Raw genomic sequence first — 144179 nt, forward strand, 5'->3', positions numbered from 1 at the left:
TCTACCCTTGCCCTTGTATTAGCTGAAGTCAATAGTCCGATTCAATAGTTCGAACAGTGGAATAGGCTCTAAGCAGAACCGAGTTGAGAGGTCCAGTGGAAGTCTTTGTACTTTTTCTCCATCTTTGGGCTTTGCTGCCATCTGTATCATTTCAGCCTCAGACGGGTTTTCTCCGTGTAGCCCCTGGATGGCCACTGCAGCCTTGATCATAATTCCATAAACACAAAGAGACGCTTTCTGATTGGCTAGGCCTGAGTCAAAACCTACCATCTTAATGTTCTAGGTGCCTACTCAAGTGAAATGGATTCAGCAGGGTTTTGGGGGAGGGGGCAGAGGGGGAAAATGGTGAGTTGGGAGGTTGGGAAAAAAGAATGGTTTCCCAATGGATTAGACAAACTATACGTGCCCATTGTGCCTCTCAACACACATACTTTTTATCCATTATAATTAAATATCAACGTGACAAACCTTCAGTATTTGAGAATCAAAAAAGGACTCATACGAATGCAAAATATTAAACACAAATGTCCCTGATTCAGTGAACAGAAGCTGCAAAAATTTCCCCCAAGTAGGAACCTCAACAAAAGGACTGACTACAACTTTGATTCTGAATTTGATTATGTTCTTTTCTAATTACAATGTATGTAAATTTTTAGGGTCATGGTCCTATAATTTCCCACAGCTTTTGCAATAACATGCCCAGATTTCTTCAGGCATTTATGGTTGTAAATACTCTAGGCTAGGACCACTTGTAAGTTCACACAGCATAACATGCGAACTAGCCGGGATTCAGAAAGTGAGAGACTGAGAGACTTCCTTCACTGGTTATCACTTAGCTCACTCAAACCCTTACGGGCTCCAGGAACCCCAGAAACACCAGCCTCTCCCCTACACTGGAGTCAGAGAGCAGGGTGGGTGCTGAGACTGTCTGCTATGCAAATCATGGGGGAGGGGTGGATCTCCCATAGATAAACAGTCAGATCAAACGTTGTTCAACTGAGAAGTAACCGTGGAGGATGAACGATCATTTGTAAAGAGAAAAGTGTTGACCGACTTTTTTGCCTGGCAAACATAAATACCCGGAAGAATAGAAAACTGGGTGGATGAAGGGCTTGCTTAATGCCAGGCGTTTGTAGGTGATGTGAAACTCTGATGTGCTGTAAAATTTATATCGCTCCCCAAAATGATCTACTGGTGTAACATATAAATTTTGCAGAAACTGTTAAAGCTGTCATAAAAGCTCATTGCTATAGATACAGTAGGTGTTTCAGAAATACACACCAAAACAGAGATTTGTAATCATTTCAGTGTGGTTCATAAAAAGAAGCACATTGTGTTTCAACTTTCGAGAAATGACAAAGGTTCCCTTCTTCCAAAGGCCTGTTTTAGCTTCTTTTGCATGCTAGAGAAGGGACAAGCAGAGACAAATAAACAGTCTAAATATTTACACACAAGCATCTCCTTACATGCCCAGGTTGTTAGAACGGTGGGAGCAAGTGATTATTTCTTCACCAAGTTCACATAGAGTTGTTGGCTCTGTTTAATAATAGTTGATCCTGTTCAGGCTGAACAAACTGGTCCCTGTGGGGGGAAAGGCAGCAATAAATCAATACCCCAGATGTAATCTTGGTGTCTAGAATGCAGAGAGAGATTTTGGTGCATAATGGTGCTGGTTTGTCTATTGTCATTCAGACATGGGCTGCATCAGAAAAGGGCTTGTGGGAACCTGATAAGAGGTGATCAAAAGTGGGCCATAAATCACAGAGAGGCAGTATTCTGCTGATTTCATACACAAGCACTTTCTGGGGTAGAAAAAAAAGTGATAGATCTGCAATTTACTGCTTATCACCTCTGTTAGAAGTTTCCTAATACAAAAGCCTGACCTTCGGTGCATAAACACCCTGGCTGACTACCTGCTCCTGTGGAGGAAACACAGTGCCCCAGCCGCCTAGAGTTGGGCAGTCCTCTGATGACCCATTTAACAAGCCCTCTTTTATTGTGAGCCAGGCAGTGGCGAATTTTACTCATGAGCATCTCCTCAAACAAGGAGTAGATGGTACTTGTTGAAAGACACTGGATATTTAACTCTAGGGGAACTAATGATCTGAAGGGATCATGTGGATACCACACTTGCTCAGTGCTTGTTAACTTTCTGCAGATCACTGGACCGCAGCATCTTCTCAAATAATAAGGAAAGGGGGAGGCAGAGGGAAGGGGAATTATAGGGGTAGGGATGAAGGAGGCTGCTGCAGCCGGGGAAGGAAGCACAACCTCCCAGGCAAGGACAGAACCACCTGGGGAAGAAGAACAGAAAATTAGTGCAAACTTTCCCTCCGCCACACTTTAACCTAAGAGTTGGAATATTTCTGTCCATGTTTCTTCCGTGCAAAAGTTTGAAAATACTGACCTTTTTTAAGCACTTGCAAATTAATTTATATTCAATCTTAGTTTCAATAGAGGATGCTTATTTTGCAGTTCAAAGTGCATAAGAAAATAATGCGTTTATATCATTTAAGATCTGTAAAGTGAATCAGTACTCCAAAAGTCCCCAAATTCTCCTTTTGCTCCCTGATTGAGTGAATGTACGTTTTCCTTAATGTGCTCCCCCCCTGAGTTAAATATGTTTTGAGTGGATCCAAGTTTTTTAAAAATGCACATGTGTCCAAATATTGTTTATTAGCTAAAAAAAGACACCAGAGAATATGCTTTTTCAAGCATGAATTTGTAATTTCAAACTGAGTTTGTAAAACTGTCTCAATTGTTTATGCTTATACAAATAAAAAATTCATCACCCATTCTTTTAATAGTTATTGATTACTTAGCTATTATGTATCAGATGCTCTTCTAGATGCTGGCAATCAGCAGTGCACTAGGAAACAGAGTAATCCCTGACCTGTGGAGCCAACAATTTAGTGGGGTGGGTACAGGCAATAATAGCAAAATAAGAATATGCATGTTCACGACGGTATATGCCACAAAGAAATAAGCGGGGAAGGGGTCTGGAGTGTGCTGGCATGATTGTGGGATGGGAGGGGGGTATATATTCTCTAAATTTTAAATACTTTATAGGAGCCAATAGTTTTACATTTTTCCCTCATAACACCTTTGAGCCATAATAATAACTAGGAGTGGAAATGATCCATTTGAATCTCATTCCTTGCTGTGCCCTTTTCATCCTGCACATGGACAGAGCTGTGGAATGGCTGACAGACCAGGAGAACCAAGACTGTGCCATTGAATGATCAGCTCAGCCTTTTTCAAAACCCATCACGGCACCTCTGAAAGATAAAATAAATAACTGGGCATAGATGAAAATATTACTACTATCATGTATATATCAGTTACTAAGCTCTCAAATAATACAGGATACTCCTATTCTCTATTTTGTACAATAGTTTCACTTGTTTTTTCCTAACTTCTTGGCAAAAGTAGCAAGATTTAGGTTCTAGTCTTTTTTTAAAATTCTCACCCAAGGATATACATGTGTCTCAACTGTGCACACAAACTTTCAGTGTACAAGACAACACTCCAACCAACTGAGCCACTCAGCCAGGGCTCAATTCTAGTCTTAATTCAGTCATTCTGGGCTTTGCTACTGTCTTCTATCCAGGGAAGCATTGGATAGTGCCTCCTGGTGAAGAATATTTTGAAAGATTAGGAGTGACTACTTAGCAGGTTTTTCATAACCATATATATTTTTTTATTCAACTCTCTGGAAAAAATTTTAACAGGTGGTAGCAAGTGTGATGCTTTGGATGAAGTAATAAAAAACAGCTCCCAATGCCTGAATAGTGAAGACTCTGAAAGACTCAGACTCCAAAACAGAGTCGAGGATCAGGTGACATGCCTACCGTCATCTCTGTCATTCTCTCAGCTCTACCTTGCAGCCTGTGCTGCTGGTTTTGGCTTGAGGTCTCAGGATGACAGTGGGCATCCAGAGGTAAGAAGGAGAGAAAGACAGACAGACAAACAGACAGAGAAAATGAGAGGGAGGGTCGAAGACGGGGAGGAAGTGAGAGAGAAAGGTTTGGATTTCTTTTCAGAACTCAAACTTTTCTCCCTCCAAAGCGTAGGGAAGACTGATTAATTGGTCTTCTTGGCCAATATTGCCTCATTTAGCCAATCTCTCCCAACTGCAAGCAAAAATCTTAGATAATTGGCATAGTCCCAACAGAGCCCATCTCTTGATGTCCGGGACTTGTCTTAATCATCTTTTGTAGGTGCCTCAGGCTCAAACGCTATGATTTCCTCATGTGAATATCAATTATTTATTTGATTAATTTACTTATGATGTATAACAAATGCGTATACATTTCTAGTTCTCAGCACTAAAGATTTATCAGTGAAAAAACTGTCAGTGGAAAAACAATATACTTCTATTCTCACAGAGTTTACATCCCAGAGGGGGAGATGATATACAATAAACAAATAAGGAAATCAAGTGCTAATAAGTGTTTTGTCAAATCTAGTGATTTGAGAATTGTAACTCAATTCGCAAGAACTAGCTGTCAGTGGCAGGTCATGGAGCTTCCTCCTAAACCAGAGGTGAGCAGAACACCTACCTCTCTGGTCCTAAGGCCACAGCTGATTTATAAGACACAGACATGATAGACACAGAATGAACTACAGGATCACATTCAAATCGCCACACTTCTGATTTCTTAATCCCACTCACTTAAATCTGGATGGCCCTCCACTACACTTGCAGGTGTGGAGTTTTTATCTGTTTCCTCTTAGGATTCTTCTTTGATAATATGCTGCTCTTTAAACCTTGCTTTGTCTGTGAGGATCCCTCACTCACTGCTGGCTCTACTGGCTGATAATTATGAGCCACTTTCTTATTTTCCCGATGGTGTTAAGATCATGTGAGGTGCTCGAATCCTTCATCTGACATACAGTGTTGGGAGGTGGGCAGCACCTTAATTGTTTTGCAGATGGGTCAACTGAGCTCCCAGAGCTAAGTGATTACACAGCCAGAAAGTGCCAGGGACGTGATTCAAATTCACGCAAACCTTGAGCAAATCTAGTGCGTAGTCCTGCCCCCATAAATATTTCTTATTGTGTTAATATGTCTCTCCTGAAACTGTGAAAATCATGTCACATATCTCTTCTCTGTTCTTCACATTTCCCGCAACTAACATTGTCTTGAGAGTGACGTAAAATCTGTTAATTGATGAAAAAGTATTTTAATAGACAAATGATTGACAGCAGAAGGCCTCTTCCTCCTGTGCAAACAATGCAATGGCAAGTTGGAATAATACTTTTCAAAAACAAAAGTTAACAGTTTTAAGTAGCTGACAGCAAAAATATTCAAGTAATAAATGAATTTACTCTGATGGTTATGCAGATAGATATTAACACGGCCTCAAAGCATTTCCATCAGTTATGTCGGCAGGCGTTGGCTCTAACTGTGACACTGTAAAAGCATCAAGGCCTTTAAAAATAGTGATTAGGAAATAACATGGATCATCATTTTAAAATGACTCTTCTTCATGGCTTAAAGTACAACTGTTACCAACAATCATAACAACTCAAGTTTATGGTCGTAGAGTGAGTACACTGAGCAGTTGCTGGACTGCCTGACACTCACGTGGGATACAGACACCATCAATCTGCCTCTGCCATTCGAATAACACACGCCCACTGCAAATGCCTCTCAGAATTTATACCAGCCACGAACAGTCATTAATTTGGATGACCAGCACCCTGCTCAACTAAAATTAAAAAACAAAATATTTAATATATTTCTGTATGATTTAGTACACATAAATATGATGACCATAAATCAAGAGAATTTTGCCAACAGGAAAGGCATAAATTCTCCAGATCCATTTTAGAAATCTAAACAATTTATGCTTTGGCCCCAAACTGTCATGGGATTATGGAATTGTGGTGTTAGGGGAAATGTCTGTGCACCAGTTCCTCTCTTTTGCAAGGCTTCCTCTCAATAAGTCCAGACCCAGGAAATAAAAGTTAGAGACCTGCGGAAAAGGGGCTTTTAACCGTCTGTCTGTTTGATTTTCTAATTATAAAATGCAATTGCATATTACACATGTATAGTCGTCCATGAGATTGTCTTTAGTGACTAGTAGGGAAATAGCTGCTAAAACAAACAGAACCTGAAATGTAGAATAACTAAAAGGCACTAGAAGATTCTTTCACGCTCACATAATAGGTAAGGCAGGTGTTCTTTGTTCATGGTGTGAATTTCCTCCATCTGAGGAACTAGGTGGTGGTTCCATGACCCAAGCTGACCAAATCATTGTCATTTCTTTTAAATATTTTATTTACTTATCTTTAGAGGGGAAGGGAAGGAGAGAGGGAGAGAAATATCAATGTATGGTTGCCTTTCATGTGTCTCCTGCTGGGAACTGGCCTGCAACCCAGGCGTGTGCCCTGACTGGGAATGGAACCGAGGTTGTTTGGTTCACAGGCCCGCGCTCAATCCACTGAGCTACACCAGCCAGGGCCCATTGTCATTTTTAAGACAAGTTCTCCAAACTCATCCAGAAGAGCTTGGAAAAGCATGTGTGGAGATTTTCACAGCATGCCTGAAAGCAACTTCTTTCCCTCCCACTCACATGGCATTGCCTCACATTCTTTCCATGGGGAATTTAGCAGCAAGGGAGGCTGGTGCACAGGCTGTGGCTGTGTGTTCAGAAACAAGAATGTGCATTTTGGTGAAGAGTGGCCATCCCAGTATTAGCGATACATGTCCTTTGCTTTAAAGAAAATTTTCCTGTGGTTATCACATACCTTGCTTCCCTGCGCCTTCCAGTTCTCTCCTAATACTTACCTGTGTATTAGTTTGGGGCACAAAGTTAAGATTCAGTTGAGGACAAGAGAGAGCCAGGGAGGAACAGACTAATACACTTTTCTCTCCACTGATGCCTAGTACTGTGCTTCAGTCTTTATTGACCCTTAAAACAGGTGACTACATTAATCGAATTGAAACAGAGAAGCAACCTCTTCCTGATGTTTGTCCATCATTTCCAAAATATTATTAAATTGGCCTGTGGTCCTCTCGTATCCTCACTGCACATCCGGGCCCTTCTCTAATAAGCCTCATCATGTCAACTCAACACGTCTCCACCCTTAGCCTAAGACAAAATTCACTCTCCTTCAGCCAAAAATTGCCATCATAATAAAGACATATGCACAATATTTTGAAAATCTACACATAGCTTGCTAAAATTGTACTAAGTGTGCTTATAAACGTTCTCACATATTTTCTCTTTGCTCACTCTGCCTTTTTTCAGTATGGCAAAGGCAAAATTAGGTTTCATGACTGAGAATAGGGAGAAGGTGTGATAGATTGTTAAATAAAGCACTTTATCTGGGCCCCTCCTTCATTTATTCTATAGAGACCACAGACCCAGCCGGAAACTGAGGTGCTCTCCAATGGAACCCCCTGAGGTTCAGCCAGTTTTCCAGGCTAACAGAGTTGATGTCAGGGCACCACAAAATTATTGATTCCAATGATTCCTGAGTTTATCTTGAGTACAGCACATTTGACTCACTGGTGACCATCAGATTTTAAATAATTTTGTGCCTGTGCTCCTCATGTTAGGGAAGAAACCTTCTTCATCTCAGACTTTAAAATTCATTAAAGAAATATGACATAGTACTCCAGATGTTTTGAGGACTTCATGTCATGTCACTATTTCAGAGCACGATAGAAAACATTTTCTATAAGTTTTCCTCCCCTATTTCTCACTGATAACCCTTCCCTTCCCTTTCTTTCTGCATGCTGAATGTTTGCTTCCTGACACGTGTAATGTATGGAGGCTGGAATTGGTACAGAGTGAGAGAAAGGAGAAGGAGAAACCCTGAAGTGTTTCAGTCCCACCTGGAGATGAAGTTTTCCTTTCTTCTCCAGAGGGAAGTGACCTGATGGATCCCACAGGGCAGATTTCATCCCATAATACTAACGTCGGCAAGATTTCCAACTATCAGTGAATATGGCACCAAAGGGTTGCTTGTAGTTTCTGGACACTTATTTTAAGTAGCATAGGTATTCCTCTCCATTACAGAACATTGCCTCTCAGGCTTCTCCCCTTAAGGAATTCATGAATTAACACAGATACTCATGCTGAGAACAGCATGTCCGAAGGTTATAAACTTTATGAATACCTTTCATCATGATAATTTGATTGCCTTGTTCTTAAACAGCTAAACATTCTAAAATAGCACAGTGTAATAGTGAAAGTGAGAAGGTTTGGGCACCAGAGGACCCCAAGTTCAACTCTGTACTCCGTCAATTCATGCTAGTATAACCTTGGTCCAATGACATACTCCCTGTGAACCTCAGTTTATACATTTCTAAGGTGGGGAAATAATTCCTATATTTTAAGAAGTCCTATATTTTGTGGTGACTACATAATTGATTGTGCATACTGTGCTAAATATTTTAGAGACACAATTTTTCCTGGCACTACAGGTATGTTTAGGGCAGTTACCTTGTATCTGATCTCTGTACTAATGAGCAAATGAATAAATGAATGAGTGAATGAATAAATTCATCTAGTTAGTGTTCACAGTTTTTCTAAACTGAAAAGACACCAGTGGATGTGTTAACAGCCCCAAATGAAAAAAAAACCACTATTAGTTAAATGAAGCAAATTTTGATTTAACACCAGAACAAAATGTACAAACAACCATTGCCCTATAAAAACTACGAAGTCATTTTCTGAATAACACCCAAGCAGAACTCCCCAGTGAAATGGTAAAAGCACACTTTTGGTATCGCATTGTCACTGTCCCCTTTGTTCCCCTAACATAAGGATACAGATCAAGGTATCTGGAGAGATTCACATAAAACTCTAAGAAAAAAGTGAGGCCCACATTGTCCTCCTATATCATCCACCCCCATCAAATTACCTAGAATATAAGTTAGAAACTTTAAAGTAATTGAAACTGACTAAAACAGAGAACAGACTGACAGCTACCAGAGACGAAGGGTTGAGGGACTGGATAAAAAAGGTGAGGGATTAAACAAAGAAAAAAAAACTCATAGACATCAACAACCGTGTGGTGAGTACCAGAGGGGAACCGGGAAGCAGAGGTTGAAGAGGATCTAGGGAGATAAACGCTGATGGAAGGAGACTTGACTTGGGGCGGTGAACACGTAATACAACATACACAGGATGTGTTATAGAATCGTACACCTGAAACTTATATAGCCTTATTAATTAATGTCACCCCAATAGATTCAATAAAATTTTTAACAGGTACCCTTAGCCAAATGTTCTAATCAATAGGAATTACTTTCTTAATATTAATTCGTTAAAATGTGTAAACCGGGTAGAAACAGATGAGAATGCTGCCAGAATTTCCTATCCTCATATTTTTATTCCTTATGTTATTAACGTGAGTGCAGAATGATTTTACTGGTATCCTTAAAGATAATATTTTCCCAACAGGTATAACTTCTTTCTTTAAATACGTGTTTTGAGGGCATTTCCCACATTCTGACCTGAGATTTCATTCTATTCAGGACCAGCTGGTTTTCCTGGGGACTGAATCTCTGACATTTATAATGGAATTGAATGGTGTAATAGGATTCGCTTAACAAAAATGTTTCTGTGACAGGAACTTTATGGGACCTCCATTGAACAAGGAAGTCCATTTTAACATGGTCTCGATTCTATTTCATAACAGAAATGGAAGCCACAGAAACACAATAGCTGGGTCTCAGGATAAATGAAGCCGCACCATTTTTCTACAGAAGATACACAGTCAGAAAATGAAGGCAGAATTAAAACATTTCACCTTTTACTCTTTGGTAAAATTCTCCCCATGATCGTGGAACAGAGCAGTTTCATACTCTGCCAAACGTGGAAGCGGTTCAGCTGCATCCTTGTTAAATCCTCTCGAAGTCTCTCGGTGTTCTGGAAGTCTCTGGGGCTGTGCTACTGCTTCCAAGTAGCTAATGTACTGTGATTTTACAACACTCTGCCAGACTTGCTTTCCCTCAAATAAGAATCGTACTAGCTTTACCATTTGGCAGCCAGTAGCATTTTATGAAAAAAAAAAAGAAAGAAAGAAAAAAAATGCATAAACCAGATGGCGGAAATACAGAGTAATGTGTTTGGGAAACCCAGGTTATAAATATGTGCATGTTGGAAAAAGGGCAAAAAGTTGAGGTAAAGCAGCTGAGGCAGCTTTCAGACGGACTGGGCTCCAATCCTGACTGTTTTTAGACGGGCACATGGTGTGATGTCTGTGAGTTTATCGTCTACTGTATTTCCCTCCCATGCTCAAGAAGAACCCATAGGGTTCACTCGTTTTCCCACACTAGAAGTCAAATTCATTCTTGACCTGGAAGGCTTAGTCAAGGCTTTCTGTGCCTGAAAGTATATCATTCCACTGGGGTGGAGAAGGCGAGAGTGCAGTGTTAGGACAGCGGCACATGACCTTGTGACCCAGGCTCCTCCTTCACTGACCAGTCTCCAATATGTGTAAGAGCTTCTCCTTACCCTAGCATAAACTTCCAGGTGCACTAAGGTCAGAGTAAAACTCAAAGTGAACTTTGGAACACAGAAGACGATTCTCAACCACAGCTTGTGTGTATGTTTGGCAGGAATGAGTGGGTAGGTGGGAAAAGCAGTTATAGGAGGAAGAACCAACCCTTGTGTGAATGTAGAAGTGACTTGTATTAGACAAAAACCATTGCATTCACACACACACACACACACACACACACACACACACACACACACCTTTCTGTGCTTCAACTGTTGAATCATAGCTTTCTCTCTTTTCCCTGTCTTCAAGAGTCACACCCTAACCACCACTGATCAGCTCAGACCATCAAATGGTCATCTTCACGAACCTTTCTGCTGTGTCTAGGTGGTGTACTTAGTAGGCCTGTGGACGCATAGCTAAACCGATGTAGCCTGCCTCATGGAGGCTTTTGCACCAGGGCTAGCACCAACATGTAGTCAGATACACAAAGGCCCACAAGCAGCTATGTACCTCAGATCCCTGCTCTCACCCCCCTATGGATGAAGATTGAAAACTATGTGCCATATTAGCAGTCGTCGTGGGCATATAGTTCACTGGGTAAACAGAGAGGACCTCAGCTATGTGAGTTCTTCTCTTTGGCTCCAAGGGTTCCTGAGATCTCTCCTGAGTGTTCCAGAGAACCCCTTGGACATGCCTTAGCTGCAGCCCCTCATTCCTCCATGCCTTTGTCACTGCCTGACCCTGGTGGCTGGGGGTACTTTCTTGTTTTTTTCTCATGGCTTTAGCAACACTGGAGTAATCCCATTGCTCCTGTTCTTACATCATCAGCCCCTTCCAGTATTTCTGGAGGCAAGCGACTTGCATCTTTGCCATCTCTCAGCTTTTTGGGTCCTTCCCCTTCTTTGTGGGATGAATCACAATGTCAAAGGGTAGGATAGAAACAAAATTCAAGGGACAAGGTGATGACTGTGGCCATGGCCAGTATCACTGTCCCATTAAACCTCCCACCACCGTCCATGGCCTCCCCTTTCCCGACAGTGGGGTGTCCAGGGAGTTGTTAGCTTTCCAGGATCCTGTCTGGGGATGAGCAATAAGCTCCAAGAGCCTGCCCAGGTAATCCTCCACATTCTGACATGTCCAATTCTCAAGTGATTTTATAGCTGCCTCTTGCATACTTTCCACCGAGATATAAATTACAACATTCCGTGTTATTATTTAGAGTTCACCATCATTAAGAGATGTTCAGCCCTACATAATTTATAGCACAAATTAATCATTTATATTGGTATATAATAAGTGTTTATTCACATTCACATGAAAAATAATGAGGTATTGTAATTTTAAAGTAGTTATGAAGGCTGGTTCTCCTAAAAACGCACAAAGACAAACAAACAAACCCTCACCCAGCAATCTGCAGTCCTCATGAGAGTTTCTGGAATCCTTTTAACAGCTCGGACAGGTAGGTACTCAAGACCTAGAGCCACTGACTCGAGTCTCCTCTCCCTCTAGAATTATTTTAGCAAGATAAGCTGAGTTACAGATTGAATTGTGCCCCTCATCCTGACTTCAGTTTGGAGCCCTAACCTCCAAATTGATTGTATTTGGAGGGGGTACCTTTAACAGGTAATTAGGCTAAAAGAGGTCATAAAGGTAGGGCCCTTATGTGATAGGGTTGGAGTCATTATAAGAAGAGATACCAGAGAGCCCATTATTTCTCTCCCCCTCCCTCCCGCCTTCCCCTTCCTTCTCTCTCCCTGTGCCACAGAGAAAAAATCGTCACGTGAGGACACAAGTGGAGGGCAGCTGTCTGCAAGCCAGGAAGAGAGCTCTCACCAGAAACCAACTCTGCTGGACCTTGATCATGGACCTTAAGCCTCCATAAGTGTGAGAAATAAATTTCTGATGTTTAGGCCACCCCATCCATGGCTTTTCATTATGGCAGCCCAAGCAAAAAGATAATAGGCCCCAACAAAAATGGATCCAGTTCTACCAGACTTGATTCCTTCATTAGAGGAGCAAACCCAGAAAATCACGTTCCAATCTGTTGTTATGAAGAGTACAGAAGGTACAACCTAGGGGCTTGAGAAAGAGAGAGGTGGCATAGGTGAGATGATGTATAAAAACATTTAGTGTAATAGTCTAGTCAGAGGCAATAGAAAAGCAGAGAAAACCAGATATCCTGGAGTAGGAAAAAAAAGGATGAGGAAAAGAATGTGATTTATCCAATTCTATGAAATTTAAGTTTAGAGCCAAATACAAGGGTTTTTGTTTGTTATTGTTTGGTTGTTTTCTGAGCACTGTTTCTTGTTTAGAAAATGCAAGTCTGATCCTGTCTTAAAGTTCATTTATAGCTATGGATTTAGGATCTGCAGGACTATCAAGCCAAAGTTTTTCCACTTTCCTTGCAAATAGCTCCATCGTGGTCTGAAAGAAAACAGAAGCGTTTTAAGCATTTATCTCTGTAAGAACAGATGGAAGCCAGGGGATAAGTGGCCTGGCCTCCCATCCAATTCTGGAAGGCTCTAGAGTCATCCTTCAATTTTCTCAGAGGTCCAGGGCCCAATCACGTGTCTACAGCCCACAGCTGTGGCACTGATAAGGCAACATTCCCCTCTCATGTTCCTCACCCCCAAATACCAAGTCCTTGTCTCCCACTCGGCTTTTGGAGGAACACAGAATAAAGACAGTTGGCTCAGAAGGAGTGGTGTTGGGTTTCCAGGACTCAGTGTGCAGACAGAATCAAGGACCCCACTGCTAGTCGTAAGCTCCTGGGGGCCCACATCACAGCCCTGAGAGCTCCCATAGTCGAGGCTCAGGATGTAACAGGGATAGAGGAAGTATTGGACCAGGCAGGGCTTCTAGCACTTGGACACCATGGAAACATTGGTAATTATAAGAATTGTGGTCGAAAGTAGGTTTTTTGAACTTTTTTGGAAGTCTTGAAGCAAAAGGATGGCAGGAACATGGCTGGGTAAAAGATAGTAAGCTCACTGCATGGAATATTATGTATCTTTTAAAATAATTTTGCTAATTTTAAAAAGCAATATCAACAAAGGCTTTTGATATACTATTAAATCTTCAAAAATTAGAATAAAAACATACATCTTCGCTAGAAGTAAAACTGGGGGAAAGTGTCTGCGCTTGAGGAAACAGAGCGAAGGGAAAACACCCACATGCTGGCTGTGGCCATCTCAGGGCAGGAGAATCAAGAATGGCATGGTTTTTCCTTATCTATTTTAAAAAATATTCTTTGATTGTAGCTATGTTGCTATGCAGATAGATCTTAAAAAACAATTATTTAAATTTAAAATACCTCTTAAAAAGTCAGATTTTTAAAACTGGTCTTTGATATATAAGTAACATTTCTGGAATTTTTCTCCCTTTAGATAAAAATGATAGTTTTTGTTAGTGCCTTGCAAACATTACCATTTCTGTCTCCAGATCTGCCAGTGGACAAAGCTGTTGCAGAGTTCCCTGGCCCGTGAGTGAGCAGGTGGTCACTGCACGGATGGCCCTTTTCATGTGAGATAAACGAGGTCAGAAATTTGCCGAGCTGCCTGGACATGTGCGAACTTTACAAAAACTATGTCTCATTTCATAACTGGTTTAGGATTTATTACACAAGCATGTGACGTTCATTGCTAACAAAATTAGAAAATTAAAATAAGAAAAAGGACAATATCTTTAAACTCACCTTTAAGCTCACCATTATGTCTCAAAAGTTTTTCTTAATTACAAAGTTGTAAAATGAACCATGCATGCATAGGAGCTGGTGCAGGGTGAAATGCGCCTGCCGAGCTTTGTGGAGTTTGGCCTGGGTTTGCAGAGCCCCGGCTGCGTCTTCCTGGCCACACCAAGCTTCCTACCCCCAGGAAATAGGCTGCTGAATTTTGTGTTCACCATTCATTAACGTTTCTTTTTATTTTATCATCTCTGCCCGTGTCCCTAAGCAACACATCGTTAACTTTTGCCTGCTGTCTTAACTTTCTTTAGATGTAGATGTTCTATGTAATCTTTTTTCACTTACTTTTTCCTGCTCGAGACCGACACTCCCAGAACCCCCACGTTGTATCGTGTGGCCACATGTCTCTCACTCTGACCGCTGCGTAGTGTTTCTTCTTTTCATGTGAGCACAACCGCATTCGGTGACTTCACTGCAGTTGGACAGTGAGTCATTTTTCCTTTGTGTTATTAGGAACGATGATACCACACCTATTATTTTACATGTCTGTTGATACACACGTGCAATAATTTATCAGGAGTAAAAGTGGAGGTGCTTAGACCAACACGTTTCAGAGTTCCTACTCTGAATTTCACATTTTCACCAACACTTAGTACTATCATACATTTCCATATTTGCTAACCTAAATGAGTTTGAAATGTTATCCTTTTATCTGAACTTTATTTTCCCTGATTAATAAGGCAAACTTTTATTTATTCTTTCATTAATGGGTGTTCTTTACTTGTTGGTTTTATTTTGTGTGTGTGCGAAATGCCTGCTCATGACTTCTGACCTTTCAGCTATTTTCTACTCTTTCTTTCCTTCACCTCTTCCTCCTCCCTCCCCTCCTCTTCTCCTCCTTTCTCTTACCTCTTCTCCTCCCTTCCCGCCTTTCTTTCCCTTCCACACTCCCTCTCCTTCTCCTCCTCATCCTCAAGCTCCTGTGTATCTTAGACAAACAGCCTCCGACAAATGTCCACATGTGTAGTAAATATTCTCCTCCAGTTAGTGTTAGTCTTTTACTCCTTTCATAGTTCTCTCTTTAATGGGCAAAAGTCTTTCTTCCAACACAGTTGGTTTTTTTTATTTTGCTGTTTTCCTTTTTTGTTGTTTTTTTTTATCTTGTTGAAAAAACCCTTCCTCACTATAAGATCTTAAGAATATTCTCCTATACATTTCTTCTAACAGTTTAACTTGTATCTTTTACGTTTATGTCTTTAATCCATGTGAATTGTTTCTATATATTGTGTGAATTATTGACCAGTTCTTGCATTCTCCACTCTTCCCCAGTCTCAGCTCGGCATCAAGTTGCCTACCCAAGGGAAACTGTTTCTTGCCGCTACATATTTTTAAATGTCTTGACATTTGGTAAGTGAAGTTCTCTTCTCCCTGACTCCACGGCTTGTTTCACTTTATTTAGTAGTTTCTAAACTTTTATTCTTTATACTGGCTTTGGAATTATCTTGTCAAATGACACACACATACAACATATAAGTATTTAAATTTTGGTAAAAATTATATCAAATCTTTACATGAATTTGCAGAGAGTTGATATCTTCACAATATTGAATATTTCTATCCACAAATATGATATTTTTACATCAATTTACCTATAGCATCTTTAAATAAATATTTATAAATTTTATTCACAAAGATCTTGCACATCTTTTTAAAAAATTATTTCTAGGTTCTTCATTATTTGCAATTACATATGGTATACAATCTTTGAATTAATTTTTTGAAAGTGTATGGTTAGTATATTGAAATACAATTGAACTATGCATTTTGACTTTAAACTTGGCAACCTTAATATAATCAGTTGTTAATTCTAATAGTTTTTCTACAGATTGTTTGGGATTTCAAATGACAAGATTATTGCCTGTAAATGATTATTGTTTTCTTTCTTTGCAATCATAATTTTCTCTTTTTCTTGTCTGACTGTGCTGGCTAAGATTATAACTATACTGGTGAATAGAAGTGGTAAGAATAGGCATTTTCATCATGTTTCTGATTTTAAAAATAATGTTTTTCATTTCTCACCATGAAAATGATACTTGCTCTGGGATTTCTTGTATAACTACACTTTATGGGGATGGTATAATTCTCAGCTATTCCTAGTTTATCAAAAGTTATTTTCTTTTTTTTAATCAAAAATCAATGTTGAATTTTATCAATGACTGTTACTGCCTCATATAGAGTTGATTTTATGATGTTGCTTCTTTAATTTGTTAATATAATAAATGACACTTGGTATTTTTACTTTAAACTCACATTGCTTAACTGGGTCACACTAACTTATTTTTACACATTCCTAGATAGTGTTTGCTAATATGTTTATTTAGAATCATATTATTAAAATATAATGTTATATTAGGATTTTCACAAATATGCTCATGAGTGAAATAGAACTATAATTTTATAATTTTTGTCTTGTTACAATAGCCTCATAAAAATAGCTGGGAAACGTTTTCTCATTTTCTATTTTCTGAAAGAATTTATGCAACACTCACAATTATCTATTTCTAAAAATCAAATCTAAACCCACCCTTTTCATCACAGAATGGTTTTTAGCTAATGAAACAGTCCCTTTAAAGATTAAAAGTTCATTTAGGTTAATTTTTCCCTGTTGAAATACTTTTAATATTGATTTTTTCCAAATTTGTTAATTTTGACTAAATTTTAAAATTTACTGGCATAAAGCTATTCTTAATATTTCTTTACTATCTTTTGTTGTCTGTTACATATTTTTTCCAATCATTCCTTCCTAAAATTGGTTAAGTTTATTATATTTTTAAAACGTAATTTTTTTTAACATTTGCTATCTTTGTTTTCTAGTGTATCCACTTCTGCCTACATTTTTGTCACTTTCACATTTCCTTTGAGTACATTCTCTTCGAATTCTAACTGTAAAGTTGGATGCTTAGCCCCTATGTTTCCAGCCTTTCTTCTTTTCTACTGCATGCATTTAAGGTTACACATTTCCCTCTAAATATTGTTTTAGCTGCATCCTATTGGTTTCCATAGTAGTATTTTCTTCCTATTCAGTTATAAGTGCTTTTGACTGCCATTGTAATGTTTTACTCATAAATTATGTAAGAATATTTTTCTTAGTTTACAAGTATTAGATAGTCTAATGTGATATACTTGTTGATACATAACTAAATTACATTGTCTGCAGGGAATGTGTTATCTGTGATAACTGGCTCTTTAAAAGCTATTTAGACTTGCTTTAAAGCCAGTAAAGGGATTGATTTTCATAAATGCCACAGTGCACTCAGGATTTTTCTACTTCTCTGGTCAGAGGCAGTTGGGGGAGGGGTTCAATTTACATCTAGTAGAGTAAGCTTGTTATTTATATTCTGAAAAATTCTGTGTACTTAATTTTTTGTCTCTTTTAGTATCAATCACCAAAATTCATCTCTTATAAACCTTTCACCAGGTTTTGAAGTTTTGTTCTTAAGTACATCACGTTAAGAATCATTTCAGCTTCCCGGTGACTCGGACGTGAGGTAGAAGTAGTGACGGTCTTTGTTGTTGGGTTTGTTTTACTCTCTAGTGATGCTTTTCTTTAAAGATTAATTTGCCTGATGTTAATACAACTATATATATAATTTATTTGGGTTAGTAGGTCTCTGCCATCACTGTTTCGTTTTACTTTCATTCCATGTCCTGATATATTCGATATCAGTCTTGTGTGTGTGTGTGTATTCACACATATGTTTAAACAAATTAGTAGCATGCTTTACATGTGTTTGCCTGTCTTTTACTTCAAAAATGTTGTGAATATTTTATTATAGAACTGCCTTTCCAGAATTATCATTAAGAGCTACATAGTATTCCATACATATAAGCATCTTGCTTTGAGAATATTTTGTTTTCAGCTTCTTACTACTATTAAAAATAACCTTGTGATGATCTTCTTTATACTACATCTTTGTAAATTTCTTTGATTGTTTCCTTGTATAATTCCTAGAAGAGAAATTTCTGGTTCAAAAGATGTATTTTGCAGCTCTCCCCACCCCAGTAGAACCTTGAGATGACCATGGCCACAGTGAGGGAGGCCACAGCCACAGTCAGCAGCCAGGCTGCACCCTCACGAGGGGGCCTGAACCAGCACCACCCAGCTAAACTGCTCCCATTCCTGACCCACAGACACTGGGAGATAGATAATACATGTTTTAAGATGCTACATTTGGGTTAATTTGTCACACAGCAATAGAAAAATAATACAAGATTCTTTGTCACTCAAGTGACCAAAGATCTCAACTAGGTGGTGATCAGAATAATGGATAGACAGTTGGAGTAAGCCTAGGAATACTAGTTTGGGTGATGTTAAAAGAGCCAGGAGCTACCCAAGAATGGATCTGGGAGAGTGGGGAGAGGGAAGCTGAGCTGGCATGATGGGTAAAATAGGTAAAGAGGAATTAAGCATGTTTAGCTGTGTGTCATGACATATAATGTTCCCCTTGCACAATTCTGTGAAACTACAGGAAGGATTTTAATTGTTTTGCAGTGTTTTTGAATACCACCCCTGTGTTCTGCTCCAGGTGGCACTGCAGAAACCTGCCTTGTGGCAATTGAGCTGTATTTACATATCAATGATACCAATAGTAGCCGGTTGGAAATGTAACGGAACCATGAGGAAGGGGTGAATAGTCCATTTATAATACTAACCACAAATTACAAAATGTCTAGGAATACAGCAAATATGCAGGATTTATATGATGTGAGAGATAATTTGTTACTATGGGACAATCAAACAGATCTGAATAAAGTCATTTATTCACTTATTCCATCAAGAAACCCTTGGTTGAAAATATCAAAGTCCTACAGAAAATAAGGGGAAAGTGATTTAAAGGGTATATATGGTTTAAGCATGAATATATATTTTAAAATACAATGACCAAAAATTAGAGAAGATATCACCTTCCAGAAAAATATTTTGAAATACACAGTGATTTGAGAATATTCTCTCAAGAAAATATTGAGCTGACCCTTTCATGAAGTTGAGGAGGATGGCTTCTCCTATACCCTCAACAGCATTAGGGGTTAAGTTATTTTATCCTTGCTATTGTGACAAGAAAAAAGAGACAAAAATGAAAGTATCTTATTATTTGATATCTCATATTTTCTGTCTTATCTAATCATATCCTTTACTCATTTTCAAAAAATGGTTCTTTCAATATATAAGTATCTGTGCAATAAAAATTTTAACTCTACACACATATAATATTTTTTCTAATTTATCGTTCATCTTTTTGTTAATAGTGTTTTTATAAACAAATGTCCATTTTTATACTTCTCAGTAACAAAACATAACAAGCTTTTTATTTGTAGGTTTTCTCTGTGCTGTGCTTAGAATAATCTCCCCTTCTCCAAAATTATGTAAATGTTCAGTTAAGTTTTTTCTAGCTCCTTTATAAATGTTTATACATCTTTTAGCTCTCCCTTATGCTATTTAAGTCATCACTGTCTCTGTTATTCCAGTTGGTAAATCCCTTGAATACAATTTATTTTTCAAATAAGTAAGTATTGTTCAAACTTTTGGAGAAATTATATATTCTTTTCTCACTAGTTTGTAGTTCTGCTTTTATTGTATATTGACTATATAGATATTCCTCGCTTGTTTCTGGGCTGTTTCACCCAGTTCTTTATAGACTATTTCATTGACTGCCTGTTTATTCATGGTTGGTGTCACACTGTTTAAAATATCATTACTCTATAATTTGCCTTATTATCTCACAGATCAAGCACATATCATTTTTATTTTACAATATGTATTAGATATTTTTGACCTCTTATGTATTCAGATAAACTTTACAATATTTTAATGATGAATTTCCCCCCAAATATCCTTGTGGGAACTTGATTAGATTTATGGCAATTTTATCAGTTCAATGGGGTATTAAATCTCTCAAATATAACATGACTTTAATTCTTAGTTCATGAAAAAGTATACACGGACTCTAGCTGATGCTGAAGGTACCGGGTGTAGGTGAACAGCATGAATGTTTTTGTAAGTCATACTTTCCTTGTTTCTGTCCTGAACCTAAGGAAAGAAAACATTAACAGGGTGGAGAGGAGGGCTCTTTCCGTGCCTTCCCTGCCTTTTCCTCATGTGAAATATTTCACAGCTTGTCTCATTACAGCATTTGTAAAAACACAGTCTGAAAGCAGTGGTGCATAAATGAATTATTTAAGTTTGCGGCAAATCGTCCTGATCTTGCTTGCTGCTTCTTAATGCACTTTAAGTGAGTCCAGGGAGGCGAATCACAGAAGGCACAGGGTGGAATGTAAACCAAGTTTTATTAGCCACAAAAAGCCACACTATAACATTTATTAAGTATCAGAGACAGTGTGTTTAAATAAGTTTGATTCGCTGAATAATCACCAGCGTTGTAGCCATCTTCTCCGGATAGGAGCACTCCCTTGTCAAAAACATTTATTTTCTTGTCACTTCTGTTAATGTAATGGGCTCTTGGGGTTTTGTGAGAGTTTCTTAGCAAATCGTGATTTTCAACAAATTACTATGTGTCTCCCACTGACTACAGCTTTAATAGCTGGGGGGAGGAGAGGAAAATCACACACATCATTGACTGAAAGTATATCATCTTATTATCAGTGCCACATTAGGGGCTTCAGATGCCCTAGGAAAATGAGGAAGCAGACATTCTCTCAGGTCCTTCCTCCATGAGCAGTGTCGGTAAACTTGATGTTCCCATAGTCCAACTGGCCTGAGGCTAAGTCCTCTTCTTTTAGGGGTGAACCAGCCCTAAAGACCAAATAATTCCTATCACAGTTAACCACCTCTCCCCATCCTACCTTTTCTTTTCCTTGATGTAAAATAAAAGAGATAGATCTTGAGAATGCTCCTAAGTTTAGGGACACCTTTCTACTCTTACATCAATAGGGTGAGGTGAGGATAGGTACTTCCAGGATGCTGTGCTGTCTACACCTGCCTTATAAATGCTTTGTATCTTTGGGTAAGGCCACCATTTCAATTTCAGGCAAAAATAAGGCTAAAAATTAAGTATACCTAAGTACTCCACAAACAGACATTGGGTAAAAATCTCTCAGTCAACACACTGTCCTCTGAGTAAGTGAAGATTTAATGCAAGCGGAATTTAATTATCTGAATTCACCTCGGAGACTGGTGAAACGCCTCCCGTGTGCCTGTCCATCCCTCTGTGAACACAGGCTGCGAACGGCAGTTTGTGAGTGTGTGTATGTGCTTCCACTCTAATTCCATGAAGAAAGGAAGGAAAGACAGAAGGAAGTATGAAAGGGCAGGAGAAAGGGAAGAAGGAAAGAAGTGAGGGAGAGAAGGAAGGAAAAAAGGAGGAAGGTGAGCAGGGAGATAGGGAGGGAGGAAAGGGCCAAATGCTCATTCATCCTTTCCCTTCCTTGTAGGAAATAGTCCTTCTGACAGTTATTTTCCTCAATAAGGTGACTATCAAGATTGTGGTTGTCAGTGGAAAAGGAGATTGTTATTCCTCTAATTTTCCAACTTCCTGTGGCATTCAGATCCTTTGGTTGGGACATGAGCCTGTTTGGGGACACTGATTTCAACTTGAGGGTATGGGGCACTGAGATTTATTCATCCCCTCACTCAATTAATCATTCAACAAACATCAACAAATACTTCTGGAGTGCCTACTTTATGCTAAGAATCCTGTTGGGTTTGTGGTTACTGTCTATTTTCAGGTTGTTCATTATTTATTGAGTGATTCATGGTAAGGAAGAGGAAATTTGTAATTCAAGTAATACTTTATATGACATAGGTAAACATAGGGGATTACAGTGGCATATAGGTGATACATTGACCCACTGACCTAGTGTTGACAGAGGTGCGGGGTTGCGGAGGGTCTGGAAAAGCTTTGGGAAGATATGAAACCCAAGCACAGACCTGAATGCTGAATAATAGTTAAATAGATGTAGCTGCATATGCAAAGATTTAGAGGTAGGAGAGAGTATTTGGAGCATTAAAAGGCTTGAAGTAGCTCAATGTGGCTGTACCTCAGAGACACAAAAGATGAAGCTGGACAGCAAAGCAGGAGCTGTTCATGGACAACCTTGGGGGTCCCAGAATTTCACTTACTCATAGGACAGTGTGTTGACTGAGAGATTTTAAGTAGGGGGGTTACATGATCCGATTTGAAACATAGAAAACTTCCCAATTTACTTATTTATTTTACTTATTATAGGTTTGTATTCAGAAAGAAATATGACTATAGTATTCTCTATACTGCAAGTAGGACATGATTGAAATTAGAGAGAGAAATTAAATGATTAATTAAAATGGAAGCTAATGATCTGACTATGAATACTGTATCTCATTAGAAAGATACAGAGTGGGGGGGTGTGTATTCATATGTTTGTTGTACAATTTTTCTAATAACACTAATGATTTACTAGATTTATCAAAAAAGAGAAGAGAAAAGGGACTCATGGACATTGACAACAGGGTGGTGATTTGGGGAAGGGGGTTAATAAGAGGAGTAAATGGTAACGGAAAAAACACCATTAAAAAGCAATGATTAAAAATTAAGAAAAGAAAGACAGGAAAGAGTAAAACATTAGATCAGAATTTCTGGCCTGAGGTATAAGATGGATGCCAGCCCTGAGTGGCATATGAGAGAAGAAGGTGTTGGTTTCTGAGGAGGACCTGTGGGGTCACAACCCCAGGGGCCAACCAGGTGCATAGGGCTTGCAGACGGCGGCCACGCAGGTCCGGAGATCAGGAGAGCGATTCTAACCCTTCCTCTCGCTGACTTAACTGCTGCCTAGTAAAAATGACCAATAATTTCATTTGTCTACCTTCAAGAGACCATTTGAAACATCTGGATTTTAAAAATGGGGTCAAATGGAACAAAAAGTGTCAGATGATTGTTTCTATGTTTTTTTATATCCTATCAAATGTTGAGATATTAGGAAATCCCTGGGCTTAGTAGTGTTTTTAGAAAGTTTTTCCTCCAGTGTGTGGCAAATAGGAAATAAATGCTCCTTCATTTACAATAACGTGAGACACTCCTGCATTAAGTTATTTACTTAAATAGGGTTTTTTAGCCTTGGACACTAGAGTACCATTAAAAAGGAAGTCATCTTTATAAGGGGATGTGAGGCCTTTGGGGTCAACGGGAACAGAAACAACCTTGTTGTAAACCCTGGGCTTTTTTGATGTCATAAAACAGTAAAACTTGATGCAGAAATTCAGAAAGTGATTGGATAAAGGAAAGCTGATTTAAGCTCATGTCTTTTTCCTGGACAATTCCTTTTTAAAAAAAAGGATTTTATTTGTTTATTTTTAGAAAAAGGGGAAGGGAGGGAGAAAGAAAGGGAGAAAAATATCAATGTGTGGTTGCCCCTCTTGTGCCCCCTACTGGGGACCTGGCTCACAACCCAGGCATGTGCCCTGACTGGGAATCAAACTAGCAAAACTGTGGTTCACAGACTATGCTCAATCCACTGATCTGCACCAGTTCCCTGGGTGATTCTGTTAGGAAGTGAGAATGGGTTTAAGGACTTCTGGAAAAATTAAAACAGAAGATAATATCCAATAGTAGATTATTTTTGGTGGTGAATAATTATCATCTAAGGAGACATGATTGAGAGGAAGTTCCTGTCTGTGTGTTCTTGTGTGTGTATTTCATAATTTTTTTTCTCTCCATATTTGTTTTTGTTCCTTGTTGGCCCTGTCTAGGTGTGTGTAACACAATAACTGATGCCTTTTCATTTTATTCATAGGATTGATCAATGTACTCTGTCTGGTTGTCTGAAGACTTGAGTTAATAAAACATTTTGAAGCCTATTCTCTCCCTCCAAAGTGGTCTGAGCCAGAGGATGTTGTGAGTCAAGGATCTGATAAGAAACTGCAAGGAGCCCTGGCTGCTGTGGTTCAGACTGAGTGCTGGCCTGAGAATCAAAGGGTCACTGGTTCAATTCCCAGTCAGGACACATGCCTGGGTTTTGGGCCAGGTCCCCAGTTGGGGATGCATGAGAGGCAACCACACATTGATGTTCCTCTCCCTCTCTTTCTCCCTCCCTTCCCCTCTCTCTAAAATAAATAAATAAATAAAATCTTTTTTTTTTTAAAGAAAGACAATGCAGAAAGAAGGAGGAGTTATACAATGATTGGGAAAGTGCAGAAGACCAATGTCTGCTAAAGAGATAATTTTTAGAGACAATTTTTTCTCCCAAAGGTACAGGAGATCAGAGAGTATGCAAGAATATAGTAATCTGTATCCAGCTGGCCAAATAAGCTCACAAAACTTGAGCTTTCTCCACAATAGCAAGTATTTGCCAAAGAATTACAAACTAATTTTTCAGGAGCGTGATTTTAATTGGTGTCTAAGCCTTGTTCATAATCTCTAACATCTCTTTTGATCACTGGTGTCTGTAGGCACACAGGTAACAACCCGCTCCTCAGACCTCACTCGGAGAGTTTTGAATGTTTGAGCACCTTTCGGGTGGTGGTCAGTGCATAAATGGTTGTCCTTCATGAACTCTACCAGTCGTGCTAAACTCTCTACCTTGGAAACTCTTAGTTTTATGTCAATAGATTTGGCAATTTCTACTGATGGTAATTGTCTTAATTGGCATATGCCTATTTTTGTTTTGTTGATATAACCACATTTCCTTTCAGTATTGGATTATAGTGTAATATTTCTTAATATACTTAAAGCAATAGTTAAATGTTCCCAATACAAAATACCTCAACTGAGGCAACAGTGGTATGAACAGATTACTTCTATGACAGCCACAACAGACTGACTCCCTGTTTTGCCTCGAGACTAGCAAACGGTTTTAAAATTATATTTATTTTAGGTTAGGTAAAGTAAGACATGTAAATGTTTTCAAATAGTGAAAAGTAAATTTCCCGGTTTCCTTTCCTAGTGGCAACCACTCTTACCAACTTCTTATGTATCTTTCATATATATTCTGTCAACATACACACATGTACACTTTTATATAACATTATGTATTAGTTACACAAATGCTAAATGTGTTCAATTTTTGTAGCTTGTTTTTATCACTTAATACCATATCTAAAAAGTCCTTCCATTTCAGTACATATAGTTGACTCATTCCTTTTCATACTTGGATAGTTTTATATCATTTGAATTTGCCATAAGTTATTTAATATATAATTTTCTACTAATGGAGATTTTGGTTTTTTCTTTTTGGTTTTTGTATTTTTGTTAATAACAATGTAGAATCAATCCTTCTTATAGATACATCATTACTCATTTTATGAGTGTGTATCTGCAGCATAAATTCTTAGAAACCAAATTACAAAGTGGAAGTAAGCATTTTACATTTTGGTAGATATTGCCAGATTGTCTTCGTTCAAAGGTGTTATGATGTGTACTTTCACCAGCATTGAGTGAGAATGCCCCTTGTACCAAGCCAACGTAGTGCATAATGATTGTTGTCAAACTTGCCGATGAAAAAAATGGCATCCTATGGTTTCAATGTTACGTTTCTGTTACTATGAGTGAAGTTAACTTCACATATTTCAAAAGACATTTGTTTCTTCTTTGTTCAGAACTATCAGTTTATGCGCCTTGCCCAGTTTTCTATTGGCTTGTTTTTTTTCCTATTAAATCATGGGAGCTCTTTAGATTAATAAGAATTTATCATATTGCCTTTGATACATATTTAGATACTCTTGCTGTATTTTTCAATCTTCCATGTTTTGTTTTTATTGCCTTTCTCTTCATTTTTGTGATAAAATATTTAATCCACTTGTCATTTATTTTGGACTATGGTACAACTTAGAATCCAACGTCTTCAAGTGGTTCAAATGTCCACAGTAGCAAGTATTTTCCAAAGAATTATAAACTAATGAAGACACTGGATTCTTCAAATGGTTTTCAATAGCCTTGACATAAATTATTAAATGAATCCATCTTTTACAATGATTAAAGAATTCCTTTTGCTTGTCAGTGTAATCAGTGTAATCTTCTAGATTACAAGATTATAGATTCTATTTATTTTGCTTTTTTCCTCTTGTATCTTGTATTGTTACTACTTTGCTATTGTAATTGCAATCTTTTCTTCCTTAATATCTTGTAATTTGTTGCTGTTTCTATATGGGAAGGTCCTAGATTTAGGGTATTTTCTACTCATTCACATTTCTGTATTATCTTTCATTTGGAATCTATCATTCAGTTCAGTCATAACTTCAAAAATGATAATTTTACCTTTTATTTACCAATTTAAATAATTGTTCCTCCTCATTACAGTGGCTATTACTACCAGAACAATGGTAAATAATAGTGGTGATATTTGACATCTTGGTGTTGTTCTAGATTTCACTGGTAATGAATGCATCAAGTACGTTTTCCATGAGGCATGACATTGACCTTAGACTTGAAATACATATGCGTCAACTTTGTTTGAAAGCATTAATCTTTCTTATTTTATTTAAATTACTGCGTATCTCTTTTATCCTAGGTTCATTTCTTAATCAAGAGAATTGATTCCGTCAAGCTCCTGGCCTGCACCGGTAGAGCTGTTTCCCCCTTTAATCTGTGAACAGGGAGCAGGAGTGCTGCACCCCTGAGATAACCCCACTTTGTCAGGGGGTGTAGTCTTTTCATAAACTGTGAGATGCTTCCTAATGATATATTATTTAAGATGAACTTTGACATTCATTGGGGAGATCGACCTGCACTGTACTCTTATGCATTTTAAGGCTTTGATGTCATATATTTGTTTCATACAAACAGTTTAAATGCATTAATTCTTACTTTTCTTAAATGTTATCCTATAGTCACTTTTTTCATGGGCATTAGAGAAAAATAAAATGTTTCTTCTCTTAGGGCATAAAGTTCAGTATATTTTAATGTGATCCACCCCAAATGATTCAACAAGCTTTTCTAACCTATTGTTACTAATGTCTTGCTTACTACTCCAGAGAATATTTTTTGTATGTATAGAAGATAAAATTTATATATATAAATATATATCTTCAAATGATTGCATACTATGTAAATTATATGTCTTGATTTCTCAATAGTAAATCTTAGAAATTTTATCATTTCAGTACTTTTTTCTTCAATTTTTTCCTGAAATTTTATACCTGTACCGTATTCCAGTTCATACTGCACATTATTAAAATGCCCCTTTATCATGAGCTATGATGTTCCCCCATCTTTACTTATTAAAAATAATGCTGCAATAAATACCTTTTTACATACATCATGTGTGCAAGTATATGTAAATTCCTAAGGTAATGGCTAGGACATGTGTTCTGGAAATTTGAAAATTTGATGCATTTTCATTTTATAAATGTTAATAAGCCTAAAAAATACTATCAGAATTTCTGATTCCTTGAACTAACTTCAGAAAATAAAGGCCCTTTGTTATGCTAAACACTAAGATGGGTGGTACCTGGAGGGAAGGAACCCAGAATACATTAACTTGATCGGCATAAAACAGATGCCAAGGCTTGAAAAAGAACATCAGATCCGGGGTGGGGAAAGAAAAACAGAGCAGATCTAGATAGACACCAGAAAAGGGGAGAGAACCTGAAGCGAAAGTGACACAGAGAGAAAACAGCTGCACAAGGAGCAACTGGAGGCGAGCCATTGGCTGCGATAGGAACTCAAATGCTATAGAGGGAAAAGAAGGTATTCGGACAATCTGAGGGCAAGTGTGGAGTGTGACATGCAGTACAAACTTCCTGCCCCATTTGTCCACCAGACCATGTTTTTTCAAATGTGCATGATTGGTCCCTGGTCTTGACTTAATAATGAATTATTTTGGGGGGCGGGGGGAATATCACAATCTTTTAAACTTACCAGTTGTCCCTAAGGGACAGGCAGGCCAATCTAAAGGGGCCCCACTGCATTCGGAAGGGAAATATGTTTGTGAATGTGTGGAGGGCAGTTTGTGGGTGTGCATGTGTATACATACATGCACACATGTAGTCATGTATACACACAAGATACAATCATTATTTTGAAATCTCGTGTTCAAATTCTCTTAAAGTGAATAGTTTTTTACTTAACAGAATCACCATATTTTGGCCATTTGGTTTTAAGGAATATTGGAGACAGTTGCACAACAGTATGACTGTACTTAACATCATAAATTGCACACTTAAAAAGGTTAAGGTAGTAAATTTTGTGTCATGTGTTTTTTATCACAATAAAAATTGGAAAAAAATATGTCAAAGTGGATAGTCTGGAAGGTAAAGGAGAATAACAAAAAAGTAAATTATTCTACAACAAAATACGAATCATGAGCATTTGGCAGCCTGAGGTGGAAAAGGCAGTTTGGGCAAATGGTAAGAAGCCAGAGAAATGAGGAGAGGTGAGGAAGGAAGGGGAAGGCAGAAGACAGCGGCGGCCACTCTCTGAGAAGAGGGAGTCCACAAGGCATTTGTTCCTACTTGAAGGTACTGTCAAAAAGATGTTTAAGAATTTGGAAGCCTAATAATACGTAACTTTAATTTGTTTTGTTGCTGCTTGGATGTGCTAAGCATCCCCCCGAACACACACATACCTAATGTGTACTGTTAGTAAAAACTTGTTTTGATCTTTAGGTAAATTTTGGGGGTGGGCAGAGAGTAAAGGACTGAGCTTGGAGCAGGGTCTACCAAGGTGCGATGGGACAATACAGGGAAGGGAAACCCAGAGGCGAGGAGGGGCAGGGCTGGGAGCACAGTCCAGTGGGAGCAGGAAAGCTGAGCCAGAGCAGACAGGAAGACCTAAGACCCTTCTCCATCAAGAATCCTCAGAGATAGTTCTATTTTTTTATTTTTTATTTTTTGAGGAATCTTGAAACTGTTTTCCGGACTGGCTGCACCAATTTGCAATCCCACCAACAGTGCACTGGGGTTCCCTTTTCTCCACATCCTCACCAACACTTGTTGTTTGTTGATTTGTGCATGAGAGCCATGCTGACAGGCACGGGGTGATATTTCACTGAAGTCATATAAATGTCTAACCACAAAGATGTACACCTGAAACTAATATAATATTGAATGTCAACTATAATTTTAGATAAAATAAAGAGAAACACAATCCTCAGAGATACTAGCAGACCAGTGTTAGACTTACGTAAAGTCTAAATGAAGACACAGGCAAATTGGAGCAGACAAGATTCGGACTACATGATTTACAGTCTTTTCCCCCCCTTGATCTTAAAAATGTACAACACTTCTGATTTTCTGAGATATTTTGTTGTCTTTTTCTTCATGTGTGCAATGCTTTGGTTTAACTCGGCATTTTTCATTCAGTGAGCAGTCAATATTAATTGCTCATAATGATGAAGATGGTGGTGGTGGTCGCCGGGATAGAGATGGCGCTGAAACACCTAATCAAGGAGGAGCATTGCTATCCTTAGGGATGAGGAACACTCACACAGCAAGGACTCCTACCTGGCATATGAAAGCATCCTCTCAGGAGATAAACGAGCAAAGAGATAAAAATCATCATCTAAGCCTCTTATCGCTAAACACCCCATCAGGTCTGAAGAATATTACCTTAATTTACAAATCACACTTACTTAAGATAGCTACTTTCTGGTATTCAAGTTCAGCTGAAAGGTCAAATGTTTCTATTTTACCCATAAAAAACTTTACACTCTAATTCACACATCACATGTTCAGATGGGACCTTCTGTGGAAGCATCATATTTGATTTGTGGTTTACACTTCCCTTGCATGGTTGTTATTTTAGTTTTTCACTGCAAATAATAAACATTTCCTTCTTTTAAGGAGATCATATGTGGCTGAAAAGAGATATAGGGGAAAGGAAAGCTAGTAAATTCCTAAGTGCCCCAGCGCCCCACAGGTTCTTAATCCAATCTCAGTGGGCTTTGGCTAAGAATTCTACCTTATAATGTTATGAAATGAGGCATACGATACTGCATTATTAGTGTTGTGCGTCAAAACCCATAATTGCGACTATTAACATTCATAGATTTACCTTTAACATATAAAGTCGAAGAGAAACAAAGTCCATAACTAATTCTCTCACGTATTTGGCTTAGAATTTCAACATTTCCAAGCATTACAAAGCAAGCCATTGCCAAGTTGTGGCGTGGAGAAGGGCATGCGGCTGTGTGTCAACTGGTGTTTATAGGATCATGTCGTCAAACTAAAAGACCTTTTCTTACATCTCAGTGTGTTGTGTTGTGTGGGAGCCAAGTATTAGCCAGCCAGCCAGTCAAATGGCATTAAAAACCCAGACTGCATCTAATTTGCCCTATTTCAAGAGTGAACCTGTTTTGAACAAGTCTGATTTTATTTTTTAATTTTTCGATGCCTGCAAATCTTTCCCTGTAATTAGAAAGGAAAAGTTCTAGCATGAGAGACATGAGGAGAGGCTGCACTTGGCTTGCATCTGGCGTCTCATACAAAGCTAGCTGAAAGTCTACTTCAGAACACGGTCTGTCGTCTGAGTTGCTGGCTGCTTCTACTCTTTCTACGCCAAGGGAAGGGTAGGGCGTGGATTTGCTCTCTGCTGAGACTCTCAAAAAAAAAGGTTTTGTTTGGCCGAGTTCTTTTATTTAAAAAAATCACACCAATAGTAATTTCAACTGTTCAAAAGAGTAGGAGGCTAAGGAAAGTTTTGAGAAAACAGAAGGGTGAGTCTTGTTTATAATGATAGCTACGAGACTCCCCAGTCCACGATGCGATTGTAATTACTGGGCTGTTTGCCCAATCTTCAGAGAAAGCCAGGAATCAGGCCCGGAGGTCCAGGCTTGGTCTGAAAGTTCTAAGATCAGAAATGGAAAACTAAATGTTACTGGTTAAGAACTTGAATTCTAGAGTCAGGTAAATTTGGGTTTATGGCCCAAATAACACTTACTAGTTCTTTAACAAGGAGAAAGTTGATTAACCTCTCCAAGCCTCAGTTTGCTTCAGTTTCTTTAGCTGTAAAATTGAAGTAATAGTAATGATTTTTTATTAATTGACAGTATATTAAAAGGTGGAGCTATTTATCAATTTATATCAATATACACTTGTGGATTTCTGTTATATTCCAATGATTATGATCCATTGCTAAAATATTTATTTTCATGCTTAAATTACTCTAGATTTGGCCAGCGAGATAGACAGCACATCCAAGCCACTGGAAGCCGTCTGAGGGTGGGGAACAGGAGTGACTACCAGCCACAGGAAGGGGACCTGGGAGCCACCTGCACACTGAACTACACTCCTCCGGGACGGAGGTCAAAAGTTCAAATACTCAAGGTGTGCAGCGGATAGGTGCCTCCGTAAACTGCCCAGGGCCATGGCAAGAACATTGAGTTTTGCGGCAGTGCCAGGCTGTTCTTTCATGGAACTGTGAGGCCCCATTGCCTGAGTAACCCTGCATACACCTGCCCCAGCACCGACACCCTGCTCTTGGCTGCCTCCTCCTCCTGCTCAGGCTGCCCTAGGTGCTGCCTGAGACACCACGCAGGGTTTCCAGAGTTCCTTTCTCTGCTCGTGCCTGCCCCAAGTGCAGGCAATTCACTGCATGGGGGGACTAGGGCATGGCAGGCCCAGACCTGACCCAGGACCACCAGAGTCTCCCCCATTGCCCATGATTGAGACAGGGGTAGGTTCTAACACTGAGCATGTGAAAAGCTAGCAAGATAATCAGCTAAGCAGAAATGCTCTTGCCCCCAGAGCAATCTGGTACCAAGAAATGGTACCAGATTGGGAGTAGGACCAAGGGAAAGGTAGTCACATGCCCCACAGAAGCCAAGATGGCTGCAGGGGCAGGTTGGGCTGGAGAGGTCTGTCAGTCTAGCCTCGGGAAAGGTATGGACTCACCCAAAGTGAGTGAAAGTTTGTAAAGTCGAATGATCATTTTGGGTAAGCACTTGATTCATCCCACACCTAAAATGGATATAGGCCCAAGGGAACAAAGAAACTGCCTCTTGCACATTGCTTGCTGCTTGGGATGAGCATTCGGATGCTGCACTGACCTATCCTCTCCATGGGACATGTGGTTTTAGTAGCCACATGGGCGTGGCTCCAGGAGTGAATATCCACCCGCCACTCCCTGCACCCCGCTGGAGACCTGGTGAAGCATTCACAGATATGCTTGAGTAATCTTGCAGCCTTCGTAGCCACACAGCCCATGGCTGAGCAAGCCCTATACACAGCCTCTGGGGAGGAGCCTGAAGCCATAGAGCAGCTGGGAACCAGCTAAGGTACCTGGATGACTGCTTAGCAGTCACCTGTGGGCTACAAAGGATGGTACTATGAAATGGAGCAGGAACTCTGAGTACTGCCTTCTGTTCTGGTCTTGCTAAGGGTGTCTGGGCTTTGTCTGAATGAGGAGTGCTCCGCACTCCCAGATACTGCAGCATCCATATAAAGCCTTTTTCCGTTAGCATCAGCACCCACCTCATGAGTTTGGCTTTTGTGGCGGCAGACAGACAAACTTCCTTTTTTTGTTCGGTAAGAAGAGCTCCTTGAAACAAATATCTGAATTCTTTTGCAATGGTGCTATCATTTTTTAAGCACTTCCTTACTTTCTGGCACCAAGAGGTATTTCAGACCATCTTTTCTTTCCCGGCATGAGTCCTGGAACTAGCCATTTTCCCACAGAGCCCTAGTTCCTCTAATGGAGAATGGTAAATAAAAACAGGTAGCTGGATGATAAGCATGCTTAGTATTATTGAGATTTCACTACACTTAGTGTCTCTTAGTGGACAGTGCTAAGAAGTCATAGATATTACAGAGAACTCATATTCATCTCCTCGTTTCCAGTCTAAAGCCACAAGGTTTATCTGAACTTTCCTCTTTTCCATATTTGTATTTCTTACTGCAGACAGTGGAAACCCTGGCTTCTCAATATAATCATTTCTATTGGCAAGTCTCTCTATGTAGCAAACTTCTATTCTACTGAGTGCCTCCTTGCTTGAATGCCTTCCTTATGTGGGTCCTGGCTGCCATTATGTTGCCTTCCTTTCTCTCTTGGTCCCACCTAAGAGGTCTTTAATTAGGAAAGAAGAGTAAGAGCAAAAATGTTTTTAGACAAGATTTAGTATGCCCTCACAAATATCCAAGCTGGGAAAAGGTGGGTATAGTAACAACTTAAGTCTCACTAATATAAAATGGACAAAACTTTACCTTTCAGTCAAATAATAAAAATGGTAAAGACTATGAAATGGGAGAGAGAGAAAAAAGAACAGAAAGGGAAACAGAGAGAGAGAGAGAGAGGGAAAGACATAAAATAAAATAGAAGAAACTATCCAGGGTCAATATTTTTAGTCTCAACCTTATTAGAAGTGTACAGGGCCAAAACACAAATAACTAAAGGAAAACCAGAACAAACTCTTAAAAATGCAAAGCCAATAGAGAGAAAATGGTCAAGTCAGTTGTCTAGAAAAGAACACATTTCCATTAAGAGATTGTCATACTCTTACAAATCACTCTCATTCATTCTATTCTTTGACCCTCCCTTCATTAAAAAAATGTAGTTAGAGATCATAGTCCTTTCTGTCAAAACTTTAGAATTATATTTGTTATTCTTATATTCTGATTTCAACTAACAATTGAATTCTTGAGATTCAGGTGTGCTCTGAAATATAAGATGGTCTATGCATCCAGTTTACATGATGATAAAAAATATATGAAGGATGTTGTGAATCAAAGACTGTATGCTATCCACTGCATGCCACTATTAAGTTAAAATGTCATGAGGTAATTCACTTAAAAGCCTATAAGAACCACTATTCTGCTTTAAAATGTCAGGCAAAATCATGAAGCCAATATAATATCTCAATACATTTTACTTTAACATCCTATTGCATCAAAACTGACTATTTTAAAAATTTATTGGATCCAAGAAACATATATACAACTTTTTAAAAATGATGTGAAAACAGACCTCCCCTTTTAGGGTAGGATAAGAATCAGATAGATGGGGAAGATATGGGTTTTTGTGTTGGATCCATGGGAGCTGTAATTCGGACTCCACTATTTAGAAGCTGTGTTACCATGACCAAAGCACTTAACCTCTCTTAACCTTAGTGTTTTCATTATAAAATTAATAGAATAACAAAATATTTTACAGGAGACTATTATGAAGTTTAAATAAAATCACTTACATAAGTACTTATCAGCATAAGCCTTGGTGTAGATATAAAGTTCTAAGCAAGAAGTAGTTATTATTACAATTAAGCAAAACTTTTTGTATAAACATTCATTCTTGGACTTCCATACTAAGAAAGACAAACTAGTAAATTTATGCTGGCCCTCATGTAGAACAGAAATGAAAATGTTAGTTAAAATTCTTTTCAAGTCCAAAAGAAAAAATAAAATAAATTTGTCTTAAATACATCAATGATCTAATAAGATAAGGAGGAATTACCAGGCTGAGACTGTGGAGAGAATGAGAATCCAGAGAGATGAGTCTAGAACTTACTGATTTTTTCCAAGACTAAGAAGACATAAGAGGCAGAGCTATACTCTTAATATCATTAAGCCTATCAAAACAGAAGTCACAGTAATGGCCCTGTATGACCAGGGACATGGTAAGTTTTCTCCCATTTTGGGTTGATATGTAGAAAAGATGAACTGTAAACAGAACAGTGTTTGTACAGACTGTTATCTTGCTTTTAGTCATTTACATAGTCAAATCCTGAATTTGGATTAAAGGGATTCTGGATTTCTGTGACTCTCAAGTACCTGACAAGAGCATTAGAAAATCATCATGAGAAGAAAATAACATCATGCTAGTCTTCAGGTTATTTCTACATATAATTTTGTCACAATGTCCAACACAAATTCAAAAATTGAACCATATATGAAAAGATACATATAATATATGCACATATAATATATATTTAATGACAACATACTGAAATTTTAAAGCTAAAAAAAGGTGTTTAGAAACTATTTTATGAACAAAGAGCAGAATCAGGTAAGTGAAAAGAAAATATCAAAAGGAAATGCAAAGACACAGATATATAGAAAATAAAAAGATTAGATAGAGGTATAGAAGAAACAGTTAAAAGTCAAATATTTGAGTAACTAGAGTCCTGTAAACAATGAGAGATAATGAAATAGAAAACTATTGCAAAGATTATGGTTGAGAATTTTTCAGAACTGATAAAAAAATCAATTAACAGATTCATGAATCCCAATAGATTTCTAACAGGACAAATAAAAATATAAATAAAGAAAATTACATCACAGTAAAATTTCAAAACACCAGTGGCAGAGAGAGAATAATAAACAAAACAGGACAGAAAAATATATTTGCAAATGTTCACTAATCAGATAGACAGCTGATAAACTAATAACAGCAATGGAAGTCAGACAACAACAGAATAGCACCCTCAGTGCTGTAAAGCAAAAAAATAAACACACTTGTAGTAGTCTTTGAAAATGAAGGTCAAATACACACAAACAAATACACACATACAAATAATGAAATGTGTTAACTAGTGCTGACCTGCAATAAAAAATTTCAGAAGAGTGTTCTTTAAGTTGAAGGAAAATTGTGCCAGAGGGAAACAGAAGAAATATTCTAAAGGCAGGCAAGATTGAAGAGAAAAATAAAACAATAAGCATATTTATAACCTAAATAAATTTTGATTTTACCAAACACTATCTTTTGAAGTACATAGACATACATATAAATACATAGCTAGCTACCAAGAGAGAGAAAGAGAAAAAGAAACAGATAATTAAAATACATAATCAAATTGGCAGAGATGTCAAATTAAATTACTCTAACTTTCTTGCTTGGTCTGGGAAAAAAGAAACAGTAAAAATGACATAAATTGAAAATAAATTGGGGTAATAAGATAAAAATGAATCCAAAAGAAACAATAGACAGAAAACTGTACTTGAACAAGAATTAAATAAAAATTAAAATAAAAAAAATTTAAAAAGAAACAATAAAGGAGAAAAAAAGAAATATTGACAGGTGGACAAGTATAAAATACAACATCAGATGTATATATGGATGATTGTACAATTACATTAAATGTAAAGGAATGCTGCAGTTTTAGTATAAAGAATATTAGACTGTACTAAAGAGTTCTTTGCTCTTAAGAGAAGTCACTTCTAAATCAAAAGGAAAACACAAACATTATATATATGTACATATATATATGTATATATATGACTAAATACATATGTATAAATAAAAGGCTAACCAAAAGAATGCTAGTGTAGGTATATTAATAACAGGAAAACTAGATTTTTAAGGCAATAGCATTATTATAAATAAGGAAGTGCACTATTTAATGACAAACAATTCAATTCATCAGGAAGATAGGTGATTCTAATTCTAAATATTCATACATCTAATAACAGCTGGGATTTCTATACTGCAAAACCTTACAGAATAGGAAGAAGATATAGACACACCTATAATCAGAGTAGGAGATTTTAAAACCCTTTTTATGGAATGGACAGAATATGACGAAATATCAATGAGACCAAAGTAGATATGAACTACGTGATGGCCACATTTGACCAAATGGGCATTTAGGACAATGCTATTCAACAAGTGATCTACGAATCAGGTGGATGTAGGCCTATAGGCTATTTTATTCCACAACTAGATGAGTACAAAAACTGAGAGGAAGCTTTCAGAAGCTTTAATAAACATTTAATGAGAGAAATTTTATGTTTTTTAAATCTAATAATAAAAGTCTGTTTGTGTTTTATGTCCTTTTCCATTTCATTTTTCTAATAATTCATTTTTATTATATTGTATAAAAGTATTGGCTCACAATAGATTTGAAATTTTAAAATCTGGTTCGTCACCACAGACTGCTTAAGAAGTAGTGATATATTTGTAAAATGCTCCTTGTAACAACTGAGGAATAAACCATTATTCTCACATACACAGAAACATTTATTAAAATAGACCATAAATTGGGTCATAAAGAACACACAAAAACATCAAAATTACAATTAAACTACAGAAAAGCCATCACTCAGAAATCTAGCTGAACAGAAGTCCTATAACTAAGGATGTAAAAAGAAGCCACACTGAGACTGGTGGGAGGAGCAGAAACGCAGAACAAGCTGATTCCATACCTATGTGTGGCGCTTAAAGATTGGGAGGGATATCTGGGCTGTGGAGATCACCCCTAAGGAGCAAAGGATCCCAGCCCCACATCAGAACTCTTAGCCCAGTGTTCTGGTGCTATGAAAAGAAGTCCCATAACTCTGGCTGTAAAAATCAGCAGGAATTGTGGGTGAATGAGACCAGATGATCACTGAAGTTCCAGGCTTTCCTCTTAAAGGGTCCATGTGTGGAGTTATTTGGACTCACAGTCTCTGAACTTCAGCACAGGGGTAGCAGCTGGAAAGGTATCCAAGGACATAAATGGAAGAACAGAATTCTCTGGGTTCAGGGCAAAGGCTAGGAGGGGCAGCTTTCTCCCACACAGAAGTGCTGGCAGGAGCCATTGTTCTTTTTATGATCCCTCCCTCCACAGAGCAGGCGAGTGGGTACCATGTTTCAGTCTGCATCAGACTGGCTAACTCTGTTCTCCCCACCCTGATGATTCCCCGAGACTCTGGCTAACACAACGTACAGGCCCACCCAGGCCATGTAATGGTATCAGTGGCTTTTCCATACAAACCACCTCTCTTGGTTCTTACTTTGAAATTTCCTAAAATCTCTCAAACATATAAAATGTCCAAATGCCTATATGGAAAACTATAAAACTTTATTGAAAGTTATAAAAGAAGTCAAAACAATTGAGAAATATATCAGATTTATGGACTAGAAGATTCAATCACATAATGGTATCAATTCTCCTCAAATTGCTTCTATGTGGTCATCAGAATAGCAAACTTTTGAATCTCTAGTAACACCAAGGAACACATGGTTCTATTTTATAGGCATTTTTACATATGTAGTGAAGTCTTAATAGTCAGCATACTGGATAACTCAAGGAGTGAAGGGACCGTAGTACATTGGGGACTTCTGGGAGGTGACCAACGGCCTACTTCTTGACCTGAGTATTTTCAGTGGTGTTTACTTTTCAATAATTTAAGATGAATATCTAGGTTCTAAAAACATTGCTCTCTCTCTGTTATATTTCACAAAAGAAAAATTTAAAGAAAGGCACTCAAACTAAAACAGTTTGGAAAAAACTGTCATTATTTTAACTTTGTCAAAATAGAAAAGGCCAGACTGTAAACATCATAAAGGTTATTTCATTATACACCTGGTCTCTTGCCTTCATCACTCTTGGACAAAATTCTAGCAACTATTGGCTGATAAATATTAGACACATAAACAGTAATTAAAGCTGGGCATGTTCAGTACATGCTTCTAAAACTGAATGGTTACATTATTTTTTACTATTCATCTTTGGACTACATCACCATGTAAGAGTCACAGCTTAGGGGATGGTTTCAGAGGGCTGGGATTAGCATTATGTAAATATTAATGGCGAGAGAATCCTTCTCCATCTAGTGCTTTGTTTTGCTTTATTTTTCCATAGCATTTTTCTATATCACTGCATGATACTATACTATATTTATGGATGTTTATCCTTGTTAAACCATCAACTCCATGAGGGCAGACTTTTAATTGTTTACCACTGTATCCACTGCATGTAGAGTTATTCCTAAAAATAATAGGCAGCCAATAAATAGAGTTGAAAGAACAAATGAACAATGACCTATTTTATTTGCAGTATTTCTAAATGATTTGATTACAATTTTGAGAGAAATGCTTTGTTTATTTACCAAAAGAGATTTTGTTTCTTAGCTTTTCCTCCTTCAAAGAAATTCTATCTTTGGCCTTAGGAGAACTATTTTAGCTGTTTGATACTCTAGATGTATGCTAGCCCCATTAATAAATCATACAGATAAGTTTTGAAGTAAATTAGAGAAATCTTGGCTATTCGATATCCAGAGATCCTTTGGTAGTAAGCATCTCACCAATATCCTCGTGTTCTTGGATGTCTACTGATTTTCACGAGATATTTGCAGATAACTAAAGACTAATACTAGCACAAGGTTAGTCTGTTGGAACTTTGAAGGCAGCCGAGAGGAACTCTGGTCCTAACTCTTGACTACAATATGTACCCAGAAATATGAAAGTTTTGAAATTCAAGACATTCATAAGACATCGTGCAAATTTTCAGAGCACGCTCATTTTAATTCCAAATAGTGAACAAGCATTGACTAGGGTGGCTCCTGAGAGCATCCCATGGCTTCACTGGTAACCTTGAAAAACTTTCTGTCTGCTCTTCCTCAAAAAATGATTCCATGGAACACCTGAGTATCCACTTTGTCTTTATGTAGTTATAGATAATCCTTTTAAAGCTGACCTCCATTTTTTCAGAGGAATTTTCTGTTCCTTTTGGTAGTTAAAAAAATGAATACCACACATTGGAATGTCTGTCTACTAGGACTTCTCTCTCTGTGACTCAGATATTATTGAGGGTAAAAAAAAAGAATTTGAACATAACCCATTTCAGCGCCATTTGATTTTCTTCCCATCCTTTGGTCTGAATTTGAAGAACTGATTATATTAAATTATTTGAGTAGCTTATTGATTTTTTCTATCTATTAAAAGTTGGAGATATAGCTTCTAAATATTCCCTTGGGAAAAAAAACTACTTCCAAAAAAAGACATTATTGGAAAATGCACGATATGCAAATGAGCATTTATCCAACATAAAGCACACTTCTGAGAAGCTCTGTCTGCATAATAACTCTGCTTAGACTTCAGCAGATACTGATATCCAATCCATTCCACACACACTGATAAACTAAGTAAACAGTACTATTCCAAGGGGGAATGGTCAGCATTTGAATAAAGTATTTTCACTAATGTAAAAATCCTTTCCATGTTGTTGAATTATTTCACTCTGTACTTTAATCTCACAAGTTCTGAATGCTGGCACTGTTTTCTCTATCCCCTGTGCTCTCACTCAAAGGCTTTCTCCATTTTTGTTTTGATTAGATACTTTTATATAGAGTTTCCTCCTATATACCTTTTAATCTTGACATGTCTTCCCATAACTTTTTGGAAGAGTGTGGTAACCAGAAAAAAATATTTATTTATTTCTTATTAGTTTTTAATATCATAATAGGGAGTTGGTACTGCATAGCAATGGGGATGAAAATAAGTTTTGGTTTTTTCACACACCTCTCATATGAACAAATGGCAATAAACACGGAAAAATGTTTCCAACATCACTAGTCATCAAGAATGGGGAAATCACAAGCACAAGGAAATAACACTTCACACCCATTAGGGTGGCATAGAAAGCACCATCCGTAAAGAGTGTGTGGGTCAATTTAAATTCATCAGATTTTAACACGAGCGCTTTTCAGGAACACTGCTGGAAGTATGAAGACCCAAGCCAAAGACTTCCGCACAATGTTGAACAGCAGTGCTGATAGTGGAAATCCTTCATTTGTTTCCATTTCAGGGCAAAGCATTGCCTTTGATCATTACACGTGATGATACTCCCTACAAGTTTTTCTGCAATTTCTTTTATCAGGTTAAGATTCCCCTTTATTTTGCTGAGAGTTTGTATCAGGAATGGATGAGGATTTTATTTAATTTTTTTTTACCTACTGAGATAATTTTATGTTTTTGCTATTTTTTTAGTTCAATATGGTGAATTACATAGCCGATGTGAGTTGTGTGGGTTTTTTTTTCATTTTTTTTAAATTGTGGTGAAATACACATAACAAAATTTACCGTCTTAAACACTATATCAAGTATAGTTCAGTGCTATTAAATTCATGCATAATATTATGTAACTATCACAACTATTAAAGCCCATAGCTCTTTATCTTATAAAATTGAAACTCCGTGTCCATTGAATAACTCTCATTCCTTCTCTCCCCAACCCTTGGCAAGGACTATTCTGCTTTCTATCTCCATGATTTTGACTGCCCTAAGCATCTAAGTGGAAACACATATTTGTCTTTTTATATCTTGCTTATTTAATGTAGCTTAATGTCCTCATGGCTCATCCATGTTATAGCATATATCAGAATTTCCTTCCTTTTTAAGGCTGAATAATATTCTTTTTTTGTGTATACCACATTTTGTTCATCATCCATCATCCATTGATGGGTACTTGAATTGCTTCAATGCTTGAGCTATTGTGAATAATGTTACAACAAACCTGGGTACACAGGTATCTGTGTGAGACCATCTTTTCATTTTTTTGGATAATACACAGAAGTTAAATTGCTGGGTTATTAGATAATTCTATTTTTAAGTTTTTGAGACAATGTTATACTGTTTTCCATAATGACTGTATCATTTTACATGTCCACCTAACATGCACAGGATAACAATTTCTCCATATCCTCACCAAGACTTATTTTCTGTTTTTGGTGTGGTTTTCCATGCTAGTGATCCAAAGGGGCATGGGGAGCTATCATATTGTAATTTTGTCTTGCAGTTTTTAATGATCAGTGATATGTATCTCTTCATGTGCTTGCTGCCCTTTTGTACATCTTCTTTGAAGAAATATCTATCCAAGTTCTTAGCTCATTTTGGAATCAAGTTGTTTGTTTTATTGTTTGGACATTTTCTGCATATTCTGGACATTGCATTAGCAAACACATAATTTGTAAATATTTTCTCTTATTCTGTGGGTTTCCATTGTACTTTGTTGATACTGTTTTTTGCTTCACAAAATTTTTAATTTTTATGGAGTCCCTCTTTTTCTTTGTTTCCTCTCTGCTTTTGGTGCTGTATGTAAGAAATCACTGCCAAATCAAATGTCATGATTTTGCCTTTTTTCTTAGGGTTTTATTCTTTTGTGGGGGCAACTTTGCCTGCAAAGTGCCCCGGTCTGCCACAGATGAAAGTGAAACTACCAAGACATGATCTGCTTCGGGAGGAGAGGTGGCCAATCTCCCTGAGGAGAAAGACCAAGAACCTCTTCTTCAACGGCTTTTATTGGGTTGTAATGCACAGGAATACAGGTAAAGCTCATCAATCAATGGCAGGTGGCAAGGATCAAACAGTAGATAACATTTCAAAGAAATCTGAGGGCTTAATCTGAGTCAGTGTCTGTCAGGTAAGGGGGTTGCAAAAATTTTAGGAGACATAATCATTTCCTGCTTGGACCCTTATCATATGAATGAAAGCACTCTTAGCAAAGTAGGCTTCACAGGACTTTGTGAATTCTTTCTTATGTCTGATCACCCCGAAACCTGCTCTAGCTGGCAAAGGGATGCACCACCTTCCCCATCATAGGTTTTAGCCTTAAGTGGAGTAGAGCCAGGAAGCATTTCTCCCAGACAGAAATGGGGACTTGGGCTATGTCAGAATAGCCAGGGGCCAAGGGTCCATCACTCCCTCTTTGTTGCAGCCCCCGAGTCCTTCCTTGATGGCCTCCTAAGTGATTGTGTCTGGCTTGGGTTGCCCCTCCTCTGAGGGGTTGTACCCGTCACAGACTAACCAACCAAGCATTTGGGGCAGGGGATGAAGCAGAAGTAGCGTTGATGCCAGAGACAAGCTTTGTCTCCTTAGTGGCTCACATTCCGGAGGTTGCTCACTCAGCCTTAGCCATGAGGGGCAGTTACAACTCCTGAAACCAGGCAGAGCAGTTCCCCCAAATTTTTTAGACATTACATTTTGCCTTTGATTCACTCTGAATTAATTTTTGTATATGGAGTTAGATAAGGGTCCAACTTGATTTTCTTGCATGTGGATGTCCAGTTTTCTCAGTACTATATGTTGATAAGACTGTCCTCTATTGAAAGGTCATGGAACCTAAGTCAAAAATTATTTGACCATATTTGGGAGGGTTGGGTTCTGGGCTCTCTATTCTATTTCACTGGTCTATATGTCTGTCTTGATGTCAGTACATATATGTACAGAGAGATCTTGGTTCACTACAACAGTTGTGAAGCCAGATAAAGTGTGACAAGGAATTCATAATGCTCAGACATTCCTTTAAACAAATTCTCTATTCCATAAACATTTCCTCAGCTTTCAAACGTAAGTAAGAAAAGATGAACTGTTCATATTTCTCCAGATGTTTTGTGTTTTGAGACTGCATATCACAGCTGGGCCAGTGATCTTCGAATCCTGGGAAAGGAAGAACCCTGTAGCTCAACTTTAATAGAGAGAAGGTTCTTTGTCTGTGAGGTGGAAGCAGGTGGACTCCACGTTCCGCATTTTTTGCTCATACATACAGCAGAATTTTTCATCCAGCACTAAGGGAAAAATTTGCCATGTTTTACTACTGCCTAAGTTTATAACAAAATCACAAACAGAAAGTTTAGGCTTTTTATATTATTTTTATACTGTCTTGGACTAAATACTGATAAGAAAATATGTACTAAAACCATTAAACGAACCCTTGGTCTCTAAGATCTAGATGTAGTTGTAGCTATTAGTCAGCCTTGCTAAAATTAGCCTGTGAGGTTAAAAAATCCAACCATATCAATTACTTATTAAATTAGAGTATTTGTTAATTTTCTGATTAACTGAAGTTTTAACTTCATATAAGGAGCTAAAACATTGTCTTGGGGGGGGAAGTGCTGCTTAAAGTTCTTGGGACAGCGGCTAAGTTCCCAACTAAGGAAATTCTCAGATGAGCAAAGGTAGTCATGAACTTGCCCTTCATAAAGAATGGTAAATAATTAACTATTGGGTGTGTGGAAGGATATTTAGTATTCTATTGGATCTAGGATGAGTGAGTACTTGGAGGAAGGGTAAAAGATGGCAGAAAAATCTCACTGGGCTATTTGGTAAAGGAAGGACTGTACGCATTCTTTTCCTAATTTGACAATGCATTGAACTCTCTGGGTGCCCAATCAAAATGTGGATTATTCAATTCTGTGTCAGACCCAGTGGATCAAAATCTCTTCTTTATCTTTGTTTCAACAAACGTCACAGGTGATTACTATACTTTAAAAAAACCTTGAGAGCCACTGGAATCAGAAAAACAGAGAAGTCAGGTGGGAATTTGGTTAAAACAAACGATTCACTGATATAACATGAATGCATCTTCAGTAAAGATGACAAAGTATGAAATGCCAGATGATAAAGTGTTTCTTGGAAAAAAATCAGTGAAATATTTGAATTCCTAACTAATTTTTTATGATACAGAAAACAGCCCATGTGGTTGAAAGATAATTGTTCTCAAAATTACTGTCAGAATTATTTTGGTCCATGTTTTGTTAAGAAAATTTTTCTCTAATATGAATCTACTGCTTTGTGAGAAAGAACAGTCAAATGAAGATAATCTAATTTTTCTTTCCTGATTGAAGAGCTTGCACTTTCTCAAGGCCATAATTGTGATCATTATTTTACATTTGCTAGTGATAATAACAGTAGGTGTAAATATAATAGGAAATTGGGCTAAATGTAAATTGATATCGATGGTATTCCCAGGGAGCAAAATGGCTTTAGGAAGGTAAGAGCAAGGACTGAAAGTGCTGAGTGAATTAGATTGTGGAGTTCCACAATCACAAAAGGTGGGAGTGAGACTGTAACAACCTTCTTTCAAGAGTTCCAAGCCCCAAAACTGTCAAGGCATAAACTAGGTTGAAGAAGGGAATGTGAGAGCAAAGAGTGCTGCAATGGCAGGTGGGCAACTGAGCTCAGTTTTGCACTAGTCTGGAGAATAAATAGATGAACCTTCACCCTGTTTATTGTTTCCAGCAAATATCCAAAACTTCTATGCACTACACCAACTAGCAACCATCAAATACAAATAGAAAAACATAAACTCAACCTTGTGCATGAGTGTGTGGGAGTGAGTAGGTGTGTGTTAGTCAAATTCTTGATACTCTTGGAAAGTGAATATTTTGGACACTTGAAGGTGCCAACCGATTAATTGGCCTATGCATTTTTCTTCTTTGTTTGTGTTTGGCTGGCTATTTCTTAGCATACCTACTATAGGATAAAGAAAGTGCTCTTTTACTATGGTAAAAAGAAGAGGACTTGGGGGCAAATAATGGATAGTAGCAGAAGGTGTTATCATCACTAAATGAAAAGAATGCAAATTTGCAGCAAATCCAAATCTTTTTTATTTTTAAAAATGAAATACATTTCATTATTTGTACTTATTATAAAAACTGTGCTTTTTTAAGTCTGAAAATATGAAAACTATTACTGTTTGAAATTAATAATTAAAATAAGCCTTTTAAGTATATCTTGAACATAAGTATTGTAAACTTCAGCAAATATATTTTCAAAGTTTTTCTATGAGCACATAAGCACTAATATATAAGTTGTCTTATTTTTATTACTTACAAAAATGAGATCATACTTTAGTTCCATAATAAATAACTGATATTCAACCACGTTTGACCAAAAGAGAAGTTTCATATGGTTCAATCTATATATTCTGTTTTTCAATCTGTTTATTTCCCCTTAAAATATATCATGATTGCCCTGGATAGGTGGCTCAGTGGGTTGGAGCATCATCTCATGCACCAAAAAATTGAACATACATAGGTCATGAGTTCCACTCCCGGGTGGGCACATTTGGGAGGTAACGGATGAATGTTTCTCTCTTACATTGATGTTTCTGTCTGCCTGTCTCTTTCTCTCTTCCTTTCTCTCTCTGAAGTCAGTAAACATATCCTCAGGTGAGGATTAATACAATTAAAAACATATCATGATTATCTTTCCATAATTTAAATAATTTCTGCATAGCTTTTCATCACATGGAAATTCATTAACTAATCCTCTTTTATTGCAGATTTAGATTTTAATTTTTTACCTATTACTAATATTTCCACCTCCCCTTGCCAAGGGACCCATTTTCATAAGCAGGATTCCTGGATGAAAAGGCATGTATTACAAACACTTTTTTTAGCCTATTATTTTTCTACAAATGTTCTGTGATGTTATTTAGTTTTTATGGGTGCAATTATACACAAAAATGAATTTTGTTATTCACTACCTCTACTAGCTACTGACATAGTAAATTAATAATACAGTGTTTCTTAATGAATATATAGAAATTTATTGAAGAAGATTACAAATACAAGAAATATACATAGGACAACAATGTTTTTATAAAAACTTTGAAAATCACTTTTTTCAGCTGCTTCTGTTTTTGTGGATTTATTGGTCCTGAATATGTTGATGTCACTTTCTTTTTAATCTCTTGTATCAAAATTACTAACCATCTGATATTTAGAAACTATAAACAAGGTCTGTGCTAACCAGATGGCACCTTCTCTGATTCTTAAAATGAACACCTCAGGTGAAACAGGGATTGAATAAGAAGGACTTAAATAAAATTTCTGGCTTCTTTTCCACACTGGGCCTGTAGAAACCTTGTCTATAACTGCCTTTGCATTTGCCAGTGTCCATGTTTCAACTGCCCATCATAAATATCAACTAAATCTTCAGGACTCTTTCCTCACCTGTCCTTGACTGTTTAGTCAGAAAGCAGAGATAATAAAACTTGCAACATCAGTTTGCGTCATAACCCAGAGCCAGGCTTTATGTCGAAGGACTAAGGAATTATAAAGTATTGTTACCAGCTGTGTTGAAAATAATAATTGAGAAACTGCACCCATCATCTTTTAATGGTTCAAGAAAGCTGGGACAGCAATTATCCAACCATTTAAGATTTAAGGTAAATATCAAAGAAGGCAGTGTCTTCCCAGAAGCTTTGCAGGGTTAGACTGGATCTAATATCACAATCCTGGTAGTGAGTCAGAACTGGAAATGTCTGAGAGGCTGGAGCCTAGACATCTACTCTCACAACTCTTTGATCTGCTCTGTAGCTTGCGTTGCCATTTCTTCTTTGATGCCTTAAGGCTTTGTACATACCACTTGATGCCATCATGGGTCATTCTGTGTGTCTGACCCTGTACACCATGGGAAACATGAGGGTGAGGACCTCAAGGTGTCCATCCCTTTCCACGCAGACCGAGGGCTAAAAGTGTGGAGTTCCCAATGAATGTTTGAATAAAACAATGCTAATTTTTAAAAAGTAAACATTCTTTTTCAATTTTAATCAAAGATAGGGTCAACAATGCTAGTCTCTGTGTTCCCAAATTGGGAACCCAAATTTAGGAGTGTTGGAGACCCCAACAGAAAATAAACCTATAATTTTCTTAATTCAGTCATTTTATATCACAGATAATATTTACAATTAACATGGAGGGCAGCAGTGAATCGGTGAGAAGGTACCCCATTGTGACAAAAGACAAGTCATTAGAAGGCAGGGAGTTGGGAGAAGTAATGGGGTGGAATGAAATAGAAAGGATTGGAAGAAAAAAAAATGCTACCAGTAAACCAACTCCCTTTCTTCCCACCATATAACATTGGTCATTTGCTATAAAAGGTAAATGAGTCATTTACTTTTGACTTACAGATCGCATCTTGGAAAAGTTCAGTTTGAACTTTAGCTTTCTTGATAATCAGTTCTTGTGTGAGATACTGGGAAGTAATCAGAAAAGTCCAATATCCAAGTACCTGGCTCAGCTGGACCATGGCTACTCAGAATCAGAGTTAGAAGTCAGAGGGTTCAAGTGGTTCCTTCAAAACACAGGCATAATCACTGGCTGTCTATCAAGAGTCTAGAGACTAATGAAAATGCCAAGGATGCCATCCAGAAGTTTCTCCTCATGGTGCAAGAGCACACTGGCTCTTGTACAATTTTCTGTCCTACTCCAGTTTCCTGACTCCAGGCCTTTGAACTCACTGTTCCCTCTCACCACAATGTCTACATACCCTCATGCACCTAGTTCTTTCTTATCATCAGTACAAATGTCACTTTCCCAGACTGGTCTTCCCCAGTCACTCTATCTAATACTAGACTGTTACTCCCCAAACCCTTTTATTCAATAGCCATACTCTCTTGTATTTTATTAGTGATATTTACTGGAATGTTATTTGTATTTGTGTTTAGTATCTGTTATTCTCCAATAAAATATAAGTTGTAAGGATACTGGGATTTTGTCTTGGTCATCATTGATCAAAGCTGGTGCCTGGTGGATACCCAACACATTTTTGTTAATTGAATGAATGAATGTGCATAGAACCTCAGGTTAGTTATGTTTGGGTTTTTTTGTTTGTTTTTTGTCAAGAAGAAGACCACCAGGTGACATCAGGCTTGTTTACTCTAAGTATTTTATCACTTAAGAAGTGAATTTTGTTTAAACAAGGTGAAACAGGCCACTTGGAAAAAGCTAGCTCTTCTTTTTGGGAATTCAAAAAAGAAGAAATTGCAAAGGGTGATACATTCTGGCCCTGAACATATTCCTAGGATTAGGGTAATGAGAAGAAAGGTGTTATAGGAGCAAGAGCAAGTGTCCTGCCTGGGAATGTAGGGCACACTAATTACTTCCCAGGTACAAGAAAGAGATGCAGTTGAAAGGCCACACCAGTGTGCGGGTGGATGACCAACACGAGTCACAGAAGCCATCACAGCCCTAAAAGCAGTGCAACCGGAAGGCATAACTCCATCCGTTTTACAGGCTTGTAAAGCATATGTCTAGATAAGAGCAGCTTTCACAGAAAAATACAATGAGTTTGTGTTTCTAGAGTCTGAATAATGTTTTGTTAAAATCTGAGTAGTTTAGTGTCAAGACAGAGAAGCTCAATGAGATTAATAGCTGAAAGTGGCAGGCAGAGCCCATCAGACCAGAGCATGAAGCCAAATCATGTGTAAACATGGGTAACAAGGACAAGAGGATTTATGAGCACTCCCAAGGTCATGAGATTGACGTTCCTCTCGAAAGTTTCTTGGGTTTCTCTCATTTTTCAATATTGCAATTATTTAAAAAGAGAAAGCCGTGTGAGGGTTATTTTGACTGTCACTCAAACAATTAAATACCCTAATTCCAGATTAGTTTCTATTCTGAAATTTGTTCACAGAAAACTCCTTCTAACTTCAATAGATATTAGTCACCAAAGGCCTGATTAATGAAAGGGAAGCCATGGCATCGGATGAGAGAGAAGGTTGTTCTGTGATTAGGGCACAAATGACCTTTCACTCCTCTGGCTGCAGATTATTTACTTTGGCCGTATTGAGAGCAATCTGATATATGACAAGATTTATGAAACTTGAACAAAACTTCCAAAGCACACACATGCGCATTGCTGACCAGATGGAATCTCTCAGTATAGTCTGAATGCAATCAAAGCCACATATTTCCATGGTGTAGCCAAAGAGTCATGTTGAAATTACACTGTAAGTACAAGCTGTCTCATATGATCTCCCTTCTTACACCAGTTTTGTTGATAATTTGTATTAGTTGTTGGCCCCAGGTGGTATGACTGTATAGACCAAAACAGTGCCTCTGCGTACATGGACCCATATATGCTTGTGTCTAAAGGGATAAACATATATGTATATGTGTGTGTGTGTGTATATATACATGTGTGAATGTATACACACATATACATAATATATATTATGTATTACAGGGGTGACCAACCTGCAGCCCAGGATGGCTATGAATGCGGCCCAACACAAAGTCATAAAAAACATTAATGTTTTTATGCACTTAAAGTTACATAAATGTACTTAAAAATAAAATATTACTTAGATTTATTCCTAAGTTTTATACTAAGTTTTATTACCTAGATATGTACATTTTCTATATTAGTGATCACAAACTTTAGACCTGCTTGATGATTTTAAAAGATTATTGAAAGGGCCCCTGCATAATTAAGGTTATTATGTGAGGACTTTTTTGCTAATCTGTGGTGGTAGAGATCATGAAAATTATGCATAGACCTTTTCTGCACTCATCAGTTTTTATAGCATTTGTGTATTTCATGTGTGGCTCAAGACAACTCTTCTCCTTCCAGTGTGGCCCCGAGATGCCAAAAGGTTGGACACCCCTGATGTATTATATATATGTATATGTATTATATATTATGTATTATTTGTATACATATATAATAAATACGAAGTAAAGCTGGCAAATAGAAAGTCTGGTCATACCAGACTTTGGGAGTATGTAAATAATCAAAGTTTGGCTTTTTAAATTAAATTGGTTCTCATGGTGAATTCAGAGAGTTGATTCCATCTTTGAAAACAGAACCATTTTGTATAATACGCCCTTCAGTGTTTAAGGCCTCAGTTTCTTTCAACCTGCTTTTAAACACACCTAAGTTCGTGCGTCATGTGTTGCTGCTGTGGTGATGGAGCTGATTTTCACTTCCTGGAGATGCACAGTCTCTGTGTCCACGTGCACACGTGTGAGCTGCTTGAAAGCGGGAAGCATGTTTTATATTAGATCATACGTTCTTTTTGTAGTTTTTTGTGTAAGTTTCTCGTGGGAACATGCAGGCTGCTGGTTAAGTAGGGTAGTGACACTGCACTTGACTGCTTCCATAGTTCATCTAAAAACGGGGTAGCAGATCCCTACTGTCTGTTCCCATCATCCACGGCACACAATGTGAATATGTGGTTCTTATTGTAAACGCAAAGCTATCATTCGCTCCGAAGTCTTGTTCTCATTTGTCCCAGTCAATACCGATTGGAAAAAGTTAACCTATTTATGAGTAATGTTGTGTCAGTTTTTTAAAACTGAAATTTTTAAAACTAAGGTTAAAACTCTCCATTGGAATTTTCTAGTCTGAGTAAAAAATTCCAAAATCATTTCAATTCCTTATTTCATAATGTCTTCCCAGAGTGAATAGAGAAATACATTTTAATTCATAAAACAAATCAATTATTTGATGAAATTCTCTGCTTGAATTTTAAATGTTATTCTTGTCAGCAAAAGTAATATTTACTCTATATGGAAAAATATACAGTCTCTAAGTATGTAATCTAGACTCAGTAATTTTCTTCTTTGTTTGGTTCTATCTAATACCCGGATTCATTTGAAGGTTATCTGAGGGGAGAGAATTGGTATTCACCTAACACCTGTCTGTGTCCGGGGTATTTAGGAAATCGTATACCACCTCCCTCCCTGAGTCCTCACCACAGTTCCTGTCGCCCTCCTTTCACACGGTGAAACTGAAGCTTAGCAAAGCTAAATAATTTGCCTGAAGTCACACATCTAGAAAGTGGCATAACCAGAATTCAAATCTCTAATTAAGACAGAAATCAATTAGCTTTTACATCTTAGATTGTTAACACCCAATAAAGTGACTTCTACAGGTTCCTTCATAATATCAAGAGAAATCATAAAATAAACCATTTTTGACAAACACAGTGCTTTTTACACTATCACTTCATTTATTTACTGACCTTAGCAATCTTATATTGACCATGAGGTCTGGTGAAACTAATCAACAGAATGTGGAGCCAGGCAGGGCCTCCAGGGCAGAGAAGCTGGACGAGTCCAAGGCGTGACTTGCTCCAGCTGAGACCAGGGCCAGCACAGAAACGCTCCTGCAGTGCTTCAGAACCACACCCCCCCAGGCTGTTGGGGAGGAAGAGGCGGCTTGGGGAGGAACAAAAGTGGAGGCTTCGGGGCCACTCCCAGTAGGAGAGACCAGCCGTTGGTCCTCACTAAAACCTTGGTCTGTCAACTGGTCACCCAAAAAGCATGGGCTCCATTGAGCAGGGTCCATTGTGGTGGGGAAGCAGTTTCAGATAGTGCTTAGGGATGACGTCTCCGGAGCCAGGCTGCTTGGGTCAGAATTTCAATAGGTCACTTGTTATCTGCATGACCTTTGCAAATAATTTTAATGAGTGTCTCAGTTTTCTGCTTTGTGAAATGGAATTGGAGCAATGGAACAAATTAATGTGCATGAACTATGAAGAATGAAGCATGGCACATAAGAAAATCCCATAACTGACACCTATTCTTGTTATTACAAAGCCTTTTCCATTGCCTCTAATGGCAGCACATTTGCTCCTTTTGGGATAGTAAATTCATCTTTGAAGGACAAAAGGCAAAAAAATCAAAAACCCTTCTCCCTTTCCCCAGGGACCTATACCTCAAGACATTTTTCTCACTTAGTCAAACCCAATAAGTCTTTAAAAAGAAAGACGGGGTAGGCCAGTTAGATCTGCAACAGAATGTAGTCATCAGTAATTGCATCGATGCATTTACCCTTTAATTTTAGCCTTGGGGGTTACTTCAAAAGTAGCCATTCATGTATATATAATCTTGGCAAAACAGAACTTAAATCCTTTCTCCAAAAAGCTAAGCAAGTGTCTGACAACCGAAGTAAGATGTGTTACAATGAACCATTCTCATGGAACCTAGAATGAAAGTAACTCTAAAAGCTCAGCAAATGTATAACACACACACACACACACACACACACACACACACACAGAGATATTAGGAGAATCTATGACACACTTAACCTAACCCTTCAGAAGAGAACTAAAATATTACTGTTGTGGGCATTTGGGTATTATTGGATGTAGTGAGAAAAGATTTGAGAATTTGGTTTGAAAAATACCCAGGTGCCACTGTGCTGGTCGAGGCAAGGGTACCCTAGAGACCTAGTCTAGTGGGCACCATCACCAACGTGACCTTCACAAAGAAGCCTGGATACGCTATCACTGAAAAGCACATCAGTACTCACAGTGGTTTGCACTTCTTACCACTCAAATCCTTTTCAAGAAGCAAGCAGCTTCTAAAGGTATTAGAGGGGTGGTTTAGGAATAGGAAGTAGCTATGGTTGCAATTCATTGGTTTCTGAAAAGTAAATTGCTACATGAATATTTTTGTAGCAGAATTGTTAATTAAAACTTTCACTAAATTACAGAAAAGTGGCAGGGCTATAAATAACAATGCTACGTAAGGAGGACAGAGGTTTATTTTTAGAAAATGTGAAGGTATGGCTTTTGTTTCCTTCCTATGGGAACACTGATAAAAATAAAAAGCACTTTCAGAATACATTCCCATGGTTTTCAGGATGGCTCGTCAGTGTTGCCAAAGCAGCAGTCGCCACTGAAGACCCGTCTTGGTGCGAGGCATCCCAACGCGGCGGCCATTTTGAGTTTCCTTCTACTTACAAAAAGGCCAGCTGTCTACATACAGCTGTTTTATCAGCTTTGAAAAATAATTTTGCTGTATTAACTCCATAAATTTGATAGAGCCGGCAAGACTTGTAAGGCATAATGGCTTAATTTGTCATTCTACTAATAACTGCCTGCCCGTTGAAATGAATAGGATCAAAAACAAACATTTCTGTTCTAGAACGTGATTCATGACAGATGTATTGCTTAGGAGGTCCTGGACAGGGAACTCCTGACCCTTTTTCCAATTCACCGCATGGCAGTAAAAGCATGAACACCAGGCAGAGGGTCTGATGGAACCGAGGCTCAGGGGGGAGTGACCCTGCAGTCCTCTACACTTAAATCTACAATTGGCTCTTGGCCTGACTTAGGGCAAGGCATGGTTTGCATCTTTACATAGTGCTTGGTGGTGGTTTCTCAGCCCCCAGCGTCTTCAGCTTTGTGCAGCTGAAGAAAATTTATGTATTTCTCCCCAGAAAATTCTCATGTATTTCTTTCCCTCTTTTTCTACATCCCCTCCCTCCTTGGACCATCATATGCATAAAAACTGGATAATTTGATCATTCACTTGTTTGTATAGATTTTTTTGTCTGACAACTTAAAACTGTTTCCTTGTAAATGCCAGAACAAATCTTGATACATTTTGAATGAAAATAAGGTTATACAAGTTTGTGCCAACAAGTTACCCAGGCTTGATGTAATTATTGATTTATCTACTTAATGAAACTGAGTGTCAGCAAATTGTTTTTCATGTTTTATAAGGGAGATCACTTTCTGGAAGAAAAAATCCGTGAATTGAAGTGCGTATCTTCTAGTTTTGGATTGCAGTCGATTTATTTTCATCAATCAACATTTTCATCTCTCTGCTCTCCTATACACACCTTCTTTTTTTGGTAAATGATTTCAACCCTTCATCCAAAAAATGCAAGACATTTGTAATTCTCTTCCTCATGAAATCATTACTCAGTGACATTTGTTTTCTATTCTGTACACTTTACTGTTTTTCCAAGTTTTGTAGTTCATTGTCTTAACCACAGAGCCAGGATACTATGTATCAAAATTTCTTAAAAAGAGAGTATCTTTTACTTCTAAAATTAGAGGGACACCTACATATATAATTTTTAAATACATCTCAAATTATTTCATAATGTAATGGCATGCATATGGAAATTTACAAAAGAACACCTCACCATTACTGATGAGTAAACTGGTACAGTCCCATAAAAGAGCACTACAGTAGGAAAAAAATACAGAATCATGTTCAGGTCAACTGTTTTTAAAACATCCCTATCACCGTAGAGGCATTTTTAAAAAATTATTTCAAAAGTTTATACCTCTCTTCATCCAGACATTAACTCCTATTTTGCCATCTGTAACAATACCATAGAAAATACTGCCTGAGTGAGGATCATAAAAGCAGTTTACTTTCTATACTGTTTTTAATGCTTTAAAATTATTTTTCAACATTATTTTAAAAATAATTTCAAAAGCAGAAAAATTATAGGAAAAGTATAAAGATCCTCTGCATGTATTTAGCCAGATTCACCAAGTTTTAACATTCTGTCATATTGCTTTATCATTCTCTCTGTAGATATTTCATATTTTTTCTCAACTACCTGCGAATAGTTGCATAGATTGTGTCAGTTAGTCCCAATACACTAGTGTTTATTTCCTAAAAACAAGTCTCTGGATCCAGAAAATTTTAAACTGATACAATGTTGTCATCCAAAATAGAGTCCATATTTCAATTTCTTCAATTGTTCCAATAATGCCTGTTATGCAAATCTTATCTAGTACACGATGCAGTCCAGAATCTCTTTAGTATCTTTTAGTCTGCACAGTCCATTATATTTTCTTGTGTTTCATGCCTTCAGCATGAAAAAATACTGAAAGAAACACAGGCCCATTGTTTTCATAGAACATCTCATTATTTGTTGGTTTTTTTCTGATGTTTTCTTATCAGGGTCAGGTTATGTATTTTGGCTGGAATACTACATAAACAATATTTCCATCCAGATTTTTATATCAAAAGGAATATGATGTCCATGTGCCTTTGTTAATTATGTTAATTTTAATTCCTTTGTTATGGTATCCTTGCACAAGCATCCCTATCACAAGAGTTTAAGATTTGTTGACATTTTCTTCTTCTTTTTTTTAAACACTAGAGGTATGAAGTCAGATTATTATATTCAAAAATCACTTGTGTTAGCCATTTTCCCCTTAGGTGTAGCTTTTTTATTTGAAATATGTTGAATTCTTTTATTTTACCTAGCATTCAATTTTAGGGTCTTATTCCTACCCCAGTTAGTTTTGTTTTGTTTTTGTTTTTGCTATATGGAATGTTAACTTGATTCCAAAAGTCAATATTTTACTAAAAATATATTCAAAGAAAATTACTATTTCCCCTATAATTTCCCCACATAAGAAATCAGTCCCATAAGTTTCTGGTTTATCCTTTCCTAGATTTCTTTTCACAAAGGTAAGCTTATTTTCTTACCTCTCCTTTTTTTCTGACATAGAGAGTAGCATGCTATAGGAACTCTTTTGCACTTTGCTTTTCTCCCCTTAACAATATAGATGGGAAATGTGTATCAGTTCACAAAGATTTTCCTCATTCTTTTTTACAGTTGCGTTGTACTCCACTGTACCATAGTTTATTCAATGAATCTTCTTTGCTTAGGCAGTGAAGAATGTGTTATTGCAATTGATGCATGTTACAGGTATAAATTTAGGTTAAATTCCTAGCAGTAGAATTTCTGGGCCAAATGTATCTGTGGTTTTCTTTGATGCTATCAGGTTCTCCTTTAAAAGGGTTGCCCCATTTTGCATTGCAATCAGCAGTGAATGGGCAACCTGTTTCCAACAGCTTTGCCAGCAAGGTATTATCAATCTTCTGAATTTTTGCCTGTCTGTGCAGTGAGAAATAGTAACCACTGTGGTTTTAAATTGTTTTTTTTCTTTTATCACTGAAGTTGGTATTTTTCTTTTAATAGATTTGAGGGCCATTTTAATATCTTTAAAAAATTAATCTCACCCCACTGGTGTGGCTCAGTGGATTGAGTGCCAGCCTGAAAACCAAAAGGCCACCAGTTTGATTCCTGGTCAGGGCACATGCCTGGAGTGTGGGTCATGTCCCCAGTCAGGGGCGTTGAAACAGCAGCCAATTGATGTAACTGTCACCCATCAAAGTTTCTTTCCCTCTCTTTCTCTCTCCTTTCCCCTCACTCTAAAATAAATAAATAAAACCTTTAAAAATTATTTCTTGAGGTGTTTTCCTTAGTTTAAATTTTAGTCTTTATTTACCTTGATCTTAAAAAATTATCTGTATAGTAAAACATTAGTCTTTAACTGATTAGTCTTTAATATCTGAAAAATATTATTTCTGAATGTGCTAGTTGTCTTTAGACAAATACATGCAAATCTTAAAAAAATTTAGGTAGTATAACGTATAAATACTTTATTGCTTCTGTATTTTGAATCATAGTTATAAAACTTTCCCCTAAATGTGTACAATAATGCTTTATTGTTATATTTGTTAAATTTCATTTTTACATTTAAATAATCCATTTGGTGTTTTATTTTGTATAGTTTAAGTGATGGTTTTTTAATAATTATTTTTCTACTTGTCCAGCCAGGTGTCCAGCATCACCTACCAACAGATTCCCTTTCGTCCCTATTTCAGATACGTCTTTATCATGTACAAAATTTTCATATGAACTTGGGTCTGTTTCTGCATGCTCTCTGTCTACTCAGGCACCCGCGCCACACTGTTTTGATTATGGAGGCTTTAATAGTCCCTTTTTATAATTGGCAGGGCTAGCATCTGCCTGTTTCCCCCAAAGCTCTTCTTTTTAGTGTTTTCCTTAATAATCTTGCACATTCAATTTCTCATAAGAACATCAGTATCAACTTTATAACTCTAGAGATAAAGCTTATTGGTTTGGGAACTGGGAATTCAACAGGCCATCCTTAGCTTTATGAGATGATGCCCAACCAACTGAGCCACACCAGTCAGGGCTGTTCAAGTGTACTTTTTTTTTCAAGGTGTGTTTTATATTGTTTTATAGATATTTTCATGGTTGTTACATTTTCTTCTTAAATTTATATTTTAGCATTTTTATTATTGTCACTGTTGTCAATATAATAGGCTTTCCTCTTCCACTGTATTATCGAACTCAGGGGTGTCAAACTTCAAAGGGCAGAAATAATTTTAGGACTGTTTTAATGTAAAGGGCCCTTAACTATTAAGGAGTTGAAATTACATTTGGCCCTTTGAAGGCAACCACGAAGCTGGTGCGGCCCTCAGTGAAAATGATGGGCTCTCAGTTTGACACCCCTGATCTAACTGGTTATTCTTAGTATGTAAGAAGATTAATGATATTTGCATGTTAATTTTATAGCTTGCTACAGTAATGAAGTACTTTACTGTTTAAATTAGTTTTATTACTGATTACTTAGGATTTTCCAATGGATATGCTATAATTCCATCTATAAATACAGACTTTCACTCTATAAACTCATAAGCCTCTAATAGTTTTCCATTATTTAATTACATTTGCTAATACTGCTAGAATAATATGTAGTGGAGATAGTGAACTTATGGCTGGTTCCTGATCTTAGCATCAATTCTTCTGTTTTCCTATTAAGTAACATGCTGGCTTTAGATTTAAAGCATTTTTTTATCATGTGGTTATCTATTATTATATTTTAAGGGTATTTATTAATAACTGATATTAAATTTTGTCAAAGGTTTTTCTAAGCATCTAGAAGACAATCGAATAATTTTTGACCTTAGACTTATTAAAATGATAATTTATATTAAGAATTTTCTATTATCAAATTTTGCATTCTTGATATAAATAACGTGGTCATTTTGGGAAATTTTTCTATTTAGTAATGTTATAGTTTAAATTTTTGCATCAATATTTTAAGTGATATTGGTTTGCAATCTCTTCCCTATCAATATCAGATCTAAGGATGGTGTTTTACTTACTTGATAAAAGGATTTTCAATGTCTTCAATTTTTTATGCTCTGAAACCTTTTATATAGCATTGGAACTAGATATCACTAAAGGCTTAAAAATTATGAGATATTTGGGTATAGTCCTTTTTTGTGGAACAGTTTCTCCTTTTTGAAAATGATCAATGAGTTAATTTTGATAAACTATTTCGCTTGCAAACCATATACTTTGTGTAGTTTTTCAAATTTATTTTCATGGAGGTGGGCAAAGTAACTTATTCTTTAATATTTCCTCTGAATCAATAGTTATTTGTTCGTTGTCATGTTTTATTTTGCACATTTGCACTTTTTTCCCTTATTTCTTGATTAAATGGTGCCTGTGTGTTTTGTTGATTTTTTTCAAAGAACACAACTTTGGTGCATTAAATTGACCTACTATTTTTACTATGTTCTACCTCATTAATTGCTATTTTTATATTTATTGATTCTTTCTTTGTGTTTCTTTTTCTTTGTTTACTTTGATTTTCATTCTCTAGATTTTTCAGTTGGAAATGGAACTTATTTATTTATTTATTTGTGTTTTAAAAGATTTCATTCATTCAATTTGAGAGAGAAGGGAAGGGATGGAGAAAGAGAAGGAGAGAAACACCAATGTGTGGTTGCGTCTCCCACCCCCCACCTCCCCACTGGGGACCTGGCCCACAATCCAGGCATGTACCCTGAGCAGGAATTGAACAGGCAACCCTTTGGTTTACAGGCCAGCACAAAATCTACTGAGCCTCCCCAGCCAAGGTTGAACTTATTTATTTTTATTCTTTTGTTTACATTGATATAAATGTTTAAAAGTATGAATAGTTTTCTGATTCCTGCTTTAAATGAATAGCATAAATTTAAGCATATAGTATTTTATTATAATTTTTAAGTAGGACTGAAATTGGGTTTGCATTTTCTCTTTTAGCTAAGACTAAAAATATTTTTTAAATCTTCAAATGGGATGGGCTTCAAATTAATTTTTTATTTTTAGTTTTTTTCCATTATAATCAGAAAATATTGCCTTTAATATTTAAATGTTCTATAACATGGATTCTTCTGAGTAGACTGCTATATAAGTAATTTTTGTGAATATTCTTTCACTTGAAAAGAGGGTACATTCTCTACCATCAGGGTACAGTGCTTCATACATGTCTATAATATCTAGTTATTGATTATGTTGTATATTTCTGCTATATTGCCTTACTTACTTTTTAATCCAGTTGACCTGTTTTACACTAAGGCTAAGGCTGTAGTGTCAGAATATCCTATCATCAACGTATCTATTTTTGCTTGCTCAGAGATATTCATAACTGTTAAACTTACATTATGAATTACAAAGAGTCTTGCTTAAAGCTTTTTGGTCTGAAACTTCTTTATCTGATGTCTGAATTACAACCCTTGCTTTCCTTTCCCCTCCTTTTCCCCTTGAGATATAATGGGGATATACTATACAACATAATGAATTGATATTTGTAAATATTGCAAAATGACCACCACAATAAATCTAGTTAATATCTGTTGCCATACATAGTTACATAATTTTTTTCTTGTGAGAGAACTTTTGAAATTTTCTCTGAGCAACTTTCAAAGGTGCTAAAAAATCTTGTTAACTACAGAAGTCACGCTGTATATCATGTCCACATGACTTATTTATTTAATAGCTGGAACTTTGCACTTTTTAACTCACTTCACCTGTTTTGTACATTCATCCTCCAACCCTTGCAGTCTTCAGTCTTCTGCAACTGCCAAACAGTCTTCTCTATATCTGAATTTGTTTGTTCTGTTCTTTAGCTTCCATACATAAATGAGATCACATGGTATTTGTTTTTAGCATAATTTCCTCAAGGTCCATCCAAGATTTCCTTCTTTCTTAATGGCTGAATATATATATATAATCATATATATATATGATTATACTCCTTCATTGGTGGACATTTAAGTTGTTTCCATGTCTTGGTTACTGTAAATAATGCTGCAATGAACATGAAGGTACATTTATCTTTTAAAGTTAGATAAAAGATAAAAGTTAGATAAAAAGATATTTTTGTTTCCTTTGAATTAATACCCTGAGATGGAATTGCTAGTTCAGATCGTAGTTCTTCTTTTAATTTTTTTGAGGAAACTCCATACTGTTTTCCACAGTGGTTTTACCAGTTTATATTCCCACCAACATTGCTTAAGGGTTCTTTTTTCTCCATGTCCTTGTCGATAGTTGTTATTTTTTGTCCTCTTGATAATAGCTATTCTAACATGTGTGTGGTGCTATCTCATGGTTTTTATATGCTTTTCCTTGATGATTAGTAATGTTGAACATTTCTTCATGTACCTGTTAACTTTCTGTATGTCTTCTTTGGAAAAATTTCCATTCAGATCTTTGGTTAATTTTTAAATTGGATTACTTATGGGGTGTTATTGTTGAATTGCACGGGTTATTTGTCTATTTTAGATATTAACCTCTTATAAGATATATGATTTGCAGATATTTTCTCCCATTTAGTTCACTGACTTTGCTGTGCAGAAGCTTTTTAGTTTGATGTAGTTCCAGTTGTTTATTTTCGCTTTTACTGCCTTTGGTTTGGTGTCAAATAAAAAAAAATCATTGTCAAGGGTGATGTCAAGGAGTTTACCACCTATGCTTTCTTTGAAGAGTTTTGTGGTTTCTGGTCTTATATTCAAATCTTTAATCCATTTGAAATTAATTTTTGTGTATAGTGTAAGATAGTAACCTAGTTTTATTCTTTTACATGTAGCTGTCCACTTTTCCAAATGTAACTGATTGAAGAGGCTGTCTTTTCCCCATTTTACATTCTTGGATCCTGTGTCATCAATCAAGTGACCATATATGCATGGGTTTATTTCTGGGCTCTGTGTTTTCTTCCACTGATCTATGTGTGTGTATTTATGCCAATACCACATGATTACTATAGCTTTGTAATGTAGTTTAAAATCCGAGAATGTGATGTCTACAGCTTTGCTCTTCTTCTTCAAGATTTATTTGGCTGTTTGGGATGTTTCGTGGTTCCACACAAACCTTACAATTATCTGCTTTATTTCTGTGAAAAATGCTATTGGAATTTTGATAGAGATTGCACTGAATCTATAGATTGTTTTGGATAGTATGGACATTTTAACAATATTAATTCATCTAATCCACAAATATGGGATAATTTTCTATTTATTTGTGTCTTCTTCAAATTTTCTCATTAATGTCTTGTAGTTCCCAGTATATAGGTCTTTCTTCTCCTTGATTAAAATTAATTCTTAAGTATTTTATTCTTTTCGAAGCAATGGAAATGGAATGGGATTATTTAAAATTTCTCTAGTAGTTTGTTATTAGTGTATAGAAATGCTACAGATTTTTATATAAAGATTTTTTTATCCTGAAACTTTACTAAATTCACTCATTACCTCTAACAGTTTTTTGGTGTAGTTTTTAGGGTTTTCTCTATATAATATCATGTAATCTGCAAATAGTGACAGTTTTATTTTTCAATTTTGATGCCTTTTATTTTTTTTCTTGTCTAATTGTACTGGCCATGTTGAATAAAAGTGGAAAGAGGAGTATCCTTGCCCTGTTCTTAAATGACCCCTGCTTTATTATTTCCTTTTTATTATTTTTCTTTTTTATTTCTTTTTTAATTTATTTTTATTTTTTATTTTTTATTTTTTTTATTTAATTCTTGTTCAAGTACAGTTTTCTGTCTTATATTCCCAGCCCTGCCCGACTCCTGCCCAGTGCTCCCCACCTATTTCCCTTTTATTATTATTTCTTTACATTTTTGTTAGTTTTTTGGTTTGGGGGTGATTGTTGCCTTTTTGAATTATTCTATTTAGATGTTTGACAGCATGGAGTTAGGTTTTGCCTTTTGAATCAATCTGAATGTATTTTTCTTTTAATGGGCTGATTTGGCCTGTTTTGTTTTACAAATTTTATGTTTTATTTAAACTCTATCATAACATTTTGTCATAACTCCTGTGAATATTATATTATAGTTAGCATAGGGAATTTTTCTGTACATGGTGTTATTTTTGCTCTTTTTTAACTTTTTATTTCTTTTTTCATTAAGAAAGGTTTTTATTTTTGTTCTAGCGGTTACCTTTGTATTTCTACCTCTCACATTGCCTTTTACCCCCTGTTTCTTAAACTTTTTTCTAAATGATTTAGCAGTTTTAAACTGCTTTCTTTTAGTTTCACCTATTTTCCATATAGTGGAATTAATTATCTGTTTCTACTTTCCTCTTTCTCTACCCATCATTTTCATATTTTAAAGGTTGTTGTTTTTTCTATTTTTGAGAGCATAAAACATTTACATGCTATTATTTTATTGTTTTTCACTCTTATTTTATGCTTACACCTAAAATTATATACATGGTCTGGCACCAATAATGTCCCTATTTTACTACAAAATTATAAGCATGTAATTCTGTAACATGTAACATAACATGTAACATAAGCATGTAACATAACAATATCATACTCAAGCACATCTTAAGACATTTTAGGTGAAATGTTCAAATTAAAACTATAAATTATTACACCCATATTATTACCCTATCAACCACACTCAAGCAGGCACTACTTCTGCCAGACCCTATGTATTACATACTCATCAATGATCTTTTTTTTAAAGAAATAAAAAAAAAAGATTTTCTTTATTTATTTTTAGAGAGTGGGGAAGGGAGGGGGAAAGAAAGGGAGATAAACATCTATGTGTAGTTGCTTCTCACATGCCCCCTACTGGGAATCTGGCCCACAACCCAGGCATGTGCCTAGACTGGGAATTGAACCAGCAACTCTTTGATTTGCAGGCCTATACTCAATCCACTGAGCTACTCCAGCTAGGCATCAATAATCCGTTTATCTAAGTTTTCATAGTCCTATCTTGGTCAGATAAATATCTACCTCTAGAAGATTTTGGGGAGAAAGTTTAAGAATAAATTATTTCCCAAATTTTTACATGTTTAGAACCATTTTTTTCTATAATACTTGATACTTGAAAGACAGGTTGGTAACATATAAAATCCTTGACATAAATTTTCTTTGAGTATCTTAAATGTACTTCATTATTGCTATGCTTTGTATATTACTCTTGAAAATCTAAAATCAACCTAACTTTTCAGCTGTTAAAAGAAGTTTTTTTATTTTTCTTAAATACCCTAAGGATTTTTTTGTTTTCTTTTCAAATTCTAACAGTCTTACTAGGATATCTCTTGGAGTTGATTATGTCAGGTAAGTTTTGCCAAGTACATGGTGGACCCTTGGAACATGCACACGTCTATTTTATTATTTCTGGAACATTTCTGGGGTTATAGTTTAATTAGTCGTGTGTCATTATTTTGTTTTTTTTCCTTCAGGATTCAGTTATACAAATGCCATTTCTTCTTACACCTCCCATTTAAGAACTTTTTCTCTGACCTTTTTTACTTTTTTGTTAATTTCATTTTATTCTGTTCGTAGTTTTTCTGCTATTCCTCAATGTCCCTTATGAAATTGTCATTGAATCCATTTTCCTTTGGTCATCTTGTAATTTATTCTTTATTTTTGACTATCTGATATAATTTTGTTTCTATAATTTTTTTTTGAGTTCTATCAGTTCCCATTGCATTTATTGCCATTCCATTTTTGTCCAGTTCTGTTCTTAGCACTTAAATTTCTGACCATATGTGTGATACATATCTATTACAAGAAAAAATATATATATATATCCAAGGTGATAATTTGAGACTATTTAACTGTGTTGGGAGTACTCTGTTACAGCTCGTCTCTTGTTTAATTATGGTTAGAATGCAAAATTTTCATCATCTAAGAAGATATTCTGCTTCTTATTTTCTGTTTGTCTACTTCAAGTAGGTTTGTACAAAGTTAGTTCCTATTTCTAGGTAGTTGGACATGGGTCCTCATTCAAAAGCTCCCTCTTCTGTTAATATAATAAAATGCAACTTATTAATGGCTGTTTCGGTTGGTTGAGGAGTAGAAAAAGGGTTATCATTCTTAAGGTTTTCTGTATTTTCTCCAGGGCCCATAATTTTTTTGGCTTCACGCTTTCACTTCAAAGCCATATTTCTAAGCGTCACATTCTTTCTGATTTATAATATTATCTCGCAGAAACAATACGTCTTTGGGTCTTCAACCTCTATTTTTGCTCACTTTCAAGCCCCTTCTCTGTATGTACTTAACGCTGTGACCCTCCCAAGCTCTCATCTGTGTTCAGCATTCTACCCTTTAGTACTGTTCTTTCTCTTTTGAGAATGATCTTGTCAGTGCTCCATCTAAGACAATGTCTCCTATCTACTTTCTCCAATGGAGTAGCCAAACACCCCCTCCTGCCAGCTTTCTTCTGCTATAGGGCTTGCAGAGGCAGAGAAGCTCCTTTGAAATCTGGTAGGTATTTCTCTACAAGCAAGGCAAATTTTGTAATAGCCTCAGTTTCCTCATATTAATGCTGGAGACGTGGGTCCCGTGTGGTTTTGTTTGCACTCCCATTGATCTAATATGTGCTTTAGAAGGATATGTAGAGAGGTATAGATGAGACAGCCACCATTTTTTCTAAATCATACTCTGCACTTGAATTGCATGCTATGTGTAGAATGTACTTTTAAATACGGTATTTGGGGTAAAAAAGTAAATTTCCTTGTTCTTTTGTTTGATTGATCCTTCTAATACTGTTCTTCTCTGGCACATAATCAATTTTGAAAGAAGCTTTGTTAATTTTTGTATAGTCACCCTGTTCTCCATCCAGTTTGAAGTTTTCCTTCTGGAATGGAATTGACTTTTCCTGCCTCAGTTTGCAAAGGAAATTCTCTGTTGACTTGTGTAATCTTGGCATATTTCTTCCAAAAACAGGTCTTAGGAAAAATAATATTTTTCTTAAAAAAATTCATTCTCTCACCACTCCTTTCTCCTGAATAAAATTAGAATTATATTAGACCTACAAAAAATATGAAAAGTTTGTTCTCATATAAAATGAACATGAATGTAATGTTTTCAACCCATTATAAATGATCATTTGAGGGTAAATAAATCCTTTGCTCATTGTTTACACTGCCAAAAACCTAAGTATAATAACATAAAAAATAATAAACAATCATTGGAATAGTAAGAACTAATAAGAGATAAACACAAAATAACTATAGAATAAACTAATGTAAGTATGAAGTTCCCTTTCTTGTTCTGAAAGAGCATTGTCTGCTACTGTTTTTAAACATACACTCACAGAAGGCCAAGGAGTACAGCTTCAATCTCGAGTAAGTAAAGCTAATACATATTAAATGCAGAAAATAAGATTGAAATAACATCACAAGTTGAGTTTATGCTGAGAAACCTCAGAAAATTGAGAGTCATTTTAACTTTTATATTACCTTCTGCCTGGCAAACACATCTGAAACTTTAGGATCTTCAAATAACAGAGAATTTTATAGACTTAAATATTTAGGAGCATATTGACACTATTTTGAAGACATTGGTTAACTTTTTTAGACTTTCCACTTATTTATTATATAGAAGGTGGTATTTATACAAATATTCACTGTGTGTAAACCCCTTGTGACTAAATGGTCAATTAAACTGAACATATAGTCAGAAGTAAAATAAAATACAGAGCTGTTAAATAGGAACCTAAACAATGTATGCTATAGTAACAGTAATGTCTAAAGGACAGCTTGTTAATTTTTGTTTTGGAGTTTAAAACCTCACCAAGGCTCTAAAAATTTTTATCTTAACCATGGTGGACAAAAGCAGGTTTATAGTAATTCATCTGGACAAAGAAATGCAGGTTATGATTGTTGCAATAGATTTATTAACTCAAAAGAATGTCACTCACAACTGTAAATCAACTTTTGTCCACCCCCATATATTGAATCATAGGAATTTTGATTATGAAAATATCCTAGCACTGAAGAACCCCATCAGGTGAAAGATTACTGAATTGAATAATGAGTGATGTATGTTGACATTACAACAGTGTCTATATCTCTGGAAAAAAGAAGGTAAGGTATGAGTAGTTTACTTTAATACTTATTAACTCCAGGGCCATCTCCTTCATTTCCTTAGCTACTACTCAGGTTGCAATTAGTTCACTTTTAGGTCTTTATGGCACTAAGTAAAATTGCAATTAGCCCAAGAAGGAGCACTTTGGTCTTTGGAATTCTAGTTAATTGTGTTATTGTTGTTAACTGATCACTTTCTCTTCCAATAGTGTTGCTGAAATTCTTTTTGAAAATAAATCAGCTTAATTTCCTAGAAAGGAAGAAAATGCATTGCTAAATAAATTTGTACTAATAGTAGGACATACAATGAAATTATTTTTTATTTAAAAAGTCATGATCTTATGATCTAAAACAATTCTTTACACACTAGAATATAATTCAATAAATATGTTTAAAATGAATTACTAGAGATTGCTTATCCATATAAATTGAAAGCAAAAATAGTTCATTATGATTCTTTTTAGTAAAGCTCTGGTTCAAGGTATTTTAAAGTAATTGGTTCTAAATCCTTCCTGCCAAAGACAAAATGTTTTGATAACATCCCACTTAGAATTACAATAGCTACCCGCCAATTCCTTAGAATGTCTGTGAAATAAGGAATTCTATTCCAGTGAGAATTTTAGTGTTCATTAACAATCTCTAATTCTAAGAATAAATTAATCTTATTGTGAATGATAGCCAAACTCATATACAAATTCTCTGAATTAATAATAAACCTGGCATGAGGTGTGTATTAATGAGGTATGTAGTAGGTAAGCCCATGTGTCAGTTAATGGAATCCTGAAGAGAAATAGATTTGTTCTGTTGAAATGATATAATCCTTGGGATATAAGATGGATGGAAAGGGAATTCCCCTTGCTAATAATATGTAGCATTCTAAAGCTACTAATAGGTCATTCTTTTATATAGCTCTTGAATGACTACCTTTGGGAAATCCCAAATGATTTCAATTAAAATATCCATTATGAAAGTCAGTAATTATGGAAGTATTCGAGAGGCCATTCTTTTGTAATATGGTATAAATGAAGAAAAGATATCATCAAAAGCCTGAGGGACTTTGAGAGTGACAAGAAATATGCAACAGTGTTAATAAATGTACATGGGACGACATATTAAAACATGGCTATATCCACTGTGGCCTCCTCAAAAGTCCTTTAACTTGATGATGCTGGAACACGTGTGAACATAAGTGTCTGAAGCTAAACAGTGTTGTAGAATAAAAGCAGTGCCATTGGACAAAAGTTGCTGCACATGAAAAAAAATAAAATAATGACAATTCCATGGGAACAGAAAATAACGTGGCAGAGTTTGCTGGGATGTTCTTGGAAAGAACTCATGCTTCCATTGTCTGATACCTGAATACAGACAGTCCTTTTATTGACCTCACCACTTCCTTGCCCTAGATTTCAGAACTTCTTTGACATAGGTTCAGTACTTACTTCCTGCTTGCTGTCTAGCTCTATTTTTTTAGCTCACAAAATGTTTCTGTTTATTGTTGGGAAAAGATTGATAACACCCTAACATTGCCACTGGATATGTGGTACTGACTAAGCATACCACAATATACTTTTTTTTCCCCACTTTCTGCATTCCATGGAACATAAATCTTCTCGCTCCCAACTAATTCACTATATTTTTTAAAAGATTTTATTTATTTATTTTTAGAGAGGAAGGGAAGGAGAGAGGGAGAGAAATATCAATGTATGGTTGCCTCTTGTGCGTCCCCTTCTGGGAACTGGCCTGAAACCAAGGCGTGTGCCCTGACTGGGAATCAAACCACGATCGTGTGGTTCGCAGGCCCGCGTTCAATCCACTGAGCTACACCAGCCAGGGCTAATTCACTATATTTTTTTTATCCTCACTGGAGGATATACGTTTATCGATTTGAGTGAAAGAAATGTTAGTACTATCTAGGAACATTGATCAGCTGCCTCACATGCATGCCCTGACCTACAACCTAGGTATGTGCTCTGACTGGGAATCAAACCTGCAACCTTTTGGTGAATGTGTCAATGCTCCAACCAACTGGGCAACCCAGCCAAAACTCACTATGATATTTTTTATCAGTTTACAAAGAATTGTTCCTTTTTTTGCCAAGAATCTGAATTAGAGCAAACAGGTACAACTTCTAACTCAGGAGGATACGTTTTTCATGGCAATTGGCCCATGTCTTTGCTCAATTTTTCTGTAGTACCTAGAGAGGTTTTATGAGAATTGTCCAAATTTTTGTTCGGTTGCCTCATTCAGGTAATTGCCACTGGAGAGCTCTTGCTTTATTGGATCACTTAGATGAGACCCGGGTTTCTTTAAAACCTGAGCAGAAAGGACAGCTCAAGACATTTATGATTTTATTATTTTTCTGATCATAAAGGTCTTGAAAACCTTTTTGAAAAATAAAAGTATGAACACTAAAATCACCTATCAACAATATGAACTCAGAATTACACATGATTTTCACTATACCCTTAATAGTAATATGTGAAATGATTAGCCTTCTAAAATGTACACCAAGATTGGTCTGCAATGACGGGCTTTTTTTCGCCACTCTGTCAAGACACTGATCACCTATTCAAGACAAATGCACGCCCCTGGAGCATAGCAACAGAAACCTCTGACCCAGCTACGCTGAGTAGCATCTTAGAGGCATAGTTTTATATTAGGTTGGTGATTCAACACTCACAAACTAGATACCCCCTGGATGAAGACTCACAGACTTACTACCTGAGTAGATGCCAATATAATACAGGTAATGCTAGTTTCTTGTGATGCCATCATCTTCTATCCCACCATCTTCAAGAAGTTCTAGATTAATTTTTTTATTCCTGGGTAGAGAAAATATTATATTCCTATATAACCTCTAGGCCTATTATATTACCTAGCCTCTATCGATTAATTTTGGGAAGTTGTACCAACACTTTCCAAAGGCAAGCAGTTTGAAAATTTCGAGTTTGCCCTAAATCAAGTTCCTAGAGCACATCACCATGCTGTAGAAATCCAGATATCTTCTACTTAGTTCAGTGTTATAAAATGGTTACGGCCCCTGAAGCATGAACACCCAGCACTCCCAGCATGCTTGGATTGTGCCTGGGTCTCGCTGCCTGCTTTGCAATACCTATACCTTCTCAACAACTGTGGTCCTCAGTGGCTACTGACTCCTTCTGTAACCTGTACTGGCCCGTCATCTTGACCCTGACTGTGTCACAGTTGCTTACGAAGGAGACGTCAGGGTCTAATGAGTTCTGTGTTACATAGGAAGGGTTCTGCCCGACAATCACAGGAGCCTTTGATCTTCCTTACGATCCAACACAAAGTCCTACAACAGACCTGGTAGGCCTCAAAGCAGCAATCAGCAATGCTGGTTTTTGTTATCAGTGAAGGGCAGGGCATTACTTCAGTGCCCACACAAATAATTTTTTAAAGCCGAGGCCCTTAGAGCACTTTGAATGATGAAGCCCTTTATCTGAGTGGTGCGCCAGAAGGAATTATTCTAGCTGAAGTATCCAGAGCACTTCATCCTGTTTCTTCTTTCTGCCTCATCTCATCTCACCCCTTACTATAGTGTTACCTGAGGTACCTCAAAGCAACTCTAGGTATGGTCCAGAAATTCTCAAAGCTCAAGCTGACCCTTCCACCCACTTCATAGATGAATTAAAGTGAAGTATTTACTATTTATAAGCAGTACCTCCTTAAGTTGTAAGACCAAATTTGATTGAACCATTTATGTATGGTTCATGTGTCTCTCCCGGAAGAGATACCTAGGTGATTCCTAGGAGCCATTCACTCCACTCATAGTTTTTCCATCTTGGATTGCGTCTCCTCATATCCCATCTCCACTCACGCACAACACACACCTGACACTGGGGTGTGATCCTAGTGTCTATTGAAAACCAGCAGACTTACTCACTCACCTTAACCTAAGTTGAACAGGACTAGAATGTGGTTCCAATGGTGCCAAAGTAGAACTTAAATACATAGTAGATTTGAAGAGAATTTGCCCAGAGAGTCAGTTTTAACATGAGTGATGCATTTGAAACAATGAAAGTAGTGGAATCTGGATAGAAACTATGCGAGAACAATAGAAAGTTATTAGGAAAAGAATTCATGAAATACCTAAGAACAATTCATTGGTATCTAATCAAGCTTTTTGTTAAAGGACACTTTAAATCTCTCACCGAAGTACAATTTTCATAATCCTTCTTAGAGCCACTTCATCAACTTTTGATACCAGTTGTCACTTTTTCCTGAATGTTTCCACTTAGTTACATTTTGCCGAGGAGTGACCCAGGAGGACGTTCCCACCTCTGAGCCACCCCATGCATTAAATAACGTTACTACGGAGCATGCCTATGATGAATGATTAGAAAATATTCCAGATTTCTACCAAGCTCATCCTCTTATTGCAAACATATTGGCAACCCATGAAAAATGATACGAGAAAAAATTTTGTTCTTATCTAAGAATACTTTGAAAAATAGCATTATAACACTTCTGAAAATAGAAGGTTTGGAACACTGTGAAGATATAAAACAGGAAGGGAGAAGATCTACTTGGGGCTGATTTTAAAAATTTCTGTAAGTGTACTTCTAAGTATACTACATATGTAGAGATACACATATACACCAAATATATATGTGTTTACATATATAAAGAATGTATGTACATACATATATATACATATAATGTGCTTCTATAAATATATATATGGAGTTCTGAGCCCTACCCACCCCACATTGTTGTCTTCATGTTCAGCTGCATTTTCCCCACATTAATTTCACTTGGGTGCAGCAAGTCTACAGTATAAAATAAAGGTACCAAGTATTAATGATAGTGCCAAACTGACTGTCTGTGAAGCAGACCTAAAAGCAAAGACAATGTGCGCAAGACCTCCAGAGTGGCCCTTTTTAAAGAATGCTAAACAAATAACAAGGATAAAGTAGGCACATTGTTAAAGACATATCATTCCATCCAAACTGCATGATCCAAACAAATGGAAGCTCGTTCCTCACTCGTTGTACTTGCAACATTTTTTCTTGTTCTTCTTTTTGGATGTACGAAGGTTCTGTGAAGAAGACATTTTACATCCGTGGGTATTAACCTGAGCCTTTGGGGTTTCCCACAAACATCTTTTCTCTACAAAGAACACATCCATCCTTATTTTAAAACCACACAGAAGTCATAAACACAGAGATGTCATAAAGGCACACAAGAGTCGTTAGATGGTTGCCTTGCAATTTAGTTTTTAAACACTTTACTCCAACCGCCTGAGGAGTCATCAGTTTTACTCATGTGGTAGACTCTGGTGACAGACACTTGGGCCCCCTTGAGTGGCTGAATAAAGCTGTGAGTACCACGCATGTCAGTTTCCAAAGACTCTGTGCACACCGCTCTTTGTTTTGGTTTCTGTGGGTTCACATCCTCTCAGTTGCCATTGGAAAAAATAAATCAAAGTAAAACAATTGAAACCATGAAGTTTCACATGACTGCTAACAAAGTTATTATACATCAATGTAGACTTGTTGAAAAATGGATTTAGTATTTACAATAGTTTGGAAATCTTTGAAAGAGTGTTTACCAAATTTTTGCTCTGTGTTGTAGGCCAAATATAACCCAGAGTACCCTTACTGTCATTTTAGTAGCCAGAGTTCTCACAGTGCTAAATGATTCAGTCTCTCTTCTTTGGGTGGTTCTTTTAAATTATACTCATAAGAACAAGACTGCCAACTCTGGAAAAACTCCTTAGTCTTAAAAGAGTGTTGACCCCCATCATTCTTCAGTCAGTGTGTTCTGGGCACCCATAATGTACCTGGCACTGTGTTAGGTAGTGGAGATAAGAGGAAGAACGGGACATGGACTTGCCTTCAAGAAACATACAGTCAGCTAGTAAACAAACACGTGTGATGAGGACTTGCAGGTGCAAAGAAAACAGGAGGTACAAGACTCTGGGGCTATAGCAGAGGCAGGGGAAATTTCTGTGTGAATTTGAGGCTCTCTTGTGATAGAAGTTAAAAGCAGCCAATTCTTTGTCAAAACAGACTATGAAGAATCTGGGTTTGAATCTTGACTCTGCTGTGTAATAGCTTGTGTACTTGTTCTCTGTCTCTAAGGCTGAGGTCCCTTAACAGTAGAAAGGGACTAATAATGGTTACTTCCTCTCTGTTATTATGGGGATGACCTACAAAATCCAAAATATAAGATATTGGGAACATAATAAATTCTCAAGGTTATCACAGATTAAGATGGTGCTTAGAATATGTGAAAAGGAAATCTTTCCCCAGTACCTTTTCCCACTAGTCAATGTGTCGAATGTAAAACAATGGTGCATTTCAGAAGAGCTGAATATTGTCCAATGCTCTCCTCTCTGTGCTGCCTGGTCACAAATAGTGTGAGTAGATGCCGAAGGCAGGTTGCTGCCAGGGCGGGGCTATTTTACCAAGTTATTGATGTCAATTGGTGGAATAACCAATAAGTCTCCATGAGCAGTATTAAAGCAGTGATTTTGGAACAAAACTAGAAGTAAAAGCATCAAGATGCTCTGGTTTTATATCATGTGACAGATACAGTCAAAATATCTATCAGAAGGAAATGTACCCTTTTTTGATGAGAGCATAGCAATTTCAACACCCTTAGAAAAAGAAAAGAATTTAGGTGTAAAAATATTCACCGCAGCGTTATTTATAATGGAAAAAAGTGTTATCAAGTGACCAACTCATCTGTAGTCAGAGAGGTTTTTAATTACACAAAAAATACTCATATTAAAATGTAAAATGAAGAAACCACAATCATCTCTCAACCACATAAAAATCCATAAAAGAAAGACTAGAAGGAAAGAACTCAAAACATTAAAACTTTTTTCTTCTGGCCAGTGGGAAAAAAGAAGATTATCTTTTATAATTCTTTTTTTCAACTTTCAATATTGCTATAAAGAACATACATTACTTTATAAATCTCAAATAAATAATTAAAAGAACTAAAAAGGAGAAAAAATATAGAGTAGTTGTGTGAAATTCTTCAGTGGAGGAACGTTCAAAGGAAGAATTTTAAGTGAATTTCTCTTGGGCCATCCATCTCGATCCATCAAACTGTCATGTGTGGCCTTATACATCCTTCCTTTGCTCTGAGTCACGTAAAATCATTTGCTTTCCTGACAAAGGATACACTGTGTGGTGCCATCTTTTTTACATTTACTCATATCCTCATGCACTGCCCTGGGAGGCTTTGAAAAATTACTCCCCTGAGTATAGAATGCCTTTTCCAGCAGAGACTGGAGATAGGAACCAATCAGTGGCCTGAATCTTTATTGAAAAAATGTTGTTCCTTTGTTTGTGGCTGTGAATAAACTCTTGCTCAATTTGACCACCAAAAAATTATTCTTGTGTTTTCTTTTTCTTCTTTCTATCATGGTTAATAGAGAGGTCTTTTCCTTGGCCATATTTGAATTTTGCGCATAAGTGCATAGATGCTGAAATTTAGCCTTAGGCCTTCCCGAAAGTCCATATGTCAGCTTTCTGTTTCAATCCTACATGGAGCTCAGGTAGAATATATGTTCAAACTGCATATGGCCTGAAGCATGATCACTGGATTGTTTGGTTTTGCTTTGTTTGGTTTTCTTTTTACGCTAATAAAGTTGCACTGTTGACTATTATAGCCACAAAATAGAAACATGGTTAAAAAAAGGAAAAATGCAAACTCAAATCATAACTGAGGTTGCAGAGTAGAAAACACAGTTCATACCTGCAAGGCACGCACAGTCTTTAGCTGCACTGTCCACTCTGGTGGCCACGAGCAAGACAGGACTGCTGAGCATTTGATGCGCAGTCACTGCCAACTGAGATGAGCTGTGAGTAAAAAACACGCACCAGATTTCAAAGACAAAAATAAAAAATATGAGACATATCTCAATAATTTTGTATATTAATTACGCATTGACTCAAACAAAACAGAACCACAGGTGTAAAAATGTGGAACAGACTGACAGTGACCAGAGGGTGGGTAGAGGGGTAACAGTGGAAAGAAGGGAAGGGACTAGTTAAAAAGCATGTGTGAATGAGCCGGTGGTTTGCACAAGTGTGGGGACTGACGGGGGAGTGGAGGGGTGCGACGTGCAGGGGAGGGCAAAGGGGGAAAGACTGGGAAAACTGTGAGAGAACAACAATTTCAAAAATCTTTTAAAATTTAAACATTGACATGGCAACACTTTGGTTATATTTAGTGAAATATAGTACTAAAATCAATTTCACATTGTCAACTTTTCTTTTGGTAACATGGCTCTAGAAAATGTTAACTTACATATATTGATTGTACCTCATAATATTTCTACATAAATTTTTACTCACTTAAAAAAATTCAATGACCAGACAAAAATAAATAACAATGCTGGAAAATAAATCTAAGGAATATTAAAATACATATAAATGCATTTATAAATTAGCACTAAAAACTGTAAATACTGTTTGTTTGGAAGAAAAAGAGGTGGCCACAGCCAAGGTTGGGGACAGGCCTTGTAAAACATGTGCAGACATTCCCATGGTCTTCAACTTAATGGCCCAACTGACTCTGATGATTGTTTGATCTGGGTTCCTCCAATTATGTTTTATCATAATACTCAACTTTTGAAACATGAATTCAATGTCTTGGACTTCTATTCTACACTATGATGCAGTCTGTCTGACTCACTTCTAAACTGAAGTGCATATAAAAAAATTGAAATGCTTCAATGATTTTAAATCACTCTTCAATGTGCAAAGCAATTTAAAATTACTGGAGTGATTCCAATTTTTATTAGTCCTTGAATTTGGAAGTGAGTGGTCTAAGCTTTTCTGGGCATGTGCAATGCACTGTGACTTAACATTATTGAGCTCTCGTTCCCTAACCCCCAAACTCTTATTTTTGAGAAGCTGATCCTATTTTGCAATGGAAACCATTGGGAGGATACAGCATGGAAATGGTGTGGGTAACAAAAAACACCAGGGGAAAATAGCTTCCATTTAATCATGAGAACTACACTTTGTAATTAGATAGTGTCTTGCCCAAGGATCTCTAAGTGCTTTATAAACATTAGCTCATTCATCATGAAGACATCTTGGGGCGGGGGGCGGGGGGAAGGGGCATCTTTCCAGTGTGGGAGGGCAGTAGTAGAGATGGGTAAAGCCATTTAGATTGGTTTCAAACTAGGTGGTTTGAATTCTATGAGAGCTACGCCTAAGAAATTTATTCTCACTCTCTCTCTCTCTCTCTCTGCCCCCCCTCCCTCTTTCTCTCTCTCTCTGCAAGAAGAAGGAGGTAATGTTACACTGCCTGATCCATTTGCAAATGTCATAAAAAGTTAATTTGGCAATACAGAATCTACTAAATGAATTGCTTATCCCAAATAAACTCCAGGAGCAAACAAAATGACTGGTTTCCTAATTTAATTACTTTAGTTAAACTTTGGGAGAAAATACATAAACTTTTCCACCATTTTCTTTCAAGTTAATTTCTTCCTGTTTGGTCTGTACTAAATCCACTGAACCTAAAACATTGACCTGTAAGACAATTTATCTGAGAATTTTCCGATCATGAACACTGCCTGTGCTCTTGCACTATAGGAAGCTTCATCAATATAGGGAGCTAGTAACACCTCTATTGTAAGAATGGCTGAATTCAGGACCAAGAATAGAAAATTCTGGTTGCAAATGTAGACTAAGGAACAGGTGTCTGCTTGCCTCTTACTGTGATGCAACAGGTTATTGAGACTGACTATGAATTGCACACCATGCTACACATTGAAAACAACAATAATCAATGGGATAGAATGGAGGCTGTAATCATTCAGGCTTATTTGGAAGGGAAGATTTCAAGTGGGCTCACTCTGTGATAACACGCTTGGAGGAGCTTTATGTAACCTGCCTCCACAATACCTGAGTAATCATACTTATTAAATATAGAACATTATGTACTATGATGAAAAAGCTCACTCATGGTATCTGGTTCATTAATAATATGCCCAACACTATAATAATAGGACTTATCCAGTAGCACTGTCTGAATCCTTGATGTAAGCCATTTGTTCTCTGTTGCAAACAAACAACGAGAATGAGTAGTAAGAGGAAGAAAAGATGTGCTTAAGGGCCCATTCCTCCAAAAAGCTGGGAGAAATAAAGTACAGAGGTCACTTTGTGACCTCTGAAGAAATGGCAGCGTAATTGCTCACAATGGCTTGCCTTAGACCATTGGAAAAACATACAAAAAGTACATTTATGCCTATGGAGAGTTAGTTTCAACTCAGGCAAAGAATCTCAGTTCATTCTTCCAAATTTACCACCCAAGTCTTATGGAAATCTGGGGCCATACTACTGTCATCCAATTCTGTGATTTCTTAGCAAGGTTGATCTTAAAGCAAAACTTAACATGAAATATGAGCGTGTTGTTTTTAGAGTATTGTTTAATTCCACTGTGAATAGTATGACGTATAGGTAGAAACAGAATTTACAACAATGCTGAGGACTAAAAGGAATGAGCCCCGTGTTTGGAAAGTTAGCTAAGCAATATGCCAAGTTTATCTTTTTAAATGCTTTCATTTTTAAAGATACAGTATGTCCTCTCCAGCTTCCTGTATTCGCTAATAAAACTTTCAGCATGACTAATACAATTTAGCTAAACGAGTTGAACTGCACAGTTTATCCTGAGAAGAACGTCTCCACCAGTCATCATAACGATCTCAGCCTGGTCAACGAGTAATGACTGTGAGCCTGGCCCAGCCTGTGAGGCTCACGTGTTGTGATGAAGAGACAGAGAGCAGTGGGCAAGGGCTGCCATGGTTTCTCCAAATGGAGACGATAACCTCTTCCAGGAATCAAGAAGAAGAGAGGGATGGAAATAAGCATCTTCCTATTTTCTTGGTTGCAAAGCGCCTCCCAGTTTTCACTAACAGAGCACAAGTTGAATGTCAAATGGAACCAGAGAAATAACTGAGGGAGGCCCAGAACTCACTTTACTGCCCTCTCTACTTTCCTTTCGATTTCTATACACCTCAGTCTCCATGCTATAGGGCAAGTTCTGAGTTCAGTTGTGCATCCACTACCCCCAGACCCCCAAAAGATGTTGAAATGTTGAATTCCGAACCCTTGATAACCATGAATATAAACTTATTTGGAAAAAAGGACATTGCAGATGTAATTAGGTAAGTTAGGCCATATCGGAGGAGAGTGGACCCTTAACCCCATATAATTGCTGTCCTTCTAAGAGGAAAGATGCTGTGAAGACAGACACATAGAAAAGAAGGCCACATGGCAGCAGAAGCAGAGAATGCAGTGACACAGCTACATAACAAAAAGTACCAATAATTGCCAGTTGCCACCAAAAGCCAGGAGGAGGCAAGGCACAATCTACCTCTAGGCTTTGGAGGGAACGTACATAGCTAACACCTTGATTTTAGACTGTTAGCCCGCACAACTGTGAGATAAGACATTTCTGCCGTTTTAAGTGACACAATGAGTGGTAATTTTTTGTAACAGCCCTAAAAAACTAACACAGGGTATAAGGAGTTACATAATTTTCTGGAATTTGCCTGATATCAGAGCTGCGACCGAACTAGAAATAAGATCTGCATTCTAGTTATCATTTTACCAATAACTAGCTCTGTGGCCCTGGTCAAATCATTTTCTTTCCCCAGATTTGTAAAATGTCATTTCTATTTCCCCTCCAGTCCCACTAACCTATGGTTGTTGTGAGTCGCTAACTGTAATCATTCACGTTTGGGAAGGAAGAAGGCCTGTAAAGAGAGAAATCAGGCCCAGTTCTTCTATCTATGTCAACTGGAGAGATTGGAAGTATGAGAAGAGAGTATGTTTGATATGTGGCTCATTTCATCTCTGTCTCACTCTTGAGGCCCTATCGATAGTATCTGCGTTCCTAAGTCATCCCTGTAGCTGAGTATATGATCTGCACTCCATAAATATTTGTTGAGATACCATCTTTTAAAACAGTGGTGCCTTCATTCTCTCAGGGTCTCTGCACTGGTAGCTCTGTTTTCCACAGAGGGAGGAAAACATCCCAACTGAAAGATAAAGAAATTTAGTGGCTACAACATATGGTGACTAAAAGATATGCATAGATAAAAACATTTCAGCACAGAACTCAAGGAACTTGTACATATAACCACAGAGAAGAGGTTTGCAATATTTTTTATTCACAACCAGAAAAATTAATTCTTTAAAAAGAATTCTGTCTATTTGGGGCCCCCAAAACTAGATTTTGTTTGTCTAACACAATGTTCTAGTGTGAAACATCAGAGTGACTCATATTTCGATTTGGAAAATCTAAGGTCTTTCAACAGGTCTAATGTTTCTCAGACTTAATCTAGCCTTGACAAGTTCATTTATACCACAGTCATCATTATTTATTTTACAAAATTTTCCAACTTTCCTTAATCAGAGTGTGTGCTTGCTGCCCAAGGGTCATTTAGTCATGATTTGTGTCCTTCTTCAAAATGAAGTCAGAAAATCTTTCTGCTCTTCTCCACAGTCACACATTTATAGAGACTCAGAATGTCTCCCAGTAGGTCTCTGACTGAGAAAGAAACCTGAGACCTTGAATCCCTTTATTGAATCAGGACAAGTCAAAGCTCATCAATCTGTACCTTTTGGAAGAGAAAGACTTAGCTCAAAGTGCAGTTGGTAGTGACGTCTGGAGAGTGTTCTCAGTTTTGAGATCGTGGCTATCCTGCGGCTTCAGAGCAGTAGACATGTTGAGATATGACTTGGCCAGCAAAAGGGAGAATTAGCAAGCTTCAGAAAGGGTGTCAGCCTGCCAGAAATCCAGCTCATCTCATAGCTGACAAATGCAACGTCCAAAGATAGCAAAGTTCAGTTGCTTCTACTTCATTTTGTAAAGAAAGGAATTTAGATCCAGAGTTTATTACTTGCTCAAGAACACATATTGAATAAATTGTTAACTTTTAACTGTTCTCCATTTTTAAATTGCTATAATCATTATTCCTTTATTTTTCCACCTTAATAAAAATTTTAGAACCCTGGCCAATGTGGCTCAGTAGCATCATTCTGCAAAGGAAAAGGTCAAAAGTTGCTGGTTCGATTCCCAGTCAGGGCACATGCCTGGGTTGCAGGTGTGGTCTCTGGTGGAGGAATATAGGTGAGGCAACCAATCAATGTTTCTCTCTCCCATCTATGTTTCTCTCCCTACCTTTCCCTTTCTCTAAATAAAAAATAAAATATTTTAAAAAATAAAAGTCGTAGAAACATTCTCTAACCTGTTTTTATAAACATAAAGCAATTTACCTCAAATATATAGAAGTTAAAATATAAGATTTCTGTAACTTCTTACTGAATAATCAAATAGGAGAGTAAATAATTGAGGAAGAAAAATGACTTTTACTATTCACTACCGATGTATTACTAGCCACAATTTTTAAATATTTCTTAGCCATTTCCTACTCCCTCATTCTTACAGTTGACCCTCTTTTACCTCCCAGTCCATTCCACGGAAGTGTCTCCCCTCTTAGATATCACATTGCAATGGAATACTCTGTCCTTGTGATTTTAATTACTCTGTGACTTATAAAATGGAAACAAGATTTTATTTTTGCTATTGTTCACATAACCCACTGGGGCCCTAAATTAATTTAGATTATCATCTTCTTTGGAAATACCTGGAGTGATTTTCCTACTTGATACACTATTATAGTATTCATTTTAAAAATGGTAGTGATAATCACACCTGCTTAAGTTCTTCCTTCTCACCTCTACCAGGAATTTTTTCTCCCTTTGGAGTTCTGATGCTCTAATAAGCCACACTTCAATAAGAAATGAAAAAAGAAGAAGTAGAAGTATTGACACTGATTGAACTCTAAAAGTTGTGGCCAAATGGGGTTAACAACTATACTGGTCATTTTATTTGGATTTCAAAAAAATAAATCTACTGTTAATTTTTTTTCTCACCTATGTGATATGAACTGTCTACACTATCAAGATTTTTCTAGAATATGGACAAACATAATCTTAAGAACTATAAACAAACTATTTTTATAGGTTATACTTTATTGGCTTTTTAAAAAAGTGAGAATATTTACGCTAAAGAAAAAATTTTCATCACTGTTTCAGTTACAAAAATCTTCAGCCATTGCTGGCTTTGGGGAGTATTATAGGATTAAGCACCAATGTCATTGGCAAAAGTTCCTGCAGTTAGTGGTAATGAATAACTCCCCCAAAAAGAAATTCATAAGGAAAGACTCACTGGACAATAATAGAGCCTAACCACCCCACTGAAACTATTACCAAAATGAAAACGTATTATATTCAGTATTTTTCAACACTGAAGTTGAAAAATACAGTGTTTTAGAGTACGCATTTTGCTTTCATAAAGCAACTAAAAGAATAATTGATACAATTTCATTATCTCATAGTCTTCTATCATGGACAGTAAAGAAAGGTTTGCTAACATATTTGGTGTGCACAGTTTGAAAATAATTCATAAACTAATGTTTGGAAATATGCTTGAAGTAAAAATAGTATAACTATAACAAGTAATCTGTATAAGATAATAGAGATCTAAAGAAACAATGGTAAAATTATATAAAACATAGTGAACCTAGTCTCTCTAAATCAGCCCATGGAAAAATTTAATCCCTCTAATTTTCTAATCAGAATCAAGTAATGCGAGGATTTGCCCATTTTCCACAGAGTTTTTGATGCCTACATACCAAGTCTAGAATACTCAGCAACTCGGATTTGTCAAATAATATTCAAGTTTCTTTTTTGCTTGATTCTTGATGTGCTTCCTATTTAGATGAAATGTGAGTTTCCTCTGAGAGGTTACATTTCACATTTTCACCTAGAGAAATCAGGAAATCATACTTTGGAATGACATTATATACCACAGGTTTCCTTTCAAAAGCAATTCTTCAAGGAACTATAAATTAACTATGGTTACTCTCTGGAGAACTTCTAAGGTTCCTTCCTGGAGCCTTGAGGTGGTAAGAAAAAAATTTGTTTAAAAATTATACCAACTCAATATTTTTCCAATATTAAAGTGAGATTTCAATGATTCTTCCATTGCATAAATATCACAAGCAATTGTTCTAGTCCTTTTATACACTGTAAATAAGAATGTATTTAATTAGTTATATCCAACAATTGAGCCTTGTAGCTCAATTGACAGGTATAACTAATCAATGTACTTTTATATTTAAAATCAATAACTAATTTTATATTTAAAGTCATTTAACTAATAGATGTATTATTATGTTTAAAGTCAAATAATTTATGTTTCTATCAATTATGTGGTATGGATTTTGCTATCCCAGAAGACTCTATGGGACCAAGACTCCTCTCTTTCTCTCTCTTCTCTTCTTCTCTCTTTTAACTGGTGTGATATTAACTAAGTAACCTCATATAACAGAATGTTGGGAATTTTGCCTTTAGATCCACTGAGAACATTTCTTGAACAGAGTAATTCACTCTAGGCTCTGTACCAGGACCCTAACTCACATCTCTCACAAATGACTTATAAGACACCAACAGGAAAATAAAACCACTGACATTGGCAGCACTTCCAGGAATCACCTTCATGAAGAGGTACAGTTCCAAAAAGGGTTAATATTACCTGAAAATAAAACCGTTCATGCCGGCAGCAGACCACTCTGTGCCTGCTGGGTCAGCACTGTCATTCAGAAAGCAGCCTCCAGCCTGCTTGTCCGGTGATGCTATTATCAACTTCTGTTTTCCTTTTGACAAGAATAAACCACTTGGAGATGTCCCCATTTATTCTTCTTGCTCCCACTAACCCTTGAGCCCACTGAGGCCGTGCTAGTCTGGCATTTCAATGACTGAATGAGCTACTTTATGATCAGTTCACCCTGAAGTCTTTTACATATTTTTCTTGGCCTCTAACCCATGGACTATTATTTTGATGGCTATCATTAATGCTGTGTCCTGAGTAACCACGCATGGACTAAGATGGGTGGTGAAAGAGCTGAGGCATTGAAAGAAATGGACACCCGTTCTCATCTTCCTCTTGGTTAAATCGAAACTGCCCAAAGCTATGGCCCACAAAGTGCCCTGTGGCAATGTCACAAGATATTAACTGAGATTTTAGTGAGACACCCAATCAGAAAGAGGAAAAGAATCCAAGTAGAACACATAGACAATAGAACATGTAAAACAAACATCTGAAATTTTATAAATTTGATAAATTATGGCTATTAAGTATAAAATTAGATAAAGCAATGTGTGTTAAAATTAAAACACTCGCTCGTGCTCCACTGAAGAGGAAGGAGACTCGCTGGTAAATTTAACAAAGAGAAGCCCAAAGTCCAGAGACATGCTGGAAGGACAGTTAGCTAGAAAGTTTTCTCATACATCTTTTAAGTACAGGCTTTCATATGAAAGGACGTGTTGTTCCTTTGTGATGAGTTACATTGAACACCATGGTCTGTGGCTGCTCTATAATTTTGACATCATTACTAGCTTTGGGCCCACAGTTTAAACGCCCCTCTCTGCTGGGAAATGACTATAACTGAATTAAGTGACTTACTGTACATTATAAGAAAGGCATCTAGTGAACATGGCAATGATAGCATCCAAGAATCTGGTAACCTTCAAATGTGATAAATAAGCAGACCAGTATATTAAAGTTGATAAGGTAAAACAACATATTCACTATACAGCGAGCCAACAGTGGTAAGAATAAAACTGATGTAGGAGGATATATGGTATTGATAAGAAACTGTAATTGGGATATTAACTTTTATTCTGAAATGTTGTCATGCCATAAAACAAATTAAGAATATTTATCTTGGGACTGGGAGGCAAGCGGAAGAAAACGAAATACCACATACCATATTCAGGGAATGAGATCTTCTGAACAGAAAAAAACTATGCGGCCAATTTCTCCTACGTGTATTTCTTTTTTAAAATACTTTCCCCACTCTATTTATTTATGAACAGTTATAGCATCATTGTCTATGAAGTTTTAAAAAAACTTATAAATAAGAATAATGATCTGCTTGTACCTCCTGAAACTTGGAAAATGGGCACAATTGGCTCTTGAGATAGTAGCATCTAGTTACCTAATTATTCTGTACTTCTCAAGTGTGTTTTTCAAAAACACCTTAAAATGTGAAATATTTTATTTAATATGAAGTTTTATATCCATTTATTGATTCAAAGGAGAAAACTGCTAAGCATGAAAGCCCCAAGAATATTCCCTCCTATTTTCAAACTCTTCAGCAACAATTATTCAGATGAAGAGAGACATGGTTTTACCATAGCCACACGCTATTTGTTTATGGCAATAGCCCCTCATGTTTGGCAAATCTTATAACCAGAAAAGAACGCTAAGGGACAACTCCATGTTTGAATTCTGGATAGCTCATGTGGCACTGCTATATACACAAATATGTTTTATATAGTTATACATTTATCTAAATATATATTTACATTTATACTTATTTATATTTTAATGTCCTCCAAGAACTTGTTTTTAATGACAAAAGAGAGAGAATGGTTTTTTGACTTCTTTTGTTATGTAATAATGTGGGAAAATAGTAAATAATGCTAGTTAACCTTTCAGAGGCTGCTAATGGAGTTAAGTTCAAGCAAAATACAAAAAATCAGCTTTGTGAAACTCTGAACAATCAGATATACCTCCTGTTCGGCTCTCTTGGCCTTTTACAACTGCAACCTCAACCTGCTCATTGAGTCTTCTAAATACTCACTCAAACAAGTGACTTTGACTGAACACTCAGACACACTATTGCTATAAATGTAAGGGAGAAAATGAGCTCTTAGAAAAGACAGAAAAAAGTCATATAAATGGATGAAAGTACCATAATATGTATATACCTTCTGTAGTCTAAGACAAAATAACCTGACAATGAAAATATTGAATAAAATTTTCAGCATATCTTATAAATAGTAGTAAGACCAGGGTAGAAAACCAGAAGTTAAAAATAAAGGCTTTTTTAAAGAAAAAAAGTCTTTCTTTTCAGTATTTAGACTGAAGCAGCCTTGTTTTTTAAAATCTTTTCAGCTTTATTGCTTTTACCAAAATCCTTGAAAAACAGAATTTGTGAGAAACATTTACAAAAACTGAGACTATTTTGATGAAAAGTAGCATGATGATAATGGTGATAATGATGATGATGTCATTGATAGTAATTCCTGAAAACCCTTCCCTCCATTATCCCCTCTCACCTCCCCTTTGGTTACTATCATATTGTTCTTACTTTCAGTGTCTCTGGTTATATTTTGCTTACTTTTTTCTTTTGTTGATTATGTTCCAGTTAAAGGTGAGATCATATGGTATTTGTCCCTCACCACCTGGCTTGTTTCACTCAGCATAATGCTCTCTACTTCCATCCATGCTGTCCCAGAGGGTAGGACCCCCTTCTTCCTCTCTGCGGCATAGTATTGCATGGTGTAAATGTACCACAGCCTTCTGATCCACTCATTTACATGGGCACTTAGGTTGCTTCCAGCACTTGGCTATTATAAATTGTGCTGCTATAAACATTAGGGTGCATAGGTTCTTTTGGATTGGTGTCTCGGGGTTCTTAGGATATAATCCCAGCAGTGGAATTGCTGGATCAAAAGGCAGGTCCATTTTTAGTTTTCTGAGGAAATTCCATGCTGTTGTCCACCATGGCTGCACCAGTCTGCCTTCCCACCAACAGTGCAATAGGGTTCCCTTTTCTCCACAGTCTCTCTAACACTTGTTTGTTGATTTGTTAATGATGGCCATTCTAACCACCATGGAGCAGTATCTCATTGTGGTTTTAATTTGCATCTCTCTGATGGCTAGTGATGCTGAGCATATTTTCATATGTCTCTAGGCCCTCTGTATGTTCTCCTTGGAGAAGTGCCTGTTAGAATTTTTTGTCTATTTTTTAATTGTTTTTTTTGGTCTTCTTGGACTAGAGTTGTATGATGACATGTTTTTAAAAGCCAGACTAACCAACACATTTTTAAACTCTACATAGAGCAAAAATTTAACACAAATTGTAATAGTTTGCTAGGGCTTCCATAGCAAAGTACCAAAACTAGGTAGCTTAAACAACAAAAATTTTTGTTTCATGGTGTTAAATTGTGGAAGTCCATGAGCACAGTGTTGATAGGGTTGGTTTATCCTCAGCTTGTAAATGTCTGTCTCCTGGTGTCTTTTCATGGTCTTTTCTGTAGGTGTCTGTGTCCTGATTTCTTTTAAAAGGACACCAGTCATGAGATAGAGCCCACCCTAATGCTTCATTTAACTCCTGTGTTGCAGACCCCATCTCCAAATGCAGTCACATTCTGTGGTACGGGGCATTAAAATTTTAGCCCATATAATATGGTTCAAGCTGAAGCATGACTTTTTGGATTATAAATGTTAGAAACTTATGTTTTTCTAAGAAATAAAAAATTTATAGGTATAGATTGATACAACTTTAAAACAATTTAAAAATCAGCTTTTAATCACTCGTTATTTGGCTTTGTAATTTAACCTGGGTCCATTTTCATGCCAACTGATGTGTTTCTAATAAAAGAATTAGATTCCTTTTAATTCATTCTTTACTGAATGGTTCTAGGTACACTGGCAGCCTGAGATTTCTGTTGAAATCCTCACCCTCCTCTTTATCTTCATCATAATTGTCATCATCATCAAGCTAACATTTATTAAGAAGTTTTTCATGTCAGACAGTGTGCTATACACATCACACAGTCTTATTTAATCCCTATAATAATCTCATGTGCTAAGTAAAATGACTATTCCTTATTGTAGATAAGAAAACTAAGATTTAGAGAGTTGAATTATTGAATGAGCACATAACATGAGTAAATGCCAGAAGACTGATGAGTGGTCATTCATGTCTGGGTCTGAAATTTCTATGCAGGACTATTTCTCATGACTGACATGCCAAACAGGTAAAAGAAAACCTGTACCAGCGGTCAGTATTAGGGATATTGGTATTCGAATAGCAGAAACTTCTAAGAATTTTTGCAAGGTCTAAACCACACTGAAGCAAATTCAGTTCTGACCCATACGTGCAAGAGCGCATGGCCTAGGAAATGGAAGGGAGAGATTCAGGCAGAACATTACCAGTATCTCCCGGAATTAGGAAAACAGGAGACAAAGGTTAGATCCAGTAGTGAGCAAGGAGCTTGTTGTGGCGATTACTCCAGCCCAGCTCAGGCTTGTTACTCTTGGCCAAAGGATGGGGGAGAAGAAAACAGAAAGCAGGGAAGGAAGCTTTTTTTAAAAAGGGTGAATGTATAAAACAATAGGGATGGCACAAAATTTGCTAAATACTAAAATTATCATGATGGTTTAAAACCCCCAAAGATTCTAACCTAGCATCAAGAAACAAAACACAACGAGAAGTAAAACTTTGGGACTTTGTAAACTTTGAAGTAAAAAATAAAATAAAATTGAACAATAAAATTAAATTAAATTAAATATTGCACCAACCTGAATACCCCAAATAGGAAACTATTTAATAAGTATATTGCATATTCAATGGAATTCCAAGTAGCTATTAAAAATTATGATCTATAAGATCATTCTAAAATATTGATGTCCTTCAAGATAACATATTTCTGGTGAAATACTGATTGCAAAATATATTTTGATTTTGTAGAATTCTAATTTTTTAAATAAAATGTTAATATAGTTATTAACAGAAAAAATGAAAATAAGTGTCACAGAGTAGTACTGAATGTTCTTGTAGTAAATTTTGCTTTCAATTTTATGCTTTATATTCTACAAAGTTCCCATAAAAGCATATAGTTCATATTTTATAATGAAAATGATGCTATTTTTTAAAAAAATAGAAGAGTATTGAAGGCAGTTCACAGTGAAAAGGTATCTGAAGAATGAGACCAGAAAACTCGCTCAGAATTAGAAAAATACAGTATTATACTAGAAGAGTTATGGACAGGCTATTCAAGAAAAAGAGAATAGCCCTGCCTGGTGTGGCTCAGTGGATTGAGCACAGGCCTGTGAAGCAAAGTGTCACGAGTTCAATTCCCAGTCAGGGCACATGCCTGGGTTGCAGGCCAGGTCTCCAGTAGGGGATACATGAGAGGCAACCACACATTGATGTTTCTCTCCCACTTTCTCCTTCCCTTCTCCTCTCTCTAAAAATAAATAAATAAAATATTTTTTAAAAAAAGAAAAAGAATAAAGCAGGACGAAGTCCCATTTTTCTGAGGCTTCCGAAAAATCTGAGATAGTTAATTCAGGTTCTTGTATATCTTGTGTGTCATAGTAAATAATTAGTGAGTCCTGATAAATGTAAGAATTCACTCAATCTCGTGATCCAACCAAAGTCTGTCAACTCTTGTCAGGGAAAAATCAATTAAACCAACTGGAGAATTACTTAAAAATACTGATTCCCTGAGTCCATCTGCAATAAATCTGCCCGTCTGAGATGGAAACCAACCAGTTTATTTTTTTTAAGTTCTGCATGTTAATCTAATTTGTAAGCAGGTTTTCAGAAAACTAATTTAATTATAAATAATCATTTGGTTAAATAAAAAAAACCACAAGTACTTTTAACCTTAACACATCCCTTCTTTCTTTTTTTCTTGGGGCAACATTAGTTTATTACATTACACAAGTTTCAGGTGCACATTATTATAATTCAATAACTGCTTACACTATGTTCTGGAAATACCACCAATAGTCTAGCTTCCATCCTTCACTGTCCATTAGACCCCTTCATCTATTTTACTCTCCCTCCTGTCTCTTTGATTTCCATCGATCTGTTGAACTTTGACATATGTCTGATTAAGAATTTTCTACAAATAGTTGTTGAATACATGTTTTAATGTGAATTCTTCCATAATAAGAAATGTTTGCAAACTCCTATGCAATGCCATCACCAACCAATTCGTTGTATAAGAATTAAATAGAGCATAAGTGTCATGTGGAGATAATCATAAGACAGAAAGAAATAGAACACAGAGGAAGAAGCGTCCAGTAGCCCTCAAGCAGACTTTCTCTGCTCTCTGCGCTCCCAAAGCTCCTGTCACTAGCTCTGTGTACTTGTGTCCTAGCCTCTCTATCTCAACATCAAAAATAATGTCTAGCTCTGCCTTCTCTATCTTTTTATCATGAAAATTTGTCACAGAGCTGAAGCTTAATAAATATCTGTGGATTGGACAAAGGACAAAATGCTAGACGTTATTATTACTAATACGTTTGTTTCCGTTGTATGACTCTAGAATTCTACAGTAACTATTTGCAGTCCTTCAAACTTCCCCCTTTTCCTCCTGTACCTTTATAAATGTTTGATAACAACCAACTTCCATGGTTATTCTGAAAAGCTGTAAACAATTCTGGAAGATGTTACAATGTTGTCCTCCAATAAGCATAAGAATTTTAAAGGTAATCAGGAGCATTTATCAGAGCACATGCTAAGCCATATTGCTGTTTATGTGCTTCACAATTCCTCTGAGTAAATGAGTACCAAGTTTTCTGTGCTTGCCAAACTAGACTGTTGGGGAGCAAAAATAACTGTGGTAAACAAATACAACATGGTCAGGTAAGTGACCCATAGCTTATACAATCTGGACTTCCTCAGTAAAGGGAACAAATTCTGGAGGCAAACGGCTTAGGTACAGACAAATTCAATGTGTTCTGGGCTGACCATGACATTCTTCCTTGAAACCATTCATCCTCAAGGGTGTCATCTGAAGTTCAAACATTCCACTACCCTTGTGGGTTAAGCTAAATCCATGAAACTTTAAAGCTTAAGATAGAGCACAATCCATGTGCCAGGTGGACAATGGATCATTTTACACCAGGGGTCAATGAGCAGAAATTTCAGGGGCAAGGAAGGATGTGCTATCCCAGAAAACATCTGCGATCTTTACTTATCTGCGCTATGCAGCACTGATTTAAAGTACTGGATATTAGTAAGAGCTGGAAGTGCGATTTAAAAAAAAAAAACCATAGTGGTTATAATTAACCATTGCAATGAAGAAAACATGAACTGAATCTTACAAGATGCTGTATGGCCTGCCTGTCTTAACAGGGTTTTTCAGCACCAGACTTGAAATATTTTTCATTGGATGTTTTGTGCTTGTCCTATTGCAAATAATTATTTGAGATTTCAGTTTTTAAAAGCTTCTGTGAGAATAAAAATGCACATGGCTGTATTTCCCATTTTCTGCTTTTCGTTTTTACTTTGTTCAGTTCATTTTCTCACTTTAGGAATTTTGACGTAACCAAGCTGAATAAAGTTTTCAGCTTAAAACTTGAAATCAAGCAACAATATACAAAAACAATCTTTGTTTTCGCTTCTTCACCAAGCAACTCAAATTATATTGCTCATGCCATTGCTGATATTGAATAGCAGTAAGAGCTTTATTACAGCATGCTTATCAATCGACCTAGTGTAGTCATATTTCAGGGCACGAAACCATGTGTGCCAATCAATGCATCTGTCTTTCTTTAATAACAGCAAGTTCCAATAATTCTTTATTAAAACCATTAACTTTTATTTGATAAGTTGCTATTATTTGTTGAAAGATAATGAGGGCTATTCACACCACAAAAATGTCATATGTATTATTCTGTGTTCAGAAAACTGCTTGCTGGGTATTACAATACACCATACCATACTGCAAATGTATCAGAAAAATCACCACACAGATGTTTCAATGTTCCCCATATATAAGTTGTATATAAGTGTTTGAGCGGATCTTTGCCACTGACAATTAAGGTAAAAATTAGCCAAGTAATAAACAGATAAGTATATTTCCTTGAGACAATATGCTGAGGAAATTGATATAGAATGAACAGAAAGTGATGGATTGCTGGTGCTTAGATAATAGTTCAAGTTCATATGTTCTTTATATCTGAATATTACCTTTTGTACCTTTCCAATACTAAAATTGAGGAATCTTAGCATTTTTCTTAAAATGTAGATGATAATTTTTTAAAAAACAGTGTATAATATACCTAAAGTTACTTTACCAATTGTCAGAAGAAATGAACCAAATATGTTTACTTGTCAATACGTGTCAATACCACAAGGAATCGGTGACCTTCCTTAGGGTTTTGTGACCTTCTTAGGCCAAGACTCTAAGAGCCCACAGCCAGTTTTCTCATTTAACCACAGTACATTTTATTCGCTTTTCCCCACTAGCTTGAGCACAAACTCAAGCATGCTTGTTTTTGGTTGTCATGAAGTTTAAGTTCGTTTTTTTTCCTCAATGTTTCTTTTTTGTTAAGTTTTGAAGAATACAGAAAAGTTTAAATAATTTTACAGTGGGTACCTCATACCCACTGACAGAGGTTATTTTTTAAAGCTGTGAAATGGGCCATTTACTTTTTTCAGTAATATTATTGAAATAGAAAAATGCATGTTCACAGACATTTAATTATATCTGGCAATTGGGCGTAGAGTTGAGCAAAATGATAAAAGACTATTTAAATTGAGGATGGAGAGCATCTTACTAGCAATATATAGCTTAATTACAGACAGATCTATATTATTGATGGTAGAACGATTCAAGTACAATTTAAAATAGTATTCAGTTGAAGCCAACTATCACTGAGATAGAAAAAGAAAACAATAACACTTTTAGATCTTATCAAAATGTGATAAAAGGTGCAGAGAACATAGCTAGTGAATTTAGCTGCAGATTATTGTTTAATGCAGTGTTTTCCAAAGTGTAGAAGGTATATCACTAGTATCATTGTCTTCTACACTAATAATTATAAGGTGAATTTATTTGAATAAAAATTAGGCAAAATAATAGTATAAATTAATATAGACTATGGTAAAAATTATAAAGGGTACTTGTTAAATGCCTAAAGTCAAAGGAATATTATTTTAATGGTTGTTAGTAGACAGTCAATGAGAAGATATCACACATGATGAAGTCCTTAGACATATTGCAGGTACCACAGTTCTCTGCTTATTAAAAACTGATTTCTAGGCTTTTCTTGTTGGAAATTTAAATATGTTCCCACAGATTGTGTTTGCAGCTGAAAACTCTAAAAATAATCAAGAGTCCTGTTTCCTTTGGAACACTTTATTGAATGGACATTTTTTACTTACAAAGAGGAAAGGGGAAAGTATTTTAATTTCCTTTCTAACTCAATGCAGGTCTGTAATTTAAAAATCTTCTTCTATAATATAATAAATTATCACCACAAACAAATAGTGTGATTTCTAAGCCATAAAAACAGCATGTGGATAAATAGAGGTTGTGATTGCTTAGAATATAAAGTTAGTACTGTATCAACAAAAGTCTTAAATTATTGGCACTCGACTCCACTGTAGATTGTAAGAGTAAATTTCTCCATTTATCATCGTGCCACAATAGTCTTTATAGCTAATACAGAGTCTAGGATAGGTGAGTGGAGCCATCATATTCTGTAATATGAACCATTTGAAGACAGATTTTCTCAGTGAATGAGTTGAATGAAAGATTAAATGCAATCATAGGAGTTTTGAATGTTCATTTTATTCTAGCCTTTTTATACAGTTTAAATAATCCCTACTTCCTCCCCAACCACTTCTCTTTTTTGCTTTTGTAATCTTCTGGGGCAGGGGAGAGGGAAGGAGGAAGTTAGTAGGAGCAAACAAAATGTCTTATCCCATTTAGCAGACAATTCTAGGCTACGTGTAGTCACACACACATACACACCTCACACAGCCACATCAAGGAGAAAACCATTCCAAATTCCAGTTGTTTTTATAATGCGACTATTACAAAATGTTCCAGTATTTGATTTTATTAAATCACATTTATAAAATAATAAAATATATATTTCTAGGTGGGATTGTAAACCATTTCAAATAGTTTCTTAAATATATATTTGATTATAGGATTTTTATCTATATAAATATCGGAGTGATTATTTCTATTTATCTCAAGTATCTTATAGTCAGAGGCAGAGACTAGGATCACACTTTGTTCTACTTGGACATATTTTGCTATAGGTTAGTAGACACTAGGATCAAAGGAAAGGTCAGATTTTTTAACCCATATGTAAAAACTTATCATTTTAATGCTTCTAACAATTTTAATGTTTTTATTGCATTCAAAATTTAATTTTTAATTTAATTCCTCAGCTAAGATCATATTAAGCACATTAACCTTTAGCACCATGATGTGAAGGCTAATGGACCATGGCTAATGGACCAGAGTTTAAGTAGCCCTACGATTATTTTGCTCAACTTAGATTGAGTCTCCGTGACAAAAAGGAATATAAAACTAACAGAAAGATTGGATATTTAAGAACAATTTGGAACTGACAGGTAAATAATCAATGTATATTCACTATAATTTTAGTTACAATAGTGACCAGAGATCTAGATTTCTGTTATGATTGCAAGATCATCCATCACAGTTGTGTAGACCAGATGTCTTCATGACCAGATGTCAGCCCTAGCATCTTTGTCTGTTTACATACCGCCATATTTCAAGTATATATTTCTGATGATGTTATGTATTGGTGTTTCCAGAAGCAAACCTCAGGATAAGAACTTTAATATTAAGTACTTTATTTTAAAAATAACCAAAGGAAATGCCAATAAAGGAGTGGGGAAATGAAAAAAAATTTAAAGCCTACAGTGACTGTTGTATCAGCTAGTTACCCCTGTGAGCAAGTGGAACTCCACCCCACTGGAGAACTCTGGGACACAGTGTCTAGAAGATCTACTAATTTGCTAGATGAGTTTCCATTCTTAAAAAGTAAGAATAATAAGAGTGTTTTTATATTGATTAAATGAGAAGTTCCTTGGGAAGCATCAGACACAGTGCCTGGCATATAGTGAACACTCAATAGATATAGGCTGTTGTGATTAAATAGATCCAGTCAGCATCTACCAGCCATGGTTTTCTCCTAGGCATACATCCTACAAGTGACTGACACTGAACCATCAGCTCTGATTTCCTTTCACTGGCAATAAAAAAGATACATAAAGCAATGGGCTCCATTTGACATGCCCAAATTTTATATTCGGCCTTTTCCAAGCACCCATTTAAGCCTCACCAAGCTTAGAGACCTCTGGTCAACATGGCCACGTAGATAAACATAGTACTTGCCTCCTCCTACAACCGCATCAAAATTACGACCAAACTATGGAGAAATCATCATTCAAAACCACCTGAAATCTGGCTGAATAGAAGTTCGGCAACTAGGGAAATAAAGAAGAAGCCACATCAAGATAGGTAAAAAGGGTGGAGACACAGAATGAGCTGGTTGCACATTCACGTGACACAAATAAAAATCAGGAGGATTAGCTTGGCTGCTGAGGTTCCCCTGAGGAGCAAGACATCCCAGCCTGGGGTTCCACTACTGAGAAGAAATATCCCATAATTTCTGGCTGTAAAAACCAGGAAGAACTGAGGTTGAGTGACATGGAGGGCTTCTTGAGTCTGAGGCAATTCCTCTTAAAGAGTCCATGCATGGACTTACCTGGACTGACTCCTTCTGAGCTCCAGCACTGTGGCAGCATTTTAAAAGGCACCAGAAACATATGGGAAGGAACTGAGTTGTGTGGCATCAGGGCAAGTGCTGGGAGGACAGCCTTCTGCCAAACAGGAATTCTAGGAGTCTATTGTTCTTTTGATGACCCTTAAATCCAACACATGGGTGCCATGCCTAAGGGGAAATTCCCCTCTCCCCCAGCTACATCAGCTTGGCTCTCATTGTTCCCCTGACACTACCCTGGTCATTCCCTGAGGCCTTGCCCCACCCAACTTTCAGGGCCACCCAACTTTTTCCAGTGTCTTTTTCAAATGAATGGCCTGTCTTTTCTCGTGCTTCAGATTTTTCTAAAATCTTTCAGACAGTATCTGTCCTCAGTGTGCCGGGTACCCCAGGTCTGGCATTAGCAGCACAGCTTTGGTTCAAAACTGGGCCTCATCTGGCACCTCCAGCCCAGCATAGTTATCAGTCTTCTGTAGATCTTTTTGTAGCTCATGATGGGTGGCCCTGGGCAGAACAAATGTGGTGGCAGCTGATCTTAGCCTGTACCTCCCAGGAGGCCCTAGAGCCAGCATACTCAGTGCATACCTTCAGACCTTTGCAAAGCACCACCCAACCACCTGCACAAGCAATACTCTCCAGGGAAAGACTCAGTGGGCACTGGAGCCCAACTGAAGTCAATCCTGTTACATGGGGTGGGCCCCTGCATGGCTAATCCTCCACTGTGGTTGGAGATTGATGGTCGGTGGTCAGCAAGTTCTTGAAGCTGATCAGCCTGTGGGTAAATCCCTCCCATTGATATGCCAACAGCAATCGAGGCTCAACTACAACAGGAGAGTACACACAGTCCACATGGCATGGATGGGGCACATGTCAAGTGCCCAGCTCAGGTGATTGAGGAGGCTGCACCACTGAGCCCTACAGGACACCTACCACACAAGGCCACTTTACCAAGTACAGGAGATGTAGCAATCTGGAGGACGAGATGGAGGCATAGGTATACTTCGCCTTTTCCCACAACCAAAAGAAGGACAACAACAAATTTAAAAACAAAAACAATAAGAACTGCCAAAAAATCAAACTGTATGGAAATCTGACAACCAAGGAAATAAAGAAGAAACATTCAGCCAGACCAGTAGGAGAGGACTCATGGCACTCACTGGGACAAGTGAGGTGGTAGCTGGCAGACTGGGCAAGGTCCTGGCTGGTGGACTAGGAAGTCCCACATTTGTGTACAGGTAAACCAGGAGGAATAACTGGCAAGTAAGACAGACCATGCAACCCAGGATTCCAGTGAGGGGAAGTAAAGCCTCAAAATCTCTACTGAAAATACCTGTGGGGGTTGAGGCGGCATCAGGAGAAACTCCCAGCCTCACAGGAGAGTTCGTTGGAGAGACCAACAGGGTTGCAGAATGTACACAAATGCATTCACCTGGGAATCAACACCAGAAGGGCCCAATTTGCTTGTGGGTAGTGAAGGAAGTTACTGAAAGCTGGCAGAGAGCTGAGCAAGCAGCATTGTTCCCTCTCCAACCTCTCCTCCACCTACAGTGCCACAGTGCAGCAACCTGGGTTGCCCCGCCTAGAAGAATACCTAAGGCTCTGCTCCTTACTACGTAACAGGCACATAAAGACCAAAAAATGGCCCAAATGAAAGAACAGATCAAAGCTCCAGAAAAAATACAACTAAGTGATGAAAAGATAGCCAACCTATCAGCTGCAGAGTTCAAAACACTGGTAATCAGGAGGCTCACAGAAATAGTTGAGTATGGTCACAAAATAGAGGAAAAACTGAACCCTATGCAAACTGAAATAAAGGAAAATATATAGGGAACCCACAGTGACTAGAAGAAAACCAGAACCCAAATCAATGATTTGGAGCAGAAGGAAAAAATAAACATGCAACCAGAAGAGAATGAAGAAATAAGAATTAAAAAAAAAATAGAGAGTCTTAGGAACCTCCAGGTTGGAAGGTTCCTAAGAACTTTAAATATTCCAACATCCAAATCATAGGAGTACCAGAAGGAGAAAAGGAAGAGTAAGAAGTTGAAAACTTATTTGAAAATATAATGAAGAAAAACTTCCCTGATCTGGCAAAGGAAATAGACTTCCAGAAAGTCCAGGAAGCTCAAAGAGTCACGAAGAAATTGGACCCAAAAAGCATACACCAAGGCACATCACAAGTACATTACCCAAGATTAAAGATAAGGTGACACTCAAAAGCAGCAAGAGAAAAAAAGACAATTGCCTACAAAGAAGTTCTGTTCAAACTATCAGCTTATTTATCAAAAGAAATCGTGCAGGCAAAAAGGGGCTGGCAGGAAGTATTCAAAGTCATGAAAGGCAAGGATCAACATTCAAGATTACTCTATCCAGCAAAGCTATCATTTAGAATGGGAGAAGACATAAAGTACTTCCCAGATAAGGTGAAGTTAAAGGAGATCATCATCACCAAGTCCTTATTATATGAAATGTTAAAGGGACTTATCTAAGAAAAAGAAGAAAATCAAAAATATGAACAGTAAAATGACAACAAAATAACAACTATCAACAACCAAACCTAAAAGAAAAAAAACCAAAACAAGCTAAACAAACAACTAGAACAGGAACAGAATAACAGAAATGGACATCACATAGAGGGTTAACAGTGGGGAGGGGGAGAATGGGGAAAAAGGTACAGGGAATAAGAAGCATAAATGGCAGGTATAAAATAGACAGGGGGAGGTTGAGAATGGTATGGGAAATGGATAAACCAAAGAACTTATATGTATGACCCATGGACATGAACTAAAGTGGGGGAATGCTAGTGGGAGGGGGTTGCAGGGTGGAGAGAAACAAAGGGGAGAAAAAAATGAGACAACTATAATAGCATAATCAATAAAATATATTTAAAAAAATAAAATATTCCTATATATCCATAATTTAAAAAAAGAAAAGAAACAAACATGAGTAGGCTTCCCAAATGAGGTGACAAAGAAATGGACCAAACAACAGAACAGAAAAAACTCCAGAAAAAGAACTAAACAAAATGGAGGCAAAAAATCTACTATATGCCAAGTTCAAAACACTGGTTATAAGGATGCTCAAGGAACTTAGTGAGAATCTCAACAGCAAAAAAGGATCACTCAGAAATGAAGGATACACTAATTGAAATGAATAATAATTTATAAGGAATCAATAGTAGACTAGGTGAAGATGAGAATGAAATCAGTGATTTGAAATATAAGGAAGTAAAAACACCCAGTCAGAATAGCAAAAGAAAAGAAAAAGAAAAGGAATCCCCAAAATGTAGATAATGTAGATAGCCTTTAGGACAACTTCAAAGACTGAACTTCAACTTCAACATTTGCATCATGGGGTGATGGAAGGAGAAGAGAAAGAGCAAGAATCCAAAAACTATTTGAAAAATAATGACAGAAAAGTATTTAACCTAGTGAAGGAAATAGACACACAACTCCAGGAAGTGTGTAGATCCCAAACAAGATGAGTCCAATGAGGCCCACTCCAACCCACATCATAATTAAAATGCCAAAGTTTAAAGACAGAGAATTTTAAAAGCAGCAAGACAAAAGTAGTTAGTCACCTACAAGGGAACTCTCATAACAATGTTAGCTGATTTTTCAACAGAAACTTTGCAGGCCAGAAAGGAGTGGCAAGAATTCAAAGTGTTGAAAAGCTGGGACCTACAACTAACATTACTCTACCCAGCAAAGCTATCATTTAGAATGAAAGGACAGAAAAAAGGCTTTCCAAACAAGAAAAAACTAAAGTAGTTCATCACCACCAAAACAATATTCTATGAATTGTTGAAGGGTCTTCTTTAAGAAGAAGAAGAAAAAAAAAGATCAAATATATAAACAATAAAATGGCAATAAATACATATCTATCAACAATTGAATCTAGAAAACAAAATAAACAAACAACTCGAACAGAAATAGACTCATAGACACAGAAAACATTTTGATGGTTGCCAGATGGGAGGGAGCTGGGGGAAGTGGGTGAGAAAGATGAAGGGACTAAGTACAAATTGGTTTTTATGAAATAGCCATTACACTATGGGCGTAAAGTACAGCATAGAGAATATAGTCAATATATTCTAATAAGTATATGTGGTATCAGATGGGTGTGAGGTTTACCAGATGATAACTTAACAGGTTATATAATATCTAATTACTGGGGTGTACACCTGAAACTAACATAATAATGTATGTCAACTGCAATTGAAAAAATAAAAAATGGTTTAAACCTCACCAGGTGTGTCCAATTCCAAAAGGTATGGGTAGCACACGTCTTCCATCTCCCCAATAGGATCCAAAATACTACATAGAGGTTGGCTTTGTGAAGCTCTCCTTCTAAGGGAAATGTAGGACTGCTTTGTTATTTAAATTAAATACTTCTACACAGATACTAATGTACTTGCTCCACTGATAGCTCCCATCTCATGTTATACCCATCTTCCCTTGGTCTTAAGAGCACCACCATATGTGCCTGGGGAATTAAAATTCATAAGATTGGAAATCACCTGGTTCAGTGGAGGTCCGGAGATGACACAGACCCTATTCCTCGTATCGCATATACTTGTGAGCTCAGGTCTAGATGAGAGGTGTGTGTGGCAGTGTTCCTGGGGTTCCTTACCCTACTCACTACTTGGTTGTAGCAGAGACCACACCCTTTCTCTGCGAAGAACTGAACCCATGACTGAGGAGTTATCACATGGGGTGCACCTCAAACAGAATCAGAATCTTTATATTCAAAACTTAAGGGAGACTTTCCTCCTTGGTCATTGATTCATTTAGGTTAGCAATTTTCTTATTGAATGAGTGTTGGATATCTTTAGTGTACACTTAAGGCTCTGAAGTCTTACCTCTAAAATTAAATATCACCTATGAAAGCAGAAAGTGGTGGTTAGCAATTTTTTAAATGTCAAATAACAATATTTAACTTTGCTTTAAAAGTACCATGTATAATTCTTTTAATAAAGGGGTAAGTATAATATTTGTAGGTATGCACACAAATATACTTAAGCATATACATAGGCATACACACATGCATATGTGCATTGCTTAACCACAGGTGGACATTCATCAGGTGATGTATTGCGTCTGAAACCTCAGCACCTTCGGGGTGTAAATGCAGGACTCGGGCACTGCAGGCACTCCCCATTGTGAGTTATGGTTTATATAATAAGTGGCTCAGCTGAGAAGCAGGCTAATGATTTGCAATCAGCAATGCTTTCTTCTGATTCAGTTGATGTCTCAGCTTCTTCACAGTACTCATTAAGCAATTTTTTGATATTTATGTTCCACTCCTGTACTTTATTTTCAAGCACAGTGGTTAGCATGTAGGAAAGCCCCAACAGCTAAGTTTAATCACCACAAAGACGAGACTCAGTTCATTACATATTTGTTTGTGTTTAGTTATTTGAAAATTGCCTGAAACTGAGCGATGCATTTTGAGCCAACTCATTGTGTTATTGTTGTAGTTGTGGCTGTTGCAAAGCAGGCAGTGTGAGAGGCCTTTCCGAGTCAGAGCAGTGACAGCAAAGAGCACAGAGTTGAGGCTGAGATCAGATTAGAACTGCCTGTCACAGCAGCTGGACAAGAGAAGTAAAGCACCCAACAAAATTCGTCTATCTGGGTAGATTTTGAAAATATCTGCTCAGGACAGACAAAGATCATCACTAGTGACCAGTAAACAGCTGGTGAGATGAATGGATGTTCTAGAAATAGAACATAGGCCTTAGCCTGACTTTTGTATGGAAGTGGTAGCCAAAGAAATGGCATTGATGGGGACATCACGTTTCCAAGTTATTCTGAAAGCAAACTAGATTCATTCTTCAAATGAGTGTGCTTTATGTTCTCGTTACTCCTAAACTTCGGACATGCGGCTGCTTTGCAATGCCTTCACCCTCACCCTCCTGGGCATCTTGGGATTGTAATAAAAGCACTGTGCTTAGCACAGAGTAAGTCCTTAATAAATGTTAACTGTTAATATTCCTGGGTATACGCTAAACATTTTATTGCCAGAATTCAGAGAGACCTTATGCCAAGGCAATATCAACTACAAAAATCTTTCACTGTGTTATTTAGGAAGCTCTCCTCCTTATTAGATTAGGTCACTTTTTTTCTGAAAAATGAGGCTTAACTTGACTTTGGTGTGGAGATATTAGAAAACAGAATATTTTAAAAATATTTTACATGTGACAAGTCAGGCTACTTGTTACAAATAAGGTTTGGATTTAAATGATGTCACAATATTTATTACAGCCACAATCTATGTTTTATTAGAGGTGCTGATTCTTCTAACATCAGATTAGCTGTTGGATTATCTATTTTAAAAATGATAATGAGTCTGATTCATATGCAAAGACTTAACACACAAGGATCATGTGCAATATTTTTATCCTTATTAGGAGGAGCTAGGAGGAACTTTTTGTGGTTGTTGGTTGTTTTACCTTGGGGAAAAAAAACAGTGGATCCCTCCAAATGGGATTGAGCCAACACTTTGTTTACACTAAAATTGGGAAATACGACAGCTTGGGTGCTCACATGGTCACCTCCATTGATACTGTTATGGCAACTAGTATGAAAAATAGACCTGTTTGGCTACAGGTCTAGAGGATTTGGGACATGCTAACATGCTTTATTTTTCAGGGATAATTCTAACTATTATCTTAGCTACCCTGGATGACAATGTATAAATCAAACCAAGAATAGCCACAGAGTGAGCCCATTCCATTAAAAGTCTTCAGAAGGTACAGATCAGCTTGCACTTAAAAACACACTACTGGGAGCTCGTACTCGAAGTAGTAAAGTGTTCTGGGGCAGCTTGGTTTCCCATTATCACCTAGCAAAAGTGATTGAGGCATCCTAAACCTCTGCTTCGTCTTTCACCCATTTCAAAATTATGTCTTTGCTCTTGGTCTCAACCCCGGAGTTTTCTCCCAAGCATCTCCCGGCGTGGCTGGGTCTCGCAGCAGGTGCACGTGCTAACAGCCACTGCGGCTGAGGATCCCATCATTTTTCACCTTATTGCTTTGATTTATTACTGTCTCGAGTTTAAATTTGGAATCTATTGTTTATTCTGTTACATACTAATGAGACTTTCTGCCTCACAGGTGTTTTGCACTCACCCTTTTTTCCAACTTCTTAGATTATTTGGATAAAACTAATTTATATGAGCCTATTTGATATGCAGTGATCTCTCTCTCTTTCACACCCACATCCCCCCACACACGCCCCTTATATTTTTAACATTATGCCTCTACAACAGCAAAAAATATTTTTAAAGAAAAAAATTAATTTAAAAGTACCCTATCAATTTTCCCCTTAATATTATATTTTCTATAGACTAATATGCTGATTTTCACAATATTTTATTTAGCATGTGCAGTGTTCTAGCCGCTGGGGTGTTTGGAATGTGTGCATAAAAACACATAGCTTATTTTGTTGAAGAGGTAACAGCTCAGCAGAGATATAGTTAAGGAAATGGACACATTCTGAAATGGGACAAATCATATAATGCTGTAGTCGAAGTGCCATATACAAAGAGAGGAAGCCACACTCTTTGCTAAGTCAGGGAAGTCTTCACAAAAGAGGTGATATTACCTGAATTTCAAAAAACGAATAAGAATCAGCCCTGGCTGGTGTAGCTCAGTGGATTGAGTGTGGGCCTGCGACCCAGATGATCCAGGTTCGATTCCCAGTCAGGGCACATGTCTGAGTTGCAGGCCGGTTCCTGGCAGGGGCCAGTTCCCAGCAGGGGATGCACGAGAAGCAACCATACATTGATGTTTCTCTTCCTCTCTCTTCCCCTTCCCCTCTAAAGATAAATAAATAAATAAATAAATATTTTTTTAAAAAGGAATAAGAATTAGCCAAATGCACCCAAGACCGAGAGTGAAGAGATGGCTAAGGAAGCATCAGAATCAGAGGCAAACAGAAATGGGGTTCATTTGAAGAATTATAGGCACTAGTTGGTGTGGGTAGTGTATGGCTTGCACAATATTAAATTAAGCTGGGAAGCTTGGGGACTGATCATGAATAACCTTGTATCTAATCCTACAAAGTATAGATTTTTCTCAGTAAGTTGAACACTGAAAAGATCCACTTGGGAAGAAATTTAAAAATTTGTATTGCCAGAACGCACTTTCTCCCCAAATTGTAGTTCAGTAGCCAAGGGTGGGCACTGAGATTCTGTTCCGCATTAAAAAAAAAAATACCCCTGTGTGATTTTTGGACACATCACAAAGAGAAGCCTTTAAAGAAATCTGAGCAAGCAAGGTAGTTACATAACCAGAATTGCATGTCGAATACTTTGGTAATATTATAGAGAATGCCAAAACAACTATTTGGTCAAGTCATTCAAACTAGTGATCAGCACAGTAAAAATATTTGCCAAACTCATTGGCTAATTCAGCCTGAAAGGTGAACCAATGTGCTGACTTGGAACCATTTGAAAGCATTTCTGAGGTTATCATTTTACAGAAGTGATATTGTTTGCCTTTGGACTTCCTTGAGTAACACAATTCTATCTTCAGATTCTGGTGGTTTACGTGCCTGACATTATCGTTGGGTGACTTTCAGGTATTGTAGTCTTCATAGCTGTGCTAATTAAAATCAAGCACTCAGCATTAGAAATGGTTTGCTTCAGCTCTATTGGTAATAGTGCAAGTGAAATTTGTAAAATAAATGGAATTTCATACAACCTTCTAAGCCAGAGGGTTTCTAGTTATATCTAATTTTTATTTTTATTTTTTTTAGTAAGATCAATATACTTTATTTTTTAATATAATTTTTATTTAATTCTTGTTTAAGTACAGGTTTCTGTCTTATATTCCCAACCCTGCCCGCCCCCCCACCCCATGCTCCCAGCCTCCCTCCCTTTTCCACCCCCCACCCTTAGTTATTGTCCATGTGTCTTTTATACTTGTTCATGTGAGTCCATTCCCTTGACACTCAAATATGGAACAGGCTGTCAGGGTCCAGAAGGGAGAGGGGAGAGAACCATAGTTATATCTAATTTTTAAAAAGACCCTCTCTTCTGACCTCATGGAATGGTGCCTTTCTTGGACTGTAGATGTTAAAGTATTGTTAGTACCTCACTACATACCCCAAACACACAAATCTTTCCATGTTATCAAAGGTTTTTTCCTGTGAAACTGGAGGTAAAAATATTGTTTCTTTTTAAAAAATATTTATTTATTTATCTTTAGAGGGGAAGGGAAGGAGAGAAGGAGAGAAATATCAATGTATGGTTGCTTCTCGTGAGTCTCCTGCTGGGAACTGGCCTGCAACCCAGGCATGTGGCCTGACTGGGAATCGAACCACGATCGTGTGGTTCGCAGGCCCATGCTCAATCCACTGAGCTATGCCAGCCAAGGCTAAAAATATTGTTTCTTTACTAAGAGAATTCATTCAGCATATACAGGCCCAGAGTGGTATGATAATAGGAGTCTCAAAGTTTGGAATCAGGACTCCAGCCAGTGGTTTCTAATACTCTTTCAGGTGGTCTGCATTATTCTTTCTCTTCCAGATACATATCTGTACAAGGCTCATTTTATTCATCTATTTCAATGAAGACAACATATCCAGCAGATTGAATGCAGAAGCTGATATGAGAATTCAGCTGCTTTCTATTAAGCGGACATGAAAGGGATTTGCAAAAATGTAAAACGATGCCATTTTTCATTAATTATTTTGTATGGAAAATATAATTATTTTCAAAAATACTTTATGATTCTATACAGTATTTATTCTTATTTAAGTAAAGTAATATGTATTCGGAATTGCTCTCAGTTTTAATTCCTAATATGGTAAATCTTGATAACTATATCTCACATAAGGCTCTTTGGGATCCTCAATCATTTTAAGCGTGTGAAGAAGTCTTGAAATAAAAATGTTGGAGAAACACTGGCTTAAATAAAAGGGGAAGACTTATGGAAATGTCGATGATTGACAGCATTTGGTTCATTTGAAAAATTTAATTTTGACTTGTTCTTTCTTGAATCTAATTCCCTAGACTTCACTTTTGAAGACTATGTCCAGTGTAAAGACAAAAAAAAAACACATTTTTTTCAACAGTAGCAGTAACTGGCAAAAATAGAAATTGATAAAAAAAAAGTCCATCCCTTAAAAGTTTTCTTTCCTGACAGCAAATGTGTGTGTGTNAAGTCTTGAAATAAAAATGTTGGAGAAACACTGGCTTAAATAAAAGGGGAAGACTCATGGAAATGTCGATGATTGACAGCATTCGGTTCATTTGAAAAATTTAATTTTGACTTGTTCTTTCTTGAATCTAATTCCCTAGACTTCACTTTTGAAGACTATGTCCAGTGTAAAGACAAAAAAAAAACACATTTTTTTCAACAGTAGCAGTAACTGGCAAAAATAGAAATTGATAAAAAAAAAGTCCATCCCTTAAAAGTTTTCTTTCCTGACAGCAAATGTGTGTGTGTGTAGGACAGAGAGGTGAAAGTCTGGAAAAGGGTTGGGTTAGGGAAAATTAAATTCCCAAGTTTCATACCAAGTGAATAGTTTTGTTCTAGTGGCAATACCAGGCTATGTGTCCTCTTAGGGGCACTTCCTGCCCCACGCTCTTGTAAAATCTCTTCCAATATTGCTTTGTATTGCCTTGTAGATTTTCTTCTAAAATGGTATTTTTGTCTACAATGGATTTTAAAAGATACATTGGCACATATATTTTCTTGTTATTAAACTTTTATTTCCTGACCTAATTTCTAATTTCTTTATATTCCTGGTCATTATTTCTCAGCTTTCACTGGAATTTGCTTTTCAATTTAAATGTGCAGATTTAATTAATACATTATTGTTTACTCTCTCCTGCAGATCATTAAGACATTAAATTAGACCAGACAAAACACCAGGCTTCAAGTTCCTCACTAAGAATCTCCCTTCCCTGTGATATATTGTCATTTACCATTGCCCGGTTCCATTTATTATTACATTTCCACACATGCAACAATGCTCATATCCAAGCCAATTTGAATTAAATTTGCAAGTAAGATTTTGTGAGGCCTTACATAAAATGATTCACTAAAAGCAAGATAGATCACCTGCATCTTTCTAGGGAAATCTACTGCTTGGCTGGTTGTATAACTCTTCTCCTTCCCAGAACACTGAACCCCGTTCCCATCGCCTCTGCCACCCCTCCTGTTGTTGAGAGTGATCTGTGAAGCCTGTTTGCTGTTGTCCATAGTTAGGGCATCCTCAAGTTGTTTGGCTAAGGATTCTTTTCATGCTCGGAAAACTAAGCTTTCTGACCCCCATTGTCTTCTCTTGCTAGAGACCTAGGGCTTGTTTCTCTAATTTTCTTTTCATATGAGTATCCAGAACTTTGAGGTCATTTTAACTCACTTTGGGACTATTCTGTGGTACCCATATGGTACCCTTGATCATAATCCTGCTCCCTCAGCACCTTAGTCACCATCATTTCCAGGTTTAGTTTGTGGTTGTGGGCCTTTCTTTCTTATTAATATACTTTTAATTATAGTTGGCATACAACATTATGTGTCAGGTGCACAAAATAGCGATTAGACATGTGCAAAACTCACAACGTGATCACCACAAGTCTCATAACCATCTGACACCATACACAGTTATTACAGTACCATTGACTGTATTCTCTGTGATGTACTTTACGTCACCAGGACTTATTTTACAGCTGGCAGTTTAGAGGAGTCAGTCTACTTCCCCCTTTTTGCCCACCATCTTGCCTACCCTCCCATCTGGTGACCATTAGTTCGTTCTCTGCATCTATAAATATTTTTCTCTTTTGTTTTGTTTGTTCATTTGTCCATCTCGCCTTCATTCATCCATTAAAGAACTTAGCATCCACGTATAAGTGAAATCCTATGCTGTTTTTCTTTCTCTTTCTTATTTCACTTAGCATAATAGCCTTTACATCCATCTATGATGCAAATGGCAAAATTTTCTTCTTTTCATGGTTGAGTAATATTCTATTGTGCATATATGTGTGTGGATGTGTCATAGGGTAGTTATTTTTTAAAATTTTGGAGGAATCTTCATACTGTTTTTTTTAAAGTATAGTGTTCTGTGGCTGGAATTGCCACATAGATAATTTGATGTTATGAATAATTTAAGATTTATTCCATAGTCTTAATTACTTGAGAGGTGAAATCCTCAAACTAGGTCCTGCCTTGTTAGGAGATGAGGGAAGAAGTTAGGTGAATAGTTATCAAGAAATATAATTTACTGGCAGTTGACAGGGCAGGGAAGCCACTTCCCTGTACTCAGTCTCTGCCCGTGGGAGAGGGAGGGAGGCAATAGCCTAGCAGAATTAGAGCATCGCCAGAGGTTAGCTTTAAAATAGACGGCATGCTTATTTTGAGAACTTGGCCTAGCATCTTTTAGGTAAATCTTGGCATTATCTTTAAAATGAAAAAAATCTTTTACAAAAAGTATACTAGTAGATTGACTAGAGGTTATTATAAATGAGGGCCCTGCCCCATGAAAGGACCTGAATACCAAAAGGACAGGGAAAGTGAGTGAGCAAATAAAGAACTGAGACAGTGAGAAGTGGGAAGGGGAAGTCGAGGTTCAAGACAAAGGGTTCAAGTCTGCAAAACCCAGTGGTCTGAGTAGTAACACTCCAAAAGGTCTTTGGGAAGAGAAGATGCCTTATTTGGGGAAAGTTAAATACTTGACAAAAAAGAACCAGGATTAAGATAGCAAAGCAAACTGATCCCCATTGCTAGTCAACAGAATATTATGGGGGACAAACATATGTCATTCACTGCTTCACTCATTGATCTGTTATCCATCAATCCACCCAACACTTTAAAGCACATTTTAGGCACCAGGTATAGTACTAGAGGCAGGAAAGAATACAAAGAGTTGATACAAATAAATCAGATTTTTCCCTTACATAATTCACAGTATATGCAGGGGGACCCAAGAAAATGGAATTTATTTACAAAGATTGTGTATTTATTCTTACATGTTTAAAATTCAGTCACCTTTTTTAAAAGAAATGTTATGACTTTAATTTTGTTTTTTTGAGCTTGCGGGTTTATTTTTTATTTTTTTACATGAGCCAGTTCTCTACTTTTATTTTTTTATTTTTTTAATATTTTATTGATTATGCTGTTACAGTTGTCTACTTCTTCCCCTGCACTCCCCTACATTCTGCACACCCCCTCCCACCCACATTCCCCCCTTTAGTTCATGTCCATGGTCATACATGTAAGTTCTTTGGCTTCTACATTTCCCATACTGTTATTACTCTCCCGTTGTCTGTTTTCTACTTACCATCTATGCTACTTAGTCTCTGTACCTTTTCCCCCTCTCTCCTCCTCCCACTCACCTGTTGCTAACCCTCCATGTGATCTCCATTTCTGTTATTCTATTCCTGTTCTAATTGTTTGCATAGTTTGTTTTAGGTGTGGTTGTTAATAATGGTGAGTTTGCTGTCATTTTACTGTACATGTTTTTCATCTTCTTTTTCTTAGATAAGTCTCTTTAACATTTCATATAATAAGGGCTTGGTGATGGTGAACTCCTTGAACTTAACCTTATCTGAGAAGCACTTTGTCTGCCCTTCCATTCTAAATGAAAGCTTTGCTGGATAGAGGCCCTTGCCTTTCATGACTTTGAATACTTCTTTCCAGCCCCTTTTTGCCTGTAAGGTGTCTTTTGAGAAGTCAGCTGACAGTTTTATGGGAACTCCTTTGTAGGTAACTCTCCTTTTGTCTTGCTGTTTTTAAGATTCTCTCCTTCTCTTTAATCTTGGCTAATGTAATTATGATGTGCCTTGGTGTGTTCCTTCTTGGGTCCAACCTCTTTGGGACTCTCTGAACTTCCTGGATTTCCTGGAAGTCTATTTCCCTTGCCAGACTGGGGAAGTTCTCCTTTATTATTTGTTCAAATAATTTTTCCACTTGTTGCTGTTCCTCTTCCCCTTCTGGTACCCCTATAATTCAGATGTTGGAACATTTAAAGATGTCCTGAAAGTTCCTAAGCCTCTCCTCATTTTTTTGAATTCTTGTTTCTTCATTTTTTTATGATTGGATGTATCTTTCTTCTTTCTGGTCTAAACCATTGATCTGAGTCCCAGTTTCCTTTGCATCACTATTGATTACCTTGTACACTTTCCTTTATTTCACTTAGCATAGCCTTCATTTTTTCATCTAATTTGCAACCAAAATCAACCAATTCTGTGAGCATCCTGATCACCACTGCTTTGAACTGTGCATCTGATAGGCTGGCTATCTCTTGGTCACTTAGATGTATTGGCTCTGGGGCTTTGATCTATTGCCCTGTTTGAACCATTTTTTTAATCTGGTCTCACTTATGTATGAGGGGCAGAGCCTTATGTGTTCACCAGGGTGGGGCAACCCACATTGCTAGATTGTGACACTGTATGTGGGTGAGGGTTCCGAGAGGGAACAGTGGTGCTTGCTCCACTCTGCCAGATTTCAATCACTTCCCCTGCTTCCCACAAGCAAATTGGGCCCTTCTGCTGCTGATTCCTGGGTGGGTGGGTTTGCGTACATTCTAGGACCCTTCAGGTCTCTCCAACAAACTCTACTGTGAGGTTGGGAGTTTCTCCCAGCACCTCAATCCCCATAGATGTTTTCAATGAGTGGTTTGAGACTTTATTTCCCGGTGCTGGGACCCTGAGTTGTGTGGTCTGTCTTTCTCCCCAGTTTCCCCTGGTTTATCTGCACATAATGTGGGACTACCGGCTGTGCCAACTGCCTTGTAAGCCACACATCACTCCACAATCTACCACCTTGCTGGGTCCACATGCCATAGTTTTACCACGAGTCCTCTCCACCCTGGCAGCCCAACTCTGCCCCTCCTACTGGTCTGGATGAGTACGTCTCCTTTAACTTCTTGGTTGTTGGACTTCCATGCAGTTTGATTTTCTATCAGTTCTGGTTGTTTTTGTTTTTAAATTGTTGTTGTCCTTCTTTTGGTTGTGCAAGGAGGCACAGTGTGTCTACCTATACCTCCATCTTGGCCAGAAGTCTCTATCAAAATTCAGTTGCCTTATAGCACTCTCCATTTGATGCAATACACCTATCAAGATGTTTTTTCCACTGCTCAAAGAGGTTTTGAACTTGTCAATTTTGATGCATTTTAGTACTTTTATTCTTTGTTTCAACCTATTCCACATCGGCAAAACATTTCCCTTTGAGAGTTTTTTTCATGCAGAGAAACAAAAAAAAAGTTACTTAGGGCAAGATCAGGTGAATAGGGAGAGCGGGGCATAGCAGTCATGGCGTTTGGGTCAAAAACTGCGAACACTCAGCCCAGTGTGGGCAGGTGCATTCATAAATCACCCATGATGAAATGGCCAAATGTGTTGAAAGAGTCTTCAAAAAAATTCCCTGAAGCCAAACGGTACAGCCTCTCACAGCAACGCCAGCTGGCACACTGATACAGATGGGTTTCTAGAACGCTCACCTACCTAGCTGAGGGGAGCATGCACTCCAAGGGGCCCACCCTACAGAGATAATTCCATTTCAGGTGGGGTTCCCCTTATAATGACGTGGTTTCCAGAAAATTGAGCAGAAAGATTGGCATCCAGGATATAGAAGCAGTTTTAGAAAACCCAAAGAGAATCAATGTACCCAGGGGTCTAGAGAATGAACACTGTTTTTCTGTGCGAGTGATATGAAGGAGGAGGGAGGGGGCATCCATGGAAGTGCTGCCTCCTGAAACCCTTGCCTACCGGCCTGGCACGTGAAATCCAACCACTCCGCTCTGTGGAAGTAATCCAACTCTACTCCAGGTCTCAGCTGAGCAAAAAACAAAAGGAACAAAGTCTTCTTTAAGCATCTTTTGTTTTTATAGAGCCCTAGTTGGAGGAAGGGAAAAGAGAAGCCACTGCAAAGCAAAATCAGAATCTAGTTATGCTGAAGCTAATTTGCTTTTAGTTTTATGGCATTGAAATCAGGAGCTGAAGTGGACTGTGTGGTGGTCTGCCCAGGGATCTTTTCTGACCAGGCAGCATGTTTACCCTACCTGTGGGACAAGGAAAGAAAGAGTTAATATCCTTAAAAGCGGTCTTTCAAAAAATATCAAGGAGTTGGCTAAAAAACAATGTTCCCACTTCTTGGCACTTAAGTTAGAATAACCGTGGGGAATGTCCTACATTGTTTATCAGTTTTCTAAATGCCTGACCTCTAGTTGCTGTCAGGTAACTGACTTGGTATTACACTTTCACTGGCCTTCTGCTCTTTCCTGACTCAGTTTCCGCATTTCTATCAAGTTTCCTGAGACCACCTTTTAAAGAAACCACTCAAACCTGAAGGCTGTCGCAGGGTCTGCTTCTGGGGGAACCCAAACCAATACAGAGAATATGTCTTGAAATTTTGCATCCATATTTGCCAATCATGTTTAAAAAGACCAGCCTAACGTAACCTCTTTGGCTCTCTCTTCAACTTGTCCACAGTCAAACAATCATTCAGCCTGTTTGTTCCAACAATACTACACTCTGTTATGGCAACTACTGTCACAACTGAGTGGCCCAGCTGTGGTGTTCCTGTGCCTTAGTGTCTTCACAGGAATGATTCAAAACCCCATTTCTTATGAAAAAGAAAGACCAATGACCTCCCCAAGGCTATCTTGATTTTTCTGGGTTTTGAATTTCATGATCTCAGACTCTAGGTTCCAATGAAAGCTGAATTCTTGTCCCCTGCTCTGCAGTTTCTGGCTCTTGCTTTGTCACCACCCTGGCTTAACCCTTATCTGGAACTCAGGCTTCTTCATGATTTCTATCAGATGGTGGATCAGGAGGGAGAGACACACTAATATTCATTCATTTAATCACTTATTCATTCAAGATAATATTTTTAAGCATAAATCCTCTCCCAGATATCGTTGTAGCCCTGGGAAAAATCAGTGCAACAGACAAGGTCCCCATTGACTATAGTCAGACTTATTTTAAATCCCATGTATTATCTCTATTGGAACAGCGTGATGACTAACCTAAACTGTCATTTTTTCCAATTTATTACTGATTCATTCATCAAGCATTTGTAAACATGTACTATGTGTCAGGCATATATTCTGGAGCCACAGGAATGAACAGTCTCAACCCTCAAACAACTATTGCTACCCAACAAACGTAAAGTCATCATCAAAAAAGCCTGAATGGGGAAGTTTCTTTGTTCTCCATCCTCTGTTATTCATGGATAATAGACCTGGCCCAAACCAGTGAGTAGGAAACAACAGGTTTAAGAAACCTGGTTTCCAGTACATGGTAAAGAAAACCAGTGGATTCAAGATAAGGAATAGGCCTGGAGAGGTCACTTGGGTTCTCCCACGAAAGGCTGGAGGATTAGGAAATAGGAGCATAATGTGAGGATGAGTGGGTGGGTGGCAACACAAAACCACACCAAATAAAACGCAGTCCTCTGAGAGCAGTGGCCAGAGCACAATGCTGAGTGACCCAACAGTGGTGACCTGGGGGCTCTAATTTCCCAGTCTTTGCTATGAATTTAGCCCATCATTTTTGTTTTCAAAAGCTTGATTAAGACAACTGATTATGGTATCATCAATGCCAATAGAACTGCTACAAGGAACTTATTGGCAATGCAGCTAATTGGATAATTTGGAATATACTTGAATAGGTTAAACCTGAGATACCCTGATTAGTGGTTTGCAGCTTTCCTATTCAAGTTGTAATCATTCTCCTCACTCAGAAGAATGAATGTCCTTGTGTATAATAATGAGGCAGTTGATTTTCTCCTAATTGAGCTCACAGCGTAACTGGACCCCTCCATTCACTGGGAGTTGGCGCAGCTCCCCTTCCGTTTGGATAGGAGACACCAGTACTTCAGCAAACATTGTAGTGGTCTTTATGTTTCATAAATCTTGCTGTCTCTGTGGTACTTTATAAATTCACAGAAGAAATTTGAGATGTCTACTAGTAGGTATTAATCTTACATTATGTTGGGGTCACACCTTAGCAAGTCTAACCTATTTTTCTTGACCCCTCCCATTTCCCTTTATTTCTCTCTGTCTGCACTCTATTTGGGGAGACTACACACGCCCTGGTGATTACATTTCCCCTTCTTCTCTTGAAGAGCCCTCATCTCTGCCTTTCCCCTGCTCATTTCTTCTCCATGTCATGTCTCTTTTCCACTAGTTAGTTAACCTCACGATGAAGGTAATATTTAACTTATACACTTGTCAATTTTTAGTAATAGCTGATGTTTAGCCATTGTTAATTTTTTTAAGCATTTGGTTTCTTCTTAGGGTATAAATCCATGGAGACTACAGAGAATGACACTATGTAAAACAAGCAAACAACAAAAATCAAAGATAAAGCTCTCCATGTTTCCTATTATTTTACAGCAGTTTAAAAGTTAATTTCTAATAACTTATCAAACTAATAAAATATTTATGTGAGAATATCTGATAATTTAAAGAAAATAATACACTAGTTTAGTTCAAATTTTACTCAATATAGGAATCATAGCTTGGCTTGTTAAAAAAAGTGCAAACTCCTAGGGGTTAACCACAGAAATATTAATTTAGTAGGTCTGGAGTGACCACAAGTGTGAATTTTTTAACAATTTGTTCAGGTAGCCCTCATATGATAAAGTCTGAACATATGATAAAGAGATAAATATACTGTTTTGTCACTTAGTCAAAATACCTGTCGGTAACAATACCCTGTAACTAGACTATTGATCAGCATTTACTGCATAGTAACCCCAAAACTTAAAGGCTTCAAACAATAAACAAGTCTTTATGTCACTTGGATGATTCTTCCGGTCTGAGGTCACTCAGCTGGGACGGAAAGACCTAGGAAGGCCTTACTGACACGTCTTGTGGTTGTCTTCAAACAGGCTGAGACAGCAGGGATGACTTGGGCCCATGTCTCTTCTTATACAGAAGGGAAGCCAAAGTCTCTGCACATGGCAGGTGCAGGGGTCAGAGAGCAGCAAGAGCAGCCCAAACTCCGTTACACAAATACTTTTTAATTCAGTCATGTCCCACTGGCCATAGGCAGTCATAGGGCTAAGCCCGAAGTCCAGGTGGGAGGGCACTGCCCGAGCTCGTTGATTCCGAAAGGTGAATTATGGAAGCTGTTTTTGTAATGATATAATTTCCATGCTCAGTTGAAAATGCAACTGACTTCTAAACATCTGTATGGCAGAAAAAAATTGATCCTGGAGATCAAAGACCTGAGCTAAACCATCATTCCATTTAGTAACCAGGAGATGGATCGGTCTTTTATCTTCTCGGAGTTTCACTTTCTTCATCCAACTTTTTTGTGGGTGTTCCTACCATGACTCTTATGACGGAAGTATGTTTCTCTCAAATACAGCTGGAAACTGTGACTCATACAGATTAAATAGTTTACCCAGGGTCACGCAGATAGATACATGATGTGTGGGATTTTAACCCGGATTTGTCTGACAAAAAACATAAAAAGAAAACAACACAAAACAAAAAAAACAGAAAGAGTCTTCTGCTCTTTTAACTCTACCACAATGTAGCTTGCAACATACAGTTTTACATTTCATTTCCAAAGGCTCACATCCAAGAAAGCTAAAGCTTATAGCTGTGATTTGGGGACTAGTAAAGGTTTACATTTACCTAGTTTGACTATAAATCCATGACTTTAATACTAATAAAAGATATTAAGAAGTTGTAAGTCAATTTGAAATAAAGCATCTAGGCACAAAATCATGTGTTGGGGGTATTATATTAATAGATATTTTGCCTCCCAAGTTTCTAGTTTATCCAATGTTTTAGAGTAAATATTATATAAGAATATAAGGGTTGCTTCAAACAAAAAACCTATACAATTTCAGTTCCTCTGCTTGAACTTGTAAGTTTAAGATTTTAACTCCCTTCTAGGAAAGAAGAAATAAATTTTGTTTTCATTTTTACTAAAAATAATAATTATGGATAAACTGATACACTTTAAAAGAATTGGCTCTTATTCCATCTTTGGAATTTCCCACCCCAGAAATCCTGTCTCTTGGCAAAGTATGACATAATAATTTCAAAGAAAGAAAAAAAACACTTAAGTGTTTAAGGCCAGAAGTTAATTGAATAAGACCTTCGATTCCGATGAATTTGTGTTTTATGGTTGATTAACTTGTTTTAATACCAAAAAATGCTTAGGAAACCCAATTATCACGCCACTTCATCTGAGTTATTGGCTGATTTTTGCTAGTTTCTCCATGTCTTACTGAGCAGGTTATATTTCCTACCATGACATACAAAAGAAACTGAGCTTCAGCTTTAACAGAAAAACTTAGGTTCCGCATTTGGACAATTGCTCCAAATCAGAAGCATTTCAACTCTTAGATTCTTAAATCCTAAAACCTGAGTTTGTAATTTCCAGTTACCGATTTCCTCTTGCCCTTAAGAATAGGACAGATAGTGGGAAAAATTAAGGTCCTAATATTTTTCTATAATTGACCTGTTTTCTTCTGGTATGGCTACTACCACTTTATTATTGTCTTGTTACCTTATTTAAAATAAGGACACTGGAGCCAGCTGCCTGGTTATAAATGATAAAGGTACAAGAGGTAATAACTGAAGTCATGATAATATTCTGGAGCCTGCTGGCCACACAGTTTAAAACAAAAGACATCATTGATATAGATGTATTACTGGTCCTATATCTCTACCAAAAACAAATACCTACTTGTCTGTTAGCTGCCTGTCTTTCTTCGTTTGCTAAAAGAGAAGCAAGAGAGGTGACTGGACAAGGCCCTCATAAAAGACTATTGGGAATTCTTATACAATCCTTTAAAATAAGGATTCTCCACGGAAAATGAGCTCCACAAATTAATTTTAAGAAGTCTATGAATCCCCCATTTCACAGTTGTTTGCAAAACTGTACTTGCATTTTTCTGGTAGAGATTCCACGACAACTACCAGATTCTCACAGAACTCTGACCCATTAAAAAACTAGATTGAGAATGAATACTCCTAAATTCTTCAATTCCTAGGATAAAACATTCTCTGTAACATCAGGGAATCCTGAGGACCAAGATAATAATAGGCAAAGCAGAGGAAGAATGAACCATAGCTTGTTGCTTAGTACAAGTGCAATCATACCTTTGAAGCACAGAATTGTAGGAAACCAAGTTGGCAAGACTGGCTGAAATGAAAGCAACTCTCATGATCCCAGGATTTTCCATTCCCCAGAGGAGCAATGCAGAACCCTATGTAGGCTGGTTCTTCTGTCACTTATTTAGGAGCAGAACATTGAAACCACTGAGTTACTAAGATCTGCAGATTTAAAGTGATTTGTACTTTGTATATTTAATTGAATAACTGATATATGCCAGGTATAATGCCAGACATTAAAGATATGGTGGTAAGCTAAACAAATTAGAAGAATAAGTAAGCCTCGATTCAGCTAAAGTGGTAGAGATATTAGGATACAATGAAAACTCTATGAGCTGCTTCGTTAATCACAAATTCTCTTAAAGCCACAGAATTTTAGAACTAGGAGAAAACTTGATGATTAACTACTTGAGTTTTCCTATTTTACAATACAGAACTAACAGCCTTATTCAGGGTCATTTAGTTGAGATGACAATGACGGGACTGAATTTTAGGTTTTCCTTCATCTAGCCCATTCATTTTTCCACTGTTTTAAGTTGTGCTTCCACAACCTGTCTATATAGCTTTTTATTTGTAGAATCAAGCAATTTAACAAACCCCTGCAGCCTCCCAAATACCTAAATGTCAACCTACAATCCTTGGAACTTCTCTGAAGATCAAGACTCCCTTTCCACTGCCAAGGAGGAAAATAATTCAGAATCAATTGTTAAGTGTATTGGATGATGGAAGATGGGACCTGACCAATTCCAAAACGAGAAAGATTTTAATATGTGAACCTAGCCTTTGCTCATAAACAGAAGCTTCCCTGCCTCTGTCAAATCACAGTATCAAATGGTCCACTCCCTTATGATGTCATATACAGTTTGACGTTTTTTGGGTTATGTGGTAAACATACGGCTTCCTCCATTGTTAATTCCCTTCCCTGAGTGAGATCCTTAGGCAACCAAGCTTCATTAGTTCAGGTGCTAGCCTCGGGGAACTACTTGTTTTAATTAGAGGGATGAAATGGCATTTTAATTGTGCACAATGATTAATAAACATGCTGAGCTGCTGCATAATGATCTGCTTCTTGAAGAGCTTGCTCCCCTAGTCCTGATATCTACATCCATTAACTGATTGTTATCCAGGTTGAGAGCTATTGAGCACTTCCTCCAACCAAATTGGACATTGCCCATCCTGCAATTTTTCTGCTAATAATAAATGTTAGTGCTAAGTCCCACTTTTTTGTAGTAACAGAGAGACAAAACCAGAATGCAGAGAGCTTGCAGAGTGGTATACAGCCTGTGTAATTCATTTCACTGAACTTCTTTGTGAAAAGGAAATAGTAATAGGACCAACCTGACAGGGTTTTGCAAAGATTGAATGAGACAGTGCATGCAAAGCCCTTAGCTGAGTGCTAGCCCAGAGTAGGTACTCTGAAAATGTTAGCTGCCGTTATCATTAGTAGTATTATTGTTATCATCACCATCCTTAACTTCATCTTAATCATCAACTTCATCATCACTATCATCAAGACCATCATCCTGGCCAAGATTAGACACTTAGGTTAGATTTAGATTAGACTTTTAGAGGTCATAATGTCCACTATATCACCTCTAATTCAGGAATAATATTCTAAAGGGTGGAGGTTGACTAGAGGTTTTCCCAATTTCTCCTTTATGCTGTATGAGAGTAGTTTGGAATGACTTATGGGAAATGTGCACAAAGAAAGTCATGTAACATGAAAACTTAATCTCAGCTCCTCGGTAGTTGAATAAAACACTAGGTGTGTAATATGAACTTCAATGAAAACAGAAACCAAAATACTGCATTAAAAAGTGATGTCCCCTATAAAGCTGCATAGGCTAGGGATTTGTAATAGTTTTCTCGGGCACTATTAAAATTTGGTGAGCCCTTACAATATTGTGGCTATGTTCCTTAATGCTGAACCTAGTGAATTGTTTTTCTTTGTGTCTCTTGGAAATTGTTCCTCAGGGTTATGTATCTATCTTCAAGTCTTGGTTTGGGGGGAATAATTCTTGATGAAACCCAAGACAGCTGCCACTACTCACTATTTGTAAATGTCTATCATGATGCTGGATATTATGTAACTAATTCTGTTCTTTAACTTGAATTATTAATGACAGTATTTTAAAAAATGGATTAGGTGATCTACTGATAGATCTGTAGATGTTCTTTAATAATAAAGTAGTAAGAACATCTGTAGATGTTCTTTAATAATAAAGTATTAAGTAAATTATAATGGTTTAGATGTGTCTGTCTATACTGTCTATCTATATGGTATTCTCTTTTTGTTTAGGAACTCAACACATATATTGAGTGCTTATATTGTAAAAACTATACAATAGTTTAGTTTAATAGTCTACTGATAGATCACCTAATTAATATGATACCATATCTATATGCCAATACAATCCACTTTATGCCCAAGAAAAGAACAGTAGGTATCATTGAGCGTGGTAGAAGCTAAACATAAGAACTCCTTCCTACGCCCCACCCCCAAATGTTAAGGACATGGGAACAAGTCTGCTCCAGCGAAGATGTTTGCTTGTCCACAGGGTCATTATAGTTCAGTGAAACAGATATGATTGATTACATGGACTGAATTTGACATCGCCTCCAGGGCACACCTAATTCATGTTGTTAGTTTCTTTAAGGGCACACAGTTGTGTGCAAGAGTCAGAGGGGAAAGGTGAATGAACTCTTTTGGCCATGGTAGAGAAGGAAAAAATACGGTTTTTGAAGAGATGCACAAACTAAAATCTAGGACAGGGCAGGAAAAGAAATAGAGACTAAGCCTATTTTTTCATCCTCCCATTTCTCTAGCAAGGAAGTCTTTAAAATCACATCCTCGAAGTTTCACTGAAATATAACTGTGCTTTAATTAGAATGGCTAACACCAAAAATACTGCCCATATAAAATATTGTTGAAGATTTGAAGAGACTGAAACTCTCATACACTGCTGGTGGTACATTACATGTGCCCATGTAAAATATGACAACCTCTTTGGAAAACAGTACTGTAGGTTCTTAAAAAGTTAGACATGCAACTGTTAAATATCCAACATTCCACTCCTAAGCATTGACCTTGAGGAATGAAATCATACGTCCATACAAAGATATGTAAACAAATACTCATTGACATTTATATGCAACAGCCAAAAAGTGGGGACTAAAATGTCCTTTAACATATTTTGGGAAACAAACAAATTGTTGTGCGTCTTGCCTACAATGGAAGGTTACTCAGCAAGAAAGAAGAACGAACTATTGACACACGCAGGAACAAAGATGAGTCTCAAAATAGTTATGCTCAGAGAAAGAAGCCAGAAACACTACAGTCTGCAGCAACAGAAACGGAGCGGTGGCTGCTGCGGAGATGCCTGGTGGGGAGACATATCACAAGGGACAGGAGAAAACTTGGGGGGGTGACACGTGTGCTCGTTATCTTCACCGTAGTCGTGGTTTCAGGGACTATACCAGACAGCTTATCAAGCTGCAGGCTTTAAATATATAGTTTATTATTAAATGTCAGTTATACCACAGTGAAGCTGAAATAAATGAAATCACTTAACTGAAGTTTGGGGGCATAGTATGTATGCTAATGGGACACTGGTTAGAACAGATTTCAATCTGTGATAGTCACAACATAGTGTATTAATACCTGGTAAAATATATATTTATATATTCTATTAAAGGTTTTCTATTCTTAGGTAAACAAATGGGTTAAGAAACACTACTCTTATGTACACATAGATAAAATTAAGCATACTGAGAAGATGTGTCTCTAATAAACAACCACAGTAAGAGAAATATAGTTGTATAAATATGTTTACGGCAAACTCTTACCTACGTAAGGTCTTTTTAATAACCAGCCAGTGATGTTGTGTTAAATTAAGGACTTAGATTCTTTTTCTAATTTTCTCTACAATTTTAGAAGAACTTATAGGAACAGATGGTGTTTTCCTGGAGAATCCAATTTTACCTTACCTATCACCCCCAACCCAAAGCCTTAGCATCCCAGAGTCAGTCAACCGTAGGCTGATCTCAGTGTGCCAGTCCACTGTGAATCTTTTAGTGCCAGTGGATCCTTCCTCTGTACAATTTACCTCGGACTTTTTCAACTTCACCTGACATTTTCCCCAATTTTCCATAGACTCTACTGAGGTATTGAAAGGCAGTTTAAGAATATTTACTTCAAACATGTCTATATTTTTAAAGCACCTTTTTTTTCCCACCAGAATACTCCAAGACCTAAAAACTAAGTCTACAATAAAATCAATTTTGGAAAGATTGTTCCTGAGAAATTTGCTAACTTGGGAAAAATGTCTATTTAAATACAATATAAGCATTTACTCAGATAACTTTCAAATGAGATGGACATATATTTATACTATATTACTACTAACTTCGTATTATCCATAAATGTTCTTTAATAATAAAGTATTAAGTAAACTATAATGGTTTAGATGTGTCTGTCTATACTGTCTATCTATATGGTATTCTCTTTTTGTTTAGGAACTCAGCACATATATTGAGTGCTTATATTGTAAAAACTATCAGAATAATAGTTCAGCCCTGGCTGGTGTAGCTCAGTGGATTGAGCGCGGGCCTGCAAACCACACGATCGTGGTTTGATTCCCAGTCAGGGCACGTGCCTGGGTTGCAGGCCAGTTCCCAGCAGGGGCCAATTCCAAGCAGGGGATGCATGAGAAGCAACGATACATTGATATTTCTCTCCCTCTCTCCATCCCTTCCCTTCTAAAGATAAATCAATAAAAAATAAAATTAAAAAAAGAATAATAGTTCAAAATTGTCTCAGTGATGAAAGAAATAAAGACGTAAGAGAGAAAGGAAGGAAGAAAAAATATATATATAAAGGAACAAAGAAAGGAATAAACAAATAAATAAATAAATAAATAAATACATCAATTGGTTGCCTTTGGAATACCCCCTGGTCCAGAACCAAACCCACAACCTAGACATGTGCCCTGACTGAAAATAGAACCAGGGACCATCTACTCTGCAGGACAATGCCCAACCAACTTATCCACACTGGTTAGGGCATTAGTTCTCAATTTTAGCTGCATATTTTAGAGTCATTGGGAACTTAAAAACCTTTTGTGTGTATGTGTCTCTGGGTCACCCTCCAAACCAACTAAACAAGAATTTCTGAGAGTAGAGCCAGGGACTGGAGACTTTAAAACACAGAGGGATTTGAAAGCACTGTCTGAAAAAGATAGGACAAAGAAATGAAATGTGCAAAAGTGCAAGGGCAGCCCTAATCTTCTCTTCAGTACTGATAATAACCTTGATGTCTGGTGTCCCCTCAATCTCTGGCAATCTCGTCTACCACATCCACCATGACTCACCTTTTGGCATCACTTCTGGTTCTCCTCCCATTCACGTCCTGCTCCAAATAAAGTCAATAAGAAAAAGAAACCAGAGCCAAGGAGACTTTGCCGAACACAGTGTAGGTGACTCAGCCAGGATACAATACAACACACCCCACCACTTCATGACTTGCCTTCCTCCAAAGCCCTATTTCCTTTATTTCAAGTGAGTTTTTTTCCTACTTTTCTTCCATACATGCCAGCTCCTGTCATCTGTTTTACAGAGTAATTCATCTGCATCCCAAACTTGTATACTCACAGAAAAAAACAAAAGGTCAAAAAGTTCAAGTGTCCTTCCATCCTCAGAGAACATTGCAGTCACCATTATTTGAGCTTGCCTTTGCAAACTTCTGAACCTCAGGTGGCTTAGGAAACGCTTCTTGCAAATATGCCCTGTGATCTCCACAAGAGAAAGCTTTACATCATCTTCTAAGATACTAAAATAGTTTTCATATTGTTTTATTGACACATGCTCATGCTGACAAAAAATTAACAAAAGGCAAATCACATTCACATGTTAAGTAAAGCAAACTTGGAGCTGAGAGAAAAGAGAACTAGGAAAGGATTGACCAAACCGGTGCTGCTGAAAAATAGGAGGTTAGGGGGTTATGATCAAAATGATAGAATGGAAGCAATAGGTGGCAATCTTGTAGTTGAGGATCATTAGTTTTATAGATCCAGTGTAGACCTATGCTTCTGACACTTCAGTAAGTTTCAAAAATAATCTGAGTTCTCATCCCCAGGGACACTGATTAAAATAGGCCTGGAACTGGACCCCAAACTGCCATTTTTACCATCCCCCCTATGATTCTGATGCAGACTATTTATAGAGCTGATTTTGAGATTGTATACGATGAAGTACATCAGAATTATCTGAGGATCTTGTTGAAATACAGATTCTAACTCTTTAGGGGAGAGGACCATGTTTCTAAAAAATTTTCTAATAAGCTCCAGGACACTGCCCATGACACGACACATGTGTCACACCTTTGTAGTAGGTAGTAGTGACACATTTCACAGAACTACAAAAATATTCCAATATGGAACCACAAAAGACCCCGCATAGCAACAGCAATCCTGAGAAAGAAAAACAAAGCTGGAGGAATCACACTGCCTAATATCAAACTATACTATAAGGCCATAGAAATCAAAACAGCATGGTAGTGGCATAAAAACAGACACATAGATCAATGGAACAGAATAGAGGGCCCATAAAGAAAGCCACAACTTTATAGTCAGTTAATATTCCACAGAGGAAGCAAGCACATACAATGGGCTAAAGATAGTTCACTCAATAAATGGTGTGGGGGAAATTGGGTGGATACATGCAGAAAAATGAAAGTAGACCACTCTCTTATACCACATACAAGAATAAATTCAAAATGAATTAAAGACTTAAATGTTAGACCCCAAACCATAAAAATTATATAAGAAAACATAAGCAGCAAAATCTCAGGCATTGCTCATACCAATATTTTACCAGACATATCTCCCCAGGCAAGAGAAACAAAAGAAAAAAATAAACAAATGGGACTATATCAAACTAAAAATTTTTTCCACAGCAAAGGAAACATCAAAAAGAAATACAACCCGCAGAATTAAAGAACATATTCGCTGATACATCTGATAAGGTGTTAATATCCAAAATTGATAAAGAACTTAAAACTCAACAGCAAAGAAACAAACAACCCAATTTAAAAAATGGGCAAAAGACTTGAGTAGACATTTCTCCAAAGAGGACATAGAGATGGCCAATAGACATATGAAAAGACAAATTAAAATATGTTGAGGTATCATCTCACACCTGTCAAAAAGATTATCATCAGTAGATCAACAAAAACAAGTCCTGGGAAGTATGTGAAGAAAGTGGAACACTTTTGCACTATTGGTGGGAATGCAGACTGGTGCAGCCACTGTGGAAAACAGTACAGAAATACCTCAAAAAATTAAAAGTGGGTCTGCCTTTTGACCCAGAGATCCCACTTCTGGGAATATATCTGAAGGAACCCAAAACACTAATTCAAAAGAACATGAGCGCCCTCATGTTCATTGCAGCATTAATTGCCAAGATACGAAAGCAGCCCAAGTGTCCATCAGTAGGTGAGTGGATAAAACAATTGTAGGACATTTACACAATGGAATACCACTTGACTGTACAAAAAAAGAGAAAATTTTACCCTTTGCAACAGTATGGATGGACCTGGAGAACATCATGCTAAGTGAAATAAGTCAGTCAGAGAAGACAAATACCATATTATTTCACTTGTGAAATAATGAACGAGTGAACTAACAAGCAAAATAAAGACAGACTCATAGATAGAAAGCAGGCTGACAGCTAAGGGTAGGGGGAGGATAGGGAGTGGAGGGATTGAGCAAAAAGGAAAAAGGACTCATGGACATGGACAACAGCATGGTGATTGGGGGGGATGGGGATATAAGGGGACTAAACGGTAATGGGAAAACACAATAAAAATTAATTTTAAAAAGGAAAATTGAGTTTGGAGGATACAATGACACCTGACTTGAATGACTGTCCCTAAAAGGTAATGTAATGAAAACATCATGCACATTCTTGCTTTGACCAGTGCATCTTCTCCCTGGCCTGACCCAGTTCCTCAGATATGCTTCCCTTTACAGAGCTAATTAAACTTTAATTAACAGTTGTGGAATCAATAAGTCCTCTTTCTTTGTTTAGAATACATTGGGTACCATCTATAACACGGGGTGGTAAACTACTAGAGGTGGGCCTAATCTTTCTGGTGCTTTTATTCGCAAATAAAATATTATTGGACACTGCCAATCCATTTGTTTACATGTTGCCACAGCAGAGGTGGGTAGTTGCCATAGAAAGCATATGGCCTACAAAGTGTAGGCCATATGGTTTCTGGAACTATAAAAAAATTGATAACCATTGACCTATGACAACTCATAGCCTCCAAACTTTGGTTTCTGAAATTGGCCTTCAAGTATTTTCAGCATAAGATATTAGTAAAAGAAAAGGAAGAAAGTCCTTTCTTAATTCTGAGACTTTCCACAGAGTTCAGGAATTGCAGTGTCTCCTCTTACAATTTAGTGTACTTCATTCTGTATTTTATTCACTTAGATATTTGTTTCATTCTTATATTCAATAAACAGGTCTAACAAAGACCCATTAAGCTCCAAAGGAGTGATAGAGCCCGTGGATGACAGGATTAGACTTCCAAATACTTTGAAGGCCAGTCTAAGAATGTGACACAATTCTTCAATTCTTGCTACTCCAAGAGTTGTCTCCCAACCAGTATCAGGATGTTCTGGAACTTTCTTTCTTTCTTTCTCTCTCTCTCTCTCTCCGTCCTTCCTTCCTTCCTTCCTTCCTTCCTTTCTTTTTCTTTCTTTCTCTCTTTCTCTCTGTCCTTCCTTCCTTCCTTTATTTAATTTAGAATTCTGGAACCTTTTTAGAAATTCAGACTTTCTGCCCAAACCTAGACCTACTCAATCAGATTCTACACGTTAACAAGCTCTCCGAGTGGCCTGCATACAAATGAGTTTGAGAAGCACTGCTCTGGGAAAGGAGACCCGCCTGTGCAGTGGAGAAAGGGCTGGATTGGGGTTCCTGCGGGTCCCAGCGCAGTCATTCCCCAACTCAGCGTCCTTGGATAAGTCACTTCAAAGCCCTGAGCTTCAGGTGGTTCATATACAAACTGATGGGTTTGGAGTCTTTCAACCCTGAAACTCTTTTCTCTCATTCAAGGGTGGTGAACTGAAGGGTGATTAAGATGCAAGAAGTGAGATAATCAGTTTTTCTTTAGGAAGAGCAGCCTAAGGGCCACTCCAATCTGAATCAGAAAAGGAAGAAAGAAATTGGAACACCAGTTAAAAGTCCAATGTGGTATTTTAAACATGAAGTTAAAAGAATATGAGTAAACATACTTCATGTGTAAAATTATTTACTACTACAGATATCTTTTGACATTATCATTATTTTTCCTTTTCTGCAATTTTTAATGCATTTTATTAATGCATAAGACTATAAGAGACATGTCATACCAAAAAAAGAGTAAAAATGAGAGAAAGAGGGATTGAAAACAAATCATCAAAAACCTAGAAGTTGCAAAGAAATTCAAGCAATTCCAATGAAAAGTGTTAAAAAGTATAAAATGAATTGTTTTTTAAACTGTCATTCTTTTCACGGCTGGCATCCTTCTGATTAAAGTATTGTGGCAAAAGTCAAAGGCCTCAGAAGGCAAGGTCCTAATGCCTTCCTTGAAACTGGCTACGGCAGCAGCATTCCTAAAGGCATGAAATTATGTTTAAAGGTATGAACAAGTTGACAAAATACTGGTATTTTTACTCCCAAAGAAAACTTGCACTTTAATGTTGCCTTGTGAACAGCTTGGAGGGTTGGGGTACTTCTGACCTGTCTTTCTCTACTTTTCAAAACATTTCTTCTTCACAAAATTTTCTGCCAGTTCCCAGTAGGTATCTTTCGTCATCTCTTTCAGATAAATACAGAGCGACTATTTGCACTGGTTGAATTCAACAGATCCACTTCATGATCTTTTATTTATGTCCTCCCACATTTAAAATAAATAAGGTTAATCCCGCTAGAACAGGGTTGTGTGGATCTTAGATCTATTTTTTTCATCACACCTCTTTTGTTCCGTTTTGCTTAGCAAATCAGATGCTAGATATATTTTGATTAGTTCGTACTTTAATGGATCATGTATCGAGGGTCCACCTTTCACATTGGGGCCATTAATTTTTCTTGAGTCTGATGGAAAAAACAGGTAGAGCTTTTGTGTGTGTGTGCTGATTGAAAAGTGATGGATTATTTTCATGTGGTAAGAAACACAATGTTTTCTTTAGCACAGCAGGATATAATGTTTGCAAGGTCTAACAGTGAAATATTATGCATATCTGCCACTGGCCAGCTGCCAGAAATGGAACAGCAAAATCAGAGGAGATTTTGAATTTGAATCTTAAAACCAGCGCAGCCTACAAAGAAACTAATGAGCCATTCCAAGCCGAAAAAGCATTTGTGCTAATAGATGATTCCTGCCACACACGCCAGCATTTAACAAAATGGTAAATAATTATTCATTTAAATGTTACCTTGAACTTTATTTCAAGGGGAAAAAAAGATACTTATTCCAGGTGATTTCTGATAGGCACCACTGCAAGGATTTTTTCCAATCTCCAATTCAGAGGCCTGTGACATTTCTCGTCCTGTGCAAGTAGAATTATTTTCTATAGTTTTTCTCCTCATGTGGTGAAAAGTGCTGCACAGAAAATTTTATCTCACATTGATTTAGTTTTTAAAACTTGCATTTTTCAAATTAGTACACAGCATCATGATAAAGGTTCTACGTGTTAGAAAAAGATAAATGCAGGAACACAATTTGTAGAGGTGGGGGAGGGCGTGTTTTGAGTTTTCTGAATGTCTGGAGCCCCTTTGTTTCCAAAGTCGGGGACGATGCTTCCTGCACTGCACGTTGCTTCTTCACGCTTTCGGAAGCTGGTGGTTTTTGAAGAGAAACGCAATCTGCATGTTGGTTTATATCCAGCTGATCCAGATATGGTTTTCTAAGAAATATTTGATATCTTAGAAAGTTGGAGACTTCTCTGAGCTTTTAAACTTTATTGCATCTTATTGTGGGGCCAGGAAATTTTATTTAGTAGGCATGAAAAGAATGTGGGTCTAGCGGAGCACTTGCTTAGTTTTAACGGAGAAGCTACACAAGCTCACAGAAAATACTCTTGATATTACCGTCCCCCTTGTACAGAGAGAAATATAATGGGAGGAGACATTCAATACCTCCTGATGCCTTGTGAATTCTGCATTACTGCATTTCAATCTCTACTTTAAAGGTGGAACTATGACTTTAACTTACAGTTTTCACTGTTAAGACCATATCAACCCTTCAGTGTGGCAACCCTGCGAGGAGGATGTATGGGTGCCCAGTCTTCCTCCAAGAAACTTAGGGTGGACGAGAAGAGGGGAAAGTCCTGCTGCACTGTCACATCTTGCTGTTTCAAAATCAGTTGAGACACATGCCTGTGACACGTTCCATCAGGCCGTCCTCGTGCCTGAGTTACTGGCCAGGTGTTCTGTTTTCCTGGAAGCTGCAGTAACTCTTCTGGGCCCCTCGGGTACTGCAGAGGAATTTACTGCGATGTCACCCCAAATGGTGCTCCTGTGGCCCAAGGCCTGGTCTGTCTCCAAACAGACACAAAACCTCAAAGACCTGCTAGGAGTGGCTTATAAATAAGGATGTATATAAATTAGAATATAGTTTATCTTCTAGATACTGTTTTTCAATGCCATATATCACACAATCGCTTTTGATTTGTTTAGTAGATATGAATAATGCATTATTTTAAAGAGCTTATACCCTGGCTAGTGTGGCTCAGTGGATTGAGCACTGGCTTGCAGACCAAAAGGTCACAGGTTCAATTCCCAGTCAGGACACATGCCTGGGTTGTGGGCCAAGTCCCTGGTGGGGGGAATGTGAGACGCAATCACACACTGATGTTTCTCTCCCTCTCTTTCACCTTCCCCTCCCCTTTCTTTAAAAATAGGTAAGTAAAATAAATAAGATAAAATAAAATAAAAATAAAGAGCTTAAGGATCACATAGCCCATGTATTAACCTGCCAACAAGCCCCCCAAATCTCACTTTAAATTTTTAAAAAATGAAGTGCCATAAAGTATGCAAAATTATGTAATTGTAAATATTAATGTTTCTTTTTAAATTTGCTAAGCAGTGTCACACATGGTAGGAGATACACTCTTAATATACTAAAAAAATAAATTCTATTAGAGATACCCATATATTTAAATTGTGTAAATAAAATCTGCTTTGTCTACATTGTTAAAAACTCACTAACACTTAGGAATACAAGAAAAGGTCAGAGAGCCTTAAAGAACCTATTAGTAGAATGCTTGAGTCCACATATTTCTAAGCAAAGTAGATAATGTCTGTTCTGAAAAGATCTGAACTTCAAAGAAATGTCTGAGCTGTGCTGGTTTCACCTAAAACTAAGAGGTGGTGTTGAGGCGGCCCTAAAACTGCGAGGTAGAGTTCAGAACCTAGAGGTGCAAAAAGATAGTCTTGGCCATGTTTCATTCTCATTGGAAGATGGAAGGAAGGAAGGAAGGAAGGAAGGAAGGAAGGAAGGAAGGAAGGAAGGAAGGAGGGAGGGAAGGAAGGAAGGAAGGAAGGAAGGAAGGAAGGAAGGAGGGAAGGAGGGAAGGAGGGAGGGAGGGAGGGAGGGAGGGAGGGAGGGAAGGAAGGAAGGAAGGAAGGAAGGAAGGAAGGAAGAAGGAGGGAGGGAGGGAGGGAAGGAAGGAAGGAAGGAAGGAGGAAGGAGGGAGGGAGGGAGGGAAGGAAGGAAGGAAGGAAGGAAGGAAGGAAGGAAGGGAAGAGAAGAGAAGAGAAAGCTATACTAGTTAGTGCCATCATGACTAAATGGACACAATAAAGTCTAATTGTTCGAGACAACTAAGAAGAACATAAGCTCATAAACAACATAGCATATATTTGCATAGGCATTATTGTATATGTAATATATAATTCTATTGGAATGAAACACTGTAATTTTTGTTGTTACAGTTTATGATTTCTGTTCTCCTGATTCCCATTTTCCCTGAGCTCTCTTCCTGGTAGCAATCATGTTCTTATACAGGAGTGGGCAAAAGTTGGTTTATAGTTGTGAGTATGGGAAACCCAAGGTTTATTCTTGTATTATTATTGATCGATTGATTACTGTATTATTTGTCTTTTTTAAAGATTTTATTTATTTATCTTTAGAGGAAAACGGAAGGAGAGAGAGAGAGAAATATCAATGTATGGTTGCCTCTCGTGGGTCCCCTGCCGGGAACCAGGAACTGGCCTGCAACCCAGGCATGTGCCCTGACTGGGAACTGAACCGCGATCGTCTGGTTCGCAGGCCCGCGCTCAATCCACTGAGCTACACCAGCCAGGGCTGTCTTCTTATACTTATTACTTTGTACTCTCACTTATGATTTATCTTTCAGAAAATGACGGCTAGTAATTGAACCTACTTTTGCCCGCCCCTGTGTTTCACCTTCGATTACATTATTTTGTGATTACCAAGTCCTCCAGGTTTACCTCGCTTGGCTTACAAATCCGAAGTGGTGCTACCTCACCTGCACCCCATCCCTCTTTTTCGTTGGCCTTCACTTTAGCCTCTGAAGGTACCTAAGTAGAGTCCATTTATTACGGGAAACAGCTGGCATTTTACATGTTTAATATTTCAAAGGTAACGACTTAACTTCAGGGCACAGTAAATATACAAAATATTTAACTGGAGATGTTACTGAAGTGTTTGGTTGAAATTTAACATGCACTTTAGGACTTTTCCAATTTTCCCAACATTTTATAGTGCATTTATTCTGAGTAGCTACAGTCCAAGTATGAGAAAGCATTCACTAGTACCAACTTTGCGTTGCAAAGCTCCACCAAACATTGCCCAAGCTTGTGAGGTGAAAAGCATAGCGGCTGATTAGCCATATACAGATGTTTAATAAGCACACCCCAAACATATTTTGTTGCTGCATGATCTGATGCCGTAGGTGAGGCAAATATGCTTTCTCTCCAAGACTAAAAGTAAGATTTCTCAAGTAAGAAAAGCAATTGCAATTCAACTACATGCCTGCAATTATAGAACACTAAAACAAGTCAGATTTCTTTTCTAATATCTGATTCGTACTTAGCCGTATTTTCCTAAAAGCAATTTTCTATTACAAGTCACAGTTATGCCTCAGAAAAAGTATTTGAGGATATTCTCAGTTGCTTTAAAGTTTTCCTTCAATTGTTCTTGGAGCGTTCACTCCTACTGAGACATTTCTACGATTTATAGAAGTTGAATCCATCTTTCTGATAGTCCCTTCTCTACAGATTCAAGGAGTTCATGCTTGTGAAACCTTAGTAGGGCTAAGGGTTTTCAATTCATAAATATTTTAACAAACAAAATCCATTTTAACCTCTAAAAACCTTAAAAATGATGGATTTCTATTTACGCTAACAAAGCAAAACAGTAGTAACATTTTAACAAATAAATCTTAAAATGCTTTCCCTTTTAAGGACTGTAGAGTTTCAAATGTTTGGATACTAAAAACCAACCGACAGATCTTTTATGAATATTTGGAAAATCATCCTTAGCCCAGCAAAGATGCAGAAAGATCATAATATGTGTTTTGGAAAGCTGTGTGGTGATATAAAAGACTCCCATGCGAAGAGCAGACGGAAAATGGTAGTTATTATTAATTTAGAAAAACAAAAGAGCAGCCCAGCATTTCAGTAATGTGGCAAGTCGTGTGCTCTTGAAGGCGAGGGGGGTTGATAATTGGATTTTAGAGTAATTTAGAAGACGAGATAAGATGTAATGGTTGTGTATTAGAGGTTAGAACTACAGCAGAAGCCCATAATGTAAGGGTTCACTGCACTGGAGAAAACAGAACAAAGAAACGCAGCATCCACCGAAAACGGCCTGGGTGGGAAGCACCGAGGCGAAGCAGGCTGGGGAGACCAGGGCTGGAACCTTCTCGGTTGGCGCCTGCTCTGTTGTAGGTCAGGCTCCTCTGACACTAGCACACAATAAGAAATACGGACTTCCTTGAACATACTTATTTCTCCAGTGACTTTGTCACCCTCCTACTTCCCTCTCCTCCCGACCAGAGTTCAGCTTGGCCTTTCTTCCTCCCCAGGGTCCCAGCAGTTCATCGCTGACCCTTAGGCCCTTACACAGCCCTGCTGGGGTCTCACCTGCTGAATCCCAGGTATTCTCAGGAGAGCTTGCCTGGGTTCTGTCTGCAGGCTCCAGATACCACACACACACACACCACAAACGTACCCACACACTCGGTCACACACGCACGGAGTTGGACGGCTGTCTCAACTTGATGCTCTCTCTCCGTCCTTCCCCAGGCAACTCTGGGCTTCGGCCCACTTGGAGACAAGGAAAAAAGAGTCAAAAATTAGTAGAACTTGCCTCTCAGCCCACCAGTTTTTATTCTAAGCTTTGGTTAGACAAGTGCACTCCTTCACCCCTTTACCAGAATCCCTTTCGAAGAATCTATTGCATAGGTCTGAGCCCTCAGGTGAAGGCCTCAGGTGAGTGGCTTCTTTTGGAGTAAATCACCTAAGCACTGGCAAGGAACTCAGGCTTCCAGAATCTGAGAGCTGCGCGCCAGCGGCGCCCAGGGGATTGATCCTGGAGCTGCATTCCTTCCCAGTTACCGGAGCTTGGCTACCCCCTGCTGGGCGGGAAGCTCCCTGGCGTGCACCATCCGGATCCAGGAACAAGTGTCCTCCCAAAGCTTAGGACAGCGTCCTCTCATTTCCTGTCAAATTGTTATCACACATCCCCGCAGAAGCTGGAGTGTGAAGTTACCTTCCAGTCCCTGAGAGGTGTTAAAGATTTTTTTCCCCCCGCAAGCCCTCTGTATGCCAGTTTAAGCAGAGCAAATCTATTTATTTTTGTAAGGCTTGGTTTATTAAAAGCACACGCATAACTCAAATTATATAGTGAAATGACGTTAGACTTTGTTGAGCATGAAAAGTGTACTTGCTCAAGCCCCATTTCCAACCCTCAGTGCAGCCTTTGCTCCTGACGCAGAACACAGGTTATGCTAAGAAGACCTGACCCGGAGGGAGGCCTACGGTGGGGCATCATCACCCCCAACCTGTCTCTCCACAACCCCCTTTGTTCACCTCCGCAGGAAACCCTAGCCACATGACCTAGGAAACGTTGGCAAATATGTGTAGATATAAGAGCAATTTTTAATCGGATCAAGTTTTCAAATACAGATTAACACATTTTAATCATCCTGCAAAGGAATCTTAAAGCTGCTCTTAACAAAATCCAGATTGGACGAAATTCTCTGCCATCACTAGGATGTGTATACACTATTGAGACAGTTATGAAACCTTGGACACATTTGGAAGACGTGGCTTAAGGGTGCCTTTAATACAAAATAAAATAAAGTAAAATACAAATAAAAAGAGATTAGTTGTTCCAAGTTGTAACACAGCTGCAGTGACAGAAACTGCGGAAGCATGTAAACAGAGGGTGCTTTTAGTTACCCAGAGTCCCAAATGTCTTTTTCAGACCCACACAATGCTAATTCCGGCACGCTTTTTCATTTCATTTATTTTGCATACGGAGCAAGAAGAAACGGACATTCAGATTAAGTAAACGGTTTTTATAACATGCAGCCACTAGCTGCCAGATAGACAATTTCTGTTTACATGGAGCCCAAGGATAAAGAAACAATGTCAAAACTGCATCCCTTCCCGCATCTATTGGTGTGAAGTGAAACCCCAAATACATTCACCAGCGAATTAATAGGGGACGAATGGGCTTTTAGCCTCGTGTCGTGTGTGAAAGTGTCAGAACTCTTGAACTCCACATCTTTTCGCAGCCTCGGAAATACACACAAACATTTCTCTCTGTCAGAAGGGGGTAAACAAATTAGGCTTTTGCTAACTCCTCCAGTTTTGGTCCCATGTGGCAGCCTCCAATCAGCCCTATGCTAGTTCCAGCTGAAGCAGGATCCGTGCGATGCCTTACCATTGAGGGAAGAGACCAGGCTCACTGCGAAGGAAGAGACTGATTTGAGGTTTCACATTCCTGTTAAGCAGTGGAGCAGCCAGCGCCTGAGAACACGGGTTACAAATTACTATTTTAGCACAATCCCCTACTCTACTCCTACTTTTCCTCAGGACTCCTGTGTCGACTACTGCTCTCAGGCTGCCATCTTGTAACAGTTTTGCTCGGATAGTTTAGTGAAGTGGCCGGGGCGCCCCGACCAAACAGATTTTATCTCCAGTGTAGGAGGCTCTTACTGTGAATTAAAGTAACCCTGACCCCTCACACAGTTGGAGAAGCCATGTCAGCCTTTCCACCAAGCTCTGTCGGTTGGCATTTGATTGTTCAGTTTTTGTTCCTGCTCAGCAAAACAGTAATTTTTCTCCTCCAACCCTTGCTTTCTGGTGACTCCAAACCTTTATTAGCTTTTCTTATTTTCTCTTCTTATTTTCTTGAACATTCAAGTCAGATCAGTCCAGTGCAGATCAGATATGCATTGAAACACTACCTTACGATGAATTAATCAAACACTCAGAGATTTGAGGATCTTTCTCATGTTCATTGTTGTACACCGAGCTGTGAGGATGCAAAGTAAGAGGCAGTGCTCTTGACCTAAAGTTTATGAAAACACAATTGGAGCCCTGGCCAGTGTGGCTCAGTTGGTTGAAGTGGCATCCCATAGCTGAAAGATTGTGAGTTCCATTCCCAGTCAGGGCACATACTTAGGTTGCAGGTTTGATCCCAGGTCCAGGCACATATGGGAGGCAACCAATTGATGCTTCTCGTTTGCATCCCTGTTTTCCTCTCTCTCTAGAAGCAATAAAAAATATCTTCTGATGAAGATAAATTTTAAAAAAACATACAATTGGAGAAGCTATATTAAAACCAATAATTACAATAGAATATAAGCAAAAGTTAAATAGTAAAATAATAATTGTCCAAGATGAAGGATTTCAAAGAAGAGGAAAATGAGTGGGTCCAGAAAACATTTACACAGCTTCTATCAGGAGAAAAAACCTGAATAAACTATTACCTTGATTGTGGTGATTGTATCATAGGTATGTACATATGTCCATATTAATCAAAATGAATGCATTATGTACGTACAACTTTTGCATATTACTGTACTTCAGTAAAACCTGTTTTAAAAAAAAGAATGAATTAGACAATAGAAAACAGCATCTGAGTGATTATTCTGTATCAGTTACCATTCCAAATACTATCATGTATTATCTCCTTTAATCTTCTTAATAACGATTAGAGGAGACACTAATTTATCTCCATTTTATAGGTGAAAAAAATTAAAACCTGGAAAAGTTAGAATCACATGGTTTGTAAGTAGTGGGGCTGAGATTTGACCCCTAACCCAGGACTTGTAAAACTATACTGTAATAAGATAGGAGAATGGGTTTTGTTGTTTTTTTTTTAAGCCAGAACATTGCAAGCCAGCCTTCTTTTTTGAACTGGGTGGGTTTCATTGTCCCACAACCCTGGAGTCACATTTGCAAACATTGTTAACCAAAAGAATCTGAGACTGCTCCGCACCCCAGAGAGTTCAGCATTGGTAGTCCAATATACATAGTAAAGGTCTTCAACATCCCCAACTTGCATATGAAAGAGACACGTGTGGCCAGTGAAAGAGTCTCAAATAACATTGGGGAGCAAAGCGTGCCGCTGCAAGAGAGCCGTCCAAGTGCAAAGTAAAAAGTTTCCTTCATCCTTTTGTCATTTGGAGTTTGTGCTCAGAATGATCTAGATGAGGGGTAGGGTGGTCGCAAATTCAGATGCCTTCCTTCTAACTATTTTGGGACCTGGGACAAGAATCCAAATGAAAGCCCACAAATTGTACACCACTATTTTTTTAAATACAGCCAAGCTAACAAAGTCTTAAAGTAAAATTTGTTTTATTTTCCTACATTCATTAAGCACCTGGGAGGCCAATGTTGAGTTTAGACTTCTTGAACTACTTGGAACTCTGTGTTAGAATGTGGGGATGTGGGGAGAGTTAGCTCATGACCTTCCAATACTAGAATCTAAGGTCCCTCCTTCTCTATTGACCTCTGTCTCTACTCTGTACCTCAAGGGCCTCAACGCATCTAAGCTGTGTCCACCAACCCCCACCCTCAGCATCCTCTGGCCACCTCTCAGTCCTCAGGGTCACAGCTTGTCTTCAGAAGGAAAGACCCAGGTGTGGGGGCTAATTTCTTCTAGGCTAGGCTAATAATCAAATTAACAGAGACAGAATAACAGAAGAAAAATCAAGTTTTAATATGTGTGCATGGGGAATTTATATAAGCATAAAAATTTCAAAAACAGTCAGGCAACCTTGGGTACATCAGACATTTTTGACAAAGGAGGAAAGGCAGGGACACAGGGTGCTAGGTGTCAGAAGTGAGAAAGGGTGATTTACAGGTAGTTGAGGAAGAGCAGAACACCTGTGACCAGCAAATCCGTGCTAGGCAGCACTGGAACAGTGGGACACGGTGGGCGTGTAGTTAACAGGCACTGGTACGAAGCCCTCTGTTTACCGTATTTAATTTAAATTAGACTAAGGGAGCATCCTAAGATCTTCCTGAAGGAGGTTTCTCTGTCTGAATCTATATTGGGCAGGAAAAAGAGAAGGGTCAAAGGCTTTCTCTGAGTCTTGTTTCTTAATAAACAGCTTAAAATCAATACCCCAAAAGGCAGTGTTAGGACAGCGAAACTTTGATTTCCCTCACAAGGAATGGGCCATGGAGACTTGGTATCATTCCCTCTGGAAATTCCAGGAGCCTTGGTACGTAGAGTATAATGTACATCCTTGCTACCCACAGCACAAAGGGGGCTTCTAGAAATGCAGAACCCCAAACCCACTTCAGAAATATTGAAGCAGAATCTCATTTTAGGAAGATCCTCTGGGGTATCATAAGCACAGTAAAGTTAGGGAAGCAGAGAGCTAAAAGGAGGGGTGGCTGCCACCTGTCCCAAGGACCCCTCACGTGGTGACAAGAGGCGTGGCTGAGCAAAGGCAAAGACGAAGCCCACTAAAGAGCAGCACAAGGACAGGGTCCCTTCTTGCTCGGGTCTGAAGGTTGGCAAAGGCCAGGCACGTTACAAAAGCCATGTGGTTGGCCTAACCGAGAAAGACACATGCCACGGTGCACAAAGGGGATGTTGAGGGTGTCAGCCATGGCTAGGAGGGGGAACGGATGATCAGCGATCACTTAGTGGGGTCCTGAGGCTATGCTGGCCATCGGGTGAGGTCAAAATGTAGACAGGTGTAATTGATATACTAGACCAGTAGGTCTCATGGTTGGGGAAGGTTGGGAGAGTGGGTATCAGACTCTCTCCAAAAGGCATTAAAATGTATTTATGTTCTTAGCTCCACCCCAGAGAAAGTATCTAAAGTTTTGGTTGAGGAAGGGAGATATATGCATTTTTATATTAAACAAAAAACACAGAACATGTTGATAAACTGAATCTTCCTTACCCTTTACCATCCTGTTGATAATTGTTTTAGACAACAAAATACAGTTACTCACTAGCATTGATTTTCATGGTTTGTGCCTGGGGTTGTGCTTGGAGGAGGCTGATGACCTGCCTGATCCTGTTTTGGTCTCTTTCTTGTCACAAATATACTTACAAAGGAAAGTCCACTCTCCACCCCTACTCACCAGGTAAAACCTTAGAGGACAGTCAGAGAAGACTTCCTGGGCCCTTTGGTTCCAAAATAAACCTCTGCAGAAAATGCGTCTTGCCCCATGCGTCTGGATTTTATCACACAGAAGGATTCTGTCAGATAGTTACATTCCTCATAGTAGGTGAAAGACAAGAAAAAAGTTGACTAAGTCAAAAGGAAGGTAGCATAATTACTGAAGAATCCCAAGACTACCACTTCTTTTTCTTTAGCTATATTTCTACTTAAGTATTATTGCACAAATAATGTCCAAGGTATAATTCAAAAATAATTTATCTTTGACACTGGAATGCTACGGTACTTTTTTTCTTTAACAAATATTGGTGGAGAACACACGACATGTGAGGCACTTTCACATACATTGTTTCCTTTCACCCTTACGATAGCTCTGTGAGGGAGGCCTATAGGCAGCCTAGGGCGCAGAGAGGATAAATGGCCTGCCCAGACTCCTTATCAGCCAGCTAGTGGGACAATATCTCATCCAGTGTTCTCTCCACAATGATGTGGCCTTTACTTAGTTATGTGGCACTGCTGTGAACAGGATATTCCAGAAACATCTCTCATTACAGAAATCTAACCTGGAAAGAAAAGTCTAAAAATCTAAACATTTTGAGCAAAAAAAAAAAAAAAAAAAGACCTTTTAATGTATCTTATTTATTTCCTTGTCTCCTAAATGAAGGGTAGTGAACATTAGCTAATCTTTGGGTTGCAATTCAGACCCATCATCATGAATTTTTTTATTGTGTTATGTAGAAGCACAAATAGGTTTATATTTTTATATATTTTAAATTTTCTGTCCTTTTTCCTTTCCCCTCTTATATGTCAGAATAAGTATTAGAAAGAAGAGCCCAAGGGGTAAAGTACATGGAATCAGTGTAAGGGCTTGTGATTATTTCTTGGGCCAGAAGACCTTTTTGATTTCCAAATTTAGGGGTAAAGTAGCTAGTGAACTGAATTTTAGATCAATTAGGAGGCAGTATTTGAAGTCCTGGAGCAACAGATTCACTTCCCTAAATCAGCCTCACTTAAGCAATTCCTGAGTCACACAAATCACTGGATGTAGCTCCTACCACCTGTTGAACAATAAAACGAGAGCAGAGTGGGAGTGAAGAGCATGGACTCTAAACTAGACTGAGATAGTCTGTCTTTGTCATTTACTAGCAGTGTGACCTTGAGCAAAGTACAGTGCTCCTGTGTGCACCATTTTCCTCACCTGTTCTTAGAGTTCTTATGAGGATAAATTAGGTTATTTATATTTGTGAAGCTCTTCCAATAGTGACTGGCATGTAAGAATTGCTTTTAGCTCATAAAATTATATAGGCAGAAGCCAAATTCTGATGGAAAAAAGAAGAGTCACAGATAATCCTGGAAGTGTATAATCAAGGATCAACTACAGAACTAGAGTGACTCTGGGCTCCCTCTCCCCGCCAATCTGTATGTGATGCCTATTAAAAGGACCCTGCAAAAATGAGTTGGTCATTCCTAGTGAGCTCCAGGTCTTGTGGGAACACGATCCATCATGAGATGCTGCAACAGGCTGACATGTTCCACATGTAAATCCTGCACTTTGTAATGTAAGAGCAATTACTTTTATGAATGAAGTCTTTCCAATCCACCATTTCAAATCCTGTTCTTGCCATGTCATAGTCAAAACATCTGTCCATTAAAGCTAATGTAAAAGTATATTAAACTGAGTGTGTTTGGTTTGGGACATCTGCTTCTTTCTACTGGAATGAGAACTATTTTAAATTCAATGGGTTCATTCTGTAGGGCTTTCACAAAATCTTTTCAGTCATATTCATGGGGATTATCAAATAGCCCACAGTTTTGATTACCATTTCAGGTTCAAATAGAATTCAGAGTTCAACAAGGGACTCAATCAAAATAATGACAATAATAACAGCTATAATGCAAAGAATAAAATCTTTGCATGACACTTTTACTTAGAGAGTTTCATATAGTGATGTTAAGTATTATATAAACATGATATAATGGCTTGTACTATAATGAGCACTCTATATTTTAAAGTATATGAGTATTTTTTCCTTGTTCTTTACTCTGTATTCATGCTGAAGGCAGTCATAGTTTTCATACCAAACTTGAAGGAGAAAAGGAATGAACGGAGATGGAATTCAGGAGACCGTGATAGGCACAGATTTCCGATCAAGCCTGACTCCACTGCAACAGTTTTACTTGTTTATAGCCTTCTTAGTCAAAGCTGAAACTACGTGAAAGTTTGAATATATTTCCAAGACATCATTTACTAATAAATATATGTCTAAAGCTCCGTTGTAAAGTTGCCCCAGATGTAATTAATTTTTGAAGAAAGATAGCTAAGAAATATAGTCAAGGAAATATTCTTCTTTCATTGTTTTCAACAACATTTGGCTCATAAACAAAGAAGTATAGTTCTTTAAAACAGCAAAGCTATGTAAGTCTTCCCAGCCAAGGCATTTTCACTGATTACTTTCCATATTTAATTTACTTCCAATCTATCAGCAGTAATTTATAGTAGAAAGAATAGAGAATTTAGACTTAGAGAAACTCTGTTTAAATCCTAATATTATCACTCATTGATTTATGAATTTGGGCAACTAATGTACTATTTCTCTTTAGTTTCTTCAATTCACAAAGTTAACATGTACTGCCTATCTAGTAAGGTTGAATGTTGATGAAAGTTGCAACATGTAACAAGTTACGCATTTATCAAGTGCCTACTATGTGCCCAGCTTTACAAGAGGTGTGATTGATGACTTAAAATTCACCCCCCACACACACACACACAATGAATCAAGCCCCCCTGGGTTTATGCCCATGCAAAGTGACTTTGCTACTCCTCCCATCAAGAGGCAGAGTCTCTTTCCCCATCCCGTGAATCTGGGTTGGGCTGGTAACTTACTTTGACCAATAGAATGCAGCCGGAATGGCTTTCAGGGACTTCTTTCATTCTCTGGCTCCCACCACCATATTAAGAAGTCCTGCCTATCCCCCTAGATGGAGAGGCCACATGAGGGGAAAAGACCTTGAGGTTGAGAAACCACAGGGAGAGAGAGGCCACATGGACAAGGACTAAGCCACTCGAGCTGTAGCCAACACCACACAGAAAAGAGGGGAGCAGCCCCCTCTGGTCCCTGCTTCAACTCCTGACCCATAATAAGGTCACGAACAATATTGTGGTGGTTGTGTTAAGTCGCTGAGGTTTGCCCTGATTTGTTACGTATCTGGAGGTCATTAATATGCAAGGTGCTTTCCACTGTATAGTGGATCTTAAGAACAACCCTCTGGAGTAGGTGTTGTGAGTCAGAATGGACAGATACTGAATGGAAAGACTACTCTGTAAACCCTTGAACTGACAAGGCCATCATAACTGGCAACAAAATCATGAAACTCAGTCTCAAAAAGTATACTGATGACAAACTTTCTATGTAACAGTATTGTTCCACTCCATGCAATGATTTAGAAACTCCCAAATGTTCCTGATAAATCTCTGTCATTTCCCAATAGGCTGAAAGCCTACTGCTAGGTCTTGGAGACTGCAGGCTCCAGCCTAATGTAAGTTCTGAGAAGACCAAAACCATTTGTACTTTAACAAAATATTCAGTTTCCGACTTTAATGGAAACAAGACTCAAGTTTATATTAAGCGTTATGCAGTAGCCTTTTGATAGAGTCTGCCTGGCAGGTAGAATTTTAGAGCTGGAAGGAAGCTCAGAGGGCAGCTGGCCCAAGCCTTAATCACCATGGATAAAGAACTGAGATGCAAGGGAATCACCCGAGTCCGCCACATCAGCTCATAGCAGGAAGACCAAGCTCAGTACCTGATTCCCAGGCCACTGAGCACTTGCCGGGGACACCGAGGGTAGGATTACCCTCTTCTGGAGTCTTGGAAAGGATACTAATTGTATTTCCCCTTACATCATAGCTCCTGCTATTTTCATGAAGTTGCATTACGTTGCCATTCAAGGCTCTATCTGAAGTATTTCACAAAAGAGACTCCTTATTTTAAAAACAATGACAACAACACCAGGATGACTGTTAAAGCAGCATAAAGGAAAGTGCACAAAAAGGCCTAATGATATTTGATCAGATGGAAGAACTATTTCATGGAGCAATGCGAGCTTGACTCTGAATGCATTGTTTCTGATGCTGGTTGACACTTGAAGGGAGTCACCAATGTTACCTTCTTAGCGTAAAACAAGTGACTTGGAGGAAATACCATGCAAGCAGCAGAACATCTTTAGGGTGTACGGAATGGTATCAGAAAACAATTACATCCTATCCTAAACCAGTTTTATTTTCATGAGTCTCATTCAGCTTTTTTTTTTTTTACGCATCTCTTTGTACAAGTAAAATACATTATGTATCCTGTTCTTAGATGAAGGACTTCTGAGAAATAAAAAGCAAACAAACAACAACAAAAGCAGCTTTGTTGGCTCAAGGACTGGGGTTGACTCACGGAAAATAACTGGAGTTATTTACCCTAGTCCTGTGGCCCTTATGTGTGTATTGCCTTGGGCTGTACTCTCTCCAACTGAAATGTTACTATATGCTTCAAGTACTTACGGCTCATCTCCCGAGCTAGGTCAAGTTCCATGAGAAGTGAGGCTGTGACTTTAATAGCTTCCTCCATAATGCCTCCTCAATTCTATACTTCTAGAAGGAGAAAAACTGCTGAAAGAATACAGTGGCGTTTGAAGCTTGTTGTTCTCATTCCCAAGATCATCACTTTATGCTGTACTGACCAAAGCACTTCTCTCCAGAAGACAATCAAAAGAAGATACAAATGCAAGTTAGAGAGTCTGAAATTAGAATGCAACCAGGCCCAGAGGTCTCTGCACTTCTGAGAAGAGCAATGTTAGGTACTGATACACCTGTAATCTACAAAGAACTCCAGGGCCAACTGCAATTTACATATGTAAGTTACAAATTTGGGGAGGAGAGGTATTACCTTAACGTAATACCCCTTAGTGATGTGAGCAGAGAGGGAGACCTTTGTAAATTGGGAACTGGGAGGGAGCCTTGCTTTGAAGTCTCAAATTATAAGGTAACCATCAATTTATGTCTTGGGTACTACCAGATCTGCTATAGATCCTTGAGTACCCCTACATGACCCAGGAAAAAGGAAGGGGGGCCGAAAGGAGAGGCATCTACCTGAATTAGCTAAATAATGCAAACACAGTTCACAAATGAGCCTTTCTTTCCCTCCTCCAGGGTGTGCCAGGAATGCCTCCTGTCTGCCTCTGTCATTTTTTTTTCCCCAACTTAGGTATTTGCTCTTCTACCAGAGAGCTTTTCTATTGACAGAGTAACAGAAGAGTAAATTTTAACTTGAACTCTTTCCACAAGGCAGATGTCTTTTCTTGTGAGAACTGGCATATTTTTACCTTCAGAATGATCTCTGCTTTCATATGCCTAATTAAATTTTAGAGGTCCCCTGCTTAAATAAAGATTTATTAGCTGTTAAAGTTGTAGCATAATTCTTCTGCCACCTACCTGCTATCCTTGAACATATTTACAAGCAGACTAGCTTATCCACTATAAAAATATGGGTGATTTAATGCTGTTATGTTATTGGTGTCAATTACCCAAATTCAGCTTTACAATAGAGCTTTCTGAAGATACTGTTATTTGCCTTTCAGACTGCCAATGTGCTTGAAGAAAAAGGGTCTGTGAATTTCAGCTAGAAATGTTTGAACTAGTTAATCTAATGGAGGCAATCAGCAGGTCTGGAACATGTTCCCTGTATGAACATGGTCACATCACTAAAAAGCCCTCGTCCTGGGGGGGGGTCAGTGCCTGGGGACTGACATCCGTGTGTCAAGTGAGATATGAGAAACTCCTAGAAAGATTGACCAGAGTGTTTTCAAAAACACTTCTGCAAACCAACCATTTTCCTTTTTTTCTGGGATTTTTAGCTGTAATTGTGCTAACCCTAAGTTTTAGCAGTATGCTTTTTAAAAAATATTTTTTTATTTATTAAGAGAGTAAGAGTGAGGAAGGGAGAAAGGAAAGGAAAGGAATGCTGGTCTGTTGCCTTTCGTCTGCACTCCACCCAGGAACTGGACCTGCAGTCCAGGTAGGTGTCCGATCAGGAGTCAAACTGGCGACCTTTTTCTTTGCAGGATGACGCTCAACCAACTGAGCCACACCACTCAGGACAGTATTCTTAAAATTTGAAGAATTAAATTAAATTTTCAGGGTGTTGAAGTCCTGTTTAATGAGCACATGTCTTTCATTTTAAATTCTTTTCATTTAACTTATTGGGGTGACATTGGTCAACAAAATGACATTGGTCTCAGGGCTACCAGGCTACAGTGCGTTATTCGTATATTGTGTCGCGGGTTCACCACCCCAAGTCAAGTTTCCTTCCATTCCATTGATCCCCCTTTGCCCTCCCCTACCTCTCCTCACGCCCCACTTCCCTCTAGTAATCACTAGGCTGTTTTCCAGGTCTATGAGGTCTGTTGCTGTTTAATCCCTTCCTCTGTTTCATCCAGCCCCTCTACCGGCTCCCCCCTATTAGCTGTCAGTCTATTCTCTGTATCTATGAGTCTGTTTCTATTTTGTTAGTTTTTGTTCATCGTATTTCACATGTAAGTGAATCATATGGTACTTGTCTTTGTCTGACTGACTGACTTCACTTAGCATAATATTCTCCCGGTCCATCCATGCTGCCATAAAAAGTAAGATTGCCTTCTTTTCTGTGGCCAAGTAGTATTCCATTGTGTCAATGCACTGCAGCTCATTTATCTTCTCATCTACAAATGGGCACGGAAATTGCTTCCAAAGAGGACATGTCTAAGCACACATTGCCTTGTGCTTGTGTTTCAGTGGAGTTCCTCAAACTAATTGACCCTTAGATTCAATGCCGTCAACCTAGAGAAAATCCTCACCGGGGTCAGGGTTGAAATAACCCTCCCAGACAAAATCGGACCACCTGTTCTGAGTTGGGACACTGGGTGGAAAAAAAGCATTGTTTGGTTATTTAATGAAATGCTTTGAAAGACATGACTTCCATTTCCTAATTTATAAGAAAATAAAAACTTTTGAAAGCTTCACTTCTTAAACCCTCAAGCCCTTGCTCAGATGCCTCCCATGCAAGACAAAATGTATAGGCGGTGCTCAGTGGTGGTTGAAGGTGAGTGGACTGGCATTCTGATTTTTAAAAAGAAAAAAAAAACATAACAGTATTTGAGGGTCATAATGAACATGGTCTTTTGGATCTTGTGATACTATAATCCAAAGCCTGTGAAGAAAAGTCCTGGGAAATAACTTCATAAAAATACTGTAACAGGGTGCAGCCAGGCTTCCCCCTCTGCCCCCCACAAGAGAGATTTGTAATAGGGTCCAGAACTCAACATCTCCAGGAAATATTAAAAATATAGGATGTCCTCACCCTCACAAGCCTGAACTGGGGGATGGGACAGGTGGAGCAGGGTCCACTGAGTGTTGTTCTGCATAGCAACAGTTTAGCAAATAGCCTCAGGCACAGTCATTTAACATATCTATAATTTTTAACTGGTTTCATAGATATGTTAAATAGCTGTGGCCAAGCTTTGAGCCAGAGAGATGGAGTAACTTCAACCCATGACTTAACTGGGAGGCAACGCCCCCTGGTTACAGCACCTGCATGAGAGCGTGGCGATAATTTGGTTCACCCCCCTAGGGCCACGCCTGCACAGACTTACTATGGCAGCCCAGACAAGCTAGAAAAACACGGGGATTCTAGCCGGTGTAGCTGATTGTGGGAGGAGTTGGAAATGGGCCTACAGAGGAAGATTGGTGCTGGGATTTAAACCTAGGCATGGCAGCCATGCAAGGAGGGACCCACACAGCTTCAGGGAGGGAGAGGGGGAAACCACACAGCTTTGGAGAGGTTTAGAACTACGTGGCTTTGGGTCTCCCTTTGCCACGCAGCTTAGGAAGCTGGAAAGCGTGACGTAGCAGTGATGCAGAGCTGTCTCTTCTAGCACTTTGGAAGAATGCAGGGTAGACACTGAGGGAAGGAAAGGGGTGAAAGGACTCTTGCTGGTGGGTCATGAGAAGGTGCCATGTGGTTTTATATTAAGAACTGGAGATCCTGGTGACACAGCTGGTGGTGCTGGGATGCAAGGGAGGCCTGGCGGCCCATCACGGATTACTGGGAAGAACCAGGGGCTACCTGAGCCTTGGACTTCTTTCTTTTCCTGAGATATGGTACCCCAGACTTGGCAAAGGGGAAAAGGAAGGACTGTGTGTGTGTGGGGGGGGTGTTTTAAGGTACTTTGGGATTTTAATGAAGACATTAAGTCTTTACTCTAAGTCTGTTAAACCTTTGAATAAATCATTTCTTTCCTTTTCACCAATCTCTGACACTGAGAGCTATAATTCCCTGGCAGCTGGCAAGGCAAACCTAGTACAGAAGGACCCCGGGGGAAGGGGGGCCACTGGTAATGGCATACCCCCCCGACTCTGGGTTCCTTTGGTCATGAGACCTCCCCTGTGTGTTTCTGCCCATCATTAAAGCAGTCCAGGTTTGAATAGTAATTTTATGTCACCATGTTACTTCACTGTGGTGTAACAAGTGTTCTACAACTTTGTACACCTTTGGGGGTCACATAAAATTAGAGGTTATGTCTCATTGTATTTATTTACCTACAAACACATGTCAAAACAAACATTTGTGTGTGTTTACCTTAGCCAGTGGGGAACACAAACACTTTTTTCAGAATGACATTAATACATATATCATTTCTATCTTGAATAACCCATTTGTGGGCCTACATTTTCACATAGTAATTATTGGCCAAAACACATTGGCCCTAAAAATAAAATATAAAACTATTACAAAGAAGTAAACATGACTTTTTTTTCTCGTCCATCATGGCAATGCGCATCGACCTGATCGTAAGGCACAGGTGGCAGCGTTTTCAAGCACAGAAAGGAAGGGAAGGTGAGGTCAGCCCAGCTCTCGTGAACCTGCTGGGGAATTATGGGCTGCCTGTCCCTGTTGAGACTTGAATGCATTTCT

This window comes from Sturnira hondurensis, unplaced genomic scaffold, assembly GCF_014824575.4.
Source record: "Sturnira hondurensis isolate 20B ecotype Veracruz unplaced genomic scaffold, ASM1482457v3 Scaffold0006413, whole genome shotgun sequence".
Taxonomy (NCBI): domain Eukaryota; kingdom Metazoa; phylum Chordata; class Mammalia; order Chiroptera; family Phyllostomidae; genus Sturnira; species Sturnira hondurensis.